At 35.2% G+C, this 144179-nt stretch overlaps 12 protein-coding genes and 1 long non-coding RNA gene across 16 annotated transcripts; 7 read left to right on the top strand and 6 right to left on the bottom strand.

Moving 5' to 3' along the window:
* Nucleotides 1-6148: 6148 nt before the first annotated feature.
* Nucleotides 6149-7270, bottom strand: LOC125582538. The gene is made up of 2 exons (XR_007319997.1): nt 6722-7270; nt 6149-6642 (listed from the first exon to the last, which is right to left on the bottom strand). It is a non-coding gene; the product is annotated as an uncharacterized LOC125582538 (long non-coding RNA).
* A 25630-nt stretch (nt 7271-32900) lies between these two features.
* LOC111213899 (CBS domain-containing protein CBSX5-like) lies at nt 32901-34604 on the top strand. Its single transcript, XM_022715735.2, has 2 exons — nt 32901-33557; nt 33658-34604. The coding sequence occupies exons 1-2, from the start codon at nt 33205-33207 to the stop codon at nt 34508-34510; spliced, it is 1206 nt and encodes a 401-aa protein (XP_022571456.2). The 5' UTR covers nt 32901-33204; the 3' UTR covers nt 34511-34604.
* Nucleotides 34605-44667: 10063 nt separating this feature from the next.
* Nucleotides 44668-48096, top strand: LOC106380954 (MLO-like protein 11). Its single transcript, XM_013820806.3, is given in 15 exon segments — nt 44668-45149; nt 45234-45291; nt 45369-45610; nt 45684-45800; nt 45880-45940; nt 46081-46175; nt 46253-46327; nt 46401-46486; nt 46562-46611; nt 46688-46728; nt 46804-46974; nt 47050-47085; nt 47185-47252; nt 47322-47382; nt 47460-48096. Coding segments are annotated over 15 exon segments (1704 nt in total). The 5' UTR covers nt 44668-45008; the 3' UTR covers nt 47862-48096.
* A 30761-nt stretch (nt 48097-78857) lies between these two features.
* Nucleotides 78858-79647, top strand: LOC125582066 (late embryogenesis abundant protein 2-like). The gene is made up of 3 exons (XM_048748536.1): nt 78858-79018; nt 79141-79209; nt 79282-79647. Exons 1-3 carry the CDS (start codon nt 78959-78961, stop codon nt 79354-79356), a joined length of 204 nt encoding a protein of 67 aa, XP_048604493.1. The 5' UTR covers nt 78858-78958; the 3' UTR covers nt 79357-79647.
* Nucleotides 79648-99603: 19956 nt separating this feature from the next.
* LOC106379292 (VQ motif-containing protein 33) lies at nt 99604-100972 on the top strand. The gene is given in 4 exon segments (XM_013819292.3): nt 99604-99633; nt 99781-99835; nt 99838-99873; nt 99876-100972. Coding segments are annotated over 4 exon segments (978 nt in total). The 3' UTR covers nt 100733-100972.
* A 1792-nt stretch (nt 100973-102764) lies between these two features.
* LOC106380953 (probable bifunctional methylthioribulose-1-phosphate dehydratase/enolase-phosphatase E1) lies at nt 102765-105885 on the bottom strand. The gene is made up of 12 exons (XM_013820804.3): nt 105552-105885; nt 105276-105412; nt 104719-104814; nt 104520-104639; nt 104355-104444; nt 104147-104275; nt 103893-104048; nt 103662-103811; nt 103484-103585; nt 103297-103406; nt 103101-103219; nt 102765-103003 (listed from the first exon to the last, which is right to left on the bottom strand). The coding sequence occupies exons 1-12, from the start codon at nt 105754-105756 to the stop codon at nt 102912-102914; spliced, it is 1506 nt and encodes a 501-aa protein (XP_013676258.2). The 5' UTR covers nt 105757-105885; the 3' UTR covers nt 102765-102911.
* Nucleotides 105886-106842: 957 nt separating this feature from the next.
* LOC125581439 (uncharacterized protein At3g43530-like) lies at nt 106843-109829 on the top strand. The gene is made up of 3 exons (XM_048746866.1): nt 106843-107928; nt 108007-108168; nt 108237-109829. Exons 1-3 carry the CDS (start codon nt 107227-107229, stop codon nt 109596-109598), a joined length of 2226 nt encoding a protein of 741 aa, XP_048602823.1. The 5' UTR covers nt 106843-107226; the 3' UTR covers nt 109599-109829.
* An 814-nt stretch (nt 109830-110643) lies between these two features.
* LOC125582182 lies at nt 110644-112757 on the bottom strand. Its single transcript, XM_048748739.1, has 2 exons — nt 112295-112757; nt 110644-111644 (listed from the first exon to the last, which is right to left on the bottom strand). The coding sequence occupies exons 1-2, from the start codon at nt 112755-112757 to the stop codon at nt 110644-110646; spliced, it is 1464 nt and encodes a 487-aa protein (XP_048604696.1).
* A 3072-nt stretch (nt 112758-115829) lies between these two features.
* On the bottom strand, nt 115830-117217 carry LOC106379291 (early nodulin-like protein 2). The gene is made up of 2 exons (XM_013819291.3): nt 116932-117217; nt 115830-116836 (listed from the first exon to the last, which is right to left on the bottom strand). The coding sequence occupies exons 1-2, from the start codon at nt 117113-117115 to the stop codon at nt 115956-115958; spliced, it is 1065 nt and encodes a 354-aa protein (XP_013674745.2). The 5' UTR covers nt 117116-117217; the 3' UTR covers nt 115830-115955.
* Nucleotides 117218-117642: 425 nt separating this feature from the next.
* LOC106377897 lies at nt 117643-118235 on the top strand. Its single transcript, XM_013818114.2, has 2 exons — nt 117643-118113; nt 118230-118235. Exons 1-2 carry the CDS (start codon nt 117643-117645, stop codon nt 118233-118235), a joined length of 477 nt encoding a protein of 158 aa, XP_013673568.2.
* Nucleotides 118236-119429: 1194 nt separating this feature from the next.
* On the bottom strand, nt 119430-119856 carry LOC106418954 (UPF0329 protein ECU05_1680/ECU11_0050). The gene has a single exon (XM_013859691.3). It carries the CDS (start codon nt 119748-119750, stop codon nt 119556-119558), a length of 195 nt encoding a protein of 64 aa, XP_013715145.1. The 5' UTR covers nt 119751-119856; the 3' UTR covers nt 119430-119555.
* A 13529-nt stretch (nt 119857-133385) lies between these two features.
* LOC106380952 (phytosulfokine receptor 2) lies at nt 133386-137200 on the top strand. Of its 3 annotated transcripts, XM_048746894.1 has the most exons (3): nt 133386-133933; nt 134096-135090; nt 135172-137200. In XM_048746894.1, the coding sequence occupies exons 2-3, from the start codon at nt 134277-134279 to the stop codon at nt 137100-137102; spliced, it is 2745 nt and encodes a 914-aa protein (XP_048602851.1). In that variant the 5' UTR covers nt 133386-133933; nt 134096-134276; the 3' UTR covers nt 137103-137200. The 3 variants fall into 3 exon arrangements, with proteins under 3 accessions (XP_048602851.1, XP_048602850.1, XP_013676255.2); XM_048746893.1 differs by having other exon boundaries at nt 133389-133933; nt 134103-137200; XM_013820801.3 differs by having other exon boundaries at nt 133390-133933; nt 134096-137200.
* A 613-nt stretch (nt 137201-137813) lies between these two features.
* On the bottom strand, nt 137814-140128 carry LOC106380951 (protein RICE SALT SENSITIVE 3-like). Of its 2 annotated transcripts, XM_013820799.3 has the most exons (7): nt 139656-140128; nt 139518-139568; nt 139261-139410; nt 139013-139118; nt 138862-138903; nt 138706-138762; nt 137814-138614 (listed from the first exon to the last, which is right to left on the bottom strand). In XM_013820799.3, exons 1-7 carry the CDS (start codon nt 139781-139783, stop codon nt 138018-138020), a joined length of 1131 nt encoding a protein of 376 aa, XP_013676253.2. In that variant the 5' UTR covers nt 139784-140128; the 3' UTR covers nt 137814-138017. The 2 variants fall into 2 exon arrangements, with proteins under 2 accessions (XP_013676253.2, XP_013676254.2); XM_013820800.3 differs by lacking the exon at nt 139656-140128 and having other exon boundaries at nt 139250-139410.
* Between the last annotated feature and the right edge of the window lie 4051 nt (nt 140129-144179).

Genomic DNA, 144179 nt, shown 5'->3' with positions numbered 1-144179 from the left:
GTACCAAGGTGTGAGGCATTTGCTACCGGCATTTGGAAACTCTACATTCCCACCTGCTACTGCCTTCAACATGGGAGCGGTGCTGGCCGCAAACTTAGCAGGATACAAGGGGAAAGTAACCAAATCCAAGAGCAATGCATGTGGATTTGGTGCAGTGATTACTCGGATCCTTAGACATGTGGGTGTAGACTGCGAGAACCAGCAGGTAGCACTGGACAGATCGAACAACATTGCTTGGAACTACCTGGATGTCATTTCTCTAGTAAGTAAGGAGTTCATAGCTGGTCCCCACTCGAGGATCCATCGGGATGGTCCTTACGTCTACGTATTCCAGGACCGAGCGAAGAAAACACTCTACTGCCACCTGCCTCAGATCGGCCTGACTGCTCTACTTTCAGAGGCTGCAGTTGAGTTCCTACCCCCTGCTACCGCACTAGTAGACAAGCCATCCTTCTTCACGCCAAAATATCAGACCAAAGGCAAGGGCGTGGTTGATGAAGAAGGACAAGATGAGGCTGCACAAGCCATTCCAGATGATTCACAACCCCATCAGCTACTCCCATCAGACTCCAGCCAGTACAAGCTGCAAGAGCTTCCACCGAACGCCACTTCGCGCCAGCAACAACATTGGAGAGATCAGAGCATAAAGACAAACAACGACATGCTACACAAGATCTGGGCTGCCATTTCACGTATCAGGCCGTGTCGTTGCCAAAAGGATGATGTAGTTCATCGGGACAACTCTCCATCCAGCTCTGGTTCGGGTTCGAGTGGTACACACAGGGTAAGAAAGAGGTCCAAGAGACCCAACGATGCAGGAACATCTGGAGCAGGAGACGAGGAGTAGGAGCTATCACCGGCTATTTTATTTTCTTTTCTATTCTAACGTTTTATGGTCTTATTTTCTGTTAATTTTGAACTGAGTTTTTTTTTAGGTTTCTTAATTATGAGTTCGTATTTCTTTTACATGGTTTCTTTGTTTTATTTGGTTGTGTTTTGTGTAGCTTTTAATTCGTATTCAGCTTTGCCTTGCTAGATAAACCAAATAACTATTATCCGAGGAAAGAGGTTATATCAAGTGTTCCTCGGAATTTCCTCGGTATTTCTTAAAAAAAAAAAAAAAAAAGTTCAATGGTAGTCTGTTTCCGAGTCATCATCACCAGATGAATCTGAATCTGGATCTTGGTGAAACTCTCCAATCACTGGTTCATCCTCTACGTGAACGACGGCTTCCTCTCCAAAGTCGGTTAAATCGACTACAAGGCCAACTCCAGCTAAATCTTCTGCTGCACTACAGTTGCCGGATGTGCTTGGTTGTAGTGGGTCTTCCAGCTCAGAACTTCCCTGAACTCGGCCTCTCGGGTTGAGTCTTGTAACAGTAACCCATGGATCATCTCTGTTCCTTACCCGGGGGTACTTGATATAACAAACCTGTAACATTTAGAAAAATTATAAATTAATACACATGATGATGAATCATTCTGAATAATTAACATTTAATTACCTGATCGGCCTGGGAAGCAAGAATGAAAGGATCATAATATTGCAGCTTTCGCCTCGAATTTACTGATGTAACACCAAATGCATCTGTTCTCACACCTCGATCTGGGGTGTTGTCGTGCCAATCACAATAGAAAACAGTACAGCGCAATCCAACCATGCCCAAATACTTGATTTCCAAAATCTCATGTATGTGTCCGTAGTATACATCATCTCCTGATGCAGAACAAACGCCAGCATCATAAGTCGTACTCGAACGTCTCCTCTTCTGAGTTGTGAATGCATATCCTCGAGTACAAAATCTCGGATATGACTTCACAACAAAGTTTGGTCCAACGACCATCTCACGTATCCAATCGTCAAATGTTTCACCTCTGGCCAAACCAGCAGACACCTATTAATAGCACATATATATATATATTATATCAATAAATGTGAATTAGTATAAATATGTGATAAAATATATTTTAATTTGTTTAAAGCACTCACATAAGTAAACATCCATCCAGTAAATTCTCTCTGCTTCATTTCTTCTAGTTCGTCCTCTGTGGCGTATCTATACTCGAACCGCTTTTCTGCCATGAAAATCCTGTATATGATGACAATAATGTAATTAATTAAGATTTAAATTTCAACTTGTTAAAATAAAAATTTGTAAGCTCATTTATTTACCTCTCATATTGAAGAACGTCTTCGCAGTTGGTGAGCAAATATGTTTGCAAATGACTGCGCTCCTGCTCAGTAAGTCGACGGTCCTTTGGTTTTCCGCTAAGTCGTCCAACGTCTGTGAAAATGTCTGGAACCGTAACATGATATGTTGCCCGTTCGCCTCTATCATCATGCCGAGCAGGTCTTCTGTTTTTGGTCTGAACTTCTGCTGGAAAGTAGTACTCGGCAAAGTTTGAAGTTTCTTCATTGATCATCTGTGCGACTATAGAACCTTCCACCCTACTTAAATTTTTCACCATCTTCTTCAAATGGAACATATACCGCTCATACAGATACATCCATCTATACTGCACAGGACCACCAAGTTCCAATTCTCTTGCCAGGTGAATAACAAGATGCTCCATAACATCAAAAAATGAGGGAGGAAATATCTTCTCAAGGTTGCACTGAATCACGGCTATGTTAGTCTTCAAATTTTCAATACCTTCAAGAGTCACTGATCTCGTGCATAAATCGCGGAAGAAACCACTTATCCCTGCAATTGCTTCATGAACATTTCGTGGTAATAGTTCCTTGAAGGCGAACGGAAGGAGGCGCTGCATCATTACATGGCAATCGTGGCTTTTCAAGCCAGTAAACTTTCCTTCCTTTCTGTCGATACAGTTACGCAAATTTGATGCGTAACCGTCTGGAAATTCCACATCGTTTGAAATCCAATCAAAGAACGCATCTTTTCCCGCTGCATCAAGTCGGTATATGGGAAAAGGAGCCCTACCATTCTCATCAACATGAAGTTCTGAACGAGCACATATATCGACTAAATCCAGTCTTGACTTCAAATTATCCTTTGTTTTACCTTGAACATTAAGGATCGTGTTCATGAGATTGTCAAAAAAGTTCTTCTCAATATGCATGACATCTAAATTATGCCTTAGCAGATGATCCTCCCAGTATGGCAGATCCCAGAAAATATTTTTTTGTGCCAGTTATGTAGTTCTCCAACAGCATCTACCGGAAAACGCTCATGTCCACCGACTTCTGGCGTCCTTTCTGCACCAAAATCTCTTAGTTGTATCTTCAAATCTTTCCCACAAATTTCCGGAGGTGGACTGTCAAACACCCTCTTGTTCTTCGTAAACAAATTCCTACTCCTACGATATGGATGATCAGGTGGTAGGAATCTCCTGTGACAGTCAAACCAACACGTTTTCCTTCCGTGCTTTAGTTGGAAAGCATCAGTGTTATCTTGACAATATGGACATGATAGCCTTCCATGCGTTGTCCATCCAGACAACATACCATATGCTGGAAAATCACTTATTGTCCACATTAGTACTGCCCGCATTTGAAAGTTTTCTTTACACGAAACATCGTATGTTTCAGCACCTTGAGCCCATAGTTGTTGCAACTCATATATTAGTGGCTGAAGAAACACATCAAGTGATCTCTTAGGATGCTCTGGTCCGGGAACGAGAATCGAGAGAAACAAAAACTCTCGTCGCAAGCACAAGTTTGGGGGGAGGTTGTATGGTGTAAGAATGACGGGCCATAGAGAATACTGTCTTCCACTCTTGCCAAACGGACTGAAACCATCAGTACATAATCCAAGGTAGACATTTCTTCTCTCATACGCAAAGTCGGGATACTTTGATTGGAAATGCTTCCACGCTTTTGCATCTGAAGGATGTCTGATCTCACCATCTGTTGAGTGCTCCGCATGCCATCTCATTGGTTGCGCTGTGCGTTCAGACAGATACAACCTCTGCAACCTTTCCGTCAAAGGTAAATACCACATCCTTTTATATGGCACTGGAACTCTTCCACTCGTATCTTTATAACGAGGCTTTCCACAAAATTTGCATGTAACCCGCTGTTCATCCGCCCTCCAATAAATCATGCAGTTGTCGCTGCATACATCTATTACCTGATACGATAAACCAAGACCAGCTACGAGTTTCTGAACCTCGTAGTATGAACCAGGAGCTACATTATCCTCGGGTAGAATACCTTTTACAAAATCAGCAATCGCATCCACACAGTCTTCAGCCAAATTATAATCTGTTTTAATGCCCATCAATCTTGTAGCAGATGATAAAGCTGAATGACCATCTCTGCAACCTTCGTACAATGGTTGCTTTCCAGCATCCAACATATCATAAAATCTCCTAGCTTCTGCATTGGGTAAATCTTCCCCTCTAAAATGATCATTTACCATCTGCTCAGTACCTACACCATAATCTACATCCGTTCTAATTGGTTCTTCTAATCTAACCGCTGGCTGAGGTTCACTAGTACTACCATGTTCATAATCAGTTTCCCCATGATGATACCAAATTTTGTAACTTCGTGTAAACCCACTCAAATATAGATGAGTCCAAACATCCCACTCTTTAATAACCTTTCTATTTTTACAATTAGAGCAAGGACATCTTAACATACCTGTTTTTGCTTCCGGTTGTCGGTGAACTAACCCCATGAATTCAGTTATACCTCGTTGGTATTCTTCCGTAAGCAATCTCGTGTTCGGATCCAAATGAGGTCGATCGATCCAAGAACGAAAATAATTTGAAGAAGACATATTTTTTATGAATCAAATTCGTGTGTAAATAGAGTAAGAGGGAGGATGAATATATGAAGTGAATGAAGAGGAAGAGGAGTGCTTGTATTTATAGTTTAAATCCTGCCGACATACCGAGGAAATTCCGACGGAATTCCGACGGACAAAACTAGTTCGTCGGAATTTCTTCGGAATTTTGTAAAATCCCCCAACGGCTCTCCAACGGCTATAATATTTCCTCGGAATTCATCGGTTTTTTCCGAGGAACACAGTTTTCCTCGGAATTTCCTCGGAATATTCCGACGGACTGTAGTTTCCTCGGAATTCCGTCGATATATTCCGAGGAAACCCAATTTTGTGTTTCCTCGGAATTTCCTCGGAAATTCCTCGGTATATTCCGAGGATTTCATTTTCCGTCGGAATGTCCGTCAGAATATCGTTGTTTTCTTGTAGTGGGACTGTTTCATTGCCATCAGACTAAGGCTGTAACTGGAAATAGATTTTATGAATGCTCTGAATGAAAGGAACTAGAAAAAATGGAACGTCAATGTTGGAATGGCAGCAGTTATGGAATTACATAAATTGGAATGAGTAACTGCAGGAAACCATTTTTGTAACATAAATGGTAACATTTTAAAGGAAAGGAATGGAATGACATTAACTATAGCTTTAATTAAATTACTACATATTCTCATTATACTAATTAAATGTATCTTACAGTCGGTGTTTTTAAAACCGGACCGACCGATAGTTGAACCAGGTTCGACCATGAACCGGTAGTCGGGTTGGGTCTAAAATTGGTTCAACCATAAACCGGTTACATAGCCGGATTGGATCTCAAGATTATTAAATTGATAAAAATCACTTAAACTATCAAAAATCTATAAATCATCCATTTAAACATAAAACTAGTTTATATTTATATTGTTTTATGTTTGAAATTCATTTATACTTTAAGTATATATCATATATACTAACATTACTTTTAGATTTATGTACTAAAAACATATTAAACCATATTATTGAACAAGGTTTGACCATATTATTGAACCAGGTTTGATCCGGTCGAACCATATTGAACCGTGATCCAAAAATTATCCGGTTCAGCTTCCGGTCCGGTTTTAAAAACAATGCTTACAGTAAAATAAAGGCTCATTAAATTTAATAAACAATGATAAAAAGGAAGCAAAAATATTTATTTAAACTTTAGTTTGATACTAACATTTTTATTAGTGAAATCTAGCGCTGGGATGCGTATAGTTTTGCAAGTTTGATCACTACGAAGTTTTTAAATAAGAAAATATGTTTTTTTTGTAAAAAAAAAAAAAAAAAAAAAATATGTTTGATATATTTTAGTTTAAGATTGTAACAAATAATACTCTATGAGAATTTTCAATTTAAAATCTTAACAAATCTAGCATGTGACTGCAAATAAATAATTATTATCTAAACATAATTAAAAATATCTGATTTTGTTCCATTCCACTCCATTCACGTAACTTTTTTCTTCTGAATGATTTACTACTACGTTCCTTTTGTTTCCATTTATCCCATAGGAATTATTGGAATGTGATTGTTTTTTAGTTCCATGTAACTGGTGATTTTATTTTGGAATCAAACGGAATGACCCATTCCACATATTCCAATTCCAAATTTTGTTGATCCAGTTACGGCCTGAATATGATGTGGAACATAAAATATCAAGAATTTTGAACAGTCAGCGTAAAATTATTTCCCTTTCTCCTTAACAATTTTAGCATCTGACGCCTAAAAAGTTACCTCTGTTCTGGAAAGTCTGGGAGTGGGAGGCACCGTTGGACTTCGTTTTCAAGCCACCACCTTCCTTTACATTGGCAAGGTCAAGCTTAAGCTGTTGCACTGTATGTACATGCAATCTCTCCATCCATCTCCGCAAACTGAACTCAGTGAGATAGAACAACATAAGAAAAGAGTAGAATCATCTCGAGAAAATGAAAAAAATAATAATAACCAAACCTGTCTTTGGCAACCAAGCCAGAGCTGGTTATACTGCTCGGTACGTTCTCGCAATTCAGCCTGCAAGGAGTGATTTGTAAAGCATCCATCTCCTGAGCACGCGCAATCCAACCTTGCGCTTCTCTCAGTTGCTCATCCTTGTACATGACTGTTTCTTGAACTATCCTATTCTACAAGCCATTAAGGATAAGGACTCTGTTTTTTTAGTGTATTTCATTTTCAAAAATGACACTGAAATGTAACTGCAAGATCCATGAGTCATTCAAACAAGTTTGAGCGTGTAACAAAAACTAACCTGTTCCTGCAGTTCAACGTATTGTCTCTCTTTCTCTTGAAAATGCTCCTGAAGTTCAGATAATTTATGTAAATTTTGGGACTCTCTCAGCATCAGAGTGATCACGCTCCCTTCTGCATATTAAGAAAGAAAAAGCTATAGCTTTTGTTACATATTCCAATACCAAAAAATGTACAAGTCAAAGGCCCAACACGTAAGAAACTTCACAAAAATGGGTAGACCTTAATAGAGTTTCAAGAATCAAGAAGGCACCTGAGGGTAGCAAGTTCTTTGTTTTGTTCGCCCAGGCCTGGTGGGAGTATCAAACCATTCAGATATGAATCATATGACTGAACAAGAACAACATTGAATGATATATAAAACAACATAATGCTTCGTTATCCAGTTTAACAGCATGCAGCTCTCTGTCTCTCTTTCACGAAGTTGCTCCTATAAAAAGAACAACAACAACATTGAAAAAAATACTCGATGACATACGCAAAGAAACAATGCGATACTAGATAAATTCAACCTGCATTATAGAAGCAGCGTTCTCATACTCAGCTCAAAGGCTCTCTGGATCTCAATCGCCATCATCTGAGCATGGAGCTCAAACTCCTGCTGATGAAGCTCTCCTATTTGCCTAGAAACGGTGCGAATCCGCTCCAAGAGTTCACAATCTGAGCAAGAGAGTAGAAATCCAAATCACCACCACCTTCTCTTCCATTCTACAAGAAAAAACCCGACAAAACAATGTTGCTTGCTTCCACTCTCACTCTCACAAACAAGTTCAAGAGTTAACTTTACAAGACAGAAGCAACTAAAGTGAAGCAGAGAGATGATTAGATTACTTACCACATAGCCTGTGGCGTTTCCGAAGTTGTGAGAATTGTTAGTGCGGATGAGGCGACGAAAAACAATTACAAAAAGTAAAACACACAAAATTTGTTAATGGGGTTCGTTTCCTATATCACCGGGACCTCGTCCAGATTTTATTGACTTAGAACAAGGAGCAACCTACAATTGCTATATGATACAACACACGCACACTAGTGTTTACCACTCTTTTCTAAGTAGCAATCTACAAAGATCAGGAATAAAGTACGCATGCATAGATCCCATCCGGTTCACCGGAGCACACTGTCTTCTACAGCTGCAATCTTCACAGATCTCTTCAATGAAACCATCTTTGCTAAACTCCCCCTGAGTCTAGGTTTCAATCTTCCACCTCCACGGAAGGACTTCACCAGGTACGTCAGCACCCAACGCACACCAATGACACCAAAACACTTGATCACCTAAGCACACACAAAGCTCACACGAGCTATACACGATGGCTAACTCCACCACACAAAGTGCCAACTCCAATGCCACCAAACTAAGTCCACATCGGACTCCATCAGACAATTCTTCAGAATGTCTTTCGACACCAAGCAGTAACACACACCAAGGAAACCTCTCTCTCTTTATTCTCTGAGATCTAGCTTTCTCATAAGGCACATCCCTCCTTATATAGCAGACCAGAACTTGCTCTCCACGTCTTCAACTTGCTCTTCAAGTATTCCAAATACACTTAAGGTAACTTTCCATTTTCATTAATGTAAAACTTCATCTTCAAGCAAACTTCTTTTTGCTTTATGAAAAACGTCAATATGTCTTCAAGCACATATCCTCTTTCTTTTTCTAAGCTCAGCAAGCCCACGCACATCACAAAACCCAAACTCCCATTCAGCTCAATCTTCATATGCACGCCTCTTGTACTACTTCACGAACTGATAAAGAACATCTTAACAGACTGCATCTTCAAGAATCCAAAACGGCGCGCCACTTTTTCCTCCGCGAGTCGCGGCTACGCTCGAAGCCGTCTCCATTAGAGAGAAAACAAACTAGGGAGGGAGAGAGACGATGACGGACGAGGAGTTACAGAATCAATTATTTTGCCATTTTTCTTCTACTCATATTGGGCCTTTAGAGACTCTTGGGCCAAGTTTTATTGGTGCCCATCAGTTCGGCTGTGGTCTGTTGTTATTGTTTGATTTCAGCATACCTCCTCAACTACATATAAATATGCACTTGTATGGTCTAGGCATGGACATCCGGATTTTCGGGTCGGAATTTCGGGTCAGATTCGGATCGGATATTGTCGGGTCCGGGTCCTTCGGGTCCTAGCAATTTAGACCCATATAGGTACCTATAACTTTTCGGGTCGGTTCCGGGTCGGGTCTTGTCGGGTCCGGGTCGGTTCGGGTGTATAATTTCAATACTTGTAAAATATCCAAAATATTCGGGTATATTTCGGATCTGGGTCGGTTAGGGTATTTAGGACCCGAAATAGACCCAAAATACCCGAACTGGACCCAAAAACTCTAAAAATACCCGAAGAACCGCAAAAATACCCAAAAATTTATCCAAAATCAGACCCGAAAACCCAAAACATACCCGAATTTTACCCGAATACCCAAATTATATTTTCTAAAAATATAAAATTTTACCAAAAACCTACAATTATACCCGAAAATCCAAACCCGAAACTTTAAAAGAAATCTGAAATACCAAAAATATACCCAATCACCCAAATATACCTAGTATATACAATTATTTGCGGATAATTCGGATACCCGAACGGGTCTCGGATAGGACCCGGACCCGAACCGAGACCCACGGGTCCAAAAAAAAAAGATCCAATAGATACTTAATATGGACCTGGACCCGGACCCGAACCTGTATTTTTGGGTCGGTTCTGGTTCGGGTCGGGTCCGGGTAAAATGCTCAGGCTTAGTATGGTCGAATGGTTGAATAAGAAGGATACTGGATACGTGTTGGGGATTAAACCCGTTAACTAAAAAAAAAAGAGTTTTTTTTTATCGATTTGTAGTAGTAAATTTGTTTGGCAAATTTTTTTTTTGTTGTGTTATTGATGGTTGAATAACTATGATAGCATGTTTCAAAAAAAATAATAATAATAACCATGTAGCTAAATTGGTTTTATCAACTAAGTTTGATATATTTATATATATATTTAGATGAAAGTACAAAAGTCCCTTTTTGAGTTATAGTTATTTTGCCAATTTTCCTTTTAATATTTTAGCAGAGATCCGGTTGATCTAGTCCAAGTTTTTCAATTTGATATTTTCGATCAGTGCAAAGAATGGACCTTGGGATATTTTTTTCATAAAATGACTAAGATAGCACTAAAATTTTTTTGTCACAAATATAGTTTTTAAGAATAAAAATGACCAAAATAGCATTTAATGTTTTATCAAAAGAGATAAATATACACTTATACTCCAATGGTAAATTAATTTAGACATTATGGTTTATAGTTAAAGGGTGGGATTTAGGATTTAGGGTTTAGGGTTTAGCAGTTGGGTTTTGGGGATAAGATTTCAAATTTTAAACAATAAAAAAAAATTAAATTTTTCAAAAGATAAAATGCTATTTTGGTCGTTTTAGTTTTTGAGAGCTATTTTTGTGACATAAAATTAGAAATGTGTTATTTTGAAGATTTGACCTTCAGAAACATGTAAACCCGTAAAACTGATACGCATATCCATAAAACCGTGTTTCATTTTCATCCATGTCTTTTCAAATTAATAAAAGCCTAGCCAACCTTTTAACATGTCAGAGACAAACCTCACTATACTCTGAGGATGACGACTTTACATTTGGTAGAGGCTCTTGGGATTTTGAGTAGTTTCTTTAACATATCGTCTCTTCTTGAATTATAAGAAGCCAAACGTAGAATGAGTTTCGAGGACGGCCGAATTCTTTAACAAGTACTTTACCAGCTTCGTTTCAACATCATACTGGACCGGTGCTATCAAATCAACAAACTTGAGAGACGATAGCAAACACTCAGGCCTTGATAAACTCACTTGATCAATATCCTCAATAAGATCCTTTTTTTTTTGTTCAACGTCCTCAATAAGATCATCTTCATCGTTTCTGTCATCGCATACCTAGAGAGAAAAAAGAGAGAGAGAGAGAGGGTTTAAACTTAAACGCAATATATATATATATATATATATATATATATATATATATATATATATAAAGTTAGTTCTTTCCCCTCTTTGGACAAATGACATTGAGCTTTTGCGACGCGTGACATCCATGTAATTTTTTTACATTTTAGGTCTTTTTTCTTTTAAATTATTACAATTTGGCCAAGCACTTTTTAATTGTGAAATATCTAATCTTATTTTCACTAACTATTATCGTATGAAGTTTGATAATCTATTTTATTGTTCACTAAAATTCAAAATGAATAAAGAAATAAATCAAATAATAGAAATATATTTTACATATTTAATTTATTCAAAACTAAAAATAACATAAATTTTTGTTATTTTATTATTTTAACAATTTTCTATTATTTAATTTACAAATTATATATTTATTCAACTATTAAAAATATAAAATGACCAAACTAATAAGAAGAAATTAGACATAAAAATTCTGCGGTCAGAGAGAAAAAGCAAAATACTGCAGTAACACTCACTCAATAAAGGTTTGAAGCTGAAAAAAGATGAACAAAGAAGACTAACATTTCTCATCTTACCATAGAATATCTTGGCTAGACCAAGCAGATGTCAGAAAAAGTTAAAAAGATAAAATATGAGACAAAGCAATCTCCGGAACAAAAAGGATCGCGATCAAGCACCAGCGCAAAAAAATCAAAAATACTGGTCAGAGAAAGAATAATCATCGGAAGAACAAAATCATCACGAAACAAAAAGACGCATGTCTAAAGCACGGAAGCACAACCACCAGCTAAGAGATAAAAAGCATCTCACAAACTAAACAAGCACGTACAAGGCACTCATGCCAGCGAAGAACCACAAAACTCTAAATAAAAGAAACCAAAGCTCTAAAAGACTAACTCCGCACACCTACACCAAGGGATGCATGAGAAGAAGATAAACAACCTAAGTGGGGGAGAATAGAAGCCAACCACCGAAAAACCAAACCTTCTTGAGACCATAAACAACATTTCAAGCGCACAAAGCATACACAGAGAAAAACACTATCCAAACCTGGAGTAGCAAATATGGCGAAAGGGAGAGACACAAGAGACGTGATCAGTGATGAAAGTTGCATCGAGATGAGAGAACAAAGAGATAAAAAGAGACAAAATGAAATCAACAAACTGTGGAACCATCCTCGAGATATGAAAAAGAGCATATAAGTCAGATCACCAAAAACCATATCTTGAAAACCAAGTCGAGCAGCGACTATTGATGGCAAACCAGTGACGAAGAAAACAACATCAATGACAACTAAACCCTGACCCAACCCAACGAGATGTAGTTTCTAACCTTAGCCAAAACCTAAGGAAAAAGAGGACCAATATTGACCGAAATAACATAAAATGCCGTAAGAAACAGCCGCACAACATGGAAATAATATGTCTGATCTATAACAAATACCAGACAATCTCACAGAAAAAGAAGGCGAGGAAAAACAAGAGCACGGAGGTGATTCTTTTCACAGTGATGGTGAGAAGCACTGCACACCGGAGAGGTAAACGAAATACATAGATGGTGATGGCTCAAGGTCAAAAGATGGGGGAGAGTGCAAAAAACACCTAAAAAGAGTATGTTCAAAAATGTGAAAAATTAAAATACAATTTTGACGCCGTTAATCTTAGAATCAACAAATATCTAAAGATAAAGTTATTGAAATTCAATATGTTTTAATCAGAAAGTCACTCACTACAAGAAAACACATACTTAGCGAGGAAATTTAACGAGGAAAAACAATCCTCGTAAATTTACGTCGATTTTACGAGGAACTTACGTGGAAAACTAAAGTCATCGTTATTTCCTCGTAACGTAACGACAAAAGTGTTTCGTCGTAAAGTGGATGTAATTTAACGAGTATTTTACGAGGAAAAACAATTTCCTCGTAAATACGACGTAAACTTTGCGTGTTATTTACGAGGAAATAGTTTACGTGTATTTAGCGAGGAAATTTTGAATCCACCAAGTTAGCTTCCTTCCATACCCTCGGATGAGAGATTCAGGTATAAATTGGTTAGCAGTGATCAAAGTTACACCTCGAGGACGAATCATCAGTGGAGAAGAACCACCATTGCAAGAAGAACAGATAAATGAAGTCGAGGAACCTGAACAAGAAATTGATGACATCCTTCTCATTGATCCGCATAATCACGAGTACGAAGATCTTACCGATGATGCCACAGACGAAGCTGTTGAAGACGAGTTTAATGAAAATGATGATGTTTCTAGTGATGACGAGAATGTCGATGTATCTGATTGATGTATTTGTTTTATGAATAAGATGAGAGAGTTTGTTTTATGAATAAGATAATGTGGGGTTTGTTTTATGAATAAGGTAATGTGGGAGTTTGTTTTATGAATAAGCAAATGTGGGAATTGTGGTTTGGAATAGAAATAAAGATGGGGTTTGGAATATATGAAGTAGAAAATAAGGAATATGGGGTTTGGGGTTTGGGGTTTCGGATTCTAGAGATTTAAACATAACACTCGTTAATTCCACGTAAGCCAACGAGGAAATAACGACGAAATATTAAAATAAAGAAGGCATGCTCGTTAATTCCACGTAAGCACAAATCGTCGTAAAGACCACGTATAAGAAATCGTCGTAAATTCCACGTAGGCAGAAATCGTCGTAAAGACCACGTATAAGAAATCGTCGTAAATTCCACGTAGGCAGAAATCGTCGTAAATACCTCGTAAGCTAACGAGGAAATAACGACGAAATTTAAAAATAAAGATGGAGTTTGGAATATATGAAAATAAGGAATATGGAGTTTGGGGTTTGGAATATGGGGTTTGGGGTTTGGGGTTTAGAGGTTTCGGGGTTTGAGGTTTGGGGTTTGGGGTTTCAGGTTTGGGGTTTGGGGTTTGGGGTTTGGGGTTTGGAGGTTTCGGGGTTTGAGGTTTGGGGTTTGGGGTTTCAGGTTTGGGGTTTGGGGTTTGGAGGTTTCGGATTTTAGGGATTTAAACATAATACTCGTTAATTCCACGTAAGCACAAATCGTCGTAAAGACCACGTATAAGAAATCGTCGTAAATTCCACATAGGCAGAAATCGTCGTAAAGACCCCGTATAAGAAATCGTCGTAAAGACCCCGTATAAGAAATCGTCGTAAATACCTCTTAAGCCAACGAGGAAATAACGACGAAATTTAAAAATAAAGATGGAGTTTGGAATATATGAAAATAAGGAATATGGAGTTTGGGGTTTGGAATATGGGGTTTGGGGTTTCGGGTTTAGAGGTTTCGGGGTTTGAGGTTCGGGGTTTGGGGTTTCAGGTTTGGGGTTTGGGGTTTGGGGTTTGGAGGTTTCGGGGTTTGAGGTTTGGGGTTTGGGGTTTCAGGTTTGGGGTTTGGGGTTTGGAGGTTTCGGATTTTAGGGATTTAAACATAATACTCGTTAATTCCACGTAAGCACAAATCATCGTCAAGACCACGTATAAGAAATCGTCGTAAATTCCACGTAGGCAGAAATCGTCGTAAATTCCACGTAGGCAGAAATCGTCGTAAATACCTCGTAAGCTAACGAGGAAATAACGACGAAATTTAAAAATAAAGATGGAGTTTGGAATATATGAAAGTAAGGAATATGGAGTTTGGGGTTTGGAATATGGGGTTTGGGGTTTGGGGTTTAGAGGTTTCGGGGTTTGAGGTTTGGGGTTTGGGGTTTGGGGTTTGGGGTTGGGGTTTGGGGTTTGGGGTTTGGAGTTTGGGGTTTGGGGTTTGGGGTTTGGGGTTTGGGGTTTGGGGTTTGGAGGTTTCGGTGTTTGAAGTCTGGGGTTTGGGGTTTCAGGTTTGGGGTTTGGGGTTTGGGGTTTGGGGTTTGGGGTTTGGGGTTTGAGGTTTGGAGGTTTCGGATTTTAGGGATTTAAACACGTAAGCAGAAATCGTCGTAAAGACCACGTTGGATGAAATCGTCGTAAATACCTTGTAAAAGGATTTAAACATAACACTCGTTAATTCCACGTAAGCAGAAATCGTCGTAAATACCTTGTAGTGTAAAAACTAGAAAAAAAGGGAAAAGGATAAAAATACCAGATTAACATGTGGCAAGACTTCCAGCAATTATAATACGTAAGTCTCGCCCACATGAATTCTAATATCTTATCATTTTCCTATTTTTTTCAAATATTTATAATTTGAATAGGATTTTACTCAGGAATGTGATTTCAGATAGGATGTGATTTGGGAGTTTGTGTGTGGTTTGAGAATGAGAGTTGTGGGTATATTTATAGGAAAGCAAGGCTCGTTAATTCCACGTAAGCAAAATCGTCGTTAATACCTTGTATATAAAAATACGGGCCTTTGCGATTCCTCGTAATTTCCTCGTATTGAAAAACACGGGCCTTTGTAACTGCTCGCTATTTCGTCGTAATTTTACGACGAATTTGCGACGATATGTAATCTTATATATACCCCCGAGCGCTCACTCTTTCTTTCCTCTCTACTTCCTCTCCACCTCCTCTCCATTTCGTAGCAATGGTAAGTCTCTCTAATTCCTCTCTAATTTGGTTAGTTTAGGATAGATTAGGTGGTTAGTATAGGGAATTTAGATAGGTTTACGGATTTTATGTTATTTAGTGTTCATTAGGTGGATAATATTGGGAAATATACTATTGATGTTAATTTTAAAAATTTAATTGGGCCTTGGGGATCACTGAGAGGGTGAGGAAGAAGTTTAACGCGAAGGCGAAAGTTCGCTTGTTGGACACGGTCTCCAACTGGAAGGGTGACTGGATCGTGAAGGGGTATGAGCATGGCAAACCCGCTGAGCTCACCACGGATGTGTGGGATGGCCTCATCCGTTATTGGCGCCTTCCTGATTCCATTAGAATCGTCCAGGCTTGCTCTAACTCCCGTAACACGGTCGATGAGCACGGAAACGGGCCGATGCTTCACACTACGGGCCAAAAACCCCACGCCGGTGTCCGTTTGAAAATGGTAATTAAATATTTTATTAAATAAATTTTTTAATATATATATTTTTATTCTAACTTTCTTAAATGTTTTTTAGGCCAAAGAGACGAGACATCTCCCGTCTCTTATGGAACTTTACGAGAGGACCCACAAGAACAAGGCGGGCGTATTTGTAGATGGCAAGTCCGAGCAAATCTACAACGACGTGGTTGCTCGGGTTGAAGACCGCCAGGCTCAGCTGACCCAGCAGTCTACCGACGGATTACTCGTCACCTTATCCACACTTGAAGTGGATAAGATTTACGAGGAGGTAAATTTTCAAAAATTTTAATTTTTTATTATTCATTTAATATAACTTTAAATTTTTACTAACAATATTTATTTTCTGTTTTTAAGGTTGTCCCTAAAAAAAAGGGACGGACGTTGGGGATTGGTTCCGTCAACGATGTTCCGAGAGCGACATCGTTTTATGGTCAGCGACGGGATGATGAAGTCACTGAGCTGCGTAGAGAGTCCGCTCAGCTGCGTAACAAAATCTCGTATGGATGGTGTCGAGGGCTTCTTGGACGTTATAGCGGCCACAAATCCGGAATGGGAGTCCATGTTGAGGAACATGCGACAACAACATCCCATTCGAGGCGAGTCATCCGACGTACATAACGAGGCGGATGTTACGAGGAGGAGTGATGAATTTTACCAGGCGATGAACGATCCTTAGTTTTTTTTTTACGGTTGTTGTATTATAAATTCAAAACTTATTTATATATAAAATATTTTCATATTGATTTATTTTTATTTTAAATTTTAATTTTATTGATAAATTAAATAATTTTAGTTATTTTTTAATTATATTTTTAAATTCTGTAAAATAATAAAAACAAAGTAAATTCGTAGCTAAGGTACGACCTATTTACGTGGAAACCTTACGAGGAAATAACGAGAAATAATAAACGAGTATTTTACGAGAAAACATTTACGAGGAAAGATAAACGAGTATTTTACGAGGAAAAACTTTCAATGTATTTACGTGTAGTTTACGAGGAACTTGTTTCGAGGTATTTACGAGGAAATATAGCGACCTCCTTACGTGGAATGTTGACGTGGTCTTTACGACGAAATGATCTACTTCGTCTTTACGACGAAATATATTCTTCGCTACGTTACGACGAATTAGCGAGGAAATATGTGTTACGACAGATGAGTAACGAGCAAACGTGGTTCCTCGCTAATTCGTCGTAAAGCCTCTTTTACGACGAACTCACGAGGATAACCGCACTCGTTAAGATTATGTTTTCTTGTAGTGACTTCACCACTAACAAGTAGTATTATACATACAACAACACATTATTAAAAAGACAAACACATAATATATTAACTTATTACCTACTACTACATAATATAATAAAACATCAAATAATGCTCTTCACAGATAAATACTGAGCACATAATCACATCATCAGAAAATCATATTTAAGAACAATAAAACAATATTCCGTGCAAAACGCGGACAGCCCATAGTGAAAACATATGTGCAAGTTTTATAGAGAATTTTACTCCAATAAAAATAAAAATAATACACATAGGGTTTAGCAAACCATCACCAAGACGAGGTACGTCAAGTTTGGGAAGCTCTCAAGAAAGGCTGGTAACCATTTAAAATCGTGTAGACAAAGGGTGATATCCAGGTAGGACATGTTACCAAACTGAGGCAACGGTTCGAGTTTCGAGTAGTGACACATAAGCTAGAACCAAAATGAAAACAGAACGTGGGTGAGAAGATTTCATGATAGAAAATGCACATGTACCATACCAACATTTAACATGTTGTGTATACCTTGAAGGTGCCTCTACTTATTTTCATACTCTTGGCCATCGAGATCCCATGGAGAAACTTGTGGATGTTACTTCTCCTCAATGAAACGCCTTCTTCATAAATGTCGTCGAAAAACTCATCATCAATTTCTAACAAACGGACAAAACCAACGAGAGACATTTGTAAAACGGCGGACTCCATATTGTGTATTATGATACTTTTTGATATGTTATCGTTGATGCTCAAAAAGCATAGTCGAGGAGCATCAATAACAACTCCTGCTGAATCAAACACGAAAGACGAAACTCGTTCGAAAGTGAGCCTCTTCAATGACCGAGAGTGCAACCGAAAGACCTTTTTATCATCGCTAGCTACGAAAATCTTTAAACATTCCAGCACGGGGGAGCTAAGACGAGCGTCTCAAAAGTTGCCTCGTTAGGAAACTTGATATACTCCAAATACATAGTCTTCAAACTAGATAAGGAAACAAACTCAGCATCAGCCAAAGCCACTTGAAAGAGCTTTAAGCATACAGTTGTAAAGTCTTTGTGGCATCTTGTTAAAACGACGGTATGCGTAAGAGTAAGAAAGAACTTGTAGATGTTGGATCTTACGCTAAACCGCAACATCAAACCATGACGTGAGACAATAACCATCATCTACGTAGTAGCGGATGTAGGAAGCTAATTAGTTGGAGGCACAGTGGTTTTTTCCATTATGATTAATTTTAAAGTGGAAACATTTGATAAATTTTATAGTATTTAGGGAAGAAATTTTTTTAAACAGTTGGGGGCATGTGCCCCCGTAGCCGTTGTCTTGCGTCCGCCACGGTCTACGTCTTTTTTATCAATAGTTAACCCTAGTGGAATCGAAGAATCTGTCGCCGTAACTCATAAAGTTTTTGAGACTTGAGAACTCTCGAGATTTTAACTCCAAACAAGGAAGAAATGTAAGATTAACTTTTATGATTTCAATTATGAAATCTACACCAAGACCTAATCTAGATTTGATTTAATTCAATCCTAACACATTTCTATAGAAGGTAGAAACACTAACCTTGATTCATACTTGGATGCAATTCTATCAATTGATCTTTTCCTCTTTAACTTTCTCTTTGGTGATTTCCTTGATGGATAAGAAATTCCAAACCTTCCTTAATCTCTCCTTATGATAATCATTACTATTATGGTGTGTTTTTGGAGAGACTTTCACGTCAACCATATAATATAATGTACGTGAGCCTTTTATAATAATCAAAGAGGTGTGTGTAACCAACACAACTCTCCAATGCATCTCTTCGGTCTTTTAACCGTATTAATGGACCACAATATATAATCATATGCTTTAAATCTTATGGTAGTATATTCCTTTACTATTACCTTTAATATATGATCATGAGATTAAGGATATTTATAAATATAAGGTAAAGTAGGAGGGTTATCAATACACTCATATTCTAACTCATTACTAGAAACCGATCCATCACGGTATCGTAATTTATATTAGAATTTAAAACGTTAATAAGAACTTGATCTTTATATTGAATCAATAGACACATAGGTCATATAACAATATAAAATATTCTTACATTCTCCCACTTGACCTTTGTGTCGTCTTAAGAGTTCAATAACTTTAATGTGCACTTTTCATCAAGTTCACTTGATCTTTACTAAAACTAAAACTGATCGAATCATGGCGGTTGTATGTCATTTAACCGGCATAGTCCCTTCCATGTATCACAAACCAATTCTAACTTTATATTATCCTTATATGAGAATAATCTTTATTCTCAAAAAACTTTACCATATGTTATCTTTGAACTTTAAGTGTATACACATCCTTTAATGGTAACATATTTAATAAATCAGAAACTTAACTTTAATTGAATTCCTAGGTGTCATAAAGCTTAATGAGCATTCTATAAATATAATAGCAAGGCTTTATCTATAGTACCCATACGCTCTAAATGGCCGTTGAACGGCTTGGGTGGTAAACCTTTAGTTTGCGGATCCGCTATCATTATATCCTTTCTTATATGCTCAAATGACACTATGTTTCTGAACTTCTTCTTTAATAAACAAGTACTCTAACTTAATGTGTTTATCACTCTTCCAATACTTGTCATCCTTTCAAAAGAAGATAGCTGCAAAATTATCTCCATAATCTCTCAGCGGTTTGGCGTTAGTGTCGACAATCTAAAGCCCTGAGATAAATTTCCGCAGGCTCCATACGTGAATTGTGGCTTCAAAGCATACCACAATTCAACCTTAATAGTGGAAGTAGCAATGACAGACTACTTTCCACTTTCCTTTAAATTGTTCCCACAAATAATAGAAACAATACCTAAACATTGATTTTTAGGTATAACAAGACGAGCTTTGTATCTTTCAGTGTTACCTTTCGAGTTGTGTTTAGTTTTAAAGACTCATTTACAACCTATGGTATTGAAACCATCAGACAACTCTACTAAGTACCAAACTTCGTTATTACCCATAGATTTTTACGTCTTTGTGGCATCAACCTTTTCCAGAATTGTCACTTTCCATGGCTTTTTGAATGAGATCGGGTCTTCATCAATGTTTAAGCCACATTCACTTTCTATAGCAACCACATAATCATTTGATATGACATATCTTGTTTCCCTTTCAGATCGCTTTAAAGGTACTTGTGGTTCACTATCCTCTAATTGAATTGTGACAAGTTCATTGACTATATATTTTAGCTAGTGAGATCAGTGCATCTGCATGTTGTTCGATTGTGAAGAAACAACTACCTCAGGTGCAACTTCAGGTGAAAGAACTTTCAACCTGAATTTCATTAATGTCCACCCTTTTGCAGTTCACAACTCCCACTAGTTTCACCATTCTCAGTGAACCTAAGATTCCCCGATTTAACTATTCTCGTGCTATGGTTAAAACAATAAAAATTTATACCCCTTTGATTCTTTTAGGATAGCCAATAAAAAAACGTACATTGACAGCCCTAGGATCAAGTTTCTTTTCATGTGGGTTATATAGCCTTATTTCTGATGAGCAACCCCATACACGTAGATGTTTCAGGTTTCTTTCCATTCATAGTTCGTAAGGGATCTTAGGAACTTCCTAACTAGGAATCTGGTTCAACACATACGTTGCAGTTCTTAATGCATATATATACCCACAACTAAAGAAGTAAAGACCAATTACTTAACATGCTTCTAACCATCTCTATTATAGTACGATTCAGCCTCTCTACTACACCATTATGCTAAAGAGTATTGGACATACTGTGTTGTGCACAAATGCCTCTACTTTGAAGTAACTTTCCATAAAGCTCACCTCCTCTATCAGATCTCACTACTTTTACTTTTCTATCTAGCCGCCTTTCCATCTTATCAGTGAACACCTTTAGGACATCCACGAACTTAGACCTTTCATGCAGTAGATAAGTATAAACATACTGTGAGTAATCATCAATAAAGGTGATGAGGTCCTTTTCACCGCTTCACGAAGGAGCATCGAAAGGGTCACATATTAACCTAAGAAACTGAGTGCTTCTTGTTGCTGGTTTCTTTACAGTATGTTTAGTCTGCTTTCCTTTAATGCAGTCTATACATACATGTAGGTCACTAAAATCCAATTGAGGAGGACTTTCACTCTTCACCAACCTCATTCTTTCTTTGGAAATGTGACCTAGTCTTTGATGCCACAAGAAACCGAATTTTCATTAGATGTGCTATGATTAGTGCCTCTAATTTCAACCACCAAGTAATACTAGAAATTTCTATAAGACTCCTTCCATAGCAAACAAAACTTTAATGTTTACTTTCTTATCAAAACAACCCTTCCTTTTAAGACAATTCTACTTGAAGAGTCTCATTTTACTACAAAAGAAACACTTCATTTCATTTCAGATTTGACTTTTAAGTCCTTTCAGGAAAGACTTGTTATTCCTTTTGTTCTTTCTACTTGGGATTCTTTTGCTGCTACTGACACTTCCAAGACCTATGAGGTTAGCAACTTGGTCTTTCATCTTCCTTGATCTCCTCTCCTCTTGAATAAACATAGCCTTTAACTCTCTAATGTTTCATTATCTTTACTGGTGTTGTAATTCACCTGAAACTGACTAATCTCAAGAGGTATAGAGTTCATGATGAATTGGACCAGAAACTGCTCGTGCACCTCTATTTTAAAGGTCTTTAACTTTACAGTCAGATTAGACATGTGGGTCACATGATCACAGATTAGCTGGGACCAGTCAACCATTTTTTAAGTTAGCTCATTTATGAGACTTCCTACATTCGACTTACAACCGAATCCGACTATAAACACTCCTTAAATATACTCTATAAATTCCTTCTCTTTCTCTGTCTAAGGCATCGATGATTTAACTCTTTCTACATCATCATTCTCATAAAGTTCAAACTCAGTCTATTAGATTGCTCTCATCTCTTACACACGAGACTTTTCACATTCGGAGATATCTTTCGTAATGGCTGAGGATTCCTCATTTGCTATGGTGAATTCTCACTCTATTACACCTAGTGTAAACCGGATCTTTTCGGACCATTCACCATAATTGAGTTCATTGAGCTTAATGACAGAGTTAACAAATGCAAATACAATTGATGAAGCTGCAAGCTTTTATACATATTTACCCCTTACTGCTTTGAAACTTTATTTCAGATTCTAACCTTAATATAAACTTTCAAGTTTGTATTTAAGCAACGTTTGGGCAATACTTAAACACAAACACTTTCAGTGATGCTAAAATAGACTTTAATGATTAATCATTTCAAACTCAAGTCAATAGGACTCTACCTTTAGGTGTAAATACGATCAACTATAGTAAAGAAATGAGTAATCCTTTTCATATTATTAACTATATTCAATGATCCACCTTTGGGTGATCTCCTAGAATATAGAAAATAAAATAATTGATCACTACAACTTTCCTGTCATTTAACATCTCCTTAATCATGATCAGTCATACTACATTAATTTTAATAATTATAAGAAAATAACAAGGCCACTTTGGTGACTAACATGTTATAAACTATATAAATATTAAAATACTAATAGGTAAATTTATGTTTAATATCATGTTATTAATTCATAACATAATCATTTCTATATTGTGTCAATATTTCATAACACAAATTACCTATTATTAAAATGCAGCGGAAGCATTTTAAATTAAACACCTTTTATATACAATATTTTAAATTAATAAAATATTTTATAACTAAATGTGTTTCTAAAACTATATGCAACACTTAACCATATAACTAAATATTACTTTATTTGAATCGTTTCAGAAACCATAATGTTTATCAAATAATTAAGAAATATTATGCGGCTATTATTTTGTTTGTCACCTTTTGGCTAGTCAGTGACCGTTCACACTAATTTGCATTAACTATCATTTCACAACTTTTAGATGGTGACTTTTTCAAACTTGTATAACCGTTTACGTAAATTCCAGAATCTTGCATGCAATCAATTCTATTTTCAGATTAAAGACCAAAATGATTATTCTTTTCCGTAACGTAAATACTTAACCATTTTGGTCTTTATGCTCTTTGATTACACCGACTCTTTTCGATGATGAAATGGTTATGATTGTCGAGATTGTTGACTGATAATTCAATTTCCAAATCAACAACAACCCATTTATTCAATGATCGACATCTAAGCCCTTTACGGCATCGTAAGATTCTAACGTTTCATACAATTATCAAACACTCGTTCGAGTGCATTGGTTTCATTACGAGATCGTACACTAATGAGATTACGAGACCGTCAGACAGAGCACGACTACATACGGCCTCGATCCTAAACATCTCAATAATTAAATCATGAACACTCTTTAAAACGGATTCATCCGTATATGTTCATGAACTAATGAGAATCTATTATGCAATGAATTAATTAACTCTAGATAGGCTCTGATACCAAATGTAAGATTAACTTTTATGATTTCAATTATGAAATCTACACCAAGACCTAATCTAGATTTGATTTAATTCAATCCTAACACATTTCTATAGAAGGTAGAAACACTAACCTTGATTCATCCTTGGATGCAATTCCATCAATTGATCTTCTCCTCTTTAATTAACCTTCTCTTTGGTGATTTCCTTGATGGATAAGAAATTCCAAACCTTCCTTAATCTCTCCTTATGGTAATCATTACAATTACGGTGTGTTTTTGGAGAGACTTTCACGTCAACCATATAATATGATGTACGTTAACCTTTTATAAATCAAAGAGTTGTGTGTAACCAACACAACTCTCCAATACATCTCTTCGGTTAGAGCTGTCAACTGGGCGGGCCGTCCATGGCCTAGCCCATTCCAATTCATTTCGGGTGGGCTATGGACACACCCAATTAATAAATGGGCTAGTTGGACAATAGACCAATTAGTTCATAGTCCAACTGGGTAAAGACCAAATGGACAATGGGTGTCCAAGGGCCTTTTAAAAATATACTTTTATGATTTTGACAAAAATATAGTTTTACAATTTTAACAAGAAAACACTGTTTTAACGGAAAACGTAATTTCACAATTTTAGTAACTTCACTATTTTGACGAGAAAATTAACAATTAGTGCACCATAATATATAATCATATGCTTTAAATCTTATGGTAATATATTCCTTTATTATTACTTTAATATATGATCATGAGATTAAGGATATTTATAAATACAAGGTAAAATAGGAGGGTTATCAATCAATAAACCCATATTCTAATTCATTACTCGAAACCGATCCATCATGGTATCGTTTTTTATATTAGAATCTAAAACGTTCATAAGAACTTCATCTTTATATTGTATCAATAGACACATAGCTCATATAACAATATAAAATATTTTTACTAGAAAAAACCAGAGATGCCTCCATCTAGTGGACAAAACACTAGTCTTAACAGCTTCCTTTGTGGAGAGAAGAGAATCATTAGGTATCTGACATGTCAAATCATTAGGTAATTGGCTTATCTCGTCTTTCTTCAACGTGAAACGAGCCTGATTCGCTTTCTCTTTATGAACCATCTGTTTTCGATCTAATACAAAACTATATTCTGCATAGCAAAATAATAAAAATACAAAATTCAGAGAGACAGTAGTAATAAGGAGGAAAAACCTCTCTCCTCTATCCTCTCCTTCTTCTCTTCCGACCACAGAATTTCAAAAGTAAAACAGTCACCTGTTTCAGGCGCGTCCGCACGCGTGCGGCCGCCGGAGGACCTCCTCCTCCCTTTGTTCTTCATTTTCTCTTTGTTGTTCGTCAGATCCCTCATCATCTTTCCGATATGCTCGTGGTCCTGCCGTTGGGTCCCTTTTCCGGTGCGAGGTCGCGCGCGAGATTGTCAATCCCGAGACGTCTCGTCTTTTGGTGGCTTCATGGCGAGGTTATGAGGCGGTTATCGCGGCGGATGGTCGGCTTTTGAGTTGGGAGAGAATCTGATACACCCTAAATTAGGGAAGGATCACTCAATCGAACCTAAGGGATATGAACTCGCCAAAAAGGAGAACTGGTGGATTGAATGGTGACACAAGAGGGGCGGAGAGTCTCTTGATACGACCGAGCTTCGATTGTTGCTTGATATGACGCACAAGTCCAACAAAGGAAGAAATGGTGGATCGAAGGGTCGCACAGCAGATGCGGAAGGCTGCTGATATTCCCGAAGCCAATTTGTTGTCGGATGTGACGCACCGGTCCAACAAAGAAGCAATCTCGATCTGTTGCTTGATATGACGCACAAGTGTAACGGGAAATAGGTGTCTACTTGGAGCTAACCACACCAAGAAACGAGAAGTGAGCATCCATTTCAAGGTTCCAAAAATAATAATCAAAGCGTATTTTATTTCATTGATCAAATGACCTTTATATAATAGGCAAAGCATACAAAATGGTGGAATACAAAAGACTAGTCAAACATAGAAATAAGCAACTTATAAAAACAAGGAAGACTTGACCAAAGACTTTGATTTGACCAAAATGTCTTGACTTGACCAAAATTGAAGGATTGTAGTCATAAGACTCTTCGGCTGGTCTCGTGCTTCCCTATGGTCGACGGTCTCTGAATTGCTGTCAGATTGATATATTATACGACCATCACTTATAATTTCTTGTTGGGCCTTTCTTTCTCTGGGCGGATACATGTTCATAAACACATTTGCAATATACTTCAAGTCCATCTCGTTTAATCGCAAACCCATAAGCCAAACCTTCTTGATTTGTTTCTGCTGCTGATTCGGGGCGCATCAGAATCGATTTTCAAATCTCTGATTCTCTCCATTTTTTCATCTCGCGGATGTTGCGGTTCGGGATGTTTCTCCATATCGGTTAGGTGGTGGTTTTCTGCTGTTTGTCGGGTCGGGAATCCTTCTTCTCTAGGGTTTTGGTTCTTCTGTTCATGTCGGTGTCGATGTGGACTTGTTCTGTTACCCAAGGGTTAGGTGAGCTCCGATGGTCTTCTTGGGCCTCAAAGGCGATTCGTGAGCTTAACGTACAGGGTGATGGCGCTTGGTTCTGTTAAGAATCGTGTGGGAGCGGCGTGTGGTTATACCTGTTTTCTAAGCGAGTTCCGGTGGTTGTCTATGGCTATAGGAGGCTGCTCGTCATACTACTTCATCTCGACTCTTCACATCTCGGCTTCCTATCAGTTCAATCAAGCTAAAGGCGGCGGCTTTCATCTTGGTTTTGAGTCTCACGGGTTCTTAATTGTCCTATCTCCTCTCCGTTTGACACGGCTTTGGGGATCTATCATGCTCAGTCATTGACGTCTGGTTCTCGGAGGTCTCAAACTGTGGAGGCGATTCTCGGGGGTCATTAATCGTCTCCATGTCAAACGTTTGGTTTTCTACACATCCCGGTGCCGTAAAGCTTCACTTGATCTTGCGGCAGTGTAGTGACTTTCTGTGCAGGTATTGGAGGCAACCTGATATGGTGGCGGCGGTGAAATCAACTCGTTTTCTGCAAGGTTCGTGGCAGGATAGCGGTGTGTACAGTTTGGTCTCTTGGAGCTCCTCTCGGTAAGGGTTCCTCGACACCTCCACTTCTATTTTCTGTCTAGCGATTAAACGACAGGGAGGGTTATAAGTTATGAGGCGATCCTTGGAAGCTAGCTACGTCAAAGGCAACTCGGGAAATCCCGGCATCCGAGGCAACGAGGAGAACCTCACATTTCCAGGGTCATCGCCAATGGTCGAGAACAGCAACTGGGTCCTAGGAACGCTTAGAGCTGAATAGTGGAACGTGTCGGGTTTAGTGGGTGGCGAAACTAGGATGTAATAGCCTTACTTGGGAATTTTGTTCAAATCGTGCTAGTAACCCGACCTGGATTCCCGAGTTGAATAAAATTTCATTAATAAAAAAAAAAAAAAATACAGTAGTACGTAGTTTGACTTAACGTAACTGTATCCCTAACGTAATAAAAAAAACTCTAACAAGTGAAGAGAGGTTCTTAAAGCTTCATCAAACCAAATGAAACTCATAATATACATCAAACATTTCGGTTGAATACACAAAGAGAAAAAGCAAGAGTAGAACCACATGAAAATAACTAGTCACGCTAGGGTTTTCGATGTTTTCTAATGTAGTTTTTAAGAAGGAAACCAAATGTAAAAGAAGACGGCAAAGAAGAAGAAGAAGAAGAAGAAGAAGAAGAAGAAGAAGAAGAAGAAGAAGAAAAGAACGAACCGTGATTTTTCCGACGAGATGGAATCTGACTACCACGAATGAATCAGAAAAAGAGCTGTTTCTGACTTGGTAAATAGAACAGCTCTGATTCAGTTCATTCAAGCTTTGTTCATTATAATCTTTATTGACATATGTGTGACGCTTCTACCCAAATGCCACTCCCTAAATTTTATGAAGTTCACAAAAAAATACTAGTACCGATTTTTATCTGATTGGGATATATGAAGTTTAAACAAAACCTGAATAATTATTAATTCTTTATTCAAATATTTAAACCAAACCAATTTAAATAGGTTATCTAAATCCGAACCGAATTTTCAAAAATCTGAACCGAACACGAAATCCCAAACAGACCCGAAAACGAACTCGAACGCCCACTCCTTCACTATATATGTGTCATCACAGGTTACAAAAATATGTGTTATCATATAATTAATCGTATTTTATACGTACCATTTAATAAGTTTTCTGATTTGACTTTGTTTTATGTTTTGAAGCGCCATTGGTTGAGGCTGATAAAGAAACAGATGAAAGCAATTACCTTTTGTGGAGGTTAGAGCACGGGCATGTGATTGATGCTGGTGGTATCTTTGCGTATGCGAGGAAAGCTGGGATGATTCCTTCTGCAACTGCTTGATTGATTTCTCCGTGTCAGGTATGAGAGATGAAGATTGTTAATTTGTGGAATGTGATTGAATAGTATAGTACTCTTGGGAGCTTGACGATGATGCAAAAAACATAGCTTTTTACCCCTTTTCTTGTTGAGATAATAGAGTGGTAAAGATTCTGGTGTAGTTAGGCTCTGTTAGATGAACAATGTCATCGTCATCTTTTATCATGTTCTTTGTTATGTAGTGAAAAGTGGTGTACGAGAGATGAGCTTGAGTAGATTGATGCAAAAGGATAGGTTTAGATGATGTTGTGTGAGGATGATAGTGACTGGTTATATACCTGATGCTCAAGGGTAACTCCGACATCGAAGGAGTTGTTACTTGACTCAAGAAAACACAGGTCCCTTCTTAATTTGCTTATATTGATTCTAATGTATCTTAGGTGACTGCTTAGTGTTTGCATCATATCTAATTCTCAATTTCACCATCATGTTCTTCCAATCCGTGGTCATAGGAGAGTTTTGAGTACTGGAATTCTTTCCACCCGATGACCGTTTATGGTGATGGGAAACAAACTTGAAACTTTCATTATATTTCCCTAAGAATCCCGCCCTAAGAAACCGTGGATAATGATGGTCTAAGTATGCATAACGGAACTAAAGAGACCTTAATGCTGACCACACATGGATTCATTTTACGTGAGGAAGACATCCACGTTGAGGTCAATAGAAAGTTGGGACTAAAACGTTAGTGAAGACATCCACGTGAGGTCAGCATTAAAATCTTTCCTAATAATTTAAAGATTGTATATACAGTATACGTAGCGGCCGAGAATATGTCACAAACGAGCAAGAAAAACGTGAACTGCATAAGACAAGATGGTCTTATCGGTGGCAGTATTATATAGAAAACACGTTTAAAATTTTAATACTGCCACTAAAAGCGACAAGAGTTGACCCCTTTTGCAATTTTAACCAAAATATCAGTCACACAAATATTCATATACTTTAAGACATTGATCATATCGTGGCTTTTGAGTTTCGACCAATATATTATGGATCATGAGAACGTATGTAATATCATATAAATATTTCAATAATGTACCTTTATAAAATTAATTCATGACCCAATAGTATAAACATATGATGGCCTTTGGCTTGTTGATAGGTGTGATCCAACAACTAGTTGATAGGTGGACCTTTTTATCTGTTTTTATAAGTTGGATCACACCTATCGATAATTAAACATTGGGGACGTTTGCCCTCATATATGCTCAATGAACTAGTTTGGAAAACATATGAGAGTTCTTATTGATCTTTAAATGTCTCGCATATTTAAGTTATCTAAAACTGAACCAAAGGGAAAAGGTAACATTCAAAATAACTTGATAATGTAAGCTTTGTTTAAGTTGATGAGTGGCCTGAGGACTAAGCAATCCTCTCATGTCGGTTCGAATATACATATTTAGGAATTTTGAACTCCGACGAGATGGTTTCTTTTCCCCACATAGATAAAGGCTAGGTTGTCGATGTAGAATGGTTTATTTCATCAAATTCCATGAAAAATATAATTGTTTGTTGATTTTTAATGATCATTCTATTTCTTAAAACTATCAGTGATATGGACACATATATATATGGCAGAGCCTACTGTGGCTAAAGCTGGTAAAGCTAAAACTTTAGGCACCAGAAAATATTACATATTCTTAGGGAATCAGTGACGCAATGTTTATTTGGTGCGGGGATAAAAGTGCTCTTTAAAGCTTTATTTTGCTTTAGGTGCCATCACACATTGGTCCGAGCCATTGGCATGGTCTTGGTTTCTCTTTGGAAAGACAAGACTGTTTCCTCAAAATGAATGGTAGTGATGCGTCCGGTTGAATTCACGTTGTTTCTTTGATCAAAAAATTGTAGACGTGTGCTATATAACTTAACTAGATGATACTCCGCTATGAACGGTATATGAAAAGAAACATATTAAGGAAAAGCATGGAATAGGGTGTACATATATAATTTTTGTTGAAATTTATCAAATAAAGTTAATATGATCAATTTAAATATTAAATAATTACATTACATGATTCGTGGTTCAGGTGGGTATAATGTTTTAAACCGATTTTGTGTGCATTACGTGAAAACCGGAATCCAAATAACTGTAAACCAACTTTGCGATTTGAATACGGCTTTGACGTTTATGCTAACGATGTATTATCGGTACAGCTTTGACACTAAAAACATATATATTAAAGTTGGTGATGTAGCGGAAGCGTTCAGGGAGAACCATTGAATTTAAGAATACCCGAAAACTAGAATTTGAAAATATTTTTCTCACTATTCTAAAAGCTCTTTAAAGTTTTAAAATATTTTTTTCAGTAATTTATTGAAACCACTTTTGAAAAACTCTTTTATTAATAACCAATCAACTAACGTAGCAAAAGCTTTTAGGGATAGATTCAAATCCGTTGATTCTAAGAGTATCCAAAAACTAGGGTTTGAGAATACTCTTCTCAATGCTTAATTATATGGGGTAACTCAATTTGCGCTCTAAAAAAAGTAATAAAAGATGAAAAAAACAATGAAAAAAATAAAATAAAGATTTGTTATAATATTCTAACTCTAATAAAAATTACATTTGTAATGAGTCGGATCTGGTGTATCATAAGGGATTTGTCTTTTCTATTGATTCCTACGGATTGGATCAAAGACAATTTTTGTAGGAGGTTTTCAACTCCAGGGATGAATTGAAAAGAAAAGTTCTTTAGGATTTGAGAATACACTTTTTAGTGGTTTTTATACAAATCTCTTTATGAAAACTTCTTTTATTAATCAAATTAAAATTTGTCTACAACTCTAGGCATAAAAAAGCTTATTTATATGAAAATTAGATAACCTTACAACTATTTAAAAATCCTTAAGGTAATTTTAACTAATTAAGATAAATATCAAAATAAATTATAAACTAGATAATTAATATATTTAGAATATATTCAAATATCTTTCTGCATCAGATGGCACAAACATGTTACTTGAAACGGTCCAATTAATTTATCTAGCAAATTATTGTATTTATTACATTGTCTGTGAGGTGAGTTGTCGTGATGACACGTCCCCATAAAAAACAATGTTACAACTTAAATAATGATCTTCGATTAATATACAGAGGATATATGTCTAACAGCATTGAATATGAAAGATATTGTTTTACTAATTGTAAATGATTTAATTGAAATAAACAACTATATATACAAGTATCTTCTATAATATTCTTCATCTACAAAATATAAAACAATAGCATTTAACTATATATAAGTCATTTTAAGCCAAAAAAAAAACTATATATGTCACTATTCGACGTCTACGATAATATACTCTCTCATCCACGGTAGTGTTACAAAGTAGTCACCTGCTAGCTAAAAAAGGTCGACGTCAATTTAATCCTGGTTCTGAACTGTCACGTTAATGTGTTTAGTGTATACCCCATATAATCTTGAATTTTGTTTTCATAAATTATTATGTTATCAGTAAAAAATACTCTTTAACCTTTTGGTCATCAATTTAAATTTCGAAAAAAAAAATATGCTACAAACCTCAATTTTTTTAACTCCTTTTTTTTTCTTTTTAGTTTTGTAACTTTTATGTTTCTTTTGTAAATAAGGGTACAAGTAACTGTTTCTTAGTAGTATTTTTTTTTACCTAGAGTTGTTTCTTAGCATTATATTTCATTATTGAATTATATTTCATTTGACTTTATACAATGTAGAAGAATGAATAGAATTATAAAGACTCTTGGATATATAATGCCTATTTATCATTTATTTCCATATATTTTGTATTTGTTTATTTCTCACCATTTATAAGATCTGAATTTCACTTTGTTTTCTATTCAAAACCTAAGTTTGGAATAAAATTTTATTCAATTTTTCATTTTATAATATAAAATAAAAATTCTTTACTCTAAAAATAGAGTAAATAATTGTTTTTATTCATCACTCTGCAAAATGAAGTATGGTTGAAGTAAAACTCAACTTCAAAATAGAATTATTCAGTTTTAAAATTAAAGGAAAAAATGGAGTAATGGTCGAATCTAGTGAATTTTGTAATTCTTTTTCTTGAAACAGGACTAAAAATATGAGAAATTCTTGGGTTCACCCCCTAGGGTGAACTTTTAGATTCACCAACCAATAGTGTTTGAGTAATTGATATTTGATATCTTTTAAAAAAGGAAACAAAATTGAATTTTCAAATAAGATTATATTTTTAAAATAAAACAATAAAAATACATAAAATAGTTACAAAAATATATATATATATATATATATATATATATATATTGTTAAACCGTTAGCAAAATATTAAATTTTATACCCTAAATCCTAAACTCCAAACCCTAAATTATAAACCTTAAATCTTGGATAAACTGTAAACCATTGGAAAATTTTAAACCCTAAATCATACATTAAAAACTAAATCTTAATTACACTAAACCCTAAACCCTTGGATAAACCCTGAACCCTTGGATAAATCATAAACTCTAGGATTTAATTTTAAAATATTTAAAATTAAACCCTAGAGTTTATGATTTATCCAAGGGTTTAGAGTTTACCCAAGGGTTTAGGGTTTAGTGATTAGGATTTAGGGTTTAGTGTTATTAAAATTTAGTTTTTAATGTATGATTTAGGGTTTAAGATTTTCCAACGGTTTAGAGTTTATCCAAAGTTTAAGGTTTAACGTTTAGGGTTTAGTATTTAGGGTATAGGGTTTAGTATTTTGCTGAAGATTTAACAATATTAATTTATTTATTTTTGTAACTATTTTTATGTATTTTTATTATTTTATTTTAAAAATATAATCTAATATAGATATTTAATTTTATTTTCTTTTTTAAAAGATATCAAATATTTAATACTCAAACACTATTGGTTACTGAATCTAGAGGTTCAACTAGGGGCTGAACCCAAGAATTTCTCTAAAAATATAGCAACTGTCGTTGAGTAAGAGATTGATATAAATTTTACCAATCAGCCTTTACACAGAGTTGTTCTGCGTGTACTTACATCGTACCCATGTTCCTGTTTCTTATAAATACACACTCTTTTCTCTCTTTTTCCTTCGCACTTGCAAAACAAAATTTTAATTCTTTCTCGTAATTCTTCTTGCATGGCAATAACCCTTTTGTCTCACGAGGTATCGGACCTCTGTATCGGCAAACCGCCACTACGTTGTCTCTCAGCCGTCACAGCCACCGTCGCTGACGCCATCGCTGCTCTCAAATCCTCCGACGATCCTTTCCTCAGCGTCTGGAGCTGTAATCACGACGAAACCAATGATGATGACGACAACAAGAAGTGCGACTGCGAGTGTTTGGGTAAGATCTGCATGGCGGATGTGATCTGTTACCTGTCTAAATTCGACAACAAGGTTTTGTCTCTTTCCTCTGCTTTCAATGCATCTGTCTCTGTTCTTCTCCATAAATGTCGTTCCATCGTCGTCCATGTCCAATCTTCATGCAAGTATGTGACAATACATCAAGATCCAGGCATTGCAATGCAATGGGTTTCTTTTTTTCTAGTTCATGAGATTCAAAAATTGATTTTGGTTTTGATGTTTCAGGTTAGCTGAAGCCATTGATCTGATAACCGGAGGAGCACAAAATCTGATTGTTCCGATTCAGACAAAGAGAGGACAGCACAAGGTTCTGACCCGAAAAAACGCTGTCGTTTCGCTCACCACCACAACAACAACACACAAGAACAGCCGCCAGTTCTGCTGGATCACCCAAGAAGACATAATTAGATTCTTTCTTGGTTCAATCAGCACCTTCTCTCCTTTAACTTCGATGTCTATCTCCGAACTCGGCGTGATAAACAGTACACGTGCTTTCCTCGCCGTGGATTACTACTCCTCAGCTGCCTCTGCCGTTACCGCCATTTCTCTCGCCATTGCCAATAATATATCCGTCTTGGTTGTTGATGGTGGATGCGATGTAGTAGAATATCCACGTATAGCTCTAATCGGCGAGATTCTGCCAATGACACTCGCGTGCTGCGATGAAACAGCGGCGGCAGCGGTTGCTACACTCTCCGTCGGCGAACTGATGACGTACATTGAGGGTAGTGGTCCGCTGGAGAGTCACGTAAGGGTCGTCAGGAATCGTCTTGAAGAGAAAGGGATGGTGGGTTTGATCTCACTCGTCGATTCCTTGTCGGGATCTTCTTCGTCGGAGGAAGAATCTCCCACGGGGAGGAAGAAGTCATATGGTCGGTCAGTGAGTAGAGCGGCGAGGATGGCGAGGAAGTCGGTGGCGATAGTGTGTAATCGGAAAAGCTCGTTAATGGCGGTGATGATACAAGCGATTGCTCGCAGGGTAAGTTATGTGTGGGTGGTTGATGAAGATGGTTGCTTTATTGGTATGGTTACTTTTGTTGATATTTTGAAACTTTTCAGAGTATTTTTGGATGATTAAAACAATCACCATCATCATCAGTTTTACTACTTTTTTTGTTATGTTTTGCATAAACAAATCCATAACAAAAACGTTGTATGATTTTTTTTTTGTGTGAAAGATATGTCAAAAGTTCTTGAAGAATATTTCGGTTTGTGTGTTCTTAAATCTGGTTTTCAGATCTCCGTGACAGTCCTAAATCTTGATTTTCAGTTCATAGTCTCTCTTACCACATGGACCATCGTTTGATTATAGAATTAGAGAACAAAATAAATATAGCTAACCAAGTGATCTTTAACATGATCATATGTGTTTTGATTATGTGTACATATTAGGCTAATGAAATTGAATCAGTAATAATGTTTGTAGACCACGTGCATCAGCTGCATTTTGTGTCTCACGCTAATCCTAAACCTAAAGAATGCAAAAGTTGATGAGTCTCTGTATAAAAGCTTTGTGAGAGTGACATTATTGAATCGAAATGAAAAAAATAGAAACAGAAAAAGCCATCAAGTGTGCGTGAATCGTGATGTTGATTTTAGTAAATGAAAGATTGATTCTCTTTAGTTAATTAGTACACACTTGACTTTACATTTGTTTTTTTATGAACACACACTTAACTATTAAGATCCAGCTACATATGTCCAAAAATTTGGTATTTGATTTGTACGGCTTGGTGCTAAGTGATACACGTTTGGTCAAATGCCACATGATATTAAAATCATCCATTGCGTTTGGTACTATGTTTTAATATGTGATCTCGTGCGTTTTTGTCTCGTTTAGTCGTTTTGATTGTGAAAGTTGACGGTTTAAAAAAAGTTGAAAGTTGGTTGAGTAATGAAACACTACTATTAATTTGTTTAGAGATTATCATATCGTGTGAGAGTCTGACATCAATGCATGTTATTTATGTATCCTACATACGTTCAGACTAAATCTAATCATGACTTCGTTAGTTAATGTGGATATTGGAAAGGATCTTAGCCATTGTGCCAGATATCCTATTTCGAATAACCACTGAGACGAAATGAAACTAATAGTACATGATGTGGTTTCAGGTCTGGGGATACATCCATTAGCTTCGAACCTCATGATATTAAAAAATTGTGGATATTGTGTACGACAAAAAGACAGAAGATATAATTCTTTCATACAAAGTAAAATACATGGTGAGATAGTTGGTGAGATATAGAGTTGGCTTTTTATGTCAAAAGATGTCAGAAGACAAACCTCCAAAGCCAAAGCACAAAACAAAGGGAAAATTGAATCCCAAACAAAGGAAAACTACCAGTTAAAAAGAAAATCTGATCAAATCAAAATTTGAGCCATAATCACCTAGACAAAACTAAAATAACTCCAAAACAACAAGGATAAATGGAACCAGAGTAATAGCCTAAGAAGTTGTATCATCCTTGCCCAATTTATTGACAGTCTCCCGATCTACTAACGAGAAGAGAAACACAGAGACTCTTCAAACCTGCTCATACAAAGACTTCTTTGATTATAACATGAATTTTTTCGAGAAACAAACAAAATATTATTGTTTTATTTGATTTTCATTTCTCAATTGATGTTTTCAGTTAACTAGTTTTGCATTAGTGATTCCTTATAAGTTGAAATTCTGATTGTGCAATATTTTTTTCTAGTTTTGGTATAATCATTATTCTCAATGATGTGTGAACTACAATTGCAGGGGAGCTGGGAATATGTCTGGTTGCAATGGTTTAATAAGCCTTAATACGACATATATCTGATGGTAGAATCAATACGCCTTAATACGACATACATATAATGAGCGATGCATACATATATATCTCGACGAAACGTTTCTGTTTTGTTAAAACATAACGCTGAAACGTTTCACCTCCAGGTCTTACACATCACAATTTGCTATACAAAAAGAAGGGAAAATATCTTGTTTTTTCCTAGAGAAGCAGACGTAATAACTGATCCAAGTGATAATATGAATATAATCCTGCAGAGTTGAAGCTTTAAAGAGACCCTCTTCATGTTTTCCAGAGTTAATCCCACGTCTCGGCGAGTAGCTATTGAAAGTAGGGTTTGAGATAGTAATTAATAAGTAAATTAGGGACATATCAGGTCAGAAATCTTGTTTATATTATAAGGTGGTGTTATTCAATCAGTGATTTGCAATCCATCAAATTTTAAATTTTTAAAATTGTTAAAGTTCAAGAATTCTAAAATCTCTGCAGTAGGCTTTGGATTTTAAGTTCACTCATTTATTCATGAGACTCCGTGAGAGATGATTTGAAATCAATTGAAAATATAAAGAATTTTAAAATCCTTAAAAGTTGAATAACACTTGATTTTAAAAACAGAATTAAATCATTCATTAAATAGCACTAGATTTTAAAATAGAATTTAAAATAATCATTCAAATAACAGTAGATTGTATTTAGATTTAAAATCTATTAAAATACATCAACGAATAAGTAAATTAGAGTTAAAAAGGCTACAAGGCGTTCCATTATCGAAACGAACTCGTTACAGCTAAGAAACTAGTTGTTTACGAGTAGAATAGAAGGAAATTCAAAACCGCTTAAAAGACCTATTAGTTCCATTTCCCTATTAGGACCTATTATTCTAAACTACTAGTGGAGCTTCCAGCGAAGGGATGTGGAGAGTGAAAATAGCAGTTTACTCGGAGCAACAAGCAGAATGGTTTGAAAACGATCTCGGAGAGCATACAAAGAGTATCAAAGTCGTTAAGTTTATCTCTTTAAAATCTTTTTTCTAAAAATACTTAGGAAATTGCAATTTTCCGGTTTTGACATGAAATTGCGACTTGCTAGTGTTGAAGGGAAAACACATTTTCTGGTTTTGACGGGAAAATATAAGACGGGAAATTATGATTTCCAGTTTTAAGAGGAAAACATATTTTAACATTTTAGCGAAAAAATTTGATTTTATTTTTTTTTGAAGGCAAAATATTATTTTATGGTTTAGGCGGAAAACATATTTTTAAGATTTGGTGAGAAAACACAATTTTACGATTTTGGCGGATAAAACACAATTTTGTGGGTTTTGGAAGGAAACCATGATTTTTGTTTTGACGAGAAAATGAGATTTTATGTTCTCGTTGTAAAAATGCTATTTTCCGATTGAGAATAGTATATAATAATTATAACAAGTAATTTGATTAATTTTATATTTTTATTAAAGGTATGTAAGTTTTTTTTTTAAGATTTTGAAATTTTAATATTGCATCTTAACTCTAAATTTCTTTTGCATTTCATATATCTAAATATTATAGATGTCGTATCTAGATGCTAATGCAATAGTGTTCAAACGAATAACATTTTAATACTAGTATCCAGAGCCGGCTCTTGACGTGTGCAGGAGGTGCAAAAGCACTGGATCCAGATTTATTTAAAAAAAATTCTTTATAATTAGGGTCCAGTTTTAGATAATCTAATATAATTAAGGTCCTTGGTCAAACCTAATTAAATTCTTTTTTGTGGAAAACTATATATACTAGGGGCATTGCCTCCGCGCAAGCGCGGAGTTGTGGACATAGTTCATGTTTCATCTCAATATTTTTAGCGTTATTGTAGTTGTGAATTTTGTGTTTTGGGTTGATCATTGTTTTTTCAATTTTTTTATTGTTATAGGGTTAGAGTTGTGATGATGAACTGTGTATGCATTGTTCTCCACTCCTGAATGACTAAACTGTGTTAGTAATGTGATTGATATAGTTCGTGGTGTTGTTTGATTTGTCACTGAAACGTATTGTTTGTTTATCTTTTTAATTTGTTTACTTGTATTGTTGAGATTACATAAATTATATTAAGCTTGTTGAGAGTACCTTTTGTTTCTGGATATTTTTTTCTCCAGTTTAATTGTGTAAGTTGTGTGTATTAAGTAAAAAAAATTTTAATCTTATTATGTTGGTTATATGTTTTTTTATTTTTAAACTTGTTGTTTTTACCGGACCTTTAAAACAAATACATGAAGACTTGTAGAAATAACAATAAAATGAGTGACAATTATTATTTGGGCCTTAATGAGTTTTAAACGAATATATGTATTTCTCATAAGAAGACAATAGCATTGGCATGTTGACATTGAGCATGTAAGCTATTCTCATAAGACAAGAGGAGTGAGCAGGTGGAGATGTTGTTGCCGCCTTTGTGTCTGTTGGGATTGTCTCTTGTATCTCCTGGTGTGGATGTGCTTGTTTCTCTTTTATTTTATGGGTAATATGTAAACAAAAATCATTGTTAGTTGTATTTATTAGAGTTTGTAACTTACTTTGCTTTTTTGTTTAGGTAATTTCACTTATCTTGGTTGTCGTCTTCGTCTTCTTCGTAAGCATCTGCGAAAGTAAGTTTGTAAATTGTTAAATAGCTGGTCATGTAGTTTGTATTTGTTTAGCTGACTCAATGTACGTGTCGTTGAGTTTTAGTTGAGTTGATTGGTTTGGTATATTTGTTTTGAAGTTTATTTGTAAGATTAGACAAGAAAAGAGGTGATCATTAATGATTCGTCTTTTTTGGGATTCTAGTTTTTGGTGTTTTGATTGTTTGGGTTATTGTGGTTTCTTTTAAACTGTAAAATAAAGATTTGTGTAAAATTAGATTGATAAGTAAGGGAGATAAATAGACGACCACAAATCTTGGGTATGAAATATTTTTAATTATTGATGTTAGCACAATATAGACAGTAATATAAATGAAATTATGTGTTGATTGTTTCTTACAGATCAATGAGGAAACGAATAACGACTCGAGTTGTCTCTTTGGTGAGGTCAGAACCCTGGATAGAACGGATTTTCCCAACAACATCTGCGAGTTTAAATATCAGTTATGATATTGAAGCATAATATAAAGTCATATACAATATGATAATATACCTGAGAATCATATATATAGGATTTACAGAGGGGCTACAAATCAGGAACATTTATGATCAAACGATTTAAGATGGGGACATGAAGAGTTCACCAGTGAAAAAATATATTACGAATAGACACACGGCGCAACTCTGTAACTCAGACTTGTTTGAGACAATGATGAAAGGAACTCAAACTCATGTTAAACGACAACGGTTTACAATATTGAAAAACTATAATTGTTGCAAACTTGAGCTTTTTTCATATAACGTGATTAATCTCATTTAAAAATGAAACTCATAATACACTTGTAGGTCTGACCCTCATAGAAAGCCGAAGAAGCAAGGGTTTCCGACCTTCATAAATATCATTTAGCTTAGTGGTATAAATGTTGGTGTTTATATCTCAATAACTCAGGTTCGAACCATATACTTGACACTTTTTCACACTTTTTAAAAGTGGAATCCACGAAATGTCGACGTGGCGCGCTGAGGAGCGAGCAAAAACTCATTATGCACAGGGTCCATTAAATTTATGAGTCGGCCTGCTAGTATACAAATGCAGCTTTTGGATACGAAAACGAAAATGGACTTAATCTATACATGCACACGTATGGATTCAAATTTGTACTTGTTAAAGTTGTAACTGCGAAGTAAGCCTTATGTGGAGCCCTCCTCAAAATCCATTCGGGTTTTGCTTTTTTACTTTCCTCTTTCTGTCAGCGGCTTTTTAATTTGTATTTGTAATGGATTTGTCACGTTCCCCCAATATAACTACAAAAATCATAATTGTATAACGAACTAGGGTCGGCCCGCCTTACGGACGGAATATTAGTTAATTTGATATTCACTAAATGTTCGAGTTGAAATTTGTTTTAAGATTCAAAAATTTGGTTATCTATTATGTGTTACTTATTAGTATGCGGTGGTATAGTTGTTTTTCGACTATTCTTGCTTTGGTATTGTATCAAATTAACTAATTGTCCAACTCATAATTATAGATGTACAAATGTGGATTTGTGATAAAGTTTGATGACAATACTGTTTTTCCCTTTTAATTCTTATTCATAGTGGAATGTGCATGTGTCAGAAAGAAGCCTATAACAACTTTTATGTTTTTGCGTATAGATTTTAAATATATATTATTTTGTATAATGCATACTTGCTCTACAACATTTGCTTGTAAACTAAAAAAATTGTTTTCTATATTTTTAAAAGAGAAAATATTTAGTCTATAATATAACATGGACATATGTGTTGGCTATATATAGAAGTTGAATGTTATTTAAAAATGACATATGTATAGACGTTTTTCAACCATTACTTCACTGGCACAAAACATTTATAACTGTAAATATCGTCTTTTAAAAGCAAAACTAATAAAAACGTGTACAACAAATGTATTTTGATATATATTATATGCATCAAGTTATAAAGGTTGGAAACATTGCAAAACTGTTTGGAGCAAAGTTTTTAACTTCACGATCTTCATCTTGACGTCAGTTCAGTGTCGGCCCTGGCCACAAGCAGAAGAAGCATAGGCTTCCAGCCGACACGATAATAAGTATTTTCGCGGTCACATATTTATAAAAAGTGACTTCAGCCTAGTGGTTCTAAGAGAAATTACCAGTGCTAGAGGTGCTGGGTTCGATTACCCCTGACTGCATTCATTTATTTTAGCTCCAAATATAAAATGGGACACGTGTCACTCCCATAACGCACGACTTGATGACGTGGCTTCACGGGAGAGAGGCGAACATTTCTTTATATATATAGATTAGCAGATTAAAAAAAATAAAGGGAAATTTCAAGACCTCATATTTCAATGCAGTTGATGCCTTTAGCTAGCTTCAATGTTTTGAAATCTGATCCGGATCCGCGGTTGAACTGGTAAATCCGGTGATTTCCATAAGAAAATCGGTTTGGGTTTTGTGAAAAACCTAATATATAGAAACTCGCAAAAACCCGCAGAAATCCACTAAAACCCATAACCCGAAACCGGTTGAACCACCGGTTGAACCAATAAATAACTTTTACTTTTTGTTTTAGTTTTAGTTTTTTATTTAGATTATGTTTTATATTCTAAGTTTCCAATTAAGAAGTTAGGTTATGACAAAAAAAGTTAGGTTTTCTTTTTTTTAGTTTTATATTGTGATTTTTATATTTTAATAAAGATTTTACTATGCCATCTGAAGAAAATGAAGTGAACGATGGTGTAGAGAAAACCAAAATTAGTTGATGTGATTTGGTGTTATTTTATTTTCGTTATTGACAATTTATTACAATGATTTTTTGCTTTTGGTTTATTTTGGATTTGAAGTTTAGTTTATTATTCACACTAGACATTTAAAATATATATAAATTTTATGTCTTGATTTTTTTTAGATGTCATAACATTTACCTTGTTGCAGAAAATTTTAAATAGTCTAAACTATTTTTTGATATTTTGTATGTCAAATGAAAATAAAAATATAAAAATTAAAATTAAGTATTTTCTAAATGTTTTTTTAACATAATATATATATATATATATATATATATATCCAAATTATTATTTTATGTTTTTAAAAAAATTAGAAATATTAAATTTTAGTTTCTATATTTTTATTTTTATAGCTAATATATTATTATATAATAAAATTAATTAATTTATTAACCTGCGGTTTACCCGCAGTCGATCCAGTGACCCAACGACCCGGTAAATCGTCTGGTTTAGTGTCTGGATCGGGTTTAACAACATTGGGTAGCTTCCGGTTCCAGCTAAGTTTCTTAGAGAGCTGGAAATCCTATTTAATCGTTTTGGTTAATTACCTTTCATATACGATGCTCTCGAGAAGATTTTTTTGTAAATAATTAGTAAGCGTATCTGGTTTATTAATCAATGTAGAAACACGTGATACATATACTATACTAATCTTAACTTTACAATGAGTAATAAACAATACAATTGAAAAACGAATTATGAACATCTACTAAAATAGATAAATAAATCCAGAATTTTCTTTTCATTTGAGAAAAGAGAGAGAGTGATGTTAATATATATATTAAATAGTATTTTAGTTACAAGTTCTTAACAAAAAATTGAGATTGTTTTAAAAATAACCTAAAATTTATGGTCAAAAGAAAACTAACCTTTAGAAGAAAATTTTGCTCTATCCACCCTAAAATTTTAATCAATTCACAAAATATCATTATTTATTTTATCTTATTTTCAAAATATGTTAAGTTTAAACATTCTCATCTTTGTCACTTATTTACACAACATCATCTTCAATATCACCTATCACCATTAACAACCAAAATCAAGCTTTACGTGAACTAGAAATTAGTTTATACGCAGTCTTATCTCATTTCTTACACATATAACTTATTATCTTGAATATCTTCTCTCATTTCATCCTAAAAATCCAAAATTTAAGCTTTCAAAATTATAATTTTATTAAAATTACTCAATGGTCAATAACAATTTGAAATCTTTCTAAGTTTTGGGTGCTTGGAGAATGAAACACATACTCTCTCCAAAAATTTAAAGTACCAGATAGACTTCTAGAGAAATTTTCTAGTCAACGCATATGTTAATTTTGTAATGACTAATTGTAAGTTTTTCATAGAAGATTTCTAAAGAAGTTTGCTAACTTTTCTTTGTAACAAAAAAATTTGAGAAAATTTTCCGAGAAATTTTCGTAAAAATTAGGTTAGTTTTACAATTGATCAAAACTGTGCAGAAATTCGACTTTCTTATAGAAGATTTCTGGATAAGTCTATTGTGAATAGACTTCTAGAGTCTACTTTGCCCAAAAGACTACTTTGAGTAAATTTGAGTAAACTGGTGGAGAGATCGTTTTATTGTTACAGTAAGTCTTTGAAATGTCGCAAGGAGTCTACTAAGGTCAATAATGCAATTTTCAATGAGATTATAGAGGGTTAGAGAGTTATGAAGAGAAATACATATTATATTTTTGTTGTAGCCATTTAAGATAAAAAAAAAAAATGTGTAAACTTTCCAAATTTTCAATTAGGTTAAAAAATTGGTGTAGAAAACTTCTAAAAAATCTGCTAGTGTATTACAATTTAATAGAATTCTCCATAAATCTACTAATGTATTATTTGCATTTAGTAGATTTCTGAAGAATCCTCACAATTCTAAAGTTATAATACGTTTTTTTAAAAAGATAGTATTTTAGTGCATAACTTCTTAGCTGATTTCTTAAGAAATCTCTTACCCCTAAAAACTAATATTAAATCATTTAATTAGATAACAAAACACTGCAATAAACATCAAATAAACATCTAAAGTGTTTAATGTATGCAAACTAAACACTTATATGTCATATTTTAATTTAAAAACAATTATTCAAAATTCTAAAGTCTAACCCTAAAAATATACATTCTTGAACATATTTTACCAAACTCCAACAAATGGACAATCATGACTTAAAATCTATATTTATTAATTCACATGAACAACAATTTAAAATTGACATGATTAAAATTGTTTATATTTACATGATTTCAATTTATTTTTCACCAAAATATTTTTTAACTTTTTTATAAATTAATATTAAAATTAAATACATGAGTAGATTTTCCGAGAAGTCATTGTCTCGAAAAGAATTCACAAAACTAAAACTGTAAAAATGTTTATATTTTTTTTTGTTTGATCATAAGAAATAAAAAATAGTTATAATTTCATTATCATTTTAGGTTATTTTCCCATATGATTGAATATGAAGTAAATATTTACCATATAAATTTAAGTTTTAGGTTAATTTGAAAAATTTCCAAATAATTATATTCCCTTCCTTTACTTTCTGATTACATTTATTAGTTTTTCACACATATTTACAATAAAGTAATGCTGTTTTAAGATACATATAATTAAATAAAATTTTATAAAAAGAGTGTAATTTCACTAAATATCATGAATTAATAATTAATTTCCCTAAAAATTTGTATAAAATAAATATAATATTATGTTATTAATTTTCAAATTTAAATTCATATCTTATTTTTATTATAACTGTGTTTTGCAGAATTAAGTTTAAAATACATTTACATTAAATAATATATATCTAATACCTTAAAGCACTAAATAAATTGAAAAATATTTTTAATTAATGAAATATCGTATTTATATTATTATTAAGATATAGAGGCTTTATTGTAAATAATAATAAGAACCGAACAAATGACCAGAAAAAGAGTAGTCTAAAGCGGGACCCATAGGAGTGAAAAGTGGAGAGTATCATGTGGGGAGAAGCTTGTCTTCGGGTATCTGTCTGAATCTTCCCTCTCCCTTTCCTTTGCTGTTTCTTTTTCTTTTGTCAACATTTATTAATTATTTTCATCTGGTCGGCTTATGTTTGTTTCTGCTTTCTACATTGAACAAAATAATAATTTGAGCTTTCTAATTACTCAAATTGATACCCACCTTAGCAAAACACTCTCTCTCAGCGACCTGTAAGTCTGTAACGGCGTTTCTTCACTGTGTTCCTTGTTGAATCACCATTAACTCTTCAGTTGCTCCGGTGATCGCTTTAGAGACATTTACACCGGCGGCGTTACGGGACTGCGGTTTCAGACTTTATTGGAGTCCACAAATCTTAACAAGAGGAATGTGAAGAAGTTGCAAAAATCAATCCTGAGTGTGAGGAATCAGATTTAAGAAATGGGAGAAGGAGACGAAAACGAAGCAGAGTCAAATGAGAGATCCTTGGCTTTATCACCTACATGGTCTGTTGCTATAGTCTTGTCTGTCTTCGTTCTTGTTTCTTTGATCGTTGAGCGCTCCATTCATCGCCTCAGCACTGTGAGTAGTACTACCGTTCTCCATTTCAAATCACTTCCTCAGGATCTTGAACCTTCTTTCTTGACATTTTGTTACTGTTCACAGTGGTTAAGGAAGACAAAGAGGAAACCTTTGTTTGCTGCTTTGGAGAAGATGAAACAAGGTTCTCTTCTGATTCACCAAAAATGAAACCTTTATGTGTTTGGTTTTCTGAATAAATTTTTATTTCCTTTTTTCCAGAGTTGATGCTGCTTGGCTTCATCTCACTTCTTCTTACAGCTACCTCTAGCACTATAGCCAACATCTGTGTCCCTTCAAGTTTTTACAACGACAGATTCGTTCCTTGCACACGTTCTGAGATTAGAGAGGAAGAACTTGGAAACGAATCATCTGTCCAGAGGAATCTTTTGACCAAATCCTTCTTCTTCAGCATCTTTAAGAGAAGAAGGTTGGAAGGCATTCACCAAGCTACTTGCAGCGAGGTTGTTCCATTAATCTTTAGACATTTAGAGTCTGCTGTTCATTTCTGAGGACTTGTATATTCAATCTTCGCAGGGGCATGAGCCGTTTGTTTCATACGAAGGCCTTGAACAGTTGCATCGCTTTATCTTTATAATGGCGGTTACACATGTTACTTACAGCTGCTTGACCATGCTCCTTGCTATCGTTAAGGTAGTATCTCTTTCTTCAGCTCAAGTTCTAGCTCATTTGTTATTTAATAATTGTTGATTGGCCTGCTTTTCTTATCCAGATTCATAGTTGGAGGATCTGGGAGGATGTAGCTCGCATGGATCGTCATGATTGCTTAACTGGTGAGACCAAATTTTCTGTCTTCATGATCACAGTATTTTTTTAGCATTGATGCTGAGTTTGTTCAGTGATGTGGTTCAAGGACTTTATTGTTCATGTCTCAAGTGAGATAAGATCTTTTTTTTTTTTTTTTTGGTGGCAGCGGTGACAAGGGAAAAAGTATTAAGAAGGCAAACAACGTTTGTTCAGTATCATACATCTGCACCTCTGGCCAAGAATAGATTGCTTATATGGGTGGTACGTTTTGCAACTCATGGAGATATTGTTGGTTCAGACAGACTGAGATGTCTTTGTTCTTGTGCTTGTGCTTGCAGACATGTTTCTTCAGGCAATTTGGACATTCTGTTGTTCGTTCTGACTACCTTACTCTTCGGAAAGGATTCATTGTGGTGGGTGATACTTTTAATCCATATATAACTGGTGCTAATTCCCTTTTCATATTTTGGTTTCTTTGATGAGCAGAATCACCACCTCACATTAAAGTACGATTTTCACAGCTACATGATTCGTTCTATGGAGGAAGAGTTCCAAAGGATCGTTGGTGTAAGGTCAGCTCTCTTACTATTTTAGCAAAATCACATATAAAATGACTGAACAATATTTTCTGCAATGATGCTCTGCAGTGGGCCGCTTTGGGGGTTTGTAGTTGCTTTCATGCTCTTTAACATAAAAGGTATGACTAAACAAATGTGAGCAATCTTCATATTGTATTAGATTTAGCTTTAAATATTTGCCTCTTGATACTGCAGGATCAAATCTCTATTTCTGGATAGCAATCATACCTGTTACTGTAAGAACTACATTTTCATTTCAGCATTGCCTCTTTCTGAATTTGAAACACCAGCTTCCCACTTGTTTTTGTCAGCTTGTTCTTCTGGTTGGTACCAAGCTGCAACATGTAATAGCAACTTTGGCATTAGAGAATGCTGGTTTAACAGAATATCCTTCTGGAGTTAAGCTGAGACCTAGGGATGAACTTTTCTGGTTCAATAAACCAGAACTACTCTTGTCCCTTATCCACTTCATCCTATTCCAGGTTTGACATAACTCATCATCAAACCACTTTTGTATTTGTAAAACTTGCAGCTAATTTGCTTTCCATCTTCCACAGAACTCTTTTGAACTGGCTTCATTCTTCTGGTTCTGGGTATGACAAATGAACCATACATTGAATTGATTTGAGCTTATAAGTTTGTTTCTTCAACTTAACAAATGAACCATACTGGCTTTATTTTTTTTCATTCAGTGGCAGTTTGGTTACAACTCTTGCTTCCTTAAGAATCATCTCCTTGTTTACTTCCGACTTATTTTAGGGTAATAAAACCTTTTTTTCCTTCACAAAGTAGTCTCAAGACTGTTTACCAATTGATTTTCTCTTTGTAGGTTTGCTGGACAGTTTCTATGCAGCTACAGCACACTCCCACTATATGCATAGGTCGCCCAGGTAATTGAGAAAGTCCATGGAAGCTTTCTTCTTTTGATAGCTTTCCTAATGGATAGTTTAATCTGTTTGATTCCTAGATGGGAACAAACTATAAAGCGGCTCTGATACCTCAGAGGATAAGAGATACAATTCAAGGTTGGGGGAAAGCGACCAGAAAGAAAAGAAGACATGGTTATTACGGCGATGATTCGACTGTTAGGACAGAAACAAGCACGGTTGCTTCTATTGAAGAATATGACCATCAAGTGCTTGATGTTGCTGAAACTTATCCACAACAGCAACAAGGGATTGAGCTTGAGTTGCAGCCAATCCAACCTCGTAATACTTCTGCTTCTGCAGCTAATGAATCTTCAAGTAGAGCTGGAACACCTCTTCTTCGACCTTGTGTCTCGATTTCTTCAGCAACGACCCCAGAGCTAATAGTAGAACCTATGGAACCACTCTCGAGATCATCTTCATTGCCAGTGAGAAGAGAATGATAAGATGAGTCACGGTTCTGAAGATTGGTTTAGAGGAGTACAAGTTTGTAGGAGTAATTTCAGTAGCAAAACATAAGGTCCTTCCTAGCTCCGAGCTGTCTGAATGAAACATGTAAGATTATGATTGAAAAGGCAAGAACAAAAGAGAGTGATTTCAATTATTATAAATGTTTCTAAAGTAAATATACTATAATAATCGATTGCTATTTACTTTTAATTTTGAATTAATTTATAATTTGTATGCATTATTTATAATAATAATATTATTATATTACTTTAATTATAAATATGATTTTATATATGTTATATCCAATCGGTTTTGTTGTTTTTACGGTCGATTTAGTTAACATTTGGATAAATTGGATTGCATCTCTAAATTCAACTGTAATATTTTTATTCTAACTATATTAAAATTTTGATTAATTTCTTGTATGTATTTAGGTGGTTGTTGTCTTAAAAATGTAAATATAATTTATGAAGATTATATATAACTTAAGATATATTGTGTTTATAACGATAATATTCTGAAGTCTCATGCATATATTTTAAATTATAACAGTTGGTTAATATTTTATTTTCATTTTTAATATATTTTGAGTTGTCCAATGATTTATATTTATAAAATAAATTACTATTTGATATCCTCAAATTACCCTAAGAAGTGCATTACTCTCTCAAATAAGAGGTTCAGTTGTAGTACTTAGGGATCGAATCCACAAGGAGCTAGGAAACCTAATAAATCTAATCAGAATTGTTAAGCTAGGTTGTTTAATGATTTAAATGAAAAGTTGCAAGTTTGCGAGCAAGTAATTGCTCGATTGATTGATTGGAGTTTTGATACTTCAATGGAAATAGCTAGACTTAGGATTTTTATTCAGGTAATTAGGATTATAATAGTACAGATGTCTAATAAGTTGTATGCATGATATTATAGAGCTCAACACTTAATAACAAACCATTAGGCTTTCGCTTTCTAGTTTTGTCTATTGACCAGTGTCGATCGATTATTCTATATGACTATCCATCGATACACTTGTTGAAACGTCGACCGATTATTCGATAGGAATATCGATTGATGCTTTTGGTCAAACATTAATGCGCGGATTGAATATGCTCACTAAGCTTCCTAGAATCAGCTCTCGCCTATTCTAGCAATATTAACTCAGTTAAGATGGATTCAGGGTGAGATGCAAGCTATTGCTTATGTCTACAATTCCTAAGGCAAGTTCTTGGTAGCTAATCTAGAAACAAGCATTAATGACAATTCTAATGATGAATATCACACCTTAGCAATCTATAGTTGGGGCTAATCTCTCATAACCTATTTAAACCCTAAAATCTAACAAGAGAACTACTCATACATGACCAAACAATTCATAACAGCAATAAGGTATAAAAACTGCATAGATAAATAGATAAATATCAATAGAGTTCCAATCACAAATCTCTTTGAATCTTCTCTCTAATCTACTAAAAATCCTAGAAAACCTTTGTTGTAAAATCAGTAAAACAAGAAAGCACACTTTGCCTCTAACATTTTGGCAAAGCTTATATAATTAGGTTAAAACTCGTCGGGGGTAATCTTGTAAATTGGTGAAGACTTGGGCTCAAAGTCAGCTGAGACCAAACGGGCTTTCTGCGCGCTTCGCTGTCGATCGATGTCAAGATGTGAACATCGATTGATTATTCCTCTTCAATGACAACTGATGGTCGAGCTCGATGGTCATCTCGGGTGCTTGCTCCAAATATCTCAAAAATGCTCCAAAATCATCAATTTCCTCCAAACCACTCATGATTCTATAAATATTCTAAATTGACTCTATAATATAAGTTAAAACACTTATAAACTATGGGTAAAAGTGGGTCAAATCCATGGTCTATCCCTATTCTTATAAAATTATATATTCTTATCGTAGTTAAATCTATGATTTTAGTATAAGTTGGATTAGTCGAGTCACTCATGTTGTGAGTATATTGAGTTACATATATTTTTTCAAATTCAAAATGAAGTATAATTATTTTTTATTATAATTAAGTCAAATAAAATTAAATTTATTTATCGTTTAAATGTGCATGTATATTCATAATATTTATCAAATTATATCTTGACTTTTTTTAAAAAAATATTAGAAAATAAAGCGATGATCAATAAGAAGTTACATGTATAAGTAGCTGATACATTTTTGGAAGCTCATGAACGCATATCAATATTTACAATAATTAAAATATTTTATAAATTCTAAATAACTTTATTTATTTGATTTATTGAGTGGAAACTGAAATTTATTTTAAATAATCTCAAAAATGAGAATTCAAATTTGCTTTGGTATTTTTATTATGGTTCTATTAAGTTCCACAAAACAAATAACTTTAATAATGATAAAATATAATATATCTAACTCATTAAACTATTTTGTAACTATTTGATCAAACGATGTCATTCTTAAAATTTATTTTTAGTTTCTTTTAATATCTCTTAAATATAAGCAGTAAAAAATTGTGATTGTATTTGAAAATAATATTATATAAGTAAAATATAATTTATCGATATTTTTCAGTAATTGAAATATATTATAGTCAACTAATTATAAACTATTTTTATTCAATTAAACGTATATCAATTTATGTTACTTAATTATTTTATGTAATCATCTAAGAAAATAGATAGATATTTAAAAATATTTCTATTACTTTGAATTTTTTTGTATTGTTTAAAATTGTGTTTTATAAGAAACAATATGTCGTTTTCTAATATCAAGATTATCTGTGTAATTTTTTTTATTGAAATCACATTACATACAAATGTATATTTTTCATCTAAGAAAATATAGATATAAATAAAGTCTTTTATTACTCCAAAAGTATATTTTATGTTATTTAAAAATATTTTTTAAATGTAATATTATGTGAACTTTCTTTTTTTTATGAAATCATGCTATATATACATATATTTTAGTTTTTCAATTTGTATTTTTTTTTAACTTTATGAAAAATTTCCTTTTTTATTATATGTATATGTTTTTTGAAAAATTTTAAAAAGGAAGCTAAATAAAATAAATAAACAATAGTATTTTTAATTCATTAAGGGTATCAGTGTAATCAACCATCATGAGAGTTAACGTAAGAACGACACATAGGAAACTGACTTCTCAAATAATATTATAGAGATTTAATGTACATGCAATCATTGTTCATGAAATTGTTGTCTCAATAAATTTAAAATTATTATGAAAGAAGAAGATACATAGAAGCTATTTAAGCAATACATGTTTACTGCATAATCCTAGAGCTAAACATGTTTATTTGTTACTCGGCTTATACTCGTTTGCTCCATACTGTCTTGAAAAATCAAGTATTTGGCAATTCTAAGCGGATAACAAGTCAAAAAATCTTACTACTTGCAAAAAAAAGAGAGGCAAATAACAAGTGTGTTATATTTCTGAATACTTGTCCCGTAACTTATTTATTACTTGTTCGGTTACATATTATTCGTTACTCATTCTAAAAAATATTTATTAACTGTTTAAAAGTACTTGTACCTACTAACATAGTACCTATTAATCCTTGAAAATACTTGTTACCAATATAAAAAATACTTGTTACATATATTTTGATTTCAAGTACTTACAAGTAATCAAATACTCTTGACAAATACTAGATTTTGGCAAGTAACAAATCAAATCAATTAATTTGAAATTACTAATTTTGGAATTTTCTGCATAATAAATATTTATTTCCAGCAAGAAAATACAAGTATCAAATCAAAATTTTTGAATATCTTTTGAAAATAACATGTTGTGGTTTGATATTCCCAATATAATAATAAAATTCCTCTATATGTAATGACATAAATATTCCTTATAATCTGATGTTAGAAATTTAAATTATATATTATTTAAATGATTTCAAATCTAAAAATTAAACAAATAAGTGTAATACGTGTGATTTTTTTTCATATATTTGTAATTAAGAATAAACTAGTAATCTTCGTGAAGTAAAATGTGTTTAGTTCAACAATGCAAAAAATAGTATGATGTATAAGCTTCAAACTGAAGGAACAAATTTGAGGAAACTAATTAGATTATAAACAGAGAACAATGAAAATTAATCAGCAAAGAGAAAGAAAAACAGATAAAAACAACAAAAACACACAGAAAATCACTAAGATGAAGAGAACTTTTGAAAGTGGATGGAAATCTGCTAAAGACTAGGTTGTTAACAAAGCTGCAGTCAAAAAGTTGTTAGCCATGGAAGTACTTACAAGTAATCAAATACTCTTAACTATTTGTGAAAGTTGTTACTTATATTGCTATTTTTTTTTCTCAAGTTTATCTTTGATTTTGCTATAAATTTTCTTTAATTTTATTATTTCATTAAGACAGAAAGAAAAAAAGACAGAAATTAATCACATTTACTTAATACGCATTATATTATTTTTTTAACTTAATTCTTGAAAGTAGTTTTTACTGAAGTTGAACTTCAACTTCGTCCCTTCTTCTTTCCATCATCTTCTTTCTTTCCTCTATTACCATTTCTTCCTTCATATTTCTTGGAATTACGATTACGATCCCTATACGCATGTTGGCTCTCCACACATATAGCTTCTTTGTTAGCACAAAAAACTTTTCTAACAAGCTCCCACAAGTTCATTCTCATGTTGACCTTTTTTTTTATTTTTCTCTTTGTAGTTTATTTTTCGTTGAGTTATTATCTATCTATTTATAACCTAAGAAATTTCCATTAATGTATTGCTTCAGTTTCAAGTAATATACTTTTCATTTCGTATGTTTACACTAACCAGGTTAATTAGTCTCTTTTAACCTGTTTGAATTATAGTTGTTAACTAAAGAGTTTGAACCTGTTTTTTTTTTTATAACTGCATATTTCCATTGTTAAATTTACAACAACAAAATTTAATGTTAGTTTTAATAAACCTATATATAAATTTTTTGTACCCAATCTATAAAACTCAGATTTTTTCTATGATAATATAAGTCAATAATTCTTATTTATTTTAATATATATATATATATATATATATATTTCATAGACTTATCTATCTATTTATATTCGTCCAAAAAAAAAAAAATCTATCTATTTATAACATAAGTACTTTCCATTAATGTATTGCTTCATTTTCAAGTAATATACTTTCCATTTCATTTGTTTACACTAATCAAGTTCTACTTCATGTTAAATGAGTCTCTTTTAATTTAAAATACCTGAAAATAATTATAGTTGTTAACTAAAGACTTGAACCTGTTTTTTTTGGCTAATTCATAACTGCATTTTCCATTGTTAAATTTACAACAACAAAATTTAATGTTAGTTTTAATAAACATATATATAATTTTTTGTACCCAATCTATAAAACTAGATTTTTTCTATGCTAATATAAGTGAATAAAACATAAGGTCCTTCCTAGCTCTGAGCTGTCTGAATGAAACATGTAGATTATAACTGAAAAGGTTTACATTAGCATTTGAACAAAAGAGAGTACTTTCAATTATTATGTAAGTATTTAATGTACATGAAATCATTGTTCATGGAATTGTTGTCTCAATAAATTATTATGAAAGAAAAAGATACATAGAAGCTAGTTAAGCAATACATGTTTACTGCATAATCCTAGAGCTGAACATGTTTACTCGTTACTCAGCTTATACTCTTTTGCTCCGTACTGTCTTGAAAAATTAAGTATTTGGCAATTAAAATCGGATAACAAGTCAATAAAACTTACTACTTGCAAAAAGAGGCAAATAACAAATATGTTATATTTCTGAATACTTGTCCCGTAACTTATTTTATTACTTGTTCTGTTACATATTATTCTTTACTCATTCTAAAAAATATTTATTAACTGTTTAAAAGTACTTGTACCTACTAACATAGTACCTATTAATCCTTGAAAATACTTGTTACCAATATAAAAAATATTTGTTACATATATTTTGATTTCAAGTACTTACATATAATCAAATACTCTTGACAAATACTAGATTTTGGCAAGTAACAAATCAAATCAAGTAATTTGAAATTACTAATTTTGGAATTTTTGTAGAATAAATATTTACTTCAAGCAAGAAAATACAAGTATCAAATCAATTTTTTTTATATCTTTTGAAAATAACATGTTGTGCTTTGATATTCCCAATATAATAATAAAATATTGCTCTATATGTAATGATCATAAATATTCCTTATAATCTGATGTTAGAAATGTAAATTATATATTATTTAAATTATTTTAAATCTAAAAGTCAAACAAATAAGTGTAATACATGTGTAATTTTTTTTTTTTTTTTAATTAAGAATAAACTAGTAATTCTTCATGAAGTAAAGTGTTTTTTGTTTAACAATGAAAAAAATAGTATGATGTATAAGCTTCAAACTGAAGTAACACATTTGTAGAAACTAATTAGATTATAAAGAGAGATATAATACAATGAAAATTAATCTGCAAGGAGAAGGAAAAACAGATAAAAAGACACAGAAACACAGAGAAAATCACTAAGATGAAGAGAACTTTTGAAAGTGGATGGAAATTTGCTAAAGACCAAGTTGTTAACAAAGCTGCAGTCAAAAAGTTGTTAGCCAAGGAAGTACTTACCAGTAATCAAATACTCTTAACTATTTGTGAAAGTTGTTACTTATATTGCTATTTTTTTTTTACTTCTTACTTTTATTTTCTCAAGTTTATCTTTGATTTTGCTATAATTTTTTAATTTTTTTTTAATTTTATACTTAGCTTTTTATATATTTTTTGTTTAATAGTGATGATAAGCATAGACTAATTGATGATTTGTTTTAATTTTAACATTTTTGTTATAATTTAAAGATGATATGAATATTTAATTACATAAATACTTTCATTATTATAATATATTCACGATATTAATTGACTATTTCAAAATCAAAATGTATTTTTTATTTACTCTCTACATGTCTTAGTGGACTCATATCGCTTATGATCATGCTCATCTGCCTCTTCTAATATATTTTGGACTCATATCGCTTCTGATCATGCTCATCTGCCTCTTCTTATATATTTATATCATAGTTTAAAAACTAATTTTATTATAAACTTAATAATTGATTTTTATTAATATCTATTGTGAAAGTTTAGGAGCCACCTATTGCTCATTAATGCTTATTTGAAAAGATTTATGCAGATCAAATACATACACTCGTAACAAAATAACCTCAAGCCATCATTTAAAACAAAACATATAAAATTTGGATTGGAATAATCAACATATGTATTGTTATATTTGAAAGGGGTCATACGTGCATAATCAGGTAACCTCTCTATAATGGCTATGAATTTCTTTAGACTCAGGCAGGGGCGGAGGTAGAGCCAGCAAGGGGGTGGCATGTGCCCCCCATGGATTTTTTTTTAAAGTTTTTCTTTCGTATTTATAATAAATTTTGGAGAAATTAGATAAATTTGTCCCTCATAAAATCTCAAACCTAGAGTTAAAATGTATTTCATTTCTAAAATTTAAAATTTTGCCTCCCATAGTAAAACTTTCTAGATCCGCCACTGGATTCAGGTATGGATCTCCTGCGATCTCACTTCCCACTTTCAGCAACGAACCATGGTGATGACCAGTGGAGTCTGTATCATAACCACTCTCCTCATCTTCTTCATCAACCCTCTCAAGAAAGCTTGTGAGCATCCTATAGACAGTATCCACATGACCACATCGTACATGGACTCTTCCCTTCCTACAAAAGGTAAAAGCAGATCATCAAGTCTCACGCTCTCTAACTGCTGACCTACTCTACGTTCTAGCTCAGGCAGATCTCTATATCTAATGTAATTGTGATCTTTAACATTCCAAGGAGGAAACTGAGAGGGGTGATTGATCCTCTCTCGTCACTCGGAAAAAGAGTTACACTGACTTAAACGATCTCCCTCTTCTCCTGACAGTTCTATCAACAACCCTTTATTGATTCTTGAGTGTAAGGCATCAGAGAAGCAATGATACTATCGGACTGGACACCTGTTCTCGCCATCACGGACCAACTCTTGTGTAAATATTAATACCAAGAGCAGAGAGTTTTTGGATCCACCACTCAAGACAGTCTCTCCCCTTGAGCTCCTCTGATAAACCTGATACTAACTGCTCCCTACATGCATTCATGGAAATAGCCTCCATGCAGCTATCAGAAACCTTGTGCCTCTCGCATGAGGTTAACCCTTGAAATGATTTCTTGAGGTTGTAGAAAGCTCTCTTGTCGAGGTAGTTTGCTTCTTCACAGCCATAGTTTGCTTCTTCCATATAGACCGTAGATGAAGCAATTTTTATCCTCTGCTTTCCTTCTATGTTCTGTTTTTTCACCATAAACGTCTCTTTTTTTTTTTTGAAGTAGATCATGATTCAAACTTTATAGTTATGAACATCATTGCTTAATAATCGATTGAACAATGCTGCTCCTAACGCGTCTACGGTTTTAAATTCTCTCCCAGGCACGTTGCTCTAGAAAAGTTCCTATCCGGTTGACTTTTGCATTCGCAACCTTTATCCAGCGGTTACTTACCTGTTATGGTCTAGATCTACTGAAAAGTCCCTCTGTTTTTTCAAATTGTTCCCCGAATTGGGTTTACCCGCCAGTTGCTTGACTGCTCTGGTTCTTTATCCCCCGGGTTCTTCCCCCGACCCGGGTCGGAGGGACCACCTCCGCCTTTCCTTCCCGCCGGAAGCCTCCCCGGAAGTACCATGACGAACCCCGACAAGCTCGTAACTCCTCACCGCTTCTCTGCCGCTGCAAGAGGTGAGTCTTAGCAGTGACCGCTGGACTGCAACAAGCTTCTTCAACCTTTTGAAACTTTATCACTTCCATCCTGTCGCTACGGGAGTTTTTTACGAAACCTGTTGGGATTTGCTAACTTTGCTGCAAAGTGTATTCCACATCTCGCTCACTAAACCTTCAGACAAACAGATTTGGAACCTTGCTAACATACCCTCTGGACAAACCAAAGCCAGCGACTGAATCTTAGAAGAGCGCTACCAAAGATACTTCAAAATGCATCGCCGCTTATCCTCAGCTGAGAAAGGAAAGACGGTGGCCCTTGAGCACCGCCCTGCGCCTAGGGTTGGACGAGTTCGGGTTTCTACCTAGCAACCAGGTTGACACTCGAAGACATGCTCTCACTCTGATCGGAAGAGTGACGAACCCTTCGGTTCAAAAAGCCTGGTCCTTAATTCCTTTTTTTTACTGACCACTGGAAGGTTGATATCTCCCCTGTTGGATCAGACCTTGGAATGGGTATGTTCCAGTTTCAGTTTGAGAGAGAATCGGATCTGCTTACGGTCCTTGACAAACGACCGTACCATTACGCTCGCTGGATGGTTATCTTGCAAAGATGGGAACCTACTATCTCCCCTGACTTCCCTTCGATGATTCCATTTTGGATTAAGATCCAAGGAGTTCCGATTCACTTGTGGTCGGAGGAAATTGCTCGGAACATTGGTAACGATATTGGGACGTTTGAAGTGGCTGAGATCACGGCGCAGACGTTTCGTATGAGAGTCCACATAAACGGCAGGTTACCACTCATAAAGGCCTCAGTGGTAGAGTACCCAAATGGTGATGATCTTGATGCTACACTGGTGTATGAAAAGCTGGAAAAACATTGTTTGCATTGTGGAAAACTTGATCACGAAATCCGAGACTGTCTGGAAGCTAAACATCAAAAGAAGGCCATGCTTACAGGGCATGAGGAAGCTCAAAAAAGCCTTGCTTCTGTCACTAATAAGGATCCTCCTACACATTTGGATCATAAATCATCTGGTGGTCCTAGAAGACATTCACCTCAGAGAGAATCCCGCTATAAACCTTACTCTCGTTCCCTACACTCCAACTCCAGAGAGCTAACCTCCCACTCCTATCGTCGGGGGCAATATGATGATGATAGGCAGGGTAACAATAGATATGAAAGGGAGTATTATCGCAGCAGGGAGGAGAGGAATTACCGTCACAGGAAACAACCTGTTCATCAAGTTCGAGATACTTTCAGTGGGGTTTCCCACACATCGGCCTATCAGTATGGGAATGAAAGAACAAGGACCCCAGTTCGTGATGGAGGAAGGGGGTTTCCCCGTTCCCCGCGAAGTCTGGCTGCACACTCTCGGGAATCTCCCCATGAGAGAGATGACTCCCCACTACCCCTGGCGGCTTTGGAGTCAGCTAGAGGAGAGGTAGGAGAAGTTATGCTTCAATACACTAGCTGTGCGGACCCTTCGGAAAGTGCAGCAAGGAGAGAAAGACTAAGGCAGGCAGAATTACAAGGTCAGCTCGAGGAATCGGCCGCTCAAATAGTTAGAGCGTCACTAGCACGTAAAGATACCGGAGGTTCAGCTACTATACCTGGCCCGAGTGCCGCACCAACGCCAACGGCTACAATGCGGATTCCAGCTCCCAAAAGATTAGGACCAAGAGCCAGTAAATCTCCTGATCTTACTGCTAGAGTCCCAATAATGGATCGTCTTGGACCATTACTCGATGAAGCTAACTCGACGGATAAAGACCCAACAGGCTCACTGGCGCAGAAGAGAAAGCCAGGAAGGCCACAGGGAAGAAGAACGACTAAGGCTAGCCCTATCCAAGGTGCTGGCTCGAAACGTCGTATTGCTAATGCAAAACCTCCAGTGTGCAGGCGTAAGATCACTGGTGAAGTAGGCAAATCAGGTACATCCAAAGGACGAAAGAACACTAAGGATTCGAGTAGCGACGGGATTCCGCGCGAGCCAGAAGGCTCAGGTTCTGATAACATTCCCATTTGTAACATGATTCCACGGGCTGCTAGGCGCAGGGGGATTTTCGGGTCCCACCCAATCCCGTTTCTTAGCTGTAGTAAGCTGGAACTGTCAGGGGTTGGGGAATCCCCGGACAGTTTGGAGATTGGGAGAAATATCCAAAAAAATTGATCCGGATATTGTCTTTCTTATGGAAACTAAAAACTCCAATGAAGTCGTTCTCAAGAAGCTTAATCACCTTCAGTTTGAATGTCACCATCTAGTCCCGCCAATAGGCCACGGAGCCGGTGGCTTAGCTCTGTTCTGGAAGCCGGAACTCAACCTCCAGATTTTAGATTCCTCTCCTAATGTAATCGATACTGTTGTTGAGTTTGAAGGGAAAAAAATCTATTCTTCATTTGTGTACAGAAATACAGATAAAAAGCTCAGACGCGAGCTTTGGGATCACCTTCTCGGATTAGCCAGGAACCGGGATGATGCATGATTCGTCACAGGCGACCTTAATGACATAATGTGTGGCGATGAGAAGGACGGGGGAGTCATTAGACCGGAAGGCTCCTTTTCAGACCTAAGAACCTTTTTCTCAGAAGGTGATCTCTATGACCTCCAGCATACCGGTGATCCACTTTCTTGGAGGGGGAAGCGTGGAGACGATGTTGTACGGTGCAGGCTTGACATAGCTGCTTCCAACACCCGATGGGCGAAATGCTTTCCAGCTGCGAGATGCGAGTACCTGGGCTTTGAGGGGTCAGATCATAAACCTTTAATCTCGCTGTTTGATAGAGGTGATAAGAGACGGAGAGGGATGTTCAGGTATGACCGACGGCTATGCAAGAATGAAGAAGCTAGGAAGGTTATAACAGAGGCCTGGATAAAGGACCCTCTCTCTACTGTTGCTAAGAAAATGGCTAGTACAAGAAGTGCCATTTCAGCTTGGAACCGAATTTAGCAGCGAAACAGCATGAAACTAATAGAGCAGAAGAAACTGGAGCTCAATGCTGCCCTATCTAGCCCAGTGGAAGACACAGCCTTGATCCAAGAGATCTCTACAACGTTAAGTTCGGCTTATGCTGCTGAGGAAGAATTTTGGAGACAGCGCAGCAGGCTCCTTTGGCTCAAGCTTGGAGATAGGAACTCGGGATTCTTCCATGCGGTTACTAAGGCTAGGCGAAGAAGGAACGCGTTCTCGGTGATAGAGAAGGAAGACGGACAGATGGTCTATAAAGAAGCGGAGATAACACAAGCAATTGGTGAGTATTTTGAAAAGCTCTTTGAGTCTACCCCGGGGGAACGAGCGTATGCGGTGAATCGAGGCCTTCACCCGATCATATCCGAAGAAGATAATGCTGCCCTAACAAGCATTCCCACAGCTGAGGAGATCAAGGAGGCTGCCTTCTCTATCCATACTGATAAAGCCCCCGGACCGGATGGATTTTCTGCGGGCTTTTTCCACACGCATTGGGAACACCTTTGCCCGGACATAGTTGCAGAGGTTCAGGAATTCTTTCATGGGGTGCCCCTCCCGGTAGATATTAATGATACTAACATCCGGCTCATTCCTAAGATCAACAACCCACGGAAGGTATCAGACTACCGTCCAATTGCGCTCTGTAATGTCCAGTACAAAATCTACTCTAAGCTGCTTACAAGACGCCTGCAACCTATGATGGACAAGCTTATTGCGGAAAACCAGTCTGCTTTCGTGCCAGGCCGAGCAATTGGCGATAATGCGCTCATAACACATGAGGTTCTTCACTTCTTGAAGACCTCCAAAGCAGAGCAAAGGTTCGCAATGGCGGTTAAAACCGATATGAGCAAAGCCTACGACCGACTCGAATGGGACTTCATAGCTCTAGTGTTAGCTCGGTTGGGATTCCACCGAAGTCTAATCAGACTGATTATCCAGTGTATCTCTACTGTTTCATACTCCTTCCTCATTAACAGCTCGCCTAGAGGGAAGGTAGTACCGAGCAGAGGTATTCGTCAAGGCGATCCCCTCTCTCCCTACATATTTATTATGTGTAGTGAAGTCCTCTCGGGATTATGCAACAGAGCTCAAGAGGAAGGTTTAATCCAAGGGATAAAAGTCGCTCGTGGCTGCCCCCGGGTGAACCATCTCCTCTTCGCAGATGATACTATGTTCTTCGTCACAGCTAATGAGAGCAATGGTGAGGCGCTTAATGCCATTCTACACTATTATGGGGAGGCTTCGGGTCAGTCAATTAACTCGGAAAAGTCAGCTATAACCTTCTCCCGGCGAACCCCGAGTGCAATTAAAACTGTAGTCAAAAACGTGCTGCAAATTGAAAAGGAGGGAGGTGTCGGAAAATATCTCGGACTTCCTGAGCTATTTGGCCGGCGCAAACGCGATCTCTTCTCGTCCATAGTAGATCGGATCAAACAAAAAAGCCCGAGGCTGGTCCACAAGGTTTCTTTCGTCGGCAGGGAAGCTGGTGATGTTACAGAGCGTGCTATCTCCAGTTCCTTCCTACTCCATGACGTGCTTCAAGCTCCCGGTGTCTCTTTGCAAGCGAATACAGTCTGTCGTCACACGGTTCTGGTGGGATAATAATGAAAATGTTAGAAAGATGGCTTGGGTTTCTTGGGACAGCATAGCAACGCCTAAGTCCACTGGAGGCTTGGGGATGAGAGACTTTCAACACTACAATGATTCTTTGCTCGCAAAGATAAGTTGGAGATTGTTAAATAGCCCGAACAGCCTTCTGGGTAAGATTTTGCAGGGGAAATATTTCCCTGATAGCAACATTCTACTGGCTTCAGAATCATCTGCTATGTCACATGGATGGCGGAGCATCCTAATAGGGCGTGATCTTCTCCTGAAGAATCTTGGCTGCTCAGTAGGTGATGGAAGATCCATTGAGATAAGGCGTGATCCGTGGCTTAATGCTCACAAACAGGAAAGACCCATGGGCCCTCCTACGGAACAGAGTGCGGAGCTGAGGGTGGCTGATCTAATGCTACCTGGAGAAAGGCAATGGGATCGCAGGAAAATACAGCTCTTACTCCCGGAATACGAAGACAAGATCCTCTTCATCAAACCGAGCTTAACTGGCGCTGCAGATAAGTTAATCTGGCTGGGAACGAAGAAGGGTGATTACTCTGTCAAGTCGGGATACTATGTTGCTGTTGGAGCTGAGGGAGATGGACCAGAAGCTGAAGGAGAATTTAAGTGGACAAACCATGTATGGAAGCTGGACTGTGCGCCTAAAGTGAAACTCTTCGTCTGGAAGGTTTTGAAAGGTGCGGTACCGGTAGGAGAGCGACTGCTCGAGAGGCACATTGACATCGACCCTAGATGTAAAGGATGCGGAAGTAACGAATCTATCACTCATCTCCTCTTCCACTGTTAGTTTGCACAACGGGTGTGGCTTCTTGCTCCCCTTGCAACTGTTCCGGATTTTAGAGGAATGATAGATTTAATGGCCGACTGGCCCGCACTTAGTAACCTAAAAGCCTTACCACCAACCGGCATAGCATCTGGTAATCTGGTCCCATGGATCATTTGGAACATTTGGAAATCTAGAAACAGATTTGTATTTGAAGGTGTCTCTGCCTCTCCCGAGGATACTCTATCCTCTTCAATCCGTTTGGCTCGAGAATGGAGCATAAGTGGAAAACCGGAGAAGATTGAAGGCAAGAAACATCGACTAATAGAGGTGCCAGTGTTAAGCGGAACGACGAGGATACAAACAGATGCAGCGTGGTGCTCAGCAAGGACGATTGCAGGTATTGGTGGAATCATTCATCTCCCTCCTCGCAACAGGGAGATCCAGTTAAAGATGGAGTTTATTGCATCGCCTCTAATGGCCAAAGGACTAGCGCTGCGGGAAGTTATGCTTAGATGCCAAGACCTGGAGCTCCATAACCTCAGATTTGAGTCGGACTCTTCCACACTAGTTAATTGCCTCAATCATGTTGCTTCCATTGCAGAGCTACATAGTGTCGTTGCAGACATCACTGAACTGTCTCGTAGATTTGCTTATGTTGCTTTTGTGTGGATTCCTCGTGAGAGGAATGTTGAAGCCGATATGTTGGCAAAAAGAGCTTTAAATGTAGCTGAACCTTTGGTGGTTGGGAATGCTGTTATTGCTCCCAACTAAACTTTCTCTTTCAATTAATATAAGTGTTCCAAAAAAAAAAGAACATCATTGCTTATAAACAGGTGGCTTCTATTGACACAATTATCTTCAGTTCACGTCCATTGGTAAAAAGAAAAATGATACAACGTGCTTGTGTTTATTTTGACCAGATTAGGAAATTTATTTTCTTAAAGAAAATCGAATTCTCGCGAGAAGCTTTAGCAAACCGACACGTTAGCCTAATTAATTTCAAATGACTGTGAAACTGCCACGTAGTTAATGTAGTGTGAAAGCACTAAAGTCAATGCTTCTCTTTTAATATATAAGGGATATAAGACATTCAAAATATACAGTAGAATATACATCCAAAGAGAAAACAAAATGAGAAACAAATATGTAGTTATATATCCAAAACTTAACAAAATGAGATTTGGTAACATAACTTACAAAGGGTTTTGCAACTAGGTTGAAAAGCAGATATCTTACTTTTAAATCTTAATGCTTTTTTACACGCCTCATCGTATATCTTATATATGTTACATAAAATTGATGTACTTGCTTATAACGTAATTTTAAAATCGTAGGACTACAAAAGTACGAAATATTATGTGCTTTAATTGTATTGTGACATATACACATAAATATTAAAATAAAATAAAACATAAAAACAACACAAGGAACTTGAATATATCATAGAATATACATCCCATCCGAAGAGAAAACAAAATGAGAAACAAATTTTATGCATTCAAAAGCAATTAATGAAATAACCAATAAGATTCATGAACTTGCTTGTGGTGTAATTTTAAAATCTTAGGACTATAAAAGATAGGCATGCGGGTTTGGTTTCTTCGGTTAGTTCGGAATTTGGTTAGTTCGGGTGGATCAAAATCTCACATAAGTTACCGAAAAAAGAAATTTAGTTTTGGTACGATTTGGTTTTTTGTTAGTTCGGTTACAAAATTTTCTACATAATTTTTTTTTTTGGCTTTTTGTTAAATTTTAGGTTTAGATTGAATAAAATTCAAAACATTTCTGTTAAGTTTAGTTATTTTGGTTTGTATTTTGATTAGTTTGGTTAGTTCGGTTTTTGATTTTGGTTAAAACTGATATTGTTTGGTAAAATTGTTTATAGAAAACTGAACTAACTGATTACCAAACTGAACTGAACCAATTCTAAATGCTGAATTAAACTGAACCTTCTAACCGAACTGAACTGCAAATCAAACTTTTTGGTTTGACAGGTTTGGTTCCGTTAATAACCGCATGCCTAATGAACGATGATGTGCTTTTTTAATTGTATTGTGACATATGTGTAGAAATGTTTATACTAACATAAGGAAATTGAATATATAAATACATAAATGAGAAACAAATATTTAGCCATCCAGAAGCAACTACCAATTTAACAGTATAGATGGCACAAACAGTCTGAGTGAATTAATAATACAACTATACAAATTGCACAACATGCAATTTCTGATGTACGAGATGGTCAGAAGCATTCCAGGACTTGGACCAAGAAACCTCCAATAGGATCAACAAAAGACGTACACCTTATATTAAGATCTCGAGAACCATTGGTTATACCCTCTTAAAAACTTTGCAAATGCAATTTCGATGATGTAGGTTTCAATAAGGAGGCTGTCCTTCGGGGTTCAGGAAAAACAAGTTTCTCAAGAATACTACCGGAAGCTGAAGCTAAATTAAGGTTTATTGATGACAATGTAACACACATAATATGGGATCCATTTCAAATATGGTCGACGGAGATTGTAAAACCTTAATTGATATAATATGCAGGAAAACTGGAAATATCTCCATTTAAAATATCCATTTTGATATCTGTATTTGGAGTAAAAAAAATTAGATCCTTACTTTTGTTTCAACAAAATAATAAACAATGTCCCAGCTCATTCGTTTACAACTTACGGTGATCTGAACTTCGTCTTTTATACCTTTCAGCTATTTCCACCTTTCGTTTCATAATTCTTTGTATTATGCTTATGTAAATTCAGTTTAAATACCCATTTTTGATATTTGGATATTCATTCGATTATTGGTTCTGATTCGATTCTGATTTGATTTTGGTTCAGTTATGATTTGATTTTGGTTTGATTATTGTTCAGTTTTAATTTTTTTTATTTCAGATATATAGAAACAGTTCAGATATTTGTAAACATCGGTTTGAGTTATGTCTTTTCGTTCGATTTTCGATTCATTGTTTATATACATTTGCCTACTTTCAAATATCTTAAAAACACAATAGTGTATGATATTGCAATATTTTATAAACGAAAAAAATTGTTTAAAAATGACATTTTTTGTGTTGTCTCAAATTTACTTAAAAATAAAAACTATAAGAAAAAGGAATATAACTTAGTCGATAGTCCAAAATCTTATTTGTATTTAGTGGCGATTGTCAATATCACAGAGGTCACCGGTTCGAATATCTCATTATGCAAATCTGAAAGAGGGTTTTATGTAGAAAACCTTTTTACCCAAAATTAATTATATGGAAAAAAGTTTGTCAGCTACACGACGTTTACTATAATATGTTAGAAACCATCCGATGTATTGTTAATAACTACACGAACTTTATGTTAATACTAGTCCTGGGCATATTATCCGAAAATCGAACCGGAAAAACAGAGACTGAAACCGGACCGAAAATTACAAAAACCCGAACGGTTCCTATATTTCTAAATCCAAAAAATCGAAACCAACCCGGGACCGAACCGAGAACCGAACGGGTACCCGAATATTTTGAATATATTAAAAATTTTATTATTTTTAATTTTAATATATATATAATATAATTTATAAATAAAAAAATATCTAAAAAAATCCGAACTACCCGAAAAACCCGGATATGTTTTCGTTTTTTCCGGTTTTAGATCGGGTTTTCGGTTTTTTGGGCTTTAAACCCGAACCAAACCGAACTATTTGTAATACGGTTCCATTTCGGGTTTTATAAAAAAAATAGAAACCCGACCCGAACCCGACATTATCCGAACCGAACCGGTCCGAAAAATGTCTGGTTCCTAAACATCCCAACCCGAATAACCCGAAAACCGAATAAACCGAACCGACCCGAACCGAAAACCCGAATGCCCAGCACTAGTTAATACATGCCACATATACGACAAATAAACAACAAAGAGTAACTTACTAAACCCACATTGGAGTGTTTCCTTGCTTGATTCTACCTTTTGTGTCTTTGGAAAGGTTTATCTTTGTCTTCTTGTTTTTTGTCTCTCCAGTTTCCTGAACTCAGCCCGGCCAGGGCTAATCTCTATTGAGGATCCACAGGTCAGCACTCGAGCTTTGGTTTTCTATATTATACAAGCGATAGAATGTAACAGAAAAGATTTGAATTGGTTCTTTTTATTTTCTTTGGATAACCAGACACCAGAGAATGACATTGGCAAGAACTTCATTCAACTACTTTCAGGTTCTGTCCACTTCTCTAGTTTATTGGTAAAAAAGCATATACTTTTTATCAATGTGGATATATGCTCATTAAAGACTGGTTCTTGTTACAGATTCGATCAGCGTTTTCAATGGCCTTGTCTACTTTAACAAACACGAAAACTATTCTAGCTTTAGGACCGAACCGGAGCATTCTCGGCACGATAATCAGACCAGACCGGATTCTTTTAGAGCGCAAAGGTGGTAAAAACGGGGATGTCACTTTCAACAGCTTGCTTCCCGGTGCTGGAGAGCCGTTGCCAATGTTAGCTAACGGCAAAAGCAATGGAGGACTTTTCTGCAATTGGCAACTCGAAGAAGAGGAAGAAGGCTCGTTCCCAAGAGGGGATACTACTGCGGATGGGGACATTACTCCAGTGGTAGACACTCCTGGTAAGAAAAGTAAAGAGTCTTCTCGAAAGAAGAAGAATAAGGGAAAGAGGAAGATGGTGGATGAAGAGGAAACTGAAACGAGTTCAAAGAAAAGACGTCGGAAGAATAAGTTGAAGCATGAAACAAGCCAATGGTGAAATCCTTTCATGGCAGTTGGAATCAGAAAGCGTTAGCTTAGCTGTAAATTATAATTTGGTAAAAACAGATCTAATACTGTTGTAACAAATTAAAAATTTACCGCATAATTTGTTGCACAAATTTAGTATACTAATCATATAGTATACTAATCATATATCTTCCACAAAATAATCACTAAAGAAATCACTTCATCAATGGCAAAACAAAACCTGTGTTTGGAGACGTCGAAAATTAGAGGAACTGAAATCAAAGAATTTGAAAACAATAATTCTTCTTGAAAAGATAAGAGTGAGTTTTTTTTTGTAAATGAAGAGCAAGTTATTTTGAGATTTTTTCATCTACCAGTGATAACTGATTCTAGAGTTTTTTTTTATATTCTTTATGTATGGTCTAGGTTGCACGGGTACGTCACTTAGCAGCCGTCTCACGTACTTTTTTAGCAAAACCAGTTTCTAAACAAAGAATTTTGTTTTAAAGTTTTGAAGTAGCGTTCCCACCCTATCTATACTACATACATACAGTAGAACCTTTTTTAACTAATACTCGATAAATTAATAAATTTTGCTGGTCCTAACTTGGACCGGTTCAAAATTTGATACAAATTGACAAAATAATATTTTTTTAGAAAATTCTATTTAAATATATGATCCCACTAAAATTATAAATTAATAATTTATATGTATACATATTTTATATAAGTAAGAACTTATTATTATATTATTTGATGAGATTTAGTAATATTATATCTTAAACCACATTTAAGTTCTATGTAATATATATTATACACAGCAAATAATACAATTAAATTAATATAAATGTCAAATTTTTAAAAATAACAGTTAATGTCTACACAGTAAAATCAAATATTTTTCTTATCTTAGAATAAATATATCTTAAAATAAGAGATCTACAGAAATGTTTTGTAAATTAATATCTTTATAAATTAATAAAATTTCAAAGTCCTAACATTATTAATTTATAGAGGTTTTACTGTATTTACTATCAGTTTACTATATTTAAAATTTGGATTAACAGACTGTGTATGAACTTAGTCAAGTAGTTTAAATAAACTTTTCATATATATACATATGTATATGTTGATCGGATTCACAAATATAAACCACCACTGATAATAAAATGGTTCCATAGTTATAACAATGTTGAATATGATCTATTATATTCATGATTGAATAGGGTTTATAAGGTTTCATAATCATAACAAGTTAAATTTTATATAATATATATTCATATATAATAAAGTAAACTGAAATTAATATGGTTTTAAAAAAATAAGCCAGAAATTTGCATATAGGGAAGATTATAAAGATTGGTTTTTTGGTCGTTGATTATTGCAACGAAACTTTTTTTGGTCGAATGTAGTAGATGGTTAATTAGTGAAGCTCTAAATTTTAATTATTATGATAACTAATGATAAATCCATTTAAAATCATGACTTTCTAAAGATGATCCAAAAAATCATACATGAAATAAATCACGAATTTTGTTTGTTTTAATAAGATATCTTTCCTAAATATGAATTTTGAAGTTTTTAATTTCTAAAAATTATTAATATATGATTAAAGTCTAACCGAAATAATATTCTAACGCTTTTACTATATTTTATAGTTATCAACATTTTAATCCACAATTCTTGGTTATTTTACCATTATACTAGTTTTTATTTTCCTATTATCCAAATTCGTTTTTAACATATCTATTTTGTTTTACTTTTGTTTTGTTTTACCTCTTCAAGTTTTTTTTTTTTTTGCTTTTAATTTTTTTAATAAATTTTATATTTAATTATTTTATTGATTTTATATTTAATAGTAATGATAAACATAGACGAACTGAAAATATTTTAAACCTAAAATTCAAACAAACATATGTAAGATATGTGTAATTATATTCATTTATTTTATTTGCACAAATAGTAGTGAAACTTCAGCGGCAAAATTTGGTCCCATCCCTCATTATGCACCCACTAAACCACCGATCAAATCCCCATCAAAACGTTTTACCCGATTTTATTATTTTTTCTAATTTTCCTTTTCGGTTACTTATTATATTCTCTTTTTCCTTACCTTGCTTTCTTTTAGTTTTTTTTGTTCATCGGTTTTACTGTTTTTAATTTATTTTTTTGATTCTTTGGGCCAGCTATCATATTGTTATTACTTTTTCTTACGTTGCATTCTTATAGTTTTTTTTTTAATTCATTGGTTCTTTGGTTCTTTTCAATTCAAAATCAATTTTGTATTTAGTAATTTTTTTACCAAATAGTTTTAGTAGCTTGATACATCATTTCTCTTCCTTTAATATATATTTTTTTGTATCATTTTATTAGTTTATTTTCTTCTTTTGAAATATATAAAATTTATATAACATTATCAAATATAAAAAATATATACATACATATATATATATTTTATTTAAAATATATTAATTAATTAATTATTTTTTGTCTCCACTCAAAATATTTTCTAGATCCGCCGCTGAATTGCTGGGTAACCTTAGTTTTAAAGAACACATATCTTTACAGATTATTGGGTATTTAATCCAAGAAGTGAAAAATTCATCAATATTACTGGCAAGAAATTCCCAAAAATATTGTTGGACGGATGCAAACTGCTTGGAACCTCACGTAGCTGGGCAGTTTTCATGAGCCACCCTGATTCCACCATACATCTCACCCAAGTCCTTAATCCTTGGTCCTCAGAGTCATCTCCCAAAACCATTACCCTGCCTCCATTTACTGATCACCTTGTTTTGCATGCCGAAATAGTCAGAAATGTTTCCTTGTCCACTTATCTTCCCAACCAAGACGATGATTATATAGTGAGTTTCAACTTTTTTGGATCCAAACTTTGTTACTGTATGCCTAATCGAGATTCAAACTGGACGATTATCGACATTTCTTTTTCCTGCGAAATCAACTCTAGCATCATTTATTCTCGGAAAGACCAGATTTTCTACCTCCTCACTACAGGATGTGCCTACATGCATGGCTGCCTTGGATCTCAAAAAGAATAAGAAGAATCCCAAATTTATGAGGTTTCAGTTTGGGGACTTCCCTTTGATACCACAATATATTTCTAAAATTTCAATCTTACCAACACAATATAAATTGATTCTGCCTTTTGTGAAGATTTTTTAAGACAAATTATATATCAAAAAGAAAAAAATTTGTTCGAAGTTTTGAAGTTATGATGTAGAGTTCCAACCGTATCTATACTACATATTTACTATATTTTAAAAATTGGATTAATAGACTGTGTATAAACTTAGTCAAGTAGTTTAAATAAACTTGTCATATGATATATTATATTCACAAATATAAAACGCCACTGAAAATAAACAGGTTCCATTGTTATATCAATGTTGAATATGATCTATATTATTCGTGATTGAATAGGGTTTATAATGGTTTCATAATCATAAACAGGTTGAATTTGATATAATATAGATTCATGTATAATAAATTAAACTGAAAATTATATGGTTTTAAAAATATAAGCCGGAAAATTATAAAGATTGATTTTTTGGCCGTGGATTAGAGCAACGAAAAATATTTTGGTCGAATGTAATAGATGTTTAGTTAATGAAGCTCTTAAGTTTAATTATTATGAAAATTAATGATAAATCCATTTAAAATCATGACTTTCAAAAATATGGTCTAAAAATCATACATGAAATAAATCACGACTTTTGTTTTAATAAGAAATATTTTTTTAAACTCCAGATAAATGAATTTTGGAGTTTCTAATTTCTAAAAATAGTTTTTAATATAATGGTTAAAAGTATAATTGTAATAATATTCTGACGCTTCTATGATATTTTATAGTTATCAACATTTTGACTCATAATTCTTTGTTATTTTACCATTATATTAGTTTTTATTTTCCAGTTATCCAAATTCATTTTAACATATCTATTTTATTTTCCTTTTGTTTTGTTTTATTTTTTCAAGATTATATATATTTTTTGCTTTTAATTTTCTTATAGTTTTAATTTTTTATATTTAACTCTTTTATTGATTTTATATTAAATAGGAATGATGAACATAGAAGAACTGAAAATATTTCAAACCTAAAATTCAAACAAACACATCAAAGACATGTGTAATTATATTCATCTATTTTAAATTTAAAAAATAGCACGTAATTTATCATAAAGTAAACATTGTTAATTCAACCATGCAAAAGATGGTATGATATATAACTTCAAAAAGAAGCAATACAATTTGAGGAGAGTAATCAGATTATAAATAGAGACACAACACTGTGTAATTAAGCTACAAGGACAAACTTTTTCTTTTGTCATCAAGCAGCACCAATTATTGGATAAATAAAACAGATAAAAAAACTCAGAACCATGTAATCATTTTTAACTTATTAAAAAAAATTGATAAAGACCACACGCAAATATGGATGAAAGCATAAAGAAGAAGTTGGTTTTCTTGAGTGGAAAGAGTCCACATGGCGAGCCAACCTACTGGAAGTGCGATGCTCTGTTTTCTTGGCCTTTTAGAATCGGGCAGTCATTGTCAAATCGGTCTTAAGAAGACTTTGGTTTTCTTGAGAGGGAAGAGTCCACATGGGGAGTGAACCGAGTGGATCATGCATAAGTTCTCCGACCTCTCCTTTCCGGAAGATATGGTGCGGTCCTCTCTTTTCTTGTCCGTTAAAAAAAAATTAAAAATCATATTTTTGTAACTTTGTTTTGTCATTTGTGGATTGATTTTGACAGAGGAGTTACGTCGTTTGCAAAGTTGAATATACTAGCCCGGCGGACTCATTTTGTAATCTGCAAAGTGCTAGCGATGGAGGAGCAAGTACTAGTATGGGCCCGGCGGACTCATATGATATGACTCCTCCGACGCGTGTTGGGAAAGTCTTACAATAAAAGACTGGGACTACTTGTTCAACCGATCGTTCGATTTTAGTATTATGTCAAACTAATATTATATCTGTGCTCGCACCGTTGGATAATTATTTTAAACGAGTATTATGTCTGATACTATGCACCGGGAATAGAGTCAGCATAAATGTGCTATTTGCTTTAGGCCTAAGCAGAACAGTTACAGAAGAAAATTAACGCAGAGAAGACTGCAAATATTATCCATTCACCTAATAAATTGCAGAACTAAACTAAAATAATAAAATATTATTATACTGCATGCAGAAGAGTCTAAGACCATCATTATCCCATAAATTTGGGATTTAGTATTTATTTATTTATTTTTTACTTTTTCGAATTTAGAAAAAAAAAATTAAAAACGAATCAGTCGCGGACCGCCACGTGTCAGTGGGGTCCGCATACAGTGTAAGAAACCCTTAAGGACTGACTACTATTTGGTAGTTTTGATAACCGATTTCTTAAAAAAAGTGGATCCTACGCAGAATCCATACGCTAAGAATCCTTGTAGTATCCTTGGATAAAGATGTTCTGGGTGTTATTTTTTTTTTGATCTGCAAGTAAAGGAAGAAAGAAGGGTGGCGAGAGGCAGAGGGCCAATCCCTGTGTACCTTATTTTTACCTAACATTTCTCATTTATTGTTTACATTGACAAATCATCTCTCTATCAAGTGATTTTTGAAAATTAAAGTGAAATTAATCTGCAAGGAGAAATTAATTAGCTTATAAATAGAGACATAACACAGTGAAATTAATCTGCAAGGAGAATTTAAAAAACAGAGAAAACAACACAAAATCACTAAAAGATGAATAAAATTTTGGATTAAACCAGTAAACAAATTCAAAAAATAAAATAATAATAAACAAGTAAAATTATCATGAAGTAAAGTGTTTTAAGTTCAACAATGCAAAATTGTTATGTATAAGCTTCAAAGTGAAACAACACATTTGAATAAACTAATTAGCTTATAAATAGAGACATAACACAGTGAAATTAAGCTGTAAGGAAAATTTAAAAAAAACAGAGAAAACAACACAAAATCACTAAAAGATGAATAAATTTTTGGAAAATGGATGGGAAATTACTAAAGATCAGATTGTTAACAAAGGTGCAATTAGGCAAAGAAGGCTACAGTAAAGCCTGTAAATCAGTCATAGATTAAAGTAAAAGTAAGTATTATTACAAATAGAGTATGATATACAGTTAGATTGTCAATTAATCATATATAGTTAATGGTACATAAAAGCTAGGCATTGCATGTTTACTACATAACTAGGTTAAGATCCGCGTCTTGCGCGGGATCAACATTATATATATAAATTATTATATGTATTAAATATTTTTACATATTATAAAATAATAAATATATATTAAATAATTAAAAGTCAGTAACTATTAAAAATATAATTAAATTGGTGCGAACATATAAATCAATTGTATTAATCCAAATTTTTTTTTATTTGATAGGATATGTTATTAAATTTAAATGATACTAACATAGATAATATATTTTAGTATATTTTTAATATTAATGTCTATTAAATGATGATTTCTACTCATATAGTTTTTTGATCATTTGTATCTTTTATAAAAAAAAATTTAAATTACTGATAACAAAATTTTCATTGTGGGATTAATAGTTTTAGTAATTTATAATTTAAAAAAAAATAAGTTGTCAATGATCGTTCAAAACTTTTATCAAAAAAATTGTTCAAAGTAAATTTTGAAACTAAAATATTGTATTTTATATGGTTTATAGTTTAATTTAAAACGATATATATATTAATCTTATTAATTAATTAAATTAGAATTTTTACTTATATAATTTTTGTAATCATTTGTATTTTGTTATAACAAAAATTTTAAACCATGGATCATAAAATTTGAATGTGAGACTTTTAACAGTTTTAGTAATTTATGGCCGTTTGTAAAAATTCAAAATATAACATATACATAAAAATCTAAATTTTTATTATATGGTTATTGTGGTTGTTTAATTTATTTAATAGCTTAAAATTAAACAAATATGATAGAAGATACACTATTTTTTATCAAATTTCTATTATTCAAAATCATTAATTGCCATATATATTTTAGCCACATTAGGTAATTCCGTAAATTTTATTTAAGGAAATAATAAAGTACATTAATGATGAATTTATTGTTAGTTTAATAAAAAGCTTATTATATAATTAGATGGACCAACATATTTCTCTAATGATTCTAAGAATCATTTTAGTGATGACATGTGGCTACAAAAAGAAATTGTAATGCTTCTCAAATAATATATAGGGGATGCTATTATACTTCTCTTAAACATAACGATAGTTGTGCTTTGATATTCTCAATGTTATCATTAAAATATTTAACTATGATTTCAGATCAACCCACAATTCTTAGTTATTTTATCAGGAATGCGGGTTTTCCTCTACAACTATCTAATTTTTTTTATAATATATTTTTTGTTTTATATTTTGTTTTATTTTCTCAAGTTTATCTCTGAATTGCGTTAAATTTTGCTTATATTTTGAATTTTGCGCTTGATTTCGTGTTTAATAGTGATGATAGGCATATACTGATTGATGTTTTGTTTGTATTTAATAACTAACTTAGAAAGATGGACAAGGAACTGAGAAAGAAAGCATGCGGTAAAGTTGGATAGACGTAGTATTCTCCAAATATTGTTACATAAGTTAAATGGTTAAGAATAAAAACTTCCAATTTAATAAATTTATAAAATCATTAAAATCTAAACTTTTTAAATAACAAAAGATTTGTATAGATAGAATCATAGTAATCTAACTAATACTAAAAAAGATATATGAGCTCCATTGAACCTATCTACGTCAGATTAAAATAAAAAATTTGGGTTTTACCACGTCACCCGGTTTGGGCAGTGTTGGGCTGGTTTTTTTTGATCAGTGAAATGAATTATTTGGCGGCCACAATCGTCAGCCTCCGAAGATGAACCGACACCAAACCCTAACTACCGCCGCCGCTCGAGACCTTCGTCGTCACAGGAGTCCGAGCCTCAACGTACTTCACTCCATTCACGGCGGTGAGGAGAGGGACTCGAACCAGCGAGAAACAAATCGCAAGAGAACCGCCATCCCTTTTGACAGATCCACTGACACCAAGAACCCTAGCATCTATCGGCGATAAGCTTCCCTCCCTGATGGCTGACAAGCGTTTAACGGCAGTCTCTCCGCCGTCCTCAAAGCCGAGAGAGCAAACCATCGAAACGACGAACCACCAGAGAGAAGAAACTTTCCTCGGGTCTTCCACTCCACAGACCTTCCCATTTCGACAAGAGGGAGATGAAATACTACCAAGACACATCGGATCTGTACTGTACCGTCGTTAAGCGCAGGATTCCGACGGGTAGGAGGCTACATCAGCTCCGGCGAAGACGCCTTACGCCTCTGAGACTCCAAATCCTAGAAACGCGAAAGAGAAAGTTGAGAGAGTTTGTGAGTGGGCGCGTGTAAATCAGTCGATATGCTTCTTCTTGACTCGAAGGTCTCTGGCGATTTGAAAACAGAGCTTCCCTTTCTTTTGAGATTTGTAAGTACCGATGGGATTAATAATTTGAATATTATGTTATGTGCTTCGTTACAATTTTATGTCATGCATACATTCAAATGTCGTTGCGTTTGAATTTCTGCAGTTCAAAGTAAATGATTTGCTCTGTTTTTTTTTCTATGGATTTTGAAGATTGGACATTAGAGTGTTTAGTGCACAAGCGGCTGAAACATGGAGGATTGTGACTTTGAAGAAGTTTAGGTTCGACAATTTAGAGCCAGCGAGTGTTAAGTCCATGGTAAGAGAGATGATGCTTATTAACTTTATCTCCACAGTCACTCACTGTTGCACTTTATGCATGATCTGATTTTGATCTGTTCTTCATAAACAAACCAGAGATGCTAACAACCAGGTCCTAAATTTATGTTTATGTATTGAATAGATTATAAAGTTTACATATGTTTGTCTAACTTATATATCCAACCCCTTGAACTATTATTAATTTAGGGTGAATATGATTTGTCCGTCTTCTTTTAACTAATTAACGTTGTATGTACATATTTTTCAGGTTTTTGAATATACGATTAACTCAAAAATTGAGACATGAGATTAAGAAGATCTCGGATGATTAGAAGATGTGGGCTAGCTGTGAAAGTTAAGCCGAAGCGGTGGAATATCTGAAACCATGAGGGGTAGAAATCTCTCACCCGAGGTCTTACGACGGAGAAAGCGAACTTTACTCCGGGAACCATCAAGGAAAAAGGTTCTGCATGTATTCTTATTCTTAAAGTAATCATTGAGCAACCAAATGTAGAAACGTTGCTCTATATACTCTTAATTAAAAGCATCTTACATGCTATGTGGTTAGAGAAGTAATGAAGTGTAGACAGTTCAAAGGGAAAATAGTTTACGACTCTTCTGCAACTATATGTCTACGTAAGAATTCATCTTAATGAAAATAATACCTCTCAATTGTTCATTACATATTTTGCTCTTATGGCCATGGACTTAATATAGATTGAAGATCCAGTCTTTTTCTTTGGCAATGATCTATAATTTATAATATTTCCATAGCTCTGTAGCGCATATAGTAACTTTTATTATATGAGTTAGGTATGAGCGATGCGCAAGTATCTGAGGACAATTTCAGCAGCTTCTTTGCACCTAGACATCAGGAATCACCAGTCTTCCTATTAAAGAACTCTTAACATTAAGTCGTAAACCATAACACCAGATATGCCATGGAAGGCAACTGGTGATAACAGAAAATAATTTAAGTTTTCACAATCATTTGTTCATGTTTCCAATATACAAGAGTTGAGGAAGAAGCTGCATGAAATATACAATTTTCTTAACAATAAACTACAATACAAAGATGAAAACATACAAAGCCTTATAAATAAATAAAAATATGAAAAATCATTTTAATATCAAATATTAAAAAAAATCATTTATACAATCGTTTTTACCCAAAAAAAGACGTGTTATTCTACCATTCTCTTTGTCAAAAAAACTCCCAAACAATGAAGGAACCTTGGACTCTTACGACTAGAAATAATAGAATGTTACACAAAAAAATTGTACTATTTATTGTGTTAAGATAATGTTTTTATTTCTTACAAATATATAAATTCAGTAAGTGGAAAATCTTCATCATCTATATGTATGTAGAATAATTTTAATATTATTTTTTTACTCTTGAGTTATATATAAATAAGTTAGAAATAAACTTATTTATTAACAAAATTAAATAATGTAAGTGTATAGAAAGCTAAGTTACAAAATGTGAAAGATCATATGTCATTTAATAACATTTTAAATATAATAACATTTAAATTATTCAGTCATATACTTTTTAAATAGTAGTAACTAATATTATTTTTCATTATGTTACCCAACTATAAAATAATGGTATTTTATAATGATTTAATTCTTCACCTTTGCATTATTTAAAGTAATTTTTAAAATAATACAGTTTATAATAGTAAAATACTAAGGAATTCAAACAATAGTTTGATTGCTAAGATCTCACGGAGCAATGTAAAACTTCATCCTAACAAACATTTTAAAATTGTATAACCATTTCAATTATATACAAAAAAAATAGTTCTAAATGCTTACACAAATTTATGATCTAAGAAGAATAAGAAAATAATTTTAAGTTGAACTCAGACACATACAAGGGTGAGACTAAAATGTATTTTCATAAAATTTAAAATAACAACAGAAAGAGAAAATAATAATAAAAATAGTACAATGTCTCAAAATATTTAGCAGCAAACAAAAAAACATATCAAAAATAAAAAAAAATCAAAACAGTAAATTAAATAAATATAATTTCGTGCGAAAATTGATTCACTCGAAACACATTTCCAATGAAAATATACAATAATATATTATTATATATCATACGTAAAGTATATTCCGCGCGTAGCGCGGACCAGTACTAGTAACTAATAATAGATTTTAGCGAGAATGTGAAAATCTATATACCAATAACACAAGACTACATAAAATTTTAAAACCATTAAAAATCTATTTTCCACTGACACCTTCCAAACAAACCCAAAAAATCCAGGTTTGAATCCATCTTGACCCCTTTTACATTTATTTTTTACTTGAACAGTATATTGACCGCATTTAAAATTAGGGCTGGGTCCGCAAAGGTTTCCACCATCACGCTTCAACAGGGCCTTCGGTCGTGGCAGCCTCACTGCAACCAGCGATGAGAGCGAGAAGAGGCAATAATCTCTGCGGAAGCAATGACCTCTCCATCTGCTTCCTCCATTGAAGAACATGCAAACACTTCACCCTTCTACCTACTCAAGAGATAACATGCAGAAGTTCAAATTGAAAAAAAAACATGGTGACTGATTCCGAATTGGAATCAATAAGATCCACCTAATGAAGCCGACTGAAAATTGATTTATTTTATGCGGACAATCGGCTGACCTGCGGACAGATCACGGACTCTATCCACCCACCCGCAAGCCGCATGGTCTCACCCGCGAGACCCGCAAATTTATGGACATAAATTTGCTTGTTCATACCCGTCGTGGGTCTTCAATACTGTCATTCCTCAGATATAACACGAACATCTTCAGCACTCCTTCTACTCCATGTTATGTCAAGCACGAACAAGCTCCTTTTTCATGAGCTTACATTCAGAACGTGAAAACCTGATGCTTTTCCAATCTTTGGAAGAGATATTATTTACCATCTACTGATATAAGTAGACTATCTCAAAGGTACTTAGCATCTTTTGTTGTTGTATACATGAGTTCTTAGCTTTAACGAATAAATGAAGGATATAAATAATTTTTGGACTTACTCAAAAGTTTATTTCTGCATTTTATCTATTTTGGTATTATTTTCTCAAAGTTTTGAATCTTCTTTAGTGTTGAGGCAGACCATTGATGGAGTATTGTTTATATCTATTATACAATTGTTTATGTGTCCCTTTAATATGTAATACAAAAAATAAAATGATAATGCACTACACAAAAAGGGTTATAATTAAACAGAACTATATTAGACTATTAAGTACATTGGAACAAGTCTATAACAGATTTGCTTGTCTCGTGGTCAACACCTCCCTCCCCCCAATCCGACCGGAGAGTACTAAGCTTAAAAGCCACGTGTTAAAGACTACACAGACTTCCAATAACAAAAATCCACGTGGAGGTAACGACAGGAGGAACCCACATGTATATAAACCTCTATGCGTAATGCTCTTTCTCAGAAGTCACAAGTTTCCCTTGCAAATTATAAGTTCGTTTTTTAAGCGGAGATAAGAAAATGTCTAACAACAGTCAGAACCTGAGCTTCAACGCTGGCCAAGCTAAAGGCCAAACCCAGGTTTTGTCTATACAACACCGTTTTTCTAAGCTTAAATAAATTTTTGCTTAAACAAATATTGCTTAGATTTGGGTTTAGATTAATAATTAATATTAATTAGAAGCAACTAAAAATTGTTGTAGGAGAAGGCAAGCAACCTGATGGACAAGACCTCCAATGCTGCCCAATCCGCCAAGGAATCTTTGTCAGAGGTCCATTCTCTTTTCTCATGCTTAAATATATTTTTATGAAACAATCACGTATTTATGAGAATTCGAGCACAGGGTGGACAGCAGCTGAAGCAGAAAGCACAGGGTGCCACTGAGGCCATTAAGGAAAAGACGGGATTGAACAAATGAGAAAGTTCAGTTTAAAAAAAAAACAAATGAGAAAGCACGTTCCTAATAATAATTTACTTTTTTATTCCTACCATACTACTACTACTAATAATAATTAGATAGGTTTATCTATCTAAAGCCTAAGGATTTCAAACGAAGCCATTTAGGCAAAATCTTTTCTGAATTTTCTAAGTATATACAATATCTATCCAAGGGTTGTTGACTCTTATCTTTTGATTAATACGTAGCCTTGCAGTTATTTGATATTTATATATGTAATAAAAATATGTGATGAACGTATATTGGAACACATGGAGTTTAGCTTATTTATTTTTATTTAAACTTCTAAGTATTGCGACTCAGTTTTATTTTCTTTGTGGTGGAATTCATCATCTTAAATTTTCAGTGAAAAAAACAGAAGAAGAAATTAGCTTTGTTATATTCCGTTATACATACACACTACACCTGTATGTACATTACATATAAGTAATTAGGGTCAAAAAATATATTTTCTAATCAGTGCTAGCAATAGCATAAAGTCAAATAAACTACTGATTAGAACGTATAAAATTATGTTAAAATGTCCATTATATATTTTCATTGTTTATATATTTTGCTCCATTGATTTAGGGCAATAAAGAAATTTCGGAATGTTTGGGCCGACCCTACTTTTTGTGCACTCTGATCATTGTGGTATTTATCTACCAACAATAGAGTTCAAGAAGACTTCGAATTCCTTTTGACCGAAAAAAAAGAAGACTTCGAATTCCTTGATGTTTTAAATAATAAGATCGATATATGCTTCGCTTTGCACATTTGTGTGCAATTAAGGAAATCTTTTTTTTTTTTTTTTTTTTTTTTTTTTTTAAAACTTTATGGGTTGAACTTTTTATAGTGACTGGGCTCACCCCGAAGGGCCACCTCGCCAGAAACCTTATCCCACGTTCAGTACTGGCCGTAGCCCACCTGACGCAGGGGTTTTTTAGCTAACCCAGTTCCACCCCGCTACCCCCGAGTATCGAACTGGCGACCTCGAGTAGTCGTGTGTGAGAAACATTCAGTACTGCCGCTAGGCCACCTGATGTTCTCAAAACTTTATGGGTTGAACTTTTTATAGTGACTGGGCTCACCCCGAAGGGCCACCTCGCCAGAAACCTTATCCCACGTTCAGTACTGGCCGTAGCCCACCTGACGCAGGGGTTTTTTACACTACAAGAAAACACACCGAATTCCGACGGAGGTTCCGACGGACACCAAGGTCGTCGGACATTTGCGACGGAATACTGACAAATTTCCGACCAAATCCAAAAAAATGAAGTCGTCGGAATTCCGTCAGCCATTTCCGACGGAATTCCGACGACATACGGTTCGTCGGAATTTTCCGACGACTTTTCGACGACATTCCGATAAAAAATGTAACCGTTGTAGTCGTCGGAAGTTCGTCGGTATATTCCGACGGAATTCCGACGACATTCCGATTAACAGCAAAGTCGTCGGAATTCCATCGGTATTTTCCGACGGAATTCCGACGAACCATGTGACCGTTGCCGACAAATACATATGACCGTTGTATAGCCGTTTGGGATTGGACAATTCCGACGGAATTCCGACGGACTTCTTTACATCCGTCGGAATTTCGTCGGAAAGTCGTCGGAGGTCCGTAAGCAATTTCCTATAAATACAACCCCTCCTCATTCAACTCATTCACACTTCATTCTCTCTTCATTCTCTTTAGTCATAACAATTCCGTGAAAATCATGTCTTCAGAAGTTTATTATCGTTCGTGGATGGATAAACCTCATTTGGATCCGAACACCAATTTGCTTACGGAAGAATACGTTCAAGGGATTGGAGAATTCATGAGGCTTGTTCAACAGCAACCGGATGCAAAAAGTGGTATGTTAAGATGTCCCTGCTCTTCTTGCAATAATAATAAGGTTATAAAAGAATTTGATGTTTGGACTCATTTGTATATGAAAGGGTTTTCACGTAATTATAAAGTTTGGTACCTTCATGGGGAAACTGGTTATGAATATGGTAGTACTAGCGAACCTCAGCCTGTTAGTGAACCTCAGCCTGATATTAGGTTAGAAGAATCTAGAACGGATATAGATTATGGTGTAGGTACTGAGCAGATGGTACATGATCATTATAGAGGGGAAGAACCAAACCCCGAGTCTAGGAGATTTTTTGACATGTTGGATGCAGGAAAACAACCTTTGTATCAAAATTGTAGAGATGGTCATTCAGTCTTATCATCTGCAACTAGATTAATGGGTATTAAGACAGACTATAATTTGGCTGAAGAATGTATGGATGCGATTACTGATTTTGTCAAAGGTATTCTACCTGAGGATAACCTTGCACCGGGTTCATACTACGAGGTTCAGAAACTTGTTGCAGGTCTTCAACTACCGTATGAAGTGATAGATGTATGTATTGACAACTGCATGATCTACTGGAGAGCGGATGAGACACGGAATGTATGCAAATTTTGTGGGAAACCTCGTTATCAGGAGACGAGGGGAAGAGTTCCGATCCCATTCAAAAGAATGTGGTATTTGCCTTTGACGGAAAGATTGAAGAGGTTGTATCAGTGTGAGCGCACAGCAAAAGCAATGAGATGGCATGCAGAGCATTCCACAAATGGTGAGATTAGACATCCTTCAGATGCAAAGGCTTGGAAACATTTCCAGTCAACATATCCAGAATTTGCGGAAGAGAGAAGAAATGTTTATCTTGGATTATCTACTGATGGTTTCAGCCCATTTGGAAAGCATGGAAGGCAGTATTCTCTATGGCCAGTTATTGTGACACCGTACAACTTACGGCCGAGCTTGTGCATGCGACGAGAGTTTTTGTTTCTCTCAATTCTAGTCCCCGGGCCAGATCATCCTAAAAGATCACTAGATGTGTTTCTTCAACCACTAATATATGAGTTGCAACAACTATGGGCGCATGGTTTTGAGACATACGATGTTTCGCGCAAAGAAAACTTTCAGATGCGGGCAGTACTTATGTGGACAATAAGTGACTTTCCAGCATATGGTATGTTATCTGGATGGACAACACATGGGAAGCTATCATGTCCATATTGTCAAGATGACACAGATGCTTTCCAACTAAAGAACGGAAGGAAAACGTGTTGGTTTGACTGTCACAGACGATTTCTACCACCTGATCATCCATACCGCAGGAGTAAGACTTCGTTTACGAAGAACAAGCAGGTGTTTGATGGTCCACCTGAGGAAGTTAGTGGGAAAGATTTGTTGAAGCAGTTTAGGTATTTTGATGCAGAAAGGACGCCAGATGTAGGTGGACATGAAAACATTCGAGTCAATGCGGTTGGAGAGCTACATAACTGGCACAAAAAGAGTATTTTCTGGGATCTACCATATTGGGAGAGTCATCTATTGCGGCATAATTTAGATGTCATGCATATTGAGAAGAACTTCTTCGATAATCTGATGAACACAGTCCTTAACATCCAAGGTAAAACGAAGGATAATTTGAAGTCAAGGTTGGATTTAGTCGATATTTGTGATCGTTCTGAACTTCACGTTGATGAGAACGGTACGGCCCCTTTTCCCATTTATCGGCTAGATGGTGCTAGAAAAGAAGAGTTCTTTGATTGGATTACAGAGAAAGTGAAATTTCCTGACGGATATGCATCAAATTTGGGGAACTGCGTTGATAGAAGCGAAGGAAAGTTTACTGGCTTGAAGAGTCATGATTGTCATGTAATTATGCAGCGCCTCCTTCCGTTTGCCTTTTCAGCATTATTGCCACGTAATGTTCATGAAGCAATTGCAGGGATTAGTGTTTTTTTCCGTGACTTATGCAGCAGAGTATTGACTGAAGAGGGTATTAATAATTTGAAGACAAACGCACCAGTCAGCATGTGCAACCTTGAGAAGATATTTCCTCCATCATTCTTTGATGTAATGGAACATCTTGCTATTCATCTCGCAAGAGAATTGGAACTTGGTGGTCCTGTGCAGTACAGATGGATGTATATTTTTGAGCGTTATATGCATCATCTGAAGAAGATGGTCAAAAATCAAAGCAGGGTGGAAGGATCTATAGTGGCACAGGTGATCAATGAAGAAACTGCAATCTTTGCTGAAAATTATTTTCCACCAGAAGTGCAAACAAAACACCGAAGACCTGCTCGGCATGATGATAGAGGGGAGAGAGCAACATATCATGTTACTGTCCCAAGCATGTTCAAGGAAATAGGACGACTTAGTGGAAAATTCACGAAGCGGAGACTTACGGACACTGAGAACGCTCATTTGCAAACATATTTGCTCACCAACTGTGAAGATGTTCTACAATATGAGAGGTAAAAATATTTATTCATTTATTGTTAGATTAATATTCAATAAATTTATTTCATATTGATAATATTTTTGTATATAGTGTATATATGGCGGAGTTGCGTATGACTCACAGGCATGCAACAGAAGATGAGCTTCGACAACTTAGAGATAACGGATTTGCTGCGTGGCTTCGTAGTTATGTGAGTCATATATCCTATTACCCTATGCAAATGATTAGTTTAAATTTAATATATATAAACTAATTAATTTTGCAATCATATATGTTTTTTTTTATAGGTGAATGATGGTTTGGCCAGAGGTCTTGTGTTCGATGATTGGATACGCGAATTTGTGCAGGGACCAAACTATGTGGTCAAATCATATCCTAAATTTTGTACGCGAGGATATGCATTCACAAGGAAAGGTCATTCTAAGACAACATATGATGCTGGTGTTTCATCTTCTTCTGGTGACGATGTCTACTACGGCAACATAAAAGAAATATTGGAAATCCAATTTCCTGGAATGGTTGGATTGCGTTGTGTAGTATTCTATTGTGATTGGTATGACACCACCCCAGATAGAGGAGTGAAGATTGATGCGTTTGGTGTTACATCAGTTCATTCGCGGCGGAAACTTCAATATTATGATCCCTTCATTCTTGGTTCGCAAGCTGATCAGGTATGTCAATATATTCATAATTTTTTACCAATATAATTAATTAATGTTATATATTGAACTAATACTTTGTATAATTGATATGTATAGGTGTGCTACATCAGTTACCCTCGGGTGACGTACAGAGACGATCCATGGGTTACTGTAACGCAAATCAACCCAAGAGGACGAGTGGATGGAACTTCTGATGATGATGAACCATTGCAACCAGAGTCTACCAGCAACGCCCAGGCAGTTGAAGATTTGGAAAATGTTCAACTCGTTGAGAATTTGACTGTGTTTGGACATGATGCTGTCGTACATTCAGAGCCGGAAGCCGAGGTTGGGGAGTTTGATGAAGATTCAGAAGATTCTGATTAGTTTTTTTTTTTTTTTTTTTTTTTAATGGTCCGTCGGAAATCCCTCGCAATATACCGACGACATAGCGACGACAACGGGTTTCATTGAAAATTGGAAGGTCGTCGGTATTTCGTCGGAAAATACCGACGACATTCCGACGAACTTGTCGAGTTCGTCGGAATGTCGTCGGTATTTTCCGACGAAATACCGACGACATGTTTTTCTATAAAGTTTCAATCATAAAAATCTATAAATTTAGATGCCAAAACTATGAAAATAACACATAATAAGTGTTTAGTATAGTATTAGATCGCAACCGTTCAAATATAACAACTCATTAAAATATTTATGTATGCATATCATTGTTTTCATAACATCTCATCTTAACATTATGTACTTATACAATCATATTTATATAAGCTTACACTACAAAAAATATTGTTGTGTAAAATCGTGTTATAAAACATTTTTATTGTTAAATCTTTATGCAAATACTATATATATTATCAAAGGTTTGGATTTTGCATTTAGAAACTTGAAAAGAACACCCTAAACACTAAGTCGTCGGAATTCCGTCGGAATATACCGACGGAATGTGTCCGTCGGAAAATACTGACGGACACGTTCCGTCGGAATTTCAATTAGCCCGGGAGAACCAAACCGCTTGAAAATTTTCGCGAATCGGCATTTGGTATATTTTAAATATACCGACGGAATACCGACGAACCCGTGTCCGTCGGAATCCACGGAAATAAAAACCCTTCTCCTTTCTTCTTCGTTATCTCCGCGGCCTCTCTCTCTCTCAAAACTCTCCGGCGATTTCGGCGATTTCGGCGACTCTCCGGCGATTCCGGCCTCTCTTCACCGGCGAATCCTCTCCTCACCCTCCTATCTCTTCCCCAAACCCCAAATCATGTAAGAATCATCCCAAACCTTTTTTTTTTCAATTGTTTAGGGTTTTGGAAGTTGATCTCGGATTTTAGGTTGTTTGATTGAACATTTTAGGATTGAATGGATAGTTTAGGATATATAAGTTAGGATTGTTGTTTTAGTTTTTTTTGGAACATTTTTTGATTTTTAAAAACGTTTTTTGATTTTTTAAAACGTTTTTTTTTATTTTTAAAAACGTTTTTTGATTTTTAAAAACGTTTTTTGATTTTTAAAAACGTTTTTTGATTTTTAAAAATGTTTTTTGATTTTTAAAAACGTTTTTTTGAAAAAAATATAAATATTTAACACCATTTTTCTTCATTTATAAATTTTAACAACATTTTTCTATATTTATAAATTTTTTATAATTTTGTATACATATATATATATGTAAATCATGTATAGTAAAAATTTAAAATTTTAAAATTTTTTATATTTTTTTTTAAGTTTCCACTAATAAATATTTAACAACATTTTTTTTTTAAAATATAAATATTTAACAACATTTTTCTTCATTTATAAATTTTTAACAACATTTTTCTATATTTATAAATTTTTTATAATTTTGTATACATATATATATATATAAAAGGTTTAATAGTTTTTTTTAAAACGTTTATAAAACCTTTTGTAAATATATAAATGAAAATATGTTTGATGGGTTAATTTTTTTTTTTTAGGGCCGAGGATGAAGCCCGCCCCGCAGCCCGTCTTCGACGTAGTTCGGTGAGCGGTTCCCGTGCATCGGTATCGTCTCATGACTCGGTTCCCGCATATATTCCCGCTCCAGCTCCCTCTGCCCCTCACGCTGCCCCTCACGCTGCTGCTCAACAGGATCCGGGGGTCATGCCGGTTCATCTATTGGTTCAACAACCAGGTCGAGAGCATCTCCCGTTTCTCCAACTCAACCCACGACGAGGCCATAGCACTTGGTTAGTATTTTTTTTATTTGTACCGTTATATTTTTTGCTTTAATTAACTTGCTAACTTGTATTTTTTTTTAAAGGTTCACCAAGTCGAAAAATGGCATTAGCCGGAGCATCAACCAGATGATGTACTCCATGCTCCGTTTTGGATATCCAAAGTGGAGTGTGATCCCTTCCGACGAACGAGAGTTGTGGTTTCGTCAGTTTGCGGTATAGTAACCCTTCATTTTTTTTAAGTTTTTACATTTTTTTACATATATTTACTTATTAAATTGTGTTTGTTTTGTAGCAAGAGTTCAACTGGCACTCCGATCTTACGGAAACAGTCCGTAAGAAATTCAACGAAAAGGCCATGGACTCTTACACAAAGCAGATAAACGCGTGGAAGACAGTTTGGCAGAAGAACAAGAAGCCACGGTTCATCAACGGGGGGGTGTGGGAGCAGTTGATAGCTCATTGGGAGAGGGAAGACACTGCAGAGACGTCTTCTAGGAACTCCAGGAACCGGAAGAGCGATCGTGGCGGGAAAGGTATGTATGTGCACAACCTCGGCGCTTGCTCCATGTCTACTAAGGAGGATGAACTTGTAAGTTTTTTATTATTATTTATCTTTATATTTTTTAAATAAATATTTTATATATTTTTTGGCTAATAATGGCGGTTTTTTTAGATCGAAGCAAATGACGGTAATCCCGTTGATCGTCTCCAACTCATTAAGGTGGCTCACACTAACAAGACGACGGGTCAAATTCAGGACCCCGTGATCAGAGGTGTAGTTGATTTGGTGGAAGCTGAGATAGTTTCTCAATCTCAGCCTCTCTCTGATGACGGCGACTCCACGGGAGCTTCAACCAACCTGTCTCTATTGCAAATAAATGAGATGGTTGAAAAGGTAATTTTTTTTATTAATATATTTTTTTTATAATGTCGATTACTTACTTGTCCATATTTACTTACTTTAAATATTTTTGTAGGCGGTTCCTAAAAGGAAAGGAGGCCGTTTAGTTGGGTTGGCCCGTCGTGCTTCTTCGTATCCGGCATCTTCTTCGCAAGCTCCGTATGCCGATCCCATGATTCTCGAGGAGCTACATGACAAAGATGAACGGATTGGGGCATTGGAGGAGCAGAACACCACTATCCTTTCGGAGAATGCCACTATCCGTTCGGAGAATGCCACTATCCTTGCTGAGTTGGCATCCCAGAAGAAGTTCAACACCGAGATTATGCAGAAGCTAGATCGTTTGATGTCTTCGAGTTCATCTTAGTTTATTTCGGCTTTATAAAACTTTCGGAATGTTTTTTTTTTCTATTTCGGTTTGTATGAATTTTAAACTTTATGAATGTTTTTTTCCTATTTCGGTTTTTATGAATTTAAATTTTATAATATTATTAGTTTTAAATTTCCAATTTTTTAAATTTATTAATATCAAAAAATATATAAAAATGCAAAATTAATTTGTAAAAAAAAGAGGGTATATACCGACGGACAACGGTCGTCGGAATATACCGACGGACATATATCCGTCGGAATTTACCGACAAACTAATTTCCGTCGGAATATACCGACGAACGTGGTTCGTCGGTATATTCCGACGACCGATGTCCGTCGGTAAATTCCGACGCCCAAAGTTCGTCGGAATAAACCGAGGAACCACGTTCGTCGGAATTGTAGTTTTCCGATGAACTCTGGTCTCGTGTAGCCGCATCGTAATATCGTCGGAAGTTCGTCAGAATGATGTTTCTCGGTATTCGTCAGAAAGTCGTCGGAATTTCTGACGAAATTCCGACGAATTTTTTTTTCCGACGAAACGATACCGACGGACGGGTTCGTCGGAAATTCGTCGGAATAGACCGATTCCGACGAATTTCCGACGATTTCGGCCATCAGAATCCCCCTGTTTTCTTGTAGTGTTAGCTAACCCAGTTCCACCCCGCTACCCCCGAGTATCGAACTGGCGACCTCGAGTAGTCGTGTGTGAGAAACATTCAGTACTGCCGCTAGGCCACCTGATGTTCTCATAAACTTTATGGGTTGAACTTTTTATAGTGACTGGGCTCACCCCGAAGGGCCACCTCGCCAGAAACCTTATCCCACGTTCAGTACTGGCCGTAGCCCACCTGACGCAGGGGTTTTTTAGCTAACCCAGTTCCACCCCGCTACCCCCGAGTATCGAACTGGCGACCTCGAGTAGTCGTGTGTGAGAAACATTCAGTACTGCCGCTAGGCCACCTGATGTTCTCCAAACTTTATGGGTTGAACTTTTTATAGTGACTGGGCTCACCCCGAAGGGCCACCTCGCCAGAAACCTTATCCCACGTTCAGTACTGGCCGTAGCCCACCTGACGCAGGGGTTTTTTAGCTAACCCAGTTCCACCCCGCTACCCCCGAGTATCGAACTGGCGACCTCGAGTAGTCGTGTGTGAGAAACATTCAGTACTGCCGCTAGGCCACCTGATGTTCTCTAAACTTTATGGGTTGAACTTTTTATAGTGACTGGGCTCACCCCGAAGGGCCACCTCGCCAGAAACCTTATCCCACGTTCAGTACTGGCCGTAGCCCACCTGACGCAGGGGTTTTTTGGCTAACCCAGTTCCACCCCGCTACCCCCGAGTATCGAACTGGCGACCTCGAGTAGTCGTGTGTGAGAAACATTCAGTACTGCCGCTAGGCCACCTGATGTTCTCTAAACTTTATGGGTTGAACTTTTTATAGTGACTGGGCTCACCCCGAAGGGCCACCTCGCCAGAAACCTTATCCCACGTTCAGTACTGGCCGTAGCCCACCTGACGCAGGGGTTTTTTAGCTAACCCAGTTCCACCCCGCTACCCCCGAGTATCGAACTGGCGACCTCGAGTAGTCGTGTGTGAGAAACATTCAGTACTGCCGCTAGGCCACCTGATGTTCTCAAAACTTTATGGGTTGAACTTTTTATAGTGACTGGGCTCACCCCGAAGGGCCACCTCGCCAGAAACCTTATCCCACGTTCAGTACTGGCCGTAGCCCACCTGACGCAGGGGTTTTTTAGCTAACCCAGTTCCACCCCGCTACCCCCGAGTATCGAACTGGCGACCTCGAGTAGTCGTGTGTGAGAAACATTCAGTACTGCCGCTAGGCCACCTGATGTTCTCTAAACTTTATGGGTTGAACTTTTTATAGTGACTGGGCTCACCCCGAAGGGCCACCTCGCCAGAAACCTTATCCCACGTTCAGTACTGGCCGTAGCCCACCTGACGCAGGGGTTTTTTAGCTAACCCAGTTCCACCCCGCTACCCCCGAGTATCGAACTGGCGACCTCGAGTAGTCGTGTGTGAGAAACATTCAGTACTGCCGCTAGGCCACCTGATGTTCTCTTAAACTTTATGGGTTGAACTTTTTATAGTGACTGGGCTCACCCCGAAGGGCCACCTCGCCAGAAACCTTATCCCACGTTCAGTACTGGCCGTAGCCCACCTGACGCAGGGGTTTTTTAGCTAACCCAGTTCCACCCCGCTACCCCCGAGTATCGAACTGGCGACCTCGAGTAGTCGTGTGTGAGAAACATTCAGTACTGCCGCTAGGCCACCTGATGTTCTCAAAACTTTATGGGTTGAACTTTTTATAGTGACTGGGCTCACCCCGAAGGGCCACCTCGCCAGAAACCTTATCCCACGTTCAGTACTGGCCGTAGCCCACCTGACGCAGGGGTTTTTTAGCTAACCCAGTTCCACCCCGCTACCCCCGAGTATCGAACTGGCGACCTCGAGTAGTCGTGTGTGAGAAACATTCAGTACTGCCGCTAGGAAATCTTTAATCACTGGATTCTGGAAAACACTAATGATTTGAAGTTTGAAAGAATTTGATTCTTCATGGAGGGACGACAATTTTCACCAATGGAAATTCGAGTCCCCACAATTCTTACTCTTATCTTATTTTTTTTCCTCTCTTTTCTGTCTTCTTAATATTTGTTGACAATAAAGTAATCAAAAATAAAAAGAATTTGATACGATCACCGTTTTTAACTTGTTCACACTAATTTGTGTAAATGTTGTTGGAATTCATAAAACGAGAACATATTCAAGCTCATAAAGGTTATATTTCAATTTAATTCCTTTTGTAAAATATCTATTTAAATGTTGTTAGAGAATATAATACAAGCGGAAATATAAAAAACACTAATCCTCAATATAATAGAAACTACAAAACCTAAATTAAAAAGCTTGCAATCTAATACGTAATGTAATTACATCCGGGCCAAGAACTTTATCCGGGTACATCATAAACAAAGCTTGTTTTACTTCTTCCTCTATCGCCAATTTGATCTTCATTTGCTGAATAATAGAAGATGGGATCTTTTTCAAAAAAACTTTCAAAATCTGAAAGTGAAGTAGTACCAAATAAGTCCTTAAAATAATCAACTGTTACTTTTTAATTATTCACTAATTTATTATTAATTATAACTTATAAAATGTTAAAACTCTACCTTTATTTTCTGTAACATAAGATACTACTATCATAATATCATTAAAAGACAACACCATCTGAAGATTCAAAATAAATATTATACATTGAAAGAGTTCAACGAATAAAATCCAATGTTACTTCAAAACCTAAATTTCATAGAAAACCAAGCATCTGAACATTTAAGAAAAACAAACTCAAATCTTAAAGAAAATAATGAATCAACAAGTTCTTTTTCATATAATTCATTTGGATAATATTTTAATAATTTTGATGAATCTGGAAACAATCTATCAGAATATGAGATCATAATTATGTGTTATAACAAGTTTTTTAGTTACAAGATTATTATTTTGAATTTAACTATGTATTTTTAGTTTATTAATTATCTTGTTATTGTATTTTTAGTTTATATAAGTTATTACTATTAACTAGATTTGCGCGGTTTGTATTTGTAAATTATGCAATTGTTAAAAATAATATTTTGTCTCAAATTTTGTATTTAAATTAATTACTATTTCAAAGTTTTAATAGATACTCGGATAATTCGATTAGTAAATAATATTTTGATTATATTTGGTCATTTATAAAGATCGGTTGACAATTTGATTCGGTTCAATTTTAGATAATTTTATAATTCTCGGATAATTTAAAAAAATATGATTAAAGTATTTGGGTAATTCAGTTACAGAACAGTAGTTTTAACATATGGTTATTTATGAATTAAATATATTTAACATTTGTTAAGTTCCAAAAAAAAAATTAATGTTTGTAGGTATATAAATATGGGCTTTTTGCAAAATTGACCTACAACTTAAAGTCAAACACAAAACTAACTTTCTTTTTTTTTGAAAATTGGTTTTGCCCTATTCACCCCACAAGTTCATATAATTTACGAAAATGCCATCAATTTTTTTTTTCTTTTTTTTTTCGAAAATGACATCTTTACTCTCTCACCCTCATCATCTTCAAGTAATTACAAGATTGTCATTGTCATCAATACCACAACCACCATGAACAACCAATTTGAAGCTCTTAATGCTCCCAAAATCGATTTACCCTTCTTCTTTTTCTATTCTTGTGAACTAAACACAACATATCTCTCACTTTCTCTCCACAATGAGTTAAAAAACCCAAGATTTTGATTCTAAAATTTTTATGGTTCATAGAGTCATAGAAGCTAACGATTCTGGGTGGGTGACTTTCGTTTGTGATTCTGTGTGCTTGGAGAAGCCTTATGTATGCTAAGGAACTTATCTCACCAATTTAAGGTATGACATCGAGTTTTTTTCCAGATCTGTTCGTCAGACGACTTACTTGGGAAGTCATCTGGCGGTAGATGACTTAACTGGAAGTCGTCTGGCTGTAGACGACTTACCTGGAAGTCGTTTGGTCAACGCAAAAGTTATTTTTGCAATTGACTTTGAAATCTGTAACCTGAGACGACTGAAAGTTAAGTCGTCTACTATTGTTTGGTTTCAAAAAAATTTCCAAAGAACCTAGACGACTTACATTTCAGTCGTCATAGGTTAGTTTTGCATTTGACTGGATAATTACAGAAGTTTGACTTCCCCAGACGACTTACATTTCAGTCGTCTGTCGAAAATTAAAATAATAATATTTTTTTTAAAGTAAACGACTTACAATTAAGTAGTCATAGGTTAGTTTTGCAATTGAAAAAAAAAACTTCAAGATTTAATTATACACAGACGACTTATAATTCAGTCATCCACCAGACGACTTACTTGTAAGTCGTCGAGGATTTTTTTCCGAGATTCTGGTCAAACCTCGTAAATCCTGGACGACTTACATTTCAGTCGTCTCGTGGACGACTGAATTATAAGTCGTCTGTATATAATTAAATCTTGAAGTTTTTTTTTCAATTGCAAAACTAACCTATGACGACTTAACTGTAAGTCGTCTACTTTAAAAAAAATATTATTATTTTAATTTTCACTAGACGACTGAAATGTAAGTCGTCCAGAAAAGTCAAACTTCTGAAATAATCCAGTCAAATGCAAAACTAACCTATGACAACTGAAATGTAAGTCGTCTAGCTTTTTTGGAGTTTTTTTTTAACCAAACAATAGTAGACGACTTATTTTTCAGTCGTCCGAAATAACAGATTTCAAAGTCAATTGCAAAAATAACCTCTGCATTGACCAGACGACGTATAGTTTAGTCGTCTGGACAACTTAGATTGAAGTCGTCCGCGTCTTCTCCGCTAGTTTTTAAGTCTTCTACGTTAGTTTTTGAATAACTTGTATTTTTAAGAGTGATAAGTAACTTCAAGATATGTAAAACTCATATTTACAAAATATGTTCTCTCCCTTAGTTTTACTAAATTTGACTAAGTTTTTCAACGCAAACTTATAAAAAAATATGATATGCTTTAACTAGTTACTATTGTTTGTTTCTATCTCTTAAGTATTATTGTTATAGACAATAATGATGACTATTGTTATGAGTTGGAAGAAGGGTTAAATACTTCTTAAAATGTTGTATCAATATGAAGCTACCAACATTCTTGTTTATTAAGATGAGAAAAGGTCATTGGAGTTTATTATTGCATATGAGAGATCCAAAGATAAGAAAAAGGCTACTGAAGTCTATTATTTCATTGATTTGTAAATGTGTAAACACATTGTTAGCACATTTAATACATCTTGGAAAACATTATTACTGATTTTACAAAAAATTCACAACTAAAAGAGTAGACATGCAATTCACAAAACAGACCACAAACAAAACTATTATAGATCATTCCTCTACAAAGACAAGCTTGGATTCCACTTGAGTAGACAAGACCAGACGACTTTTAAGAAGTCCAGACGACTTCTAAGAAGTCCAGACGACTTCCAGGAAGTTCAGACGACTTTGTCAGAAGACTTTTAGGAAGTTCAGACGACTTCCAGACGACTTTACAGGAAGTCCAGACGACTTTTAAGAAGTCCAGGCGACTTTCAGACGACTTCCGGACGACTTCCAGACGACTTCCAGACGACTAACAAGTAAGTCGAAGTCTTCCAGATCTGAAAAACCTGCATATTAAATCCAGATCTGAAAAACCTGCATATTCAAAAACGTTCAAATGGCTTAAAAACAGAAAAATGAGTGGAAGATTAGATAAATCTACCTTTACAGAACACACAAAAATACATATCTAAAAATAATAGATCTACCTTTAAAATTAGTGGAAGATGAGTACCATCTAATTAAAAACCTGCAAAAAAGATAGATTAGTAAGAAAGACATGAGACAAAACTGAAAAATTCATATAAAGTTTGGTGTTTTCAAGTCAAAGAGATTAGAGTGGGTTTGGAGAGTTTTAGTTTGGGGAAAAAGTAAGAACTTTATACAACAAGAAGTTACCAAATGAAGAAAAATCAGACATAAGAACTTACCAAAACGCTCAGAAAAATCCAGACGACTTCCTCGAAGTCCAGACGACTTCCTGGAAGTCCAGACGACTTTGTCAGAAGACTTCCAAGAAGTCCAGACGACTTCCAGACGACTTCCATACGACTAACAAGTAAGTCGTCTCAAAAGTCTTCCAGATCTGAAAAACCTGCATATCAAATCCAGATCTGAAAAACCTGCATATCCAAAAACGTTCAAATGACTTAAAAATAGAGAAAATGAGTGGAAAATTAGATAAATCTACATTTATAGAACACACAAAAATACATATCTAAAATTAATAGATTTACCTTTAAATTAGTGGAAGATGAGTACCATTTGATTAAAAACCTGCAAAAGAGATAGATTAGTAAGAAATACATGAGACAAAACTGAAAAATTCATATAAAGTTTGGTGTTTTCAAGTCAAAGAGATTAGAGAGAGGTTGGAGAGTTTTAGAATGATGAACATTACATTTTTATTGCAGCCATTTGAGAGGAGGAGAGAGAATGTGTAAATTTTTCTTTATATAGGGAGACAAAAAATCCAATTAGGTTAAATATTTTTGACTCAGACGACTTCCTAGACGACTTACATTTCAGTCGTTTGTTGAAAAAATTAAAACAGACGACTTACATGTAAGTCGTCTAGAAGAGTTTAATATTTTTAGTGGGAAATTAAATATTTTTAGCGGGAAACTAAAATAGAAGACTTTCCAGAGTAAGTCGTCTGGTTTAAATTATTTAAGCGGGAAAATAATTTTTTTAAAAAAATTTAGGCGGGAATATTTGGACGACTTACATGTAAGTCGTCTGTTTTAATTTCTTCACCAGACGACTGAAATGTAAGTCGTCCGAGTAAAATGATCCGGTTAGGTTAAAACGTACATTGGTAAAATTAAAGGTTCGGTACGATGTGGACGACTGAAATATACGTCGTCCGGGTAAATTATTCAACAGACGACTGAAATATAAGTCGTCCACACCCTAAACATAACCCCTAAACTTATTTATCTAATTAAGCACTTCATAAAACCAAATCAAACTTGAAAAGTGTTTACTATACACAGAAATAAACACATATAGGTGAAAACTAATTTTTGAAAAAAACATTTTAGTTTTCCAAAATCTAACCCTAACAATACATACAATACTACAACATATGTTTGCCAAACTCCTAAACCAAAGTATTTCATGATTCACTACTTCCACTCATCTATCTTCAAAACAAATCAATTTTATCATATCTTAATTTATATCACTTAAAACTGTTTATAATTACTTGATTTTTATTTTTCACGCATCAAAATATTTTTTTACAAGATTTATAAATTATTTTTAAAATAAACTGGTACCAGACGACTTACACTTCAGTCGTCCAGACGACTTCCAACATCTCAGACGACTCAGACGATTTACTGGGGCTATATTCGTAAAAATGGCTTCTGTTTTTTTGTTTGGTCACAAGGGGTTGAGCTGTAATTTCACTAGGCTTTTAGGTTAGTTTTGCATTTGATTCAAGTTTGGGTATAGGTTTGGGATTAAAATCAAGTTGTGGGTTAGTTTTGGCAAAAACCCCTATAAATATTTGTTTCGTATTTTGGTTTTGGTTCAGTATATTTTTTTATTCTAAAAATACATAATTAAAAAAAAATACAATGATAAAGTTGTTTAGAAATTTAAATAAAGCTAGGTATCAAGAGTGGGTAAGAGAATAATAGATGCTGAAACTGTAAATATTATACATTGCCAAATGTAAATAAAATAATAAAGACACAATTGAGATACAAATATTATGGCAATATTATCAATATCAACTTAATTGGTCCTACAACATATACAATATCCAATATGTAGCATAAGCAAAGAATCATTAGAAACTGACTCATACAACACTAACTGATCTGATCAAAAAAAAAAAAAAAGACATAACACTAACTAACTAACTAACTACGGGATCTCACTCAAATAGCCAAACTTCATCACCACTCCAAATAACTAACAGAAATTTTTAAGAGCCAAATAACATAGATAAAAAGATAGATAGTTCAAAAACTGAAATTTCAAAAACAAAGTTTGAAAGTGAAATGAAACAAAGCATAGTTTTTAAGTAAACCAAACCCAAACACTTATAACAACATATCAGCCACATTTGGCACGCTTAACCTCACCAGACTCAACCCCATCAGAACTTCTTTTCACTGACTCATCTGCAACTTCCTTCCTCTCATCGGCAGGTTCATCATCCACGTTTTCTTCTACATTGTCTTCAAGTACTGGAGCATCAGGAGTGAGTACTTTTGTGACAGTCAAAGCTTGTGTCTTGACTTCCAAATTGTGCTTTGAAACCTTGATAACGAACTTGTACGTTTGACCAATCGTACCAATCAGATCTTGGGGCACTGGGATTACATTATCCTCATCTACGTCCACATTGGCCTAACACAATTTAAAACAAATTCAAAAGATGGTTCAATACTTGTAGGTTGGACGGGGTTGTAAATACCTCAAAGTAGTTTGCAACCAACTCAGCGGCTGTCTTGCTAGTTAACTCACGCTCAGCATCACCGAGAAGCACAAAACATGCTTGGTCATTATTGTCATAAACAGAGAGCTTCGTGAGGTACCTATGAAGGAAGCACATTAGTAACTGATGCTGAATGTGTGAGTATAACAAAATAAAAATCTTACTCTGCAACACCGGTAACTTCGGCTTTCCCACATTTCTTACACATAAGAGTGGTAGGCCCTTTGGTGGCTTTAGTTTTGCACCCACCGCAAGAGATATAATACCATGCAGAACCATGGACGACATCATCAATGGTGGCGATGCATTCAAACCAAGCAACCTGCGTATTTGTAATTGTAAAATTACATACATAACCAAGGCTAAAGCATGAATATGTGAAACGTTGAGTGGCTGTACCTTTGCTCCTTCTTGCTTCATGTAGGAGAAGATGTCTCCTATAGTAGATGTCTCAGCTTTGGTGACAATCTCAGGATTAACCATGTTAGCAACTTCCGAGTTCGAGTTTAACCTGAAAAAGTTACCAAAACTATGTAACTCAAAGTTTTAATTCCATATCAGACAAAAAAATAATTACCAAGCCAGATAATCTCTGGTTGGCTGAAAATCCATTTCAAAAAACATACGGAAAGATGACAGAGAGGATAGGTTTAGAGCGCCTGTAACACAAACAATTTATCATACCAAGGAAAAATAAATTAGTATAACACAAAAGCTAAACTAAATATTTCCCAACAACTATGGAGACTAAACTATATGTCTCAAGCATCATATTAACATTTATAAACCGTAAGAAAAGTCGTATAATACCCAAAAAAAAAAAAAAGTTTAGTACACGCAAAGGGCACAACAAATCTTTTTTTCAACAACTACTGTGACTAACATATGTTCCTCAAGCATCCTATCAACATATCTAAACCGTAAGCATTGTATTGGTATTACTAACCTCCAAATCATTTCGGGTTGACAGTGGTCAACAGAATTACACTCTGAGTGTTTCCATGCGCCTTGAACTTCTCATAGAAATCAGTGGCAGCCTTGTCCCATAGATTAAGCTTCATCACAGGACCACTGCAACAAACAGAAAGACATGAAAGCAAACTTTTGGTAGATACAATGCTTGCGGTTTAGAGAAAAACTAAAAAATTGAAAACAACTTACTCATGCGTTTGGACATGAACCAAAACACGCCGAGTAGAAGCTTTATCACCTTCATCAAGCACAATACCGTCATTCAGAACTTGCTCATTCACCAGTTTAATGTGACCAACAAAATCTGCAAGAAGAAAATTAAAACTTAATACTCGGTATACAAAACAAACGTGAACCATGAAGTATGAACCAAACTAAAACAATTAAGTTTGAAAAATAACATGATACAAACCTAAATCAGTATCAAACACAAAATCAAGTGAGAACTCACCATAAACAGCCCCCCTGAGGTCACATACCGCTTCAAACTCTTCATGCCCATAGAAGCGGAACCGATCTTCAGGAAACTGAACCGGACTGTTCTCTAGAGGAGAAAGAACAGAATTACATGTGAAAGATATGGTCACGTCTGGATCAGCAACACGGAACACATTCTTGCTTTTAGATCCATAAAATCTATTAAGCCTGTAGATGGAACCAGCAATCATATGTGGCAAATAGGTGTCAATCCTTCTCGGTGGGATGAATCCTTGGAGCACAGTACCATGTTGATTAAAAAAAAAAAAAAACAAATGTTAATTACCTCATCGACCAAACAAAACCGATAAAGAAAAATCAAGTATGTAGGAATATACATGTTTGTCAATTAGAAGCATCTCCAGACCAATAAGTGTCTTCGAGAATGCGTTCCGAGCCTCCCAGTAATGGATCAGATGAAACCTTAGCTCGCCTTCTCGTGGTCCGAGCTTGACATCTTTGAAGAACAGCACGTCATCAACTTTGCCGGAGGAGACACCAGATCCACCGCGATGTTTGGTCGTCTCAGCGGAGGAGTCAACGGCCTTGCCGTTTGCTTTCTTCAGCATAAGATCGCCGGAGTCAGCGTTGACACAAAAGAAACTGGTATGATCGGTACGTCTGATCGGCGCGGCGGAAGAGACGACGGCCTTGCCGTTTGGTTTCTTCGTCTTGAGATCACCGGAGAGGGTGAATGAGAGAGAGACACTGGTTTGGACAGCTTGTTTGACAGGCTCGCCGGAGGAGACAACATCTTTTCCGTTTGATTTCTTAGCGGTAAAATCGCCGGAAACAGGAGATTTGCTGTTGGAATTCATGGCTTAAGAGAGTTTTGTGTGTAAGAAATCTAAGGAAAAAGCAAATCTTATAAAGAAACTCAGAGGGAGAAAGACGAAGGGACCCCATTAATGATATCTCCAGAGGATTAATTGCAGACTCATGAAGACGGTGTCGATTGATCCGTTGAAGAAAATGAAATGGCGAAGAATTGTGATACGGCGATGAGATGAGAGGATACGACAAAGAGCTATGGTTATGTGTGTATTTGATAACTGGGCTTCTCTCACATTCCACGGATCACAAAAAAAAAAATTAAAACCCAAGTCCAGCCCGCATTCAATCGACGTGGAGTAAAGAAGCACCCCCATTGGCTGATTTTTATTACCGACGTGGACATCCTCTCCATTGCTAGTATTCTGCTTTTTGATATATAACATTAATTTTTATATTTTGTTTAGGTAAACACACACAAAAATAACAATGCCAATTGAACTAAAATCAGGTCCACTTGTAATATTTTACCGGAAAACAAAAGAGAAAACCTTTATCAAAAGAAAAAACCCCCATTAGATATAATGCCATGCTCTAAAAGAATTTTTTTTTTTATCAAAAAAGAAAATTTAATTTCACAGAAAGAAATACAGAAAGTTTTAAGAGGGAGGGAGGGAGGGAGGGAGAGGGAGAGAGAGAGAGAGATGGGTCCATGACACCTCACCTTAAAGTCTTTTTAATTGTCGTCGCACGACAAAACCAAACAACATTACACATTATTCACATCGGCAACTTCCACTCTTCTTCTTATTGTCTTTCAATCAATCAATCTTCTCTCCCCCCCCCCCCCCCCCCCCCCCCCTCATATACACACAAAGGCTTAACATTAATGGAGGTCTCATCAACATCATCCATCTGTTCAAAACCAGAACAAATCATGCAAAACTACCCAGCCATAATCACATCTCCTAGGTTTCAGCCTCAGACAAGATCTCCTCGTCATCATCATCATGACCAACATCAACATCTCTCAAACCCTTACCCAACAACATTTGTTCAAGCAGACACTTCCACTTTCAAACAAGTTGTGCAGATGCTGACCGGCTCCTCCACCGATACCAACACTGAAAACCACCACAAAGCTCCTCCTCCGGTGAACAACAAAGGAGGTTTCTCAGTCCCACCCATCAAGAAAACCAACAGTTTTAAACTCTACGAAAGAAGACAAAACAATAACAACAACACGTTTGGTAAGAATGATTTAATGATCAATACTTTAAGGCTTCAAAACTCCCAGAGGTTGATGTTCTCAAGCGGACACAACGGTCATCAAAGCCCAAGATTCTCTCCAAGGAACAGCTCACCAGAGAGTGTTCTTCTGTCTCCAAGCATGCTAGATTTCCCAAAGCTAGGGCTAAACAGTCCTGTTACGCCACTGAGAAGCAACGATGACCCCTTGAACAAGTCATCGCCTTTGTCTTTAGGGAGTTCATCTGAAGAAGACAAAGCCATTGCGGAAAAAGGATTTTATCTTCACCCTTCTCCAGTTTCAACTCCTAGAGACTCTCAGCCACTGCTTCTTCCTCTTTTTCCGGTTACTTCTCCCAGGAATCCATAAATCCTGACGACGACCCACGAGTGTTCGCATTCTCTAATAAGTTAAATACATTCTCTGATTTTGTTTACCTATGGCTATATATTTAACTAAGATGTAAGTTCTTAGTACTGGAGTGACTAGAAATTTTATGCGGTTTATAAGCTCACTTTTAATCTCAATAACTCAGTGCAATTTATGATTGGAAGGAAGATTTATTCATGAACTTATTGTTTTTTTTTAAAGAAAATATCCTTTATACTATATTGTGCTCATATATGATAGTGTAGTTCAACGTGTGCCACTGAGTATCGAGATCGAATATAGAGAATAGATCCATGTTTGTGCTCAACTTTATGATATAGACAATAATATTCGACAATAATATTCTTACAAAACTGTTTTATGTCAAAATTTCAGCAACAAAAAAAAGAATTATCAAAGTTTAGATGGTTACGATTAGAAAACATGACTAGAATGGATGATCTTTGTCAATAAGTATTCATCGGAAGTTTGACTAGTAGTATATATGAAAATATTGTAATATCTAATAATAGTAGAAAGTTTCGAAGAGACAATATGAAATAAAGACTTCTATGATCAGGTTCGACACGTAGTATAGACCATTTCGGTGGTGATGACTTTGAATTTGATGGAGTAATCATGGAGGCACGTTTAGTCTTTTACTACATATTCTTTGGACTTTCTCCTCCTCTGTCCATAATCTTTTTTGTTTTTTTCTTAAATAAAAAAGATAGCTATATGTTAATACTGTTCTTCTATTGCTTTGTCTTTTGTCTTGGAAGGAAAAGAAAGTTTTTGAATGAAAAATAAACTTAAATAAAATAAAAGGTGGAGAGAAAGAGTAAAAGAAAGTAAAAGACAAAATAAGTAGTCCGTTATGATGAGAGTTGAAAACCAAGCAAAAGGCGAATGAATCATCTTTGCTTCACGTTACAAGCAACTCCACTTTGAAGGTGCTAACCCTTTTCAACTTGCATTATCTGAAAATTACGATATTTGGAAACTTGCATTATCTGAAAATTACGATATTTGGATATACAATTTTTAGATATGCGACCAAACAACTTACATCTTATTTTTTTATATTATCACCGCAAATCAAACCAAGTTGTTATCATATAGTCACTCATATAATACAGTTTATCTCTCCTTTTAATGTATAACCAAAGAATGCTAATCTATACTTTTTGGCTTATTGTCTCTTTATCCAGTTATATATATCCATATAAAAATACTAGTCAACTATTACTCATTACATTTGTTTTTCTTTTGTCAGAGTCTTTATTAATAACAAAAAATGTAAAAAAAGGTTAGACAAAGGAAAGACATTGCAAAAGACCGTTATAAAGTTGGTGTCCCTCTTAATTTTAAGAACTATCTACTTAAAAAAATTGTAGATATAGTTCCACCTAAAGATATAGACAACCAGTTTTGTAACTGAGTCTTGTTATATGTTCTCTGCGAGATTATCTCATAAGTTTCAGAGCTATATTATTTTTTGAACTATTATATCTAATTGTTACCCGCGACTATTGTTATTTGAAACTTATGAATCTTGCTATAACGGTAGCATCAGCTCTAAAGCATCTCTGCAGAATCAGTGAGTTTTGTCATTCAGTTCCTCGCGTGTGATGTGTGGGGTACTGATTAATTCCCAAGTAATCAGATGCCCGTTTAATGGTTTTATAGTCTTAGAGATCTCTGGTACATATCATTTTCATAAAATCAGATATAGCCGTAAAATCAGACGCTCTAATCAGATATAAACCAACACATAAGATATAGCCACTTTTGAAAATGATATGTATTATATACTTAATAATATGCACATTCTATGATACTATTACTATATAATGTAAATTAATAGTTTTGTTTATCCTAAATGGAACTGCAAGAATTACATTCCTGTTATCCTAAATGTTATGTAGTTATTTTGTTCTATCTTTTCTATTCTTTTAAAATATAATATTTATATTATTAATTATAGAAATGTTGCCCCAGTAGTTGCGTTTTGCCCACTTCATAACTCAAATGCATGAACCAAACTTTACTGATCTCACGATAAATCAGAGTTGAAGTTTGTCACGCTCTACATATAGATTTATTATCAAGACCATTTATTTGGTAACCGTGATCATATCAAGTACAACACCATAGGAAACACACAATAGAGAAATCTCTAGATTTGTGAGAATGATGTGACAGTCTTGAACCCGTGATTCTCTGGTAGGGAAGCGTTTCCAGGTCGAATCGATATAATCGCCTCCAGACCTTTTCACAACCGCAAAAAAAAAGTCATCAGAATCTGTAAATCAGTTTCACAAGTAAAAATAGGATCTAGAATGTTTTGTGCATGTGTTTATATTACCTGCGGCTTTTGCAGCTGTAGCTTCTTGGTAAACATCCGTTACAAAAAGGATCTCTGAAGGATCATCCACTCCCAATGTTTCTGTAATCTCCTTGTAACTCTTGCTCTCTTTCTTGTTTCTGCAGCCAAGAAACGTATGAGACTTTGGATCATCATCTTCTATTGAAAGGGTCGTGATGGACTCTTTTTTATATACCCGATTGTAGTGTCGAAAAAGCCAGATAAATACTTCCTCAGATCTCCATAGGTTGTGTTCCCAAAGAGAAGCCTTTGCGCTAATCTACTACCACTTGAATATATGTAAACCTATTCACATCACCACATTAGACCTGTGAACAAAAACAAAAAACACCATTTCTCCTAAAAGCTTAACATGAACATACCTTAGTTCCTGAAGAATGCCATTTCTCTAAAGCGTCTGTTACATCTTCGAAAACGACAGACTTCAGTTCGTTACATTGGAAACCTGTTCGCCATATGTGACCCTGCAATACAGAAACTCATATCAGATATTATCAAAATCAACAAAACAAAACATAATCTTGTTTTTTGTTTCCTCACTTGTAATTCCTTTAACGCAGTGATCTTTCTATCGGCTTTTATCATTGCCTCTACATTAGAGACCATAGCTGCAATAACCTCGTCTTTTCCTTCATCAGCATGAGGTACAGGAACAGCGCCGGTTACACCTTGTCTCAAGTCTTCTTCAACCTGCAACATACACCAAAAATGAACTTTGGTCACTTGTTTATGACAAGAGATGATAAAGCAATAAAGAAAATTCGTCATTACCTGAGACCGCAACAACTTGATATCCTCTTGAGTTTCTGCTGTGTCGTACATCAAATTCAAATGCTTCCCAACGTTTTCACGAGCATAGGGAAAGAGAACATCTGTGACGAATGTTATGGGTGTTGTTGTCCCTTCAATGTCTAGGACAATGCATCTCTGTGCAACCAAAAAAAGAGTATAACTAAAACTAGATTTTGTGAATCCTTGACTATAAGATGTAACATGTAAGACGATAGACACCATTGGCTTTATACCCGAGTTGATTCTGTTTGGTTTTGTGAGTGTATGGCTCTTTGGATAGGCCCGTGTTCTGGACTAGCAGCATCCAGACCCAGTTGATGAAGCTTGATGGCAGCATCAAACAAATAATGGTAACATTCAGCCTGGAATCAAGCATACAAGTTTTTATATAGCAAATGTATGTGAATGAAACATAACAAAACAGAAGTGACTTGCAGGAACCTGAGTCTTAGCATGGATCCAGGAATCACCCCAAATGTAAACTCCATGATTGCGTACCAACACTGCTGTGGCTTTTGGATAGGCTATTATCTGAATATGGGAAAAAATCATTCTTGTGTTTCATATTTAAGCTTCCTCAGTATATATATATATATATAGACATACAGCTTTGGTGAGTGAATCTGTGAGTTCATTCTCATAAGCTGTGTTCTCTATGATTGGGACAACAAGTTCATCATAGTATCCGTGACCTTGAATTCCTTTTATCATCTCCATGTGAGTTATCTGCGATATGTCAGATATGAAGACACATTACGAACATATATATTTAGGAACTTTTGAACTGTCTAAAATTGAGGCTTACACGAAATTCTTTGGCTTGTGGATTAAGCATTGTCACAAGACAAGATTCCATGCCATGGCTATGAATAACAGCTCCAGCATTTCGCATCTCATATGCCTGCACGCACCACAACGTTAAATAGTACCTCAGAAGAGCTCATCACCAGGCGTTTGAAACTATAACAAAGTCAACCCTATGCACCTTCTTAATAGAGTCAAACTATCTCACTATTACTAGAGATTAGACATATAAAATGAAATGGAAAATCATACCAACATAGCAAGAAACATTTGGTAGGGCAAAAGAATGAGATACTTAAACTATGCAAGTCATAAAAAAAAAATGGAATTTTTTTACTTGCTTGAGAACTGCAAATAGCATTAAAACAAACCACATACACCTTGTTGAAACATACAAGCAGTAAACCCATAACTTTTACAAAAATGCACACTGAGCAAAGAAACTAATACATGAATAAGTAGAAATATCCATTACCATTCACCAACATACCAAGCTCATTACACAGAAACCCCAAATAGAGAAGCAGTTGTAAGGTGGGAAAAAAAGAAGAAGCAAACCTTCATGAAAAGAGGTGCACAATCAGTACACTTGGGGAGCTTATTAGGGTAAGGCTTAGGAGAAGGTGCAGATATAACGGATCCATTAGGAGATAAGATGTACATATCCTCAGGTTGCATCCTCTCCTTTTGAACACCTTCACCACATAACAAACTCGAATCAGCACCCACCACAACAAGTTTAAACCTTTTTTTGCATTTCAATCAAATGTACAAACAAAGAACACTATAAGTTCAAATAAAATCATTTCCTATCAAATTCACGGAGGGGGAAACCTGAAGGAGACATGACGATGAGCTGGTCTGGTTTAGGGATAGAAGCGTCGTGAACCTTGATGGTGATGCTACCTCCTGTTCCAGACACCCAACCTTGTGTGTAAAAGTGACGGCACAGCTCGGTTACTAGCGAGCTAGTCTCCTTCACCTCTTTACTCTCCAGATACGCCTGCGGAAAGCCGATCATCGCCTCCGCCGCAGCCATTGACTCTCAGAGAGATTGAAAACCGATCTCGCTTAGCGTTTCTCTTGTCTTGGCTGCTTTCTCAACCGTGTGTGATTGATTCCTTTTTTCTCGGGCTTCAACTCCATATACCCCTATACCCCATACCCCTCACAAAAATTCCCCTCTCACCTTTTATTATAATATATTATATTTTTCATTTATTTTTAAATAGAAAAAGTAGTTAATTACGGTTATATAATAAAGATATGAAGTATTTACAGGATCCAGCTACGAAGATTCGACCCAGACCAAGCAAACCAAACAGATCCGACCCAGGTAGACCTAAACGTCATCGTTTTTGTGTATCTTCAACTCTCCTTATTTTTTTCAACTCTGGAAAACTACATTTCTTTCGCGATAGAAAGGAGCCTTCAACGGCGACAAACCCTAAAATCCCCGACTCCTCCATTTTCTTCGTTTCTTCTTCTTTCTCTGTGATAATCGAGTTCGCCCATCTCTGAATTGACTTCATGCGTATTTGTAAGTGATTTATTGTGGTTGATTCTCTGTGATATGTATTTTAGGTTAAAAAAATTGGGAAAATTGGGAAAAATTATCAATAGACGAAACTAAAGTATTGTGCTAGTTTGTGGTATGAAATTGGGAGAGACATGGTGAAATTGTGTGATTTATGTTATGAATATGTTATGATAGAAACTATTTTGGGGATTGATTTTAGACTCCTATTTTAGATGAAATTGTGCGATTTTCATATGTTTTTTTACTGAATAAGTTGAATTGGTAAGATGCTTTTTAAACCCGAGACTATAAATTAGGGATAAAATATATATGAATCGGATATGTTTGGTTTTAATGGGAGTTAATTGATGTTGTGTTGTTGTTTGCGGTTTGCATTTAGAGTGATTAAGTGTTGTAATGTCTTGTACAGGAAAGTTATGAAGGGAAATAAAAAGGTGGCAAAGAATAAGGGAGTCCCCAATGAAAGGCGTCGTCTATCTCTTAGGCCGAGAACGACCCCAATTGCAAAAACACCAGTAATTCCTGAGGGGAGTAAGAAGAGTAAGAATAGTAAGAAGAGTACGCAAGAGAGAGAACCGAGTCACATATCGCTCTCAGTCACAGATGAGTCCGAAAGGGAGGGGTCTGAAAGTGAGGTATATATTTTGTATTCATTGTAACTGCATTACTAGACTTCTTGTAGTACTAGCATTACTAGACTTCTTGTATTACTAGCATTACTAGCATTACTAACATGTATATATGTATTTTCAGATGAGTAAGAAGAGTACGCCAGAGAGAGAACCGAGTTACCAATCGCGCTCAATCTCAGATGAATCCGAAAGTGAGGTATATATTTTGTATCATTGTTACTGTTAGTGAGAAATGATGACTTGTAATTAGTAGTACTAATAGACTTCTTGTATTACTAGCATTACTAAGTACTAGCATTACTAAGACTTCTTGTATGTATTTTCATTGCAGGAGGAAATGCAACCACCGCAATCCCTTGAGTTATACTTCAAAAGCAGTGAGTTCACGAAGATTTGCAAGATACAAACCAAGTGCTATGTGAGCGCGACAGTAAAAGTCATCAAGGAGACGCTTAAGAAGGATCAGGCCGAATGGTTCACGAGCCATTCCCAGTTTCGACATTTCTTTCACACGCCAGAGGAACCAAACTTGAAGCTCCAAGGGATGTGGATGTTACTCCTGCACACCATTTGTACTCCAGAAGATGATGTTGCATGGTTTGCGGTTAATGGTGTACCCATCCGCTATTCTATGAGGGAGCACGCCCTCATCTCTGGCTTAGACTGCACTGAGTATCCGAGAAAATATAAGAAGATCGGGGGTCATGAGTTCGTGAATTACTACTTCCATGACATAGAGAAGATCACCATCACTGATGTGAAGCAGAAGCTGTTGTCTATGCCGGATTGTCCAGATAAATTGAAGATGGTTGTCTTGTTTTTCCTTGGTACTGTTATCAGAGGAAAGCCAAGGTATGAGGGAAATTTAGACTCCTTCATATTGAGGATGGTGGATGATTTGGATGCTTGCAAAACATTTCCCTGGGGTCGTCTAACATTTGAAGATTCAATAAGGGAGATTAAGCGTGTGATGAACCAATTAAAGGGAGAAGTGACAAAAGATGCAGTCTCCTTTCCTGGTTTCATAGTCCCCTTAGAGGTAAGCATATAATTTAGTAAAAGTTTTAGTTGTTAAGTAATTGAAAATCTGACATGTATGTGACACTGGATTCTATAGATTCTGGCTTTTGAGTGTATTCCTGCTCTGGGGAAAGAGTTTAGAATCTATCAAAAGAATCCTTGTGCGGACTGTCCAAGGATGTGCAAGAGCCGGTTTACAAAGACCAGTATGAGGGGCTATCCTTTGGAAGACATATACCGAGCGCTTGGAGACACAAAGGTACATGTTTACAGTTATAGTAGAAGCTAGTAGAACATAAAATTTAATTAGTGTTATTTTTTTTTCAGACTATTCACAGTGTGTTGGAACCAAATATTGGTGAGGAAATGTTGTTGGCTCGTATCATTGACTTGGAACGAGAGTATGACCGTCAGGGCAGCCCAAGCGAGACTTGGAACCATTGGTTAACTGTGAAGCAGAAGAGTATTTGGTGGGAAGAGCTGTATGATTTAGATCAAGCTGCACGAGTGTTTACAAAAAAGAAGGACAAAGAAAAGGTGACGTTTGCAGAAGCATCATCCTCTGATTCGAGCTTGCAAGGTCTGGAAAATAGGCTTTTGGATTTCATGGGAGAAGCATTTGTTGGACTTAACTTTACGGTGGAGACAAAGCTGGAGGCTGTTGATTTGAGGCTGGGTGGAATTGAAAAGAACCAGCGGCTGTTGAGATGCAGGGCTAAAAAAATAGAAAAAAGGCTAACATCTATCGAGAATAAGGTGAGTGAGAAGCCGAATCGTGGTGAAGACATGGATTTTGGACAGTGCGATGGTACGGATTTTGGACAGTGGGATGGGAAGGAAAAAGATGATGCTGAGGAAGAAGAGAAGGAGAAGAGTGGCAAAGAGAAGGAGAAGAGTGGAGAGGTTGATAAAGATAAGGAAAACAGCGAGACTGATGAGGAAAATGATAGTGAGCGAGAGTTGAACGAACTGAAGGAGAGATGTAGAGTACAGGCTGATGAACTATGGAGGGAAGTAGAGGCAGCTGAGGCTGAAGAGGATCAAGCAAATGACGAAAGGAAAGAGGCTGCAACCAATGAGGAAAGCATTGAGAATAGTGAGGATGATGAGAAAGTGGAAGCATCTGAGTCTCCAAACAGTGAGCCTCGTTTTGAGTCTCCGATCAATGTGCCTCGTTTTGAGTCTCCGATCAATGAACCTCGGGTTGAGGCAGATAAAACTCCAACACCACCATCTGGTGGTAGGACTAAGGCAATGGCTGCGAGGAGAGTAGTGGTGGTGGAAGCCAAGGAAAAAGCTATTGAGGAAGTTGTGGAGTTAGAGGAAAAAACTAGTGAGAAAGCTGTGGAGGCAGAGGAAAAAACTAGTGAGACAGTTGTGGAGGCAGAGGAAAAAACTAGTGAGAAAGTTGTGGAGAGGATGGATGGGACCAAGGAAGCTACGAGGCCTAGGATCAGGCATAGATGCAAGGAGAAGACAATGACGTCTGGCAAACCGACTCCTAAGAGGAGGGGCAGACCAAGGAGGAGTATTGCTGATGCTGCACCAAAGAAGAATGATTGCACACCACATGCATCTAAGAGAAGAGGGAAGAGGAAGTGTGAACCATCACAGTGGTGCAGACTCCTTTCACGAGGGGGAAGAAGCCTAAAACAAAGGCTTAGCCTAGGAGAAGCCTTATGTATTTAAGATGTTAATTTAAGTATTTTGGATGTTTAAAAATTGGTAGGAGAATGCTTTATGTTTGGATGTTACTTATAATGCTTTTGAATGTTGGTATGTTGCAAAAGACAGGTTTGGAAAACTATATTTACAGATGTTACTATGGCCAAAAATGAATTAGTTGGATAACTGGATTTAATGGGAGATTATTGAGACCAAACCAAAATATGTAAACATGTAAAATGCCAAAAAATAGCAAAAACGGAAAACACATGTAAAATGCCAAAATATTTAATATTTAAAAAAGTAAACACATGTAAAACGTGCAGCCGCCATATTTATATTTATTATTATTTTAACACTTAGTAATACACGGTAATCTTCAAGGTATCAGTAATACTACTATCCACATAGTAATACTTTGGCAATTTTGACGTTTATCTAGTTAAACTATCACACAATGGAAGATTTCGTAGTAAAACCAATGATTTTACGCCATAACTATCATTAAGAAGGACATTTACATAAATAATTTACCAGAAAAACGTACTTTGTTTGATGCTCCTTACTCTACTTGAACCATTCACACACTAACATTGAAAGTTAAGGAAGTTTTTTGAGAAACTGATAAGCTTTTCTTAAACTATTGAAAACAAGCATCAAAAATAGTTTGAATCTACGTAGTTATCATATACACGGTCTATGCATTGAAAATAATCATCGAAAATAGTCTGAATCTACGTAATTCTCATATACATGGACTATATATAATGGTTTAAATAACACATAATAATACAAGTAATTCTCAGTAGTCCAAATAACACATAATAACACCAGTAATTCTCAGTAGTTCAAATAACACATAATAATACAAGTAATTCTCAGTAGTCCAAATAACACATAATAATACAAGTAATTCTCAGTAGTCCAAATAACACATAATAACACCAGTAATTCTCAGTAGTTCAAATAACACATAATAATACCAGTACATCCTAGTAGTCCAAATAACACATAATAATACCAGTACATCCTAGTAGTCCAAATAAGACATAATAATAAATTTCAACAATCAAATACCTGAACCCGAACCACTTCCACATTCAAAATATGCTGCAAGACCTTCTCCTCTGGCTCTGCCCGTGCCTCTGCCACTCCCTCTACCACTCCCTTTGCCTCTTTTTCCTCTTCCACGAGATTCTCCTACTGATGGAAACCTTGTTTGTTGTGGTTTTCCTTTCTTGACTTCAAAATCCGGAGGAAGTATTTTCTTTGCTCTAACTTCTTCTGGTATAACCCAATCAGATATATGAGGAACAGGATATATTGTCCTGTGATAAGCCAAAGCCCATTGCTCTACCAAATAGTACTTAGAACAATACTCAGATAGATGGAGTTCCTTTCCTGCTTTATGTGTCATGAATGTGGCAGCCGCGACTGCATGCACACATGGGTATTTGTCTTTATCAAATTGCTCACAGCTACAAGTGTACATAGCCATATCAACGGTATAAACCTTCCCGTCAGTACCTTGCACACTGTACTCAAGATGGAAGCTGTTTAACTCTTTAACTGTGAGAAACCCTCCTTCAACACATCTTTTAGACATTTCCTCTTCCACAATAGGCACAAGCTTCAGGTTGTATGGTACTTCAGCTGCCTTCTTCCTATACTTGTTAAACCATTCAGCCATTTTTGCAATGATTACATCAAACATTGGCAGTAAGGTGTACATTCTCGCTCCCCTAATAACACCATTAAAAGATTCTACTGAATTGGTGGTGTCGACATTGTATCTATCTCCTTTAAAGTAACATCTAGCCCATTTCTTCTCTTCAACACTTTTGTCAAGATACGCCGCTGCACTTGGATACTTCCTGCGAAAAGCATGATAAAGGTACTGGAACTCAGCCACTGTATAAGCATGTGCACATTCTCTAAACTTGAACGCACAAGTATCTTTGTTGTTATGGACGTGGCCTTTAACATTCTGAGATAAATGCCATATACAATACCCATGTTCGGCCTCAGGGAACACTAGACGTACTGCCTTGATTAAGCTTATGTTTCTATCTGAAAGAAACACCAATCCGGGGACATCAGTTATCGCTAGGCCTGGGATTTCGGGTATTCGGATCGGTTCCGGGTAAGACCCGTTCGGGTCCGGATATTCGGTTATTTACAAATTGTATCCAATGAGTACTTGGAACAGTTCGGTTCGGTTTCGGATCGGTTTCCGGTCGGTTCCGGGTCGGTTCCGGGTATTAAATTATTAAACCGAAACTAATATTTTTATTTATTTTATATTTTCTATTTTTATTTTTAATTTTTTTAAAAAAAAGTTTAATCCAAATCGGGTATATATGTATAGCTTGAAAGTAATTACAATGAAATAGAAGTGGTGCAGTGGTAAAAGTTGATGTACTTTCAACTTTCCCACCCGGGTTCGAAACCCATGAGGCGCAAATCCATGTTTTTTAAACATTATTTCGGTTTAAACGGGTACCCGATCGGATCCGGATAAAAACCCGAACCGATCCGGTACCCGTGGATATTCATAAACATTACCCATCGGTTAAATATGCCTTATCTGAAACCGATCCAAACCGGTCCATTTCGGGTCGGATCCGGTTCGGTATTCGGTTCCGGTTAAAAAGTCTCAGGCCTAGTTATCGCTAATTTCAACAGTTCCATAAACCATATCCAGCTTTGATCATTCTCACCATCTGCTACACCAAATGCAATTGGGTAGTGGTGATGATCGGGATCTTGAGCTGTCGCAACAAAGAGAACTCCACCATAAACATTCTTGAGGTGTGTTGCATCCACAATGAGGACTTTCCTCATTGCACGGAACCCTTCTACGCTAGCTCCAAGTGCAAAAAACAGATACTTAAATCTTTGGTGCTCATCCACTTCTACAAGTGTTCTTGTGGCAATATTGGTTTGTTCCAGCATGTGCATATAACAGTGTAGTAAAGTAAAACTCTCTTCTGGACTCCCTCGCACTTCATTAGCAGCTTCTCTTTTTCCTCTCCATGCGGCGGTGTATGATACTTTCACACCAACTTTGCGATGAACCAAATCGATCAGAACTTTGGGAACTGGTGTGTCAAATGTACCAGGATAATCTTGAGCCAAAACAGATGCAACGATTTGTTTTGTGCCTTTCCTTCTATCACGCATTGTTCTAGTAGTAACAATAGAACATGTATGCTGCTTGATATAACTTCTAACCGTCCAGAGATCTTAATTCTCTAACTTTGCAACTCGTACAAACCACTTGCAACCTTCTTTGGCTCCTCGACATTTAATCACAAATCTCTTAGTATCCGACTTCTTTATATCAAAGTCAAAACATTTCTGATGTGAAGCTTTCTGAATATGAACTTTTGCTGTCTCCTTGGTGGTAAATTCTTGACCTAGAACCATATCCACACCATCATCCCATGGCTCATAGTTAGCTGCTGGTCTTACTTCTGTATCTTCAAAATCATTGCCATCTTTTCCGTTGCCATTCTCATGCATCTCAATGTCTTGGTGATAAGTGAGCACACCACCAAAAACGTCATTATCATTTGCATCATTCTCAGTACCATCTTCATCACCAACCTCTCTTGTAACGACAAAACATGTATGCTGCTTGAAATAACTTCTAACCGACCAAATATATGAATTCTTCACCATTGCAACTCGCACAAACCACTTGCACCCATCTTTGGCTCCTCAGCATTTAACCACAAATCTCTTAGTATCCGACTTAATTATATCAAACTCAAAACAATTTTGATATGACGCGGTTTGAATAAGAACTTTTGCTGCCTCCTTGGTTAAAAATTCTTGACCTATAACCAAATCCATACCATCATCCCGTGTCTGATTGACACCATCATGCATCTCAATGTCTTCGTCAAAAGTGAGCACACCACCATTACCATCTTCATCGCCAGCCTCTATAGTCTCTCTATCAGATATACCAACATAGGCATCAGTTTCATCATTCTCAGTACCATCCTCATCACCAGCCTCTATAGCCTCTCTATCAGATAGACCGACATAGCCATCAATTCATCATCCTCTTCTGAAAATTTCACTTCTTCATTGATGAACTCCACATGTAGAACACTTCTACACTTCTCATGGTTTACTTGCAGTAGATAACCAAAGATTTCGTCATCATTCCGGATGTATGATGGCTTGTACGAATACAATACCATTGGAAAGTAACTAATCTTCACTTTCACCTTAGATTCATCTACCTTTATCTTTCTGCAAATACACTCAACCAAACCAGAGTAAGTGATCTCCTCCATTGACTTCCTAAACAAAATCGTGTGAATTTCATCTTCTCCTTCACCATCTCCTGAAATCCATTTTATTTCAGCCCCATCTTTCATATAATATCCCCCATAATCAAAACAAATGAATGTGCACTGCGGATTTTGCATTTTCCTGAGATAAAATAGAATACCATTAGTATTATCATTATTAGAGTAATTCCAGTAACTCTAGTAATTCAAGTAAATTCTAGTAAAATTATTTTGCTTTAGTAATGCGTAGTTCTCCTAGTAATACCCAGAACTTGTTCTTCCACAAACTAATCCGTTTTTAGGACGTTGTTGTTAGGATTTTACATTGACGTAAATTATACTTGTTCTTCCACAAACTAATCATAAAAAACGGACGTAAATTATACTTATAATCTCTTACCACAGTTTTTAAATTCGTTTTTAAACTTTGTAATTATCATCAGAATGAATATCTCCATGATATACATGACATTTTAAGGGTGATTTTACAAAAAAAAATCACCTAAAACGAACAATAATTACCTTCTTTATGAGCTTCAAAAATGACCAATGGAGGATGAAGAGGAGGAGAGAGTACGAGGAAGAAGAAGAACATGTGGACCAAAGAATTTTGATTGGTTAAGGTTATGATGTGGGCCATGTAGGTAGTTGAATTGTGGTTGGTTTTTAATTGAGGAATAAATGGACAAAGGCTAGTTTAGGGAGTGCAACAATAAAGGGGTGGGATGAATAGGGTTGGGGTAATAAGCTTGAGTTTAGGAGGGTATGGAGTATACGGAGTTAAGGTACTTTTTTTCTCTCTTGGTTTCTTTTAGATTTTTTAAAAAGTTTATTCTTTTAAGCACAGCATTTTTCTTCCTCATTTTTTTTTGTGGGCCTTTTCATTAAAAGCCCATAGTTTTTGAACTTCTGTATTGACTTTGTATCATTTATTTTGAAATACTAGTATATGGAATGTTTCAATAGTAGTCTTTTAGAAGGTTCTCTGATACATATATCCCCTCGATTAGTCACCATAATTACAAGATAATTACTGGACTTTTCCAAAACGACACATGACTTTATAGATTGAACGCACCGTAGTCATATGTAGTAGTGTAGCGAATAATCTTTTCATCATATTGACCCGCAGTGTCAGATATCCATTATTTCTTGAATGGCAAATACTTAAAAGATTGTATGTGAATGTGAACATTCATTACTAACAAATTAAAGGATCTCGACTAAATGTTGATACATTTTTCAGTAAATCACAGGTCAAATGTTTATTCAATCATTGGATTCATGGAACTATAGGGGTTCAAATTCAGAGTATCGATGACTTCTAGGGGTGCGCATTTGGTTTAATTTTTATTTAAGTTCGGTTTATTTGGGTTTAAAAGAACTTTAACCAAAATCAACCCAAATTAATCTGGTTTAGTTTGGTTTTATTCAGTTTGGTTGTGTTCAGTTCGATTTAATATGGTTTTGTTTGTTAAGTTCAATCGAGTTAATTTTTTAATTTTACTCTCGTTCAGTTATAAGAATATAATTTATAAAAACATCTTTAATATTTTATTGTGATTTTTGGCTTTAATATTTTATTGTAAAGAAAATATTGATTTAGTGTCCAATGATGTTTTGTTATGTAATCCAATAATTTTATATTATTACTTTCAAACCTAATAATTTTTAAGTTTTGATGTTAATCTATATTCTTTTATTTTAGTTGTATTCATTTTATTCATTTAAAAGTAATATGGATAAAATTATGTTCATTATAGTTTGAGTTAAATGGTTAAATATATTAAATTTTAGTATTATTAATATATTTAATTAATCTAGAAAAAACAATTCGGTTTTTCGGTCTGGTTTGGTAGGGTCGGTTTAGTGTAGTTTGATTTGGTTCAGCTTTTTCTGTCCACTCCTACATGCAAGGGTCGAATGAAATGCTTAGAACAACCACAGCGATATTAATAAAAACATAAGTAATAGTTCAATAATGCAAAACAAGGACACACTCAGAACAAATAATAAAAACCCAGCAACAGAATAAAGAAATGTAAATCAAACCACATAGCAATTCTTAAAAAACTTAAGCAAACATCGAAACGGTAAAAGCCACAGTGAAGAGTGTAGACATAACCGAAGTAACGGTCACAACAGTTGCTGCACTGGGACTTGGCGCCGGCGCCATGTTGTTGTCAGAAGGAGTTGGCGACGAAGGTGGAGTCTTCTCAGGCGCTGGGGAAGCTGGAGTAGACTTGGGAGGTTTTTCTGGGGTAGATGGTGAGTGCTTTGGAGGAGTAGCAGGGGATGATCTTGGAGAGTTTGTGGGGGACGGCGAAGGAGAATGTTTAGCTGGGGACGTTGCTGGAGCTTTGGAGGGAGACACAGCCGGTGAGTGAGCAACAGGGTGCGGGGATGGGGAAACAGAGGACTTAGGCGAATGAGCCATTGTTGGAGCTTTCGCCGGTGCAGTTGGAGAAACAGGGGAATGGGCTTTTGGAGGTTGAGCAGTCGACGGAGCCTTCGCCGGAGAAATATGAGAAGCAGCCGGAGAAATATGAGAAGCAGGGGAGTGAGCTGTCGGAGATTTGGCCGTTGAAGGAGCCTTCGCCGGTGCAACCGGAGAGATCGGGGAATGAGATTTAGGCGAATGAGCGGTTGAGGGAGCCTTTGCCGGAGCAACTACCGGGGAATGAGACTTCGGGGGTTGAGCAGTGGACGGAGCTTTGGCCGGGGAAATGGGTACCTTAGGTTGATTTCTGATGGCGAGGACAAAGACGATCAACTTCTGTCCCTTAGTACAGTGCTCTTGATTACCACTGATGAAATAAAAAGGACCAGATCGGTTAAGAGCAATCTCGGTATTGCCATTATCAAACTTCTCTATCGGATTATTAACGTTGCAGGCGTCGTAATCTCCTTTCGCCACTACTTGCACCGAGTCTGATCCCTTGGCATACTTAAAGTCTACACAAGATTTTAATATTTTTTGTCACAAACAATCACATATATATATAAATAAAACTCGTAATATAAACTCAAAGCAATAGAAAGGATCTTACGGAGTGTGTCATGGACTTTGAAACGTTTACTTTCAGCCCAAGAATTGTAACCCTCATGTGGTTTTTCGACCCAATCGCCTTTACCACCGACCTGAAACTTATGTGCATCCGCAACTGAGAAGAGGGTCGCAATAGAAGCCAATACGATGAAAGAAAAACAGAGACTTCTCATGAGGGCCACCATGGTTAAAGAGAAGCGGCGAGATCTGAGATTAGGTTTTTGTGCGTCTTTGGTTCCTGGGGAATGAGTATTGTTATATAGTGCTAGAAGTTTAGGAGACTTGGAGGCGAATCTTACAAAAATGGGAAATGAAAATGTGACAGATTACTTCTTGCTTTAATAGTAAGGAATATTTTTGTTTAAGGTAATAAATCATAATTGGATTTGAACGTTGACAGAAAGGATTGAGAGGCATTTATGTGCGAGAATTGACTCACGTATTTGAACTCATTTACCATAACTTTTATTATTTACTTCTGAATAAAGATATCCATTAGCGTGTGACTAGATAAGTTGAACTTGAATTCCGAAGTGGGTTTCGACTTTTAAATCTGAAGAATCCGAATTGGAGGCTACTTTTAACATTTGATTATCTTGGAAAGCCCAAGTTGAATTTCGAACAAAAAAGGCCCAATAACGTTTTTTTCTTTTGTGTGCGAAGCAACAATAACAAAACAGTTAGGCAAAATATTTATGAAGAAACTGTAAAGATGCAATTTGGTAAAGAAAAGGATGGAGACCAACTAAGAGCAATTGTGAGCAGACCCAAGCCTACAATTCAAACGGAGTTGCCTCAAGAAGCTTCTTACTACTGTCTGGTGGACGAGTCATGGAAATCATCGAGGGATCTCATAGGGATTGGTTGGTCCTTATATAGTAAACAAGGAAATCGTCTCCTCCAAGGGTCATCGTCTCTGAAGACAGTAAACACAGTGGGAGAAGCAGAGGCTGCAGCTTTACTGTCAGCAGTGCAACAGTTACGAAGACTCAATTATAAGCAAGTTGCATTTATGGCTGATTGCAAGAATATGATTGAAGAGTTAAATCAGTTGAGGACTGAACAAACTCTCAAAATGAACCGCATCAAGGAATGCGCATATACTTTTCATTATGTATCCAGAGAATCTCCAAGTCATGTGGATGCCTTAGCAAAACAGGCTAGAGTTACTCATAAAAACTATGTAATAACTTGGATCTTTTAATGCAATGCAATTTGGTTGACAAAAAAAATATAGCTATCTATTAGTTTTGATTTAGCTCTTGCTAAATTGGACTATTTTTCTATTTTCTTTTTCAGATTTAATGAAAAAAACTCTGTTTGCAATATTTTGATCAGCTATATCTCATCACTGGTTTGATTTATCTTTAATAAAAATTTACATATGCAATATATATGCTAAGTCTTATTATGATTACATGCTTATATCTCGTTGCACGATTATTTTTAGTGCATAGAGTCAGGGCCGGTCCTGGGCAAAGTCTAACGAAACATTTGTCTTAGATCCCCAAAAATTTTGGAAAAAATTACATAGAAAAAAATCCCTAAAAATTTTTTTTTAAGCCCCTAAATTTGCCAAAAAAAAATTTTAGCTGGAAATTTTTAAAAACCATCTACATGCCCCTAAATCTCAGGGCCGGCCCTGCATAGAGTCAAATCAACATATTTTGAGTCAATACTCACGATCCAAAATATGGAGTGATTAAATGATGAGAGATATGAGAGCAATTCTAATATGATATACTTGCACGAAACAAAAAATACGATGGTTTCGAGCTTTTGACGAATTGGGAGGTAAACATCAATGAGGCCAAAGGGACCTGGTTAGAAAATTCACTTAGATAATGAAAAATACAAAAACATTTGTCTTTTAAGAAAGACCATCATTTTCGGTATTCGGACTAAGGAGTAGGGAAACAAATACATGGATCGCTTTCCAACACCATAATAGTTATGAATCGAAACACATATGTAGATAAGAAGTGAATTATGTAAGCAAATCGTTAGCAAGATAGATTGAACTTATAACAGCTTTATTAGTTCACCAAGCTTTATTTAAATGCAAAAAAAAAACAAGAAAGAAAGAAGCTCTGGTCTGGATGTCCTTTCCTTTGAGAGAACTAAACATTTTTATATTCCATGCTATTTTGCTAAGGAAATTAGTTTACATGAGCTTGAGTTTGATTTCATTGAAATGGGCTTCTAATCAATTATTGCATGCACCTATACGAGTTAGACTCAGATTTGATTTGGTTAATAGTTTTTTTGGTAAAATTTGGTTAATAGTTTTCATTCATATACTTGTTACAACAAAAATAATCAAATCCGAAACTGGAAATAAGAAATCTAACATGAATCATCAATCGTATAAACTCAAACCCTCAAGTGGGGTTTTATAAAACTAAAGGACAATCACGTCGAAACAATAATCATAGTTTTCACAAATTCAGAATAGTACATATTAAACAAGCATCATTGATATAATAGAGACAAACCATATTGGCAAAAAAGAAAATTTTATTAATCAAGAAATATTACAAGTTACTTAAGCATCCATAACATAGCATAGAAATAGAAATAGAAATAAAATGGGATAATTAATTGCGTTTTCTTGAAATAGAGCTTTCACTCGGCCTTCTCCGCTTTGGTTTCTTTCTTCTCTTCTTTCTTTTCTTCTTTCTTTTCTTCTTTCTTCTCAGGTTTCTTCTCCTCTTTTTTCTTCTCTTCCTTTGGTTTTGAATCTACAGCTTTTGGTTTGCCCTGCTTTGGTTTCATGAAGCAGAAGCAAGAGCAGCATGGACACTGGAACAAGAACTTCATTTCTCTCTCTCTCTCTCTCTCTCTCTCTCTCTCTCTCTCTCTCTCTCTCACTTATCACCTTCTCTCTACCTTACAATCTCACACACACATTCTACATTCCTTACCTAAAAACTAAAGCTTTAATGAAAGTAGAGCATTGATTGGGCCTTTTTTTGTTGCTTGTTACTGTACTTTTTTGACATTTCTCTAACAATTCTGTCTTTTTCTTCTCGTCTAATAATGATACTTCTTTCATTGGTCCCACTCCAACCAATTCTCTTTATATTTTCAATCATGTTTCCTAAGCTCAGCTGGAGTGATAGTGTCCTGAGTCATAAAGGTGGCCAATTTCTTTTAGAAGTTAGTGACTACTAAATCAAATAACTCTTTAATAGCTTTCTCACTCATTCACATGCACGATCACTGATATTTACAGTTTGAGCTTTGGTTTTGGTGGAGATGAGCAAATCATATTTAGGACCAAGTGACCAACCATTAGGTAACAAGTTGTTCTCTCAATAAACTCGATCTTTGTATAACACAGAATCGTTCATTTCGATTATCGTTTGTTGAAGGAAATAATAAAAGGGAAGGGAATGACAATGTACCGTATAAATGTCTTGCGGAGTAAATTGTCGGTTCTTTTTCGTATAATCATGCACATGCATAAATAACTACTCTTAAGAATGATAATGAAGTGGAAGAAAATAGTATTGATCTTTATCATAATTTGAAAAATAGTTCATATATTATCTTGGATCTTTGTGACATATGGTTGGATTCCACTACAGTCTCTTTCAAATCAAGTGGATGGCCGCCCTATTCTTATATCTTTTTGTGGGACCTTGCAAAGGATTTCTCAGTAAAATCTAGTAATTAATTAATCAGTTGCATTACCTTATACTATGATACTCAAAATCGCACTTTATACTAGGTTGGCAGTCGTTACTTGTTAGTCGTCTTAAACTCGTTATTAGACTCGTATCCGTCTTAAAAATTCAAGTACTCATGAATGTTGTTAAGGTAAGTAACAAGTCTACAATTTTCATTACTTACAAGACCAAGTCAAATATCACGTATCATTATTATTTTTAGTACTTGACTCATTACGCCACGTTACTTGCCTTATTATTTGCTATTTATTACATGATCTATTAAATACTTGTTTATATTTGGGTTTTTTTTACTTGCATTTAGGATTGGACACAAATATTCATTACTCTTCTTATACTTACTACTTATTTCGTATATGTCTTGATTTATAAATATTCGTCGTCATCTAGTTAAGTATTATATAGTAGCAAATATTAAAAATTTAACTATATGATTTGTTACTACATGTTATTGTTTAGAGAAGACATTTTTGTTTTAATATCGATATATTCATATATTTTTTATTTGTGTTCTTTATAATATGAACAAATATTTCGGTTAAAGTAATTAAGATGTTATGTTAAGTAGAATAAATAAAACAAACTTTTATGTCTATTCCTAATAGATTATTATTTAGTAAGTAGTGTTTAAATATTCCGAAAAACTCGTAAATAGTTCACAAATACTAGTAAATAGTAAGTAAAATAGCGGGTCAAATAATTTGCAAGTAATTCATTTTTGATCAAGTACTCGAAATAGCAAGTACTCGTTTTTAACAAGTCAAGTACAAGTCGAAAATTTTATTACTCGTACAAAGTAAGTCAAGTCGCAAGTACACGCAAAATAACGAGTACTCGCCTTGTGCCGAGCCCTATACACCGTTTAGGTGTTTTGTGGATATTTGAATTCTAATGGTATTGCACAGCAATATGGGCTGGGCTTAGCGCTGCAAGCATCATATCATCTCATGATCTCAGTGGTTCAAATCGTTAACTGTAATGGCGAGGTTGAATTCTATAGTATTATGTTTGTCAGGTTTATGGATTTACAATTCAAAGTTAATTAACAAAGACTGAAATAACAACACATGTTTTTTAGTCTTTATATATGATATTAATTTACAATTTCGATGTGAGAAGATTTCTAATAGAAACATCTAAACATGTCTTATTGTGGAGTCATCTTGGTTTCATATTCTGCACATGTCTTATTGTGGAGTCATCTTGGTTTCATATTCTGCGGTTTAGCTTATTACATGCTTATTGGTAGATTTAACAGTGTAACATACTTCACATAAAAAAATATAGCATTAGTAGCTCTGCTGAGGTACTAGGAAACCTTTCAAGGGAACTACGTCTCAAGATCTCATATTCGAATCTCGCTGATGAGGAAGGGAGCACATTACTAACATGTTACCTCGAGATTGTGAAGGGATTACAGACCTAAAATTCTATTTACTAACAAATAAATAATGTAGAACATTTAAGTCTTTTTAATAAACGATATTGTAATAGAAACCCAATATTTATATTTGGTGATGAGAGGAAATAAGAAAAATTGTATTTACTTTTCCAAAAAAAATGTTTGTGTAATGTTGGTTTCTCATTCAGAGCTATCTCGCAAAAAATAATTATATATATCTGAACACAGAGAAAGTCTAGAAAGAGAAAGTAGATCCGATCTTGGGTCTGGCGTACGGCCGGCGCGTGAGCGAGCGTGTCGTCGCTGGAGCCCTTCGCTCTTCCGTTGAAAAGTTCCCTTGCTTCTCCTACGCGTCCTCTCCCTATCGCCTTGTCGGAGCTCGGGTCCAGGCCTCCTTCGTCGTCGTCACATCGGGGAGTGAACCGGCATCACTGGTGACGCTGCGTCTGGAGTAACGACGCGATCGTACGGAGGGTTGGTGGGGTGAAGTCGGCTTGTTAGATTAGGTTTCGTTTCCGGGAGATGGAGGCTTCTACAGATCCATCGCCGCCGGCTTTGTTTCCAGAAGGTGGAGGCTTCCTCAGCTCTGCTTTCGCCGGCTTTAGTCTCAGGGGGGTGAAGGTGTTCTTTGCCTTGCATCACCGGCTCTTGGTTCCCTAGTTACGTTTTAGGGTTTTTTATTTTTGGTTTTGCGATTTCGGATTGGTTTTGATGGAGGAGCTCGCGTCGGAGGACGATTGACGCTCTCCGGTGGTATTTGGTGATGGTTTGAGCGAAGCCTTCTTCTCGGTGTTGGTGATTAATGGTGGCGGATGAGATCTCGTCCTTGCTATTGATGCTCTCTGATAATAGAATCTCCGGTTTTGAAGGCGTTTGCGGTGAAGATGATGTGGAGCTGGCGAGCTCTGGTGTGTACCGGTGGATCGATCGATGGATGTTTCACCGGGGGTTTTGCTTGATGCGGGGGGTCGTTGTGGCTCGTAGCGGTGGTTCACGGGAGCGGCGGCACCCTTTTCAGTTTCTAGGGTTTCTTTAGTTGGGTTTTTGGGCTTTTGTTTGTGTTTTTAGGTTGTCCTTAGTGGCTGTATCTTGTATCTGTTGAGCTTGTACGAGTAATTAATGAAATTATCGATGGAAAAAAAAAATGTTGGTTTCTCAGTAGTTGTTCAATTTGGAACTCCGTCAATTTAGACACAAGACGGGATCTAATTGAAACGTTGAAAAGACGGACAAGCTTGGTCTATCTTTTTCTGCTTTCTTATTAATATGGGTCTGTTGTTCCCCAAAAAAAAAGGTCTGTTGTTCTTCTACGACACCAAATAGAAATCTCACAAGCAGTACCGTCTCAAATTATTAATGGGCTCTGTTCAAAAAAATATTAACAGTATATTTAATGATACAAGTAGACTCGAACCCGCACATCCGTGCGGGTGTTGTATCAATTTAGTAATAAATTTAAATTTGCATAAAAATAAATAATTGTGTTATCTAAACTAAAATTAATATTTATATTTGAATATCATATTTTGAAATAAAAATTACTTTTAGAGCATTTTTATTTTATATTTATATTTGCATAAAATTTTATAAATATTTTCATGTTTGCTGATATATACTTATTAGTTGATATTAATATCATTTAAATATTATAATATTGAGATATATTTACAATTAAGTAAACATAGAGGTACAAAGTATATGAAGTTAATGAGACTAAATAAAGTTTTAGAGATATTTATATTTCACTTTTATACATCTAAACTATTAAAACAGGAGTACATTTTGTACTTCCCCTTAGTTTTCCTCAATAATTACCACAAAATGCCACTGACATTAAACTCGCCGTTTTATGTTTTACTAAACCAAGAAACACGTTCTGAGAACAAACCGAGCAACCCGTTTCCTTAATTATTAAACCATAAAATTATAAAACTCATTACTAAACCACATTCTACTACTTTCATACATATCATTATATATATCTATACTATTAAAGCAGGATCCTATTGTCATAATTACCTTAGGGGCATGTTTTCTTCACTAACATTGCATGTTTCATTAAGGGCAATTAAGTAATATTAATAACAAATCTATATTGGGTCATTATTTTTGGATCCAGCCCAAATCAAATCTCTCTTGGGCCATTTGGGCCTATTAAAAAATCAGATTCAATTCTCACCTTTTTTTTTTCTTTGGATCATTGAGTCCAAGTTTAAATAATTTTTTTAATACTATTCTTAATTATTATTTTTTTCTTTTCTTAATATAATTTAAGCATTCATAAAAATAATTAAATTTTTTTATTGAAAAGTATAAATCTTTATTAAAAGTATATAATTTTTTAATTAAAATATTAACCCCATAATAAAATTAATTTATCAGAATTATACCAACTTAATTCATTAAAAAAATCTATACTATTAAAGCAGGATCCTATTGTCATAATTACCTTAGGGGCATGTTTTCTTCACTAACATTGCATGTTTCATTAAGGGCAATTAAGTAATATTAATAACAAATCTATATTGGGTCATTATTTTTGGATCCAGCCCAAATCAAATCTCTCTTGGGCCATTTGGGCCTATTAAAAAATCAGATTCAATTCTCACCTTTTTTTTTTCTTTGGATCATTGAGTCCAAGTTCAAATAATTTTTTTAATACTATTCTTAATTATTATTTTTTTCTTTTCTTAATATAATTTAAGCATTCATAAAAATAATTAAATTTTTTTATTGAAAAGTATAAATCTTTATTAAAAGTATATAATTTTTTAATTAAAATATTAACCACATAATAAAATTAATTTATCAGAATTATACCAACTTAATTCATTAAAAAAATAAAGTTTAATTTTTTAACATAAATAGTCATTTAAAATGAAATACGATAAATAAAGATAAAATTTTTAAGTCTTTTATAAAATAAAACACAAATATATGAAAATGTGACATTTACTAAATATTTGTCAATTGAAAAAAAAAATAATAATAAACCCGCGCTTTGAAAGCGCGGGTCAAAATCTAGTATACTATTAAATCAGGATCCTATTTTCCTTTTTACCTTAACATGCTCTTTCTTTACTAATATTGCATGTTTCATTAAGCGCAATCAAATAATATTAATAACACATCTATATTGGATTATTTTTTCAGATCCAACCCACTATCCACATCAGATCTCTCTTGGGCCATTTGGGCCGATTAAGAAATCATATCCAATTCTCACTTTTTTTTTCTTTTGGGCCATTGAATCCAAGTTCAAATAATTTTTTTCAACCATTCTTAATTATTTTTTTTTCTTAATATAATTTAAGCATTCATAAAAAAATTTGAATTTTTTCATTGAAAAGTATAAATCTGTATTAAAAGTATATAATTTTTTTATTAAAAATATTAACCACATAATAAAATTAATTTATCAGAGTTATACCAACTTAATTCATTAAAGAAATAAAGTTTAATTTTTTAAACATAAATAGTCATTTAAAATGAAACACGATAAAAAAAGATAAAAAGTTTAAGTCTTTTATAAAATAAAACACAAATATATGAAATATGGCATTTACTAAATATTTTTCAATTGAAAAAAAAAATGAATCCGCGCTTTGAAAGCGCGGGTCAAAATCTAGTTTTAGTTTAAAAAAGTAGTAAATGAATAAGTATATGAATCATATAAATATGTATATGTATAATAAATCGATTATCAAATCTAGCCAATATATTTTAGAATCAAATTAAATTAAAAAAAAATAAACTTTCTATTAAATATGATGAATAGGGAAGTTGTTTAGATTTGTTAACCACGTAATATGGTTTCATTGTTTTTTTTTTTGACGTCGAACGGCCATTCTATTACTCAAGCTTGAAGTGGTCTGGGTAACCAGACCGGAATAGAACAACCAATGAAAAGTAACTCTCTACGAAAGGTCCTAGCAGTCTTAGCCAAAAAATCAGCAAACAGATTGCGCACTCGTGGCACATAGGTTATTTTGAAGTCCGGGAAGCAAATCTGCAGCGTTTCTATCTTCTCCAGTTCTGTCGCAAAGCTTGGCCACACATGAGGTTCCTTTATCATTGAAATCAGCTCCTTGCAGTCTGTTCCAAAGCTCTGGCATGGCGAGTGTTGAAGCATATTCTCCATCGCCCAACGCAGTGCTTCTACCTCCGAATGCAAAGCTGATTCACATCGAATGAAATTCCGTGTTCCCATAAGTTGTGTGTTCTCCCCGCTATCCATCCAGACCCATCCACATCCACTAAAGCGATCTGAAGCTGTCCAAGATCCATCTAGTAGACAAATATTACCCAAGCTTAAGAATTGGTTTTCCTCATTGCTGATGGCCTGAACTACTGGCGATATCATCTCGTTTGCATTGAACCAGGCTTGACATTCACTTTCTGCATATCGAACTATTTCCAAGGGGTCTCTATCTATTCCCCTAAAAAGTTTGTCATTACGAGCCTTCCAAATATACCATATTAGCCAGGGATAAGGATCCCTGTCTTGGTCTGGCGCTAAGATTTCATTCTTCCTCCAGAATAGGTAGTCCATGTTTGTGTAGATGCTTGCCACTGGGAATATACCTGGGCTCGTAGGAGTTGCTGATAAGGACCACACTTGGAGAGCCGGAGGGCATTCAAATATTGCATGTGTTACAGATTCCTCTAGTTCTCCACACCTTGGGCAATAATTATCGCACCTCATATTCCGCCTTGCGAGATTCCTCGTTACTGCCACCTGACCCGTTATCAATTGCCATATAAGATGGCACATCTTTCTTGGCGCTTTCAACTTCCAAGCAAAGGCTTGGAGTTTAGTAATACTTGGTTCCAGTATTTTCTTTTCCTCTTCTGGCTTCATCAGATTTCGAGCAACCCAGTATCCAGATTTAACAGTGTATTGGCCATTCTTCGTGTAGTTCCAGCAGAAGGTATCACGGCTAATAGGAAGGATATGTTAATATTAATTTTGTTTATTAGGCTACTAATTAGATGGTCTAGCTATAACTTTCTTATAGTAGATAAAATTGTACTTCTCTTTTAATAGTATTGATAGAGTAAGTTTAAAAGTTTATAGCTCTATTTATATATATTTGACGTCTCTTTTAAATTTATAAATTCTAAATTAATATTATATTAATATTATATCTAAAATTTTGAAGTTTTAAACCATAGTTTATATATTTATTTTTAAAAAGTTCTAGATTTTTAATTTTTTTAGATTCGAGCTCTACTCTACCGCTCCACTTGCACATGCTATTAGACGTCCTGCTCACAAGATTTCTCTAGTTACACGAGTTTTATAGATACATGTATGATGTATTCTATGTATTGTTTTATATCATATTTCTCTGAAGTCTTTCTAATACTATAGCCAAAACCAGATTATAACTATGTAATAGGTACAGGTTGACTAGTTAAGTGCACCAGACAAATAGATGACAAAGAAGGGTGAGTAAAACTAATTAAACATACACTAATTAAAAAAAAAAATAGTGACTGAGGTGAGTTCCGATAGATTCGAGGTTCGATCGTAGAGATTAGAGAAGACTTGAAAAACAAACAAAGTAGGAGGCCGATAGGTGTACGATTCGAGACTTCACGTGATTTGCGGTGTGTGAGCAGTTGACTATACAATCCATTATCAAAAGACACCACTCACTCTCGATTCTCCCAAACTTAACTCACATAATATTATATGAATATAAAATGAACGCTAAATAAATCTCTAAACTAATAATACATTTTTAGAACATCTCTGATCAATATTCTATTTTCCCCTTTATACAAATATAGAGTAAAACTCACTCCAATAGTATGCTATATCTTGCACCAAATATAGAGGAATGAACAGTAATACGCTAAATATAGAGTAATACTATTCTTTTACTCTATTTTTAGAGTGAAACTTTTCCTTTACAAAATGATCATTTATGTTTATATGATTAATTTTTTACTAAAATAAAATTATATAGTATTCAAATACTATATTTAGTATATCATTTGTTTATAATGATGTGTTGTGATAAAATTTCAATTTTAAAAGAATCATTTAGTTATATAAATAGTATAGTATATTTTATAAAATAAAATAAATGAGTGAAATTTTAATATTTTAAAATTTAAAGATTGTATAATAAACTAATAAATAAATAGAAAATAATATACTTGGAATATTTTTTTTAGTATAAAATAGAAATAACCATCGGAGCAAAACCGTCTTCAATATTTAGAGTATTCTATTTTGGAATAACAAATAGAAGTAACCCTTGTAGATGGTCTTAAAAATAGCATTCAAAAAAAAAATTATAATAAAAATAGCTTTCAAAAAACAATCTTCAAAAAAAATACTTTTTTAAAAGAAAGATAAAATAATTTATTTCATCAAAACTGAGATACAAAATAATTCGTCCTTCAAGTTATATATTAAAACTTCTGTCACTAACATAATAAATCATTTCAAAATTCATTATTAATTTTTTTATCATTTAAGAAAATATATAATATATCCATTTCATTATTCTAACACATTAATACCCAGGTTCTAAAACTAGGCCGCTTGGCCGATTCGGCGTCCGAAAATCGCTCGTCCCATACTAACAATCTCAAAACCCATAATACAGTGCCCAATCGTGACGTGCCCAATCGTGACGCGTTGAAGTGATTCAGTTGTGTTATGCGGCAACATGTAAAACCCTTAGCTTTGTTGGTTTTAAAGACTAAATCAAGTGTTTCTTTTTAGATTTGTCAAAAGTCGTGAAAAACAAGTAAAAATTAACAATCGTGAAAAAGATGAAACAACAAAATTTGGATTTGAAGATCGACTATCGCTATGCAGAAGAAGACATGATTTTAGGTAATTTTGTGTCACTATTGATAGAGTGCGAAAATAAACAAAAATGTTGTCAATCTCCTTCGAACCCGTAACCGATAAGAGATTCAGCTTGCTAACAAATGACTAGACTAAGTAACAATTGATTCTTAGTTCTACGTGTACAAATATATATAAGAAAACAAATTAAAAAAAAAAACTTAAAACTAATTACTGATTATTCTTCGATTAATTTTCGATTTTGTCATTTGGCGCTAGGTCTGGATGCAATTTCTAACATGGATTAATGCTAAGTGATCCAGTTATAATAATAACCTACGCATCAAATCAAAAGAGAACCACATTGAAACCAAAACAAATTTAAATCACTTCATTACCAATTGCAATTTAAGCTAACGAATTCTCAACCCAAGAAGTTTAAGGAGCTCAACACCAACCAGAGCACTTTCAAGGCAACCAACATCAAAAACAAAACAGCAGTAAAAAAATGAAAAAATCTAACAAGAACCAGGTAGAGTTTATTTTACACATTTATGTTTCCTCGTGTATCATACCATGTCTGCAACATATGTTCACCACCATATCTACAACCAATCATTAAATATATATAAAAAAACTGAATCAACTATTTAAGAATGAAGTACAAGATTTTTATATTCATATCAGAGTATAAATTTCTAATAAGCATTTTAAGTATTAAAAAGTTATATGAAAAATATTGGAAATATATAAACCGAATATAAAGAATATTATAGTCCAAATCTATATTTTCAAAATCTAATAATACATTCAAAACAAAACAAAAAAAATCTTAAAAATCATAAAAAAAATATTAACAAAAAATGTCTACAATTCGGTTATGTTTCCAAATAATACATTTTAACGTGTATGCAGTTTCCTAATATTCCATTTACTGAATGCAAAAACAAATAATCCATATGTTATTAGTTATACAAATCTTTTCAAAACACTAATATTTTCATAATATTCTCATATAAAATATTGGAGAATCCTACAAATATTGATATTAACTAGCCAAACATAAATTGTTAATGCAAAAACAAATAATCCATATGTTATTAGTTATACAAATCTTTTCAAATCACTAGTATTTTCATAATATTCTAATAAAATATTGGAGAATCCTAAAAATATTGATATTAACTAACCAAACATAAATTGTTTGCTTCTATGTTTTAAATTCTGAAAGTCTTTCGTGTGTATATATATTCATCGCAATCTAATATATTCCTACAATCTAAACTCTAAAATGTTTTTAAATATATTTTTCTTAAAAACGTAAAATCTTTTAAAACTGTATGGTGTATACATTTAAGTTGCTTCATTCATGGAAGCAACATGCAAATTATGGAAGGGATTTTCTAAAGTTGATTTTAATCGATGAAACTGTAAATAAATTTTCAGTATTATTTTATGTTCTGAAACTTTACAATAATATCAAATTTTCTGAAAAAGAAAAAAAAAATAGTAACCATTGCCATGTTAATTACATATATTACAGTTGTTTTGAGTCATCCGTTATGATGGTTAGATTTCGGGTCCGGCGCAATTGATCTATTAAAAAATGGCGAATGATTGAAAACAACAACAATATATATAACCAACATTATATTGAAACATTTCAAAACAATAACCGATTTTGAATTTGCATATATAAAAATTATATATAACCAACATTATATATGTACTTTGGTGAAGTCTAGTTAGAACTTGATTGTTTTTAGTTTTTGAAGTGGTTTATGGTTTTTGTTTTTGAAAAACTATTTTTTTTTTGCCAATCAAGATTTTAGAAAAAAATGATTCCATAAAAAGTAGGGAAACTAGTTTTTCAAATAATTAATTAATTCCACACAAAAACCAAAAACTATGTTTTCTTAGATTTTGGCCAACGATAGTTTTTTTAAATTTATTATTTTCTTTTAAAATTTTATATTTTATATTTTTCCTTTTAAAATTTGTTCTATGTTTATCTTCTTTCTCTCAATTCCCACATGTTTGTTTAACTATGCTACCAATTAAACTCTGAAATAAAGTATTAGAACTAAAAATAAATTATAAATTATTCAGCATGACAAATGGTGGATGATTACATTCATATAGTTTTGATTTAAAATTTAAATTATTGGAGTTTTGTTTAGCTAAATTAGTTTTATAATTATTTAATTAATACTTCCTACTTTATACTATAAAATCTGTAATAAAATTTACTAAAACTATTGGTTATATCTACTATGCATTTATTAAATGGTCATTTTATTTTTTATTTAAATTCTAGTTTTTTGTCGAAAATCTTCTTTAAAAAAACTTACCATTTTGAAAAATATTTTTTTTTTATAAAATACAATAACTTTTTTAGAGAATTAAATTTACATTTTAGATTTTAGATATTGTGATATTTGAATTGCGTAAATTTTATTTAATTTACCATATTTTAAAAATATAACTAATTTCAGTTTGTTTTAAAATATCAGCTATTAATTGTGTATTGTTCTAGAGAGACAAAATTAAAGTTTTTCAAAATTTAGCTATTATTTTTTATTTTATAATATATATTTTAAAAAACTTTAAATATAAATTTATGCATTTTAGTGATAAAATAAAACATTATTATTTTTTAATTGTTTCGAGAAAAATAATTTTATATTTATAAAACATTTTCGATTAGAAAACAAAAACCAAAATCTAATGTTACCGTTCAAACTTTTGAAAAACTAAAATCTACGGAAAAACTAAAAACTAAAACCAAAATCTAAAAACTAAAAACCAAAATCCAAAAACCAAAAACTAAAATCTAAAAACTGTGCAAACAATCATCACCTTAATCTTATTCCTAAATGTTAATCCCACCTATTCTCCTAAATATTAAACTTTAATCATTAAATCCAAATTTAAATATTTTATAGTTTTAATTAAGTTATAGTAAATGCTATATATATATATATAGTGTTGTAGTAGAAAATTCGGTTGTACCACTAGAATCACAGTGACAAAACTATTAACCATAAATAATTATCAGTACTAAGTTCATAATTTACATGTAACTATTGGATTAAGTACTTCGACATATAATTACCATCAAGAGTCTCTTTTTAATTTTCTCATTATATATTATTCAATATTATTCTTACTGTTAGCACTTTGCATTGCATGGTTGTATCAATATCAGTTTTTTCATCTTTTAAAATAGCGTGTAATTAAACACAGACAGCATAACAGGGTTAGTGGGCACATCATCAATCAAGGACCTTTTGTATATAAATTGTCCCCATGTATTCACAAGGTACTTTTTCGAGACCATAACAATTGTTTGTAGGTTGTCAATAAAGAAAGATTTTAAAGAAAAAAACAAAAAAGAGAGTTCTTTTAAAATAAAAAGCCCAAAAAAACTATCATTAAGTCACATGGGACCCGTGATCTGGCCTTTTCTAAGAATCTCAACCGTTCCACCTCTTTCACGGCATCGAACCCGTGACGTCGGGACTGAAAGTCCAAACTGAACCCACAAGGTTCAAAGGAAGGTCACTCTCTTCGGGCCACGTGCACCGTAAATAGCCATGATGCGTCACGACTTTCACGGGAGGTTCGATTACTATATATGTCAATGAAACATTTTTTTTTTTTTTTCCTGATTAAAAATTTGTGTAAATATTTTTATGACTAAGAGGTTCTACACTTATGAATGTTTATATCTCCCAAAGAGAAACTCAAATCATGTCATTTAATTATTTTGAAAAAGAAAACTACATCTAACGTGAATCAAATCTTGTGAAAAAGAAAGAGAAAAAATTAGTGACCACCGAAAATTTTACAAGAGCAATTCATCGTTATCAGATACTCTTTCCATTTTATTTTAATTATTTTAGATTTATGCATTCAGATTTAAAAAATATTTAGTTCTATATATTTTATAAATAAAAATATTATTACATAGAACTAACTACATTTTAAAATGTAAAAAAAATTATATAATATAAAATAATAAATTTGATTAAAATTCTAAAACGACTTTTATCTTGACAACTAAAATTACTTTACAAAGGAATATGTTATTATGGATATCAATGCTTAAATTTCTACTTTTAGAGAAAAGTCATGTTGGTATTGATTTTGGGGGCAACGCATTGACAATATGAGTTATTACTTATTAGCTTCATCATTAGATATTCGGATTAACTCGGAACGATCCCTTAATCTTTTGTCAATTATTTTCCTTAATGCGACAAACTATAGAAGAAAACGAAAGCATCTAAGAAAAGTTTTTGACCTAACTACATACTTTTGTTGACTTTGTTCCAACTAGAAATTTAGTTTGGTTCACACTAATTTGTCATAAGAAAATAGATTTGAAGCAAACGACAACATTTTGTCTGCATATGTCTATGATAATTTCGAGAAACTTAATGTTTTTAGTTTTTACTCAACGGAGGTTAGTTAAAATAACATTATCTTTGAACCAATTTTAAAAAGTAAAATATTAAAAGGAAAAAAAAAACAAATTACAGTCAAACTGTGTGAGCCATTATTATTTCTAGAATATAGTATAAACTTGTGAGCTGTAATAAATAGCTGTGCAGGATTTTGTCCACAGAAATTAAATAGTAAATTTAATTGACGATTATAATTTGTAAAATAAAAAAAAAAAAAACTAGGAGAAGTGCACACAAGACATTTGAGACAAGACCTGTCACGGACAAAAGCTAATTAGCAACTCTCACTGTTCTTGAGAAAACGAAACAACTCTCCCTTTTCTTCGAGAAAATCTTCTTCAATCGTCTTTTCTCCAATCAGTTTCGAAATTAACACATTGACAAAATTTGAAACCCCAACAACTCTCTGTTTCGCTTTTAGACTGTTCCTGTCTCGCCTCGAAAAAGACCTGCACTTCACATCCCACACACTATAAACCCTCCGAACAAAAGTCTTCGGCATCAATAGTTTCCCTGAAGAAAAAAAGATCATTCATTGTCTCAGTGGCGTCTGTGAACTCGAAAGCTCTTAGCTTTATCTCGAAAAGCTTTGCAATTTAGGGTTTAGGGTTGGCCAAATTGCTTAAACGGTATTTACTTTACTCTTTTGACTTATTTAAAGTTTAAAAGTTTGTTTCTTTGCTTAAGTTACAAGTCTTGGAGAAGACTTGGGATGTGAGCAGTTTTAGTTACAACTTACAAGTCTTGTTGTCTGTTTAGTTTCTTCTCATACTCTCTTTTCTTGGGATTAGGTTTCAGGAAGATACGTTTTGCTCTTCTCAATTCGCTTTCACAATGTTGCTTCAATCACAAGTTGTGGAAGCTCTACTCTTTTTGGGACATGAGCATGTGACTCTCTGAGTCTTCTTCTTCTTCTTCTTCTTCAAGAGCCCTTAACTCTAGAGAAGACTCTTGTCTCTGTTGGTTTAAGTCATGGTGATCATTCTCCTATTGCTAGTCTTCTTTCTTGGTTCATCTCTGAGCCAACCAACGCTCACATGTCACCCCAGCGACTTATCTGCCCTCAGGGAGTTCGCGGGAGCGTTGAAGAACATGTCCGTTACTGAATCTTGGCTAAACGATTCAAGCTGTTGTGAGTGGGGTGGTGTTGTCTGTGATGATGTTTCTAGTCGAGTTACAAAGCTGGTTCTGTCTGAAAAGGGCTTGGAAGGTGAAGTTTCGAGTTCTTTAAGCGAGCTGAGTGAGCTGAGACTACTTGATCTCTCTCGTAACCACCTCAAAGGCGAATTGCCGTCAGAGTTCTCCAAGCTGCAGCAGCTTCAAGTTCTTGACTTGAGCCATAATATGCTTACCGGGAATCTATCCAATCTCGGAGTGTTCCCTCGTCTTGTGATGCTTAACGTAAGCAACAACTTGTTGGAAGGCGAGATTCATCCTCAGAAGCTGAGTAACCTCACTGCTCTCAAGTCTCTCTTGATATCCGAGAACAGGTTCTCCGGTGAGATACCAGATGTCTTTGGTAACCTCACTCACCTTGAGCATCTCGACCTAAGCTCCAACAAGTTTTCTGGACATTTTCCTTCAAGTTTATCTCAATGCTCCAAACTCAAGGTTCTTGATCTTAGGAACAACTCGTTAACCGGTTCTGTCGATCTCAACTTCACTGTATTTCAAGATCTCTGCGTTCTTGATCTCGCTAGCAATCACTTCTCCGGACCTCTTCCCGATTCTCTCGGCCGTTGCTCCAATATGAAGATCTTAAGCTTAGCCAAAAACGGGTTCACCGGTAAAATCCCCAACACGTTCAAGAATTTAAAGTCTCTTTTGTTCCTCTCCTTATCCAACAACAGCTTTGTGAACTTGTCAGAAGCAATGAGAGTGCTGCAGCATTGCGGAAACCTCTCTACTCTCATCCTCTCAAAGAACTTTATCCAAGAGGAAGTTCCTAGAGATGTCACCGGCTTCGACAACCTCACCATCTTATCCCTCGGAAACTGCGGTCTCAGAGGTCACATTCCGAGCTGGCTGCTGAGCTGCAAGAAGCTCCAGGTTCTTGATCTCTCTTGGAACCACTTCTACGGAGCCATCCCTCAGTGGATCGGTCAGATGGAGAGTCTCTTCTACATAGACTTCTCCAACAACACATTAACCGGAACAATCCCTGTGGCCTTAACCAATCTCAAGAGTTTAATTCATCTAAACTGCAACGACTCTCAGATGATAGACTCTTCAGGGATCCCTCTCTACGTGAAGAGAAACAAAAGCTCTCACGGTCTTCCTTACAACCAAGTCTCGAGATTCCCTCCGTCTCTCTACTTAAACAATAACAGACTCAACGGCACGATCTTGCGTGAGATCGGACGGTTGAAAGAGCTTCACATGCTGGATTTGAGCAGGAACAACTTCACCAGGGAGATACCTGACTCCATCTCCGGTCTCGACAACCTGGAGCTTCTTGATTTGTCTTACAATCATCTCAACGGCTCCATTCCTCTCTCCTTTCAAAGCCTCACTTTCTTGTCGAGGTTCAGCGTTGCTTATAACCGTCTCGCCGGCCCCATTCCTTCCGGTGGTCAGTTCTACAGCTTCCCTCACTCGAGCTTTGAAGGAAACTTAGGACTCTGCCGCGCCATCGACTCCCCTTGCGATGTTCTCATGAGTAACATCTTGAAACCTAAAGGCGGTACTTCTTCTTCGCGTGGGAATGGAAAGTTCGGGAGAAGCAGCATTGTTGTATTGACTATAAGTCTTGCCGTGGGGATCACTCTTCTTCTCGCTGCTATTCTCCTAAGACTCTCAAGAAAAGAGGCTGATGATAATGATAGAGTCACCGACGTTGACGAGGAAGCTCCTAAAGCTCCCACGTCGTCGAAGATAGTTCTCTTCCATAGCTGTGGATGCAAAGACCTGAGCGTAGCGGATCTTCTCAAGTCTACAAACGGTTTCAGCCAAGCCAACATCATCGGATGCGGCGGGTTTGGTCTTGTCTACAAGGCCAATCTACCCGACGGCTCGAAAGCAGCTGTCAAGAGGCTTTCAGGCGACTGCGGGCAGATGGAACGCGAGTTCCAAGCCGAAGTCGAAGCGTTGTCTCGAGCTGAACACAAGAATCTCGTCTCTCTCCAAGGCTACTGCAAGCACGGGAACGATAGGCTCCTCATCTACTCGTTTATGGAGAACGGGAGCTTGGACTATTGGCTCCACGAGCGTGTCGATGCAAACGCCTCTCTCAAGTGGGACGTGAGGTTGAAGATAGCTAAAGGAGCGGCGCGTGGGCTTGCTTACTTGCATAAAGACTGTGAGCCTAACGTTATCCACAGAGACGTGAAGTCGTCTAATATTTTATTAGACGAGAGCTTCGAAGCTCATCTTGCGGATTTCGGGTTAGCTAGGCTGCTTAGGCCTTACGATACTCACGTGACGACTGATTTGGTGGGGACGTTGGGGTATATTCCTCCAGAGTATAGCCAGTCTTTGATAGCCACGTGTAGAGGAGATGTTTATAGTTTTGGTGTGGTGCTTTTGGAGCTTGTTACGGGTAGGAGGCCGGTGGAAGTGTGTAAAGGGAAGAGCTGTAGAGATTTGGTGTCTAGGGTGTTTCAGATGAAGGCTGAGAAGCGTGAGGCTGAGCTTATCGATGCGACGATGCGCGATAATGTGGAGGAGAAGGAGGTTTTGGAGATGTTGGAGATTGCGTGCAGATGCATTGATCGTGACCCTAGAAGGAGACCGTTGATTGAAGAGGTTGTTGCTTGGCTTGAAAATGTTCCAGTAGAGTCTGTTAAACAACAGTGTTAATCCTTTTTAAGGATCTTTGTTAGTTCTTTAATGTAGATCACTGGTTTTGGTTAGAGAAACTTGAGGTATACATGTAAAGCTATGAACTTTTGTTGATCCAACTAGACCTAGACACATTTATCCGGAACCAAAAAACCGAGGTTCGGTTTGGGTTTGGATTCTATTAGCTATCCGAGTGAATTTTGTATAACCAAAAAACTAAAACCGAACCAGAGTTGAATGGATACCCCAAATTTCTATAATATAAAGTTATATACGTATAAATATTAATTATATTTAGTTTTAACATAATCAAATAATTTTAAAATATTAATTATAAAACAAAATATACAAATAACCGAATTACCATAATAACTTTTATCCGAAATATTTCAAATTATCCAAATTTTTATCCAAAAACTTTATTTTTTATATATTTAATCCACAAAATCGAAGTTTCTGATTTTTTTATCTTAAATTAACCGAAAAATCGAAACGAATGAAATTTAAAATTACTTCGAATATTAACCAATTCACAACTTTGTTACCTGAACTAAAGCAAAAACTGAAATGAAGAACTAAAACCGGACTAAATTTTCTAAAAATATCCGAACGGATCCTAAACCGCTATAGCCTCTAGACCCAAACTGAGGATCGAATGCTCATGGGTAGATCCAGCATACAAAGCACAAACTCACCAAGAGAATCAGACTTTTCATGTGACAATCCTTATGATACGTAACAAAGTATCTTAAAACGTTAAAAAGAGTTTTGACATAAAAGCAGATACAATCAGACATATATGTTACAACAGCAACAACAACAACGAGGGAGATGTAAGAAAGAAACAAAGGGACAGTCTTAAACAGATTAAGCTAAAAGCTTTTCGTTATCTTTTTAAATCTGTCTTTTAACATGATTCTTGAACTTGTCAAATCACCTCAAGAACGTCTCCATAACATCAGAGTACATTCCTGCATTGCTTCCGGAGTTGTTCCTAAACTCTAGTGGCTGCTGATCGAGCGAGGTTGATGATGAGGAAGAGTCCATTCTTGCTGGTAATGTATAGCTTCTTCTAAACTTGTTAGGATGACTTTCAAGGCTCAAGAACTCGTTCTGGTTTTCGATATTCATCGGGTTCTGCTCCTGGTTAAACAGAAGTCTACTAGCTTCGTCTGCACGACCAGTCAATGCATTGAACAAAGATAAACCGTTGGGCCATTTGATGTCTTCTTCATGTTCTTCCATTGGAGGAAGCATCTGAGGAGGAGGAGCATTGGTTTCTTGAAGGAAACCATATCTTGTTGATGCAGGTAGAGTTTGGTTCTGATAACCAGGGGAAGGTAACAATGGAGCGTGTGATCCCCAAGCTAAAGGCTGAGACTGAGATTGCTGGTTTGGAACCAAGGATGAGGATGGAGTAGCACCGGTTCGGTTTGAAGAGAAGAGCTGGGAAAGGTAAAAACCGGATCGATAACCGATTGATTCAAACATTTGCCTCATCCTCAACACAACATGAAGATCTTCTGGAATCTGGAGTGAGTAAAGCAATGATTGATCACACCGTATAGCCAAATCAAAAAGCTAATATGAAAATGTAAAATTAAAAGAAAAAAAAACTCACAATCTTGCAAGAACCTAGCTGTAACAAACCATGTCCAGCTTGAATCACAGCAATTGTCTGTTCATTTAAACAAGTGTTAAGGTAAGTTCAAGAACAGTAAATCAAAGTTTGAAAAAATATTTAAAAAACATGTAAAAAGGATGTTTGACTGTTGACCTGTATGCCTGATTCAAATTGGTCTGTCCATTCTGGAGGAAGCTGCAATAAATTTTTGAACAACCAAAAGGTGTAACCATCTTAATCATAAACTTCTCATCTAACCAAAATAAAAATATTTAAAGATCTGTGGAAGATTAAGGAAACTTACAGCATCAAAAGAACTCTGCCAGTAATTAGCAAGATTGGGTTCAGATTCAGATGGTTCTTTGAATACCCACTTGTGACATTTATCAGAAGCAACTTTACCCATCAATCTGCATATATCATGTTAAAGATTCACAATATAATATATATCTTAATGAAAGGTTTGGTAATAATGAAGTGATTAAGGGTGTGTTTATATAATCTAATTATCTTCTCCATAATTATTTATATAACCACCTACCCAGCACCCACCCTTCTCCATAATTATATAACTGAATGGACATCTTGCTGAAAGCTTTTCTGACAAGATCTTCACTTTCAATGTCTGGTTCCAGACAAAGATCTTCACTTCTCCCTCCTCCTCCTCCTCCTCCACAAAACCCATCTTCCCACATCAACATCCTTGAAAATTAAAATCACAACTGTTTCAGAAAGAGATCTTGAGTTGAAACAGAGCAGCCTCTGTTTCTATCAAAAGCAGAGGAAAGATAGAAAGAGACAAAACTCACAAGCTGCCACTTTCATCACCAATCTTGCATCCATTACCACCACGGACCCTCCTGTAACCAGAAAGAGGAACAACAAAAGATAAGAAACATACATAGAGAAAGATTAATGAACAGAGAGACAGGGAGAGATGAGTGTACGGTCGGGGACGAATGGTCCAGAAAACAGAGTAAATCCAGTCTGAGTTAAGACATACGCTCCTAAGTGCTTCGTGAAGTGCCATCATCCCTACAGCATCTTTGCTTCTATCTCCTCCTGAGCCCACCATGTCTCTAACCTCTCTCTTCTCTTTTTTTCTTTTCTTTCTATTTATCTCTCTCTCACTTCATAACCCTTCAGGATTCTCCAAAGACATAAACCATTACAACTCTTTAAGGTCTTTAAACTCTTTAGCTTTCTTCAGACAAACTCTCCTTTGTCCAAATATTATAAAACTACTCACTGAAAAGTAAAGAAAAAAAAAGAAAAGAAAAGAAAATAAGTTATCTTTCTATGTGAGAGCAAAAGAGTTTGTCAACCACAGAGTCTCATCTCTCTCTCATACTTTCTCTCTCTACTGTTCTTTTGCTTCAAGTCTTTTAGTGAACATAATTATATTAAACGAAATCCCGGCGACAAGTTAGGGTTTAGCTGTTTAAGGGAATATATGATAAGAAAATTATTTATTTATTTGAATATCCGTAAATATTATTTCTTTTAAGGTTATCACGATGGTCATCCATAATTATGTCATCTCCACTTATTGAGTTGCATTCATAAATATTTGGTCCCCTATATTTATTGAAGTTTTAGTTTTAAGAATTTATAACACGTTTTTCAGTTTTTATAATCTTTATTTTATGACAGCTAATCATTTTTGAAAGTTTTATGTATGAGAATTCCGATTTTTTTCAATAACTTTTATTTAATAAAATCCATGGTGGTCCATTGTCTTAGACTAAAAATTAGTCTACTACCTTCACCAAGAAAAAAATATGGTTTTCCTATAATTTCATTATAGTTGATCGTTAAAAACGTTATTACTTTATCTTGTATGAAAACCTAAAATAGTGTTACATACATTAGGCTACATATTACACACATAATCTTTTGAAGATATAAAAAAATTTCACCTTTTAACAAATTCTAAAGATTAGTTTGGACTTGGCTCTGAAATTTTACTTTTTATTTAAAATTTTCTTATATTTTGATTTAAAAATAGGGCTTTTTGCAAAAGTGACTCAAAACTTGGAGTCAAACAGAAAACTAACATTTTCTTTTGACTCCTTTTTTTTTTGAGATTTTAACCCCACACCTGCATTTTATCTACGAAAATGCCATTAACATTTTTTTTTTTTTTTTTTCAAAATGGCTTCTTTACTGTCTCAACCTCATCTTCTTCAAGTATTTACAATATTGCCACTGCAATGAATAGTGGCAACAACCTTGTACGAACTGTTTGGAGCTTTTATTGCCCTTTAATGCACGTAAATCTCTTTACACTCTCTCTGTTTCAATTGTTATGAACTAAAAACAACATTTCTTTCACTTTCTCTCTATATTCATCCAAAAAACTCAAGCTTTTGATTCAAAATATGGGCTATGGTTGACAGAGCCATATTTCTTTCGTTTTGACTTACGGTTGCTTTCGTTTGAGGTTCTGGGTGGTTGGAGAAGACCTTGTGTGCAAACGAAGTCATCTCACCTAGTTTAAGGTACGAATTTGAATTTTTTTTCAAGATCTGTTCGCGTAGAAGACTTACTAGTAAGTCATCTGTATGTAGAAGACTTACTGATGAGTCTTCTGGTCAAACGGACGACTTAAATTAAGTCGTCCAGCTTTGTTTGTTAAAAAAAAACACTCCAGACGACTTATATATACGTCGTCTACGAGAAACGGGCTAGTTTTGCATTTGACCGAATCGTGTCAGATCTTTGACTATTTCTGGACGACTTATAATTCAGTCGTCTCTGGGAAAGTTAAAATTTCAATATTTTATGAAAACTTGACGACTTACGTGTAAGTCGTCCTAGGTTAGTTTTGTAATTGAAAAATAAAACTTGAAATTTAACTTTCTCCAGACGACTTAGATGAAAGTCGTCCAGCTAAACGACTTAATTTAAGGTCGTCCGGGATAAGCAAGGTTTGACCAGAAAATTGGGAAAAATTCTGGACGACTTTGCTTTCCCCGGACGACTTTAAATTAAGTCTTCTGGAGGGACGACTTTATATTAAGTCGTCTGGTTAAAGTTAAATTATGAAGTTTTATTTTTCAATTACAAAACTAACCTAGGACGACTTACACGTAAGTCGTCAAGTTTTCATAAAATATTGAAATTTTAACTTTCCCAGAGACGACTGAATTATAAGTCGTCCAGAAATAGTCAAAGATCTGACACGATTCGGTCAAATGCAAAACTAGCCCGTTTCTCGTAGACGACTTATATATAAGTCGTCTGAAGTTTTTTTTTTAACAAACAAAGCCGGACGACTTAGAATTAAGTCGTCCCTTTTAATTTTCAATTGCAAAAGTGACCTCTTTAGACGACTTACCTTTAAGTCTTCTGGACGACTTAATGCTAAGTCGTCTGCGGCAATGTTTATTGAACTTCTTCATTTTCTCTATGTTTACTAATGTGTTTTATTTTGAATATTTGCAGATGATTTTTCAGTTACATGCAGTGTATGGAGAATGGTTGTTGAGAGATTTCCGTTGGGATTTTGTGGTTGATGATCTCAAAGGAGCAAGATTGTTTTTATTGAATGAAGATTCAACACATGCTGAACTTGTTGCAATGGCTCAAGAAGATTATAACCTGGACATGAGAACAGTGAGTGTGGAGATTAGCTACTCATTACCAGCAGAAATGATGATGGCTCCAGGCAGTCTTCCCATTCATGTTACAAGTGATAGACAAGTTCGAAACTTGCTGGAGATACTCAAAACCCATAGAGTATGTCTTTGTGTATCAAGCCGCAGCAAGGTCGAAACGGTTTCAGAGAAAAGGGATATTGATGAAGCTGGTGAATGGGAAAAAGATGTTGGTGATAATGATGAAGCTGGTGAATGGGAAGAAGATGTTGGTGATGATGATGAAGCTGGTGAATGGGAAGAAGATGTTGGTGATGATGATGAAGCTGATGAATGTTTTGAAGATGTTGGTGATAATGAGGAGGAGGAAAATGGGGAGGAGGATGCTGATAATTCTATTGTTGGTGAAACGGATCAGAATGGTGGGGATTACAGTCTTTATGGAAAGGTTCCAGATGAGGACGAGGAAGATGATGATAATATTTGTTTTGAAGAAATCCAAAAGACATATGCTAAGACAAATGCTATTGAAGGAGGAAAATCGAATGGTACCAGTATCTATGTCAACCAGAGTTTTGTTAGCAAGGGTGCACTGCTTTCAGAGCTGCGGTTGGCAGCAGTGAGGGGTAAGTTTTCTTTCAGATTATACAAATCAACGAAAACTCTCGTTGTGGCAACATGTCCGGTTAGCTATTGTGGATGGAAGGTCAGAGCGAGTGTCAAACATGGGACAAACACGTTTTGGGTAACAAAGTATGTGGAAAAACATTTATGCTCAGCGGGAGACCGAATCGCTCAGCGGAGACACTGTACTCCGAAGTATGTAGGTAGTCTTTTCATTGATCGTGTTGGAATCATTGATGGGATAACTCCGCAGCATATCACTGATGCAATGAGGAACATGTTTGGCATGGCGCTTGATTACACCACTTCATACAGAGCACTGTTATATGCACAAAGATTGGTGAGAGGATCAGCAGAAGAAGGGTATTCGCGTCTGGCATCATATCTCGAGCAAATCTCCATTGCAAATCCTGATTCTATCACGGCGATAGAACTTGATTCTATGAAAAGATTTAAGTATCTATTTCTCTCTTTTGGAGCTTCTATCAAAGGTTTTAAGTATCAGAGAAGGGTCATTGTGGTGGATGGAACTCACCTAAGTGGAAAGTATGGAGGAACTATGTTAGTTGCAGCCGCACAAGATGGCAATTTTCAGATATTCCCATTGGCTTTTGGGATCGTGGATGAGGAAGATATACCTTCTTGGGAATGGTTTTTCACAAAATTGGCTAGTTGTATATCTCATGACAAGCCTCTGGTGATAGTCTCCGACCGGCACAAGGCCATTAAAAGTGCGTGTGATAAGGTGTTTCCTTGGGCAACCCGAGGAATATGTTATTATCACCTTCAAGATAACATTGTCAAAAAGTTTAAAGGGAAACATCTCATGTACTTGGTGAAAGGGGCTGCTTATGCTCACACGGTTTACGATTTTGACCGGTACATGGCTGAGATACGGAGTGCAAACCCGGAACTTGCAACGTATTTGGAGAAAGCCGACGTCAGGCTATGGTCAAGGGTTTATTGTAAGGGGAACAGGTTCAACATAAAAACAAGCAACATTGCTGAATCTATTAATTCCGCACTGAAGCGAGCAAGAGGATTTCCGATTACGTTCCTGCTGGAGTTCATAAGGCAGAAGTTAGGAAAATGGTATTGGAAAAGGAGACAAGATGCTTTGAGTCTCACAACTGAACATAGCGGGGGTGTTGAATACTTGCTTGCTGTTCGAGAAGAGATAGCGGGTACGATGACGGTCGAACCAATTGATGGATGGCATTTCTTTGTCAAAGGTGGCAAAATGGACTG

The sequence above is a fragment of the Brassica napus genome, chromosome C2 (genome assembly GCF_020379485.1).
Source record: "Brassica napus cultivar Da-Ae chromosome C2, Da-Ae, whole genome shotgun sequence".
Lineage (NCBI taxonomy): Eukaryota > Viridiplantae > Streptophyta > Magnoliopsida > Brassicales > Brassicaceae > Brassica > Brassica napus.
Note: the sequence above shows the minus strand (reverse complement) of the source record. Positions and strands in the feature narration are given on the sequence as shown.

Coding starts and splice junctions, on each gene's coding strand:
- LOC111213899 (XM_022715735.2), top strand. CDS start 33,205: ATGGCAATAACCCTTTTGTCTCACGAGGTATCGGACCTCTGTATCGGC. Junction 33,558..33,657: donor CATGTCCAATCTTCATGCAA/GTATGTGACAAT, acceptor TTGATGTTTCAG/GTTAGCTGAAGCCATTGATC.
- LOC125582066 (XM_048748536.1), top strand. CDS start 78,959: ATGTCTAACAACAGTCAGAACCTGAGCTTCAACGCTGGCCAAGCTAAA. Junction 79,019..79,140: donor AAGCTAAAGGCCAAACCCAG/GTTTTGTCTATA, acceptor AAATTGTTGTAG/GAGAAGGCAAGCAACCTGAT. Junction 79,210..79,281: donor CCAAGGAATCTTTGTCAGAG/GTCCATTCTCTT, acceptor ATTCGAGCACAG/GGTGGACAGCAGCTGAAGCA.
- LOC106380953 (XM_013820804.3), bottom strand. CDS start 105,756: ATGGCTGCGGCGGAGGCGATGATCGGCTTTCCGCAGGCGTATCTGGAG. Junction 104,049..104,146: donor ACCAAACAGAATCAACTCGG/GTATAAAGCCAA, acceptor TTGGTTGCACAG/AGATGCATTGTCCTAGACAT. Junction 103,812..103,892: donor TCAAGTTGTTGCGGTCTCAG/GTAATGACGAAT, acceptor TGTATGTTGCAG/GTTGAAGAAGACTTGAGACA.
- LOC125581439 (XM_048746866.1), top strand. CDS start 107,227: ATGCAACCACCGCAATCCCTTGAGTTATACTTCAAAAGCAGTGAGTTC. Junction 107,929..108,006: donor GTTTCATAGTCCCCTTAGAG/GTAAGCATATAA, acceptor TGGATTCTATAG/ATTCTGGCTTTTGAGTGTAT. Junction 108,169..108,236: donor GAGCGCTTGGAGACACAAAG/GTACATGTTTAC, acceptor TTTTTTTTTCAG/ACTATTCACAGTGTGTTGGA.
- LOC125582182 (XM_048748739.1), bottom strand. CDS start 112,757: ATGCGTGATAGAAGGAAAGGCACAAAACAAATCGTTGCATCTGTTTTG. Junction 111,645..112,294: donor TGCATTTGGTGTAGCAGATG/GTGAGAATGATC, acceptor TGTTTCTTTCAG/ATAGAAACATAAGCTTAATC.
- LOC106379291 (XM_013819291.3), bottom strand. CDS start 117,115: ATGGTGGCCCTCATGAGAAGTCTCTGTTTTTCTTTCATCGTATTGGCT. Junction 116,837..116,931: donor CAAAGTCCATGACACACTCC/GTAAGATCCTTT, acceptor AATCTTGTGTAG/ACTTTAAGTATGCCAAGGGA.
- LOC106377897 (XM_013818114.2), top strand. CDS start 117,643: ATGCAATTTGGTAAAGAAAAGGATGGAGACCAACTAAGAGCAATTGTG.
- LOC106418954 (XM_013859691.3), bottom strand. CDS start 119,750: ATGAAGTTCTTGTTCCAGTGTCCATGCTGCTCTTGCTTCTGCTTCATG.
- LOC106380952 (XM_048746893.1), top strand. CDS start 134,277: ATGGTGATCATTCTCCTATTGCTAGTCTTCTTTCTTGGTTCATCTCTG.
- LOC106380951 (XM_013820799.3), bottom strand. CDS start 139,783: ATGGTGGGCTCAGGAGGAGATAGAAGCAAAGATGCTGTAGGGATGATG. Junction 139,411..139,517: donor GGTGATGAAAGTGGCAGCTT/GTGAGTTTTGTC, acceptor TTAATTTTCAAG/GATGTTGATGTGGGAAGATG. Junction 138,763..138,861: donor AATTTGAATCAGGCATACAG/GTCAACAGTCAA, acceptor TTAAATGAACAG/ACAATTGCTGTGATTCAAGC.